Consider the following 103945-nt stretch of genomic DNA (forward strand, 5'->3'; position numbering starts at 1 on the left):
TTGTCACCTTCCCAAGTGACAGGAGAGCTTCCAATTTTTCAGTGAAACCTCTATTGTAAATGTTAATCCATGAGCACGAAGCAAGGCTGTGAGGGTGTTAGTACCTCACCAGCAAGCACTGGACACAAGCCAGTATCCTGGGCAGGAACATGCATGTCCCTTCTCCCCATCAGCTTCATCCTGTCAGACAGGGATGTCCCATGCTAGGCTTACCACATGGGCAGGAGCATCAGCAAGATGTGCCAGAGTGGGAGCTGTCTCCCAAATCGCCTTTCTTCAAGCCAGCTGCACTCCTTGTGTTCCCTTGACTTGCGGGTGGGCAGACTTTGGACAGGGGCAGCCCGAAATTCCCACTCCCATTTCAAAAGCAGAGTCAAAACTCCTCCCTGTCTTTCTTTGGTAAAATGAGGCACAATGGGCTTTTGATCATCAAAGTTTTCCTGTTTGGAAGGAGGAGGAGCCATCTAGTCATGGGTTCATTGATACCCTGCCCAGCAAGAATGTCTGCTTGGGCACAGCCAAGCCGCACCTCTGATGACTAACAGGCAGTGCTCTCTCTCTTTGATACACTATCAGCTGGGTTTATCAGAGTATCAACACAACCTCCCCACTCCAGGCCTCGCCCCTTCTGGCTAGCTCTCTCTGCAGAGCAGGCAGGGGCTGAATGAGAGCTGAGCTCACCTCTTATTCCAAGAAATCTTAACAGCAGGTTTTAAGCTACTTATTTGCTTTTTTTGGTCTGTACAGGAAGTCTGAGCTAAAAAAAAGAGAGAGAGAGAGACAGAAGTATAATTGCTTTGGCACGCCTGCATTCCTACTTCAGTCAGACGGGCAGGCACCCTTTCTTGTCGGAGCCAGGAAGAGGATCTGATCCCTGGAGATCATTGCACGAACGTGCGTAAGTGAAACCTGCAGCCATGCTGAAACAGATATTATCAGACATGTACATCGATCCGGAGCTGCTGGCAGAACTCAGCGAGGAGCAGAAGCAGATCCTCTTCTTCAAGATGAGGCAGGAGCAGATCAGACGGTGGGAGGAAAGAGAAGCTGTGGCAGAAAAGATTTCAGCAAAGAAGCCACTGCCAAGAAAAGGTAAGTCTTTGCCTCCTGGCTGCTTCACCTTCTGGCATATATCTGCCTAGTCAACCACTACCTAGAAATAGGAAGCAAAGTATCCTTACATAGGTTTATTTCTAAACGTAACTAAATCCACCTGCAATGGGGTGGTTTTGGCCAGGCACACAATGTTTTTTACTGCCTGGCCCAGACATTCTGTCCTTGACCAAATTGCTTAACTCTCCTAGCTGGGAAGACAGGGCTTATTTGCCCCCAGGAGATGCATCTCATTAAGTTTCCCACTAAATGGTGCCTCTGATTCTGTCCTTAACATAACCATGGATTTGAATATCTGTCCTGAGGCACCAGATCTGATGGGCAGTTTACACTGAGATTTTAGATCTGAAGTTCCCTTGCCAGGATTACACAGCATGCAGGCTGCTAGGAAGATAGCTCTCTTCTCCTAGGTCTCCTCCATGCGCTCTATTTGCAGGTAGCTCACCCTCACACAGTTTGGGGAGGAGAGTGGTCATGAATTAAAGCAAGAAAATAAACAGTGGTGATTCTTTTCCTTTGCTCCCAGACACAGAAATGCCTTCTTCACTGATCTGGCTCAAGGAATATGAAAAAAATCAGCAAGTGTGGGCTGCATCCCAGTCGAGCTTTCTTCATGTATAGTTGCTTTTGGGGGGCTCTGTCACCAACAGCAGTTGGTAGGGCACAGCAGGTGCAACATAGGTATTGCAAAGCACTACCCAGCAAACAGTATTTGCTAAAGAGTTGCTTTTTTTTCAGGCAACAGGAAGTCAGTGACATGGAAACTAGGTGCTGACAATGAAGTGTGGGTCTGGGTGATGGGCGAACATCCTTCAGATAAATCCTATGCAGCCATCTGTGAAGAGATCCAGGCACAAAGAGCAAAGAGCTTAGTGAGAGAACAAGTTCAGGAGGGCAGGTAAGCACCCTTCAGCTGAAGGACTTGGTGGGCAAATATTGAAGAGAAGGCTTTTGTCTAGGGACACATGGGCTGGAGTCTTCTCTGTAGGGGCTGTGGTTAGCACTGTCACACTAGGCTTGCTAGCAAAAGGCAAAAGGCAAAAGCTGGCTTTCTGAGAGGATGCACAGTTCTGGTAGAGACCAGCTGCAGTCTGAGATTTGCCCCGGCTCACTGAGCCTCATGTGACATAGTTACTGCATGGGACCCTCTGCAGACCACAGGAAATGCTGATGCAGTTACTGCAGCAGGTGATGGGCTTGGATTGCTCTGATTCACTGGCAGGAGCTCGGGTACAGCTGGACAACAGCTACTCACCATGAGTCATTAATTTAATTGTCCATCTACCTGATCAGGAGATATAACTGCCTACGCACATGTGGCTTCATTGCAGCTGTGCTGTGCTCACGTGCAGCCTCCTCACAAGATGCTCAGACATCAGAAAGTGACTCCCTCCTAACTCGTCTGTCTCTTGTATTTCAGAGAGACCGACCCTACTGCAACACAGTCCCTACACCCACATCCAGGACTTCTGTCTGAGACAGATCTTCCTGGGAATAAAAAGAACTCTGTGGAGAAAAGGGAGGAACATGGGAGAAGAATTACTGATACTGATACAACAGGAAAAAGTCAGGAGCTCACAAAGGTAGTTTTCCATTTTCCCATAACTATACATGATTTTGGAAGTGCAGAAAATCCTGGTTGCTGTAAATAAAAATCTGAAGGAAAAAAGCCATCTATCTTTTAAAGCTTTTCTTCTACAGAAGAGAAGCCATGCAGTTACATCCTTCCTTAAGACTCAGGAGGTCCATGTGCTCTCAGCTGGGATAGATCTGCTCTGCACCAATGGATAAATTAGTCTCAATTTCTTTGCTTTCATTCTCTGTGGGTAAAACAAGGGGTGCAGTACTTTCTCTTCTGCACTGTGGATGGTTTAGATGGCTTTTGGGGCAAGACCAGGGAGGCTGTCCTAGGATCTCTAAATGGAAGGTCACAGCTCTCAGACAAATAATTTACTTTTATAAAGACCAAATGAAGATAATTTTACCAGCATCATCTGACATGCATATTTTAGGTAGTTCTTGGGGTGTTTTGTCTTCTAATACAGAAAACAGCTTATGACCTTGATAGCACAGGGCAGCTCCAAATGCAGTAATAGAGTGTCTGCTTTCCTGTGGTGTTTCATTACAGAAATATTTTTTCCACCAATTGTGCTTTTTTCCCCTACCATTTGTGCTTTTTAACTGCCTACAAAAAGCCATTTGCAGAGAAAGGAAAAAATGAGGAGTTAAATTAACTACCCATGCAGCCACAGTTCAATAAAAGAAACAGGACACCTGCCAATTTAATGGGAGAGGTCCAATCTCATTCTGCAGTTTTCATTCAGCCTTGAATGAACTTGTATAATTATATATTCTTTTATCAAACAGCCACTCCATACTTTGGTATAAAAAGTATGATAACAGAAGGTTGGGTTTTGGCAAAATGCTCTCCTACTGCTACAAAATTGTGAATGGAATTCAGAGTGACTGTCTCCTTTATCAAAAGCCTCTGAGTCACACGAGGTTTTTCTCTGCACTGTTTGCTGAAGTTGAGCAACTATATGGGAGATTCTTGTTTTTCAAAGGAACTTATTAGTCAAAGTTGACAAAAACCCCCAACAAACCAAACAAAAAATACCCCAAAAAACAAACAAGGTACAACCAAAAATCTATCCCTCTTTCGAAGTGTTGCACATGGGAATAGATGGAGGTTGTATATTTTCCTTTCTTTTCTGTCATTATATCATTAGTAGATTTTCCCAGGTTTCTGAGCCTTTCTGGAGAAAGGTTTTTGCCCACCTCCTGCATTAAAATGTTTTCTCTGAAATCTAGTTCCCATTTAACCTGAGAGATCCAGGTACCATGCTGCAGGGAACAGGGCTGATCTATGAAAAAATGCTGCTTCACACACATTTGAAGTTCCTAGTTTCCTGTTGAGGAGAGGGAAATTGTAAAGCCATGTTCATATTAAATATTAGACAAGTAGGTGATGGAGCTAAAAGGAGGTGTGACCTTGGTAATCAGAATAGTACAGTTAACTCATCACTTGTTGTGCTGTGAGGAGGCAGTCAGGGATGAGAAGGTGGATGGGTGTTTACTGAAAGCCAAACCTAACAGTTTGCCTGCAGAGACAGCTCTCAGCTAGGGACTTCAGGCAGTGCAGCTGGTTTTCAGGGAAGAGAGAACATGAAATATCCAGCCAGTTGGGTCAGTTTGTCAAGTAGGAGTTTGCAGCAACCCAGCCACAGCTGCAAACATGCACAGGCAGGTAAAGTTGTAGACATCAGGTTCTACAAGAGATTGCTTTAGAGGAAGGGAAGAAAGGGACTGCTCCCTGGGAGCACTTGTGAGCATTGCTTGGCAGATCTAGGCATGCTTACGGCAATCCTGACACCCCTGAGTTCTCCTCCTGTGGCGTATTTGGCCAAAATGATGGGAAAACCCTCCCAGTGTTTGTCAGAGCAGGCTGGCAAAATTTGTTAACAAATGTCACATAATTTTGCATTAAACATCTATTGCACCAAAAAAAGAGCAGTTGTCCTAATGTCAAATTTATTTCTCACCACTCTTTTGCTCTGCTCAGAGGGGAACCAGAAATGTTCACCAGATGCTGGCAGATTGCCATTTGAGGAAGCATAATTTCCAACAGGTAAGTGGCAACCTATAATGCTCCTAACACATGGAGTTAGTGTTTTATCCTAGAGTCCCAGTCAGCTTCAGAGCCTCACATGAGTCAAGAATGTTCTCACCTTTTGGACCAGTTTTATCCAGTATTGCCATGCTCCTCATGTATGGTATGACCATTTGGAGATGATACTAAGCAGGCTAGACTGGCAGACTGGGAAGTAGCACAGGGAGATGTTCCTGATGATTTTTGGTGGGCTGTTTTCCCTACTTGCCTCAGTTGTCACCTGCAGTAAAGACAGAGGGTCTCTATATTGAAATCGGAGGGCTTCACTGTAAATAATGGATTTCCCAGTATTTCAAGGCTAGCTAAAAAGCAGGGCTAAGCCTTGCCTGAGACAAAGCTGAATATACTGTTTCTTTCATAGATGAAGGAAGCACAAAGGAAAAATTCAGAAGAGATCACAGCCCCCCAGGATGCAATACCACAGAGCCACACCAGCACAGAGAGCCAGAGAATGCTGCAGAAATCGGATGAGAATGAGCCTGAATGGCAGGAATTCTGTAAGATCTTAAAATTACTTTTACCTATAAGGCTTGAGAAATTCTAGGACTCTGTTGGGTCATCTCAGCCCTTCTCCTGCCGTACTAGAGCTAAATAATAGGTCAGAGCGTGGACAGTGTTGCCAAGGAATACAACGCTGTAATATCAGAAATATTTCCGAGTCCACACAGCATTGAGACTAGAGCAGGGCAGGGGAATGGAAAACTTTTCCAACTGACACTATGTTAAAACAAGAAACAAATAGGAACCATGTGAGTATAGCCAGTACAATTAATTTTAAACTAGAAACTGGCCTTTTGTAAGACTTTGCAGTAACTCTTGGACAAGGATAATGGGTAACACAGACTAATCAAAAAGGGCTTCCTCGTCATTCAAGCATGATCCCACCTAAGTAAATCCCTGCTGCACTGTCTTATGTAATGAATCTCAGTGATACAAAGGAAAATGGCAGTGTGAGACTTGCAATAGCATTTACCAGTGCTGCCAAATACTTCCTGAAGGAGAATCTGATGCACTTTTCTTCCCAGTTCCTCCTCTGCTGCTCAGTAGATGGCAATGCTGTACTACCAGTTGTTTCCACTTCAGTCTAGAGGTTTTATTTTTCTGACTGATAAAAAAGTACCGCTGACTAGAGAGCTGGTTACTTTGTACAGACTCCACAGTGAGATGGACCTAGACAATCAAGGCAGTTTTACAGGAAAAAAAAACCCAAATAAAACCACAGTCAAGTTCTCCACTTTCCATAATAGTTTCAGCAAGGCTTCATCCCACCCTCCAAAATTGGTTAGCACTTCCAAATTCTTCAAATGATTGTTCTGAGGTCATTTCAGCAGCTTCAATTCCATAAGCCCTTCCCTCCCCCCACCAGTTTTCATGAAGGCACTACAGAAATCCATGTCTGAGCCAGGGGTCAGCATCTGAAACAAAACCAAGAAGTCTCTAAGTACAAAGAGACCTGGTACCAAGAAAAAATATGCAGATTTTTAATCTTGTCGCAGAAAACAACCGTGGGTTTTAATATTTTAAAGTAATACAAACTGTGCTACTTAACACGTGGGAGACGTGGCAAATGGTCTCACAACTGAATGAATCTTTCAGCTTGTGAAATGGGTTATTCTTCCATTTCATCAAGCAGGAAGATGGCCAAAGTGTAGTAAGCTTTAAACTTGCTGCTTGGTGCTCCTGTAGGACTCCTTTTCTGTTCCAGTGAGGAAATCCAAGGCAGCAGATGAGAAGAGACGCTCCCTTGCACGGCAAGCCAGAGATGACTACAGGAGGCTTTCACTGCAGGGCACCTGCAGAGGGAAGCATGCAGATATTTCCAAGGGTGCCACAGTAGGAGATCGGCGACCACTTCAGTATCCACCTCTTCCCCCCAAGCCTAAACTTTCACCTCCTGCAACAGCAAATGGGAGAGCAATTAGGTAAGGAAGCCCCTGTGCCCTGTGGAAAGGAGAAGGGATGAGCTTATTTTGCTCTAGAATGGCATAGCTGAGAAGGGAATGGTTAGCTCTCCCCCTTGTGTGGAAGAGACAACCAGCAGGGAAAAATACAGAGCATAGGCTATATTCCAGCCTAGGTGTGATGAGGCCTTCAGTTGTTCATTCCTGTAGGGTAACAGGTTTAGTTATTAAAGTGTCCTAAGCTTGGACATATAGAGCCCCTATGATGCCAGATGTCCACTGAAAATCATATTCCATACAGCTGAACTGGTTGGTGTAAGCTGTCTATTTAGGGCTGGTCTTAAAATTCTAAGGAAAAATAAGTCCTGCACAGGGATTCAAAACCTGTCATTTGAACGTGATACACAAACCAGAAGTCTTTTCTAACAGGAAAGAGGGAGTCCAGAGGACAATCTCTAATTCCACAGAAGAAAGCATCATCAAATGGTTCAAAGAGGAGCAATTCCCTTTCCGAGCTGGCTATCTGAAAACCACAGACACAATAGCACCTTGGTTCCATGGTGAGTCCTGGGAATTTCCACCCCAACCCCAGTGTTTAAGGAGTTTTTTCTGCTAACGCAGCTGCTAACACAGGTTGGGCTTGGGACTAAAGCTCCTATACTGGAATCAACATACAACAACTGCAATACCATTCTCTCTCATAACACAGCAACAGTTCTTATGAACTCTCCACGTTTGCCATTCATCATTGGCCAAGTGTGGAACAGTTAACAAAGAGCAGTTGGCCATGGGCTGGTACTAGCAATGGCAGCAGTCTTCTTGTTGGGCTACTGAGCAAGAAAACAGTGAAAGGGATGGAAGTGCCATGGACTGGTTTCAGAACAGATTTCTTGTGAGAATTGTTCTGTCCAGTTCTGTACAAATGCTTTTCTCCCTTGTTTTGTGTTTTGGTTTTGAACAGGTATCCTAACCTCTAAGAAAGCAGAAGAGCTTCTGAATAAAACAGTACCAGGGAGTTTTCTGATCCGGGTCAGTGAGAAAATCAAAGGCTACGTGCTCTCCTATCGATCTGTGGAAGGATGTAAACATTTCCTCATTGATGCCTCCAGTGACTCCTACAGCTTTCTTGGAGTGGACCAACTGCAACATGCAACGCTGGCTGACCTTGTAGACTACCACAAGGTGAACATCTAGCAATGCATTCATTAACTGTTTAATTACTTAATTATCTAATTAATTATCTAATTAATTAGGGTACTTCAAAATAAGATAGAATAGATTCAGTTGTTTTGAAGTTGGTAACTAGACCCATTTTAACTGCTGCTGGATATCCAGTGTGCTGTTCCAGAAGGGTATGTCAGCCTGACTGGTACAGCCCAGGCAACCTAATACATCTCAGATATCTTAGATTTGACTCACTCGGCCTCAAGCACACAGAACACCTTGCATGTAGGGCCCAAGTTACTTACAAGCTACTTAGAACTGTTGATGAGAGGTAACAGCAGACTCATGCACACTCCTTTCTTTTGTATTCTCTCTGTGGTTAAGGGACACAGGAAAGTTGGGTAAACACAAAATCCTGCTTACCTTCAGCTTCAGCATGAAAGAGAGCAAGGTATCTTTATAATCTCAAAGCAGGCAAGGGGTGGTACTGAGTAAAGGTCAAAATCAGAAGGGAAGGAGGAAGGTTGGTACGCTCTTGCAACAATAACAGTAGTGTTTATCAGCACTGACTGTAGTTACATGGGTTTCAAGGAGAGCCAGATAGATTGTTCATTCATTTACTGTAAGATCTGCCCAGGACAGAACAATAATTTTACTCATAGGTTCATTTAAAATCCCTGTTTCTTTTAAATAAATGCCTAGTTTAATACAGACATGGCTAAACAAAACTGGACATGAGAGAAATAGTGATGCTCACTTGCTCTGTGGAACTCTACCTGAACTGCCTGAACTTGCTGCTTGCATGATTTTCACAGTTCAGGCTGAAAATATAAAAAGCAGGAGTTACACATCTATTTGTACCAGAGCTAAAGGATTTAAAGCCTGGCTGTGCATAGCTACATCAAATAGAGCCTAGCCCACAGTCTGCTAAGAATCCTGCTACCCCCTGCACTATAGCACATGTGGGCAGATGAACCACTCTGCCAAACTGCCCCACTGGGTTCTGCTTATCACCCACCAGGAGATCATGAAAGAAGGCAAGTCCCCACCATGCCTCTGTTGCTAGGATGGAGAATGAGATTGGAAGCAGGAACTGCAGTGTTAGGGAATTCCCTTCTTAGAACAGGACTTGCCTATGCAGAGGGTGTGTGCTCTCTCCAGAATCCACCCTTGTCCCTCCCACAGACACAGCCAGAAGCACAGTCCACAATACCTGGTCCTGCTTTACCTGTATGCTGCACAGTCCTGGCTCCAGCACTTTCCAGGCAGGGCACCACTCTGTGTCAGAGAAGCTGTAGTTTCCTCAGGGATGAGCACAGCTCTTTCCTAGAACTGCCAGAGTTGTGTCACTGAGTTATGGCACAGAGTACAGAGCACATACATTGTATTATGAAGACAGAGGGCAGAAGGTCCTTCCCTGAGTTCTCAGGGGAGCTGAGCTGTATCACACAGTGGTGGGAACACATCCATACCATAACAGAGGCAGAAAGACTGCTGTCGACCTCATGAAGTTATGACAGGCAGGGTCTGTTTGAAAGCTGGTGTTTGATCATATCCTATATTAACAGGACGAGCCCATCACTTCCTTGGGAAAGGAGCTGTTGCTTTACCCATGTGGCCAGGAGGACCAAGAGCCAGATTACATCTCTCTCTTCGAGTAAACCTCGCCATCTCACTCGACAGCCCCAGACTTGTATTCACAAAGAACTTGGAACTGAACTTGGAACTAGAGCTGCTGATACTTACCTGAAACCTAAGTGCCTCAATTTTTTATCATTCACAACAAAGCAGTAGGAGGATAAATATTGTTGCAAGCTACAGGATGCATCAGCCCAGCAAGCAGCAAGGCAGCTGGATACATCCCACAAAATGGAGAGAATGAGTTGATGAAGTAATCAGTTGAACAGGGAGATACTGCCCTGGATTTTCAGTGGGTTTTTGTAGGTTTCTTGGGGAACTTCTCTATTCAAGCTGCCTTTTGTTCTTGAATGCAAGGGTCCCATCTGGGAAATAGATTAGTACCTACAGTTTAAGGTATATGAGATTATACCTTCCTGAAGGCACAAAACAACTTGGAGAGGTGAATCAGTCTTGATATGTAATTTGCATAATGTGAAGCATAATTCTATAAAATGCTGTGTCCTTGGAAGGAAGGATGTTCAGCCAAACATCCAAGCAAATGCTGAGTGCCTTTCAGTGACAAGAGATTTGCACACACGAAGAGTGCATTTTTAAAACACCTCTAGCCTCTGAATATATATCCTCACTATTTTAACCTGTATTTAACTCCCACACAGGCCTTTTTTGCATTGAGAGGAATTATCCTTTTTGAAAAGGAAAGGAGACAGGACAGAGGCATTTGTATGAATGACAACCACATGTACAGAGCCTAAAAATGTAAGAAGGAATGCCTATATCAGTATTAATACAGTTTACAGAAGAGTTTTTGCCAGTAAAGAATGCTGTTTTCCAAAATGAAGCTATTTATTGCAATTTGTGTCCCGATTACTGAGATGCATCTGGTGTAAACTTCATCATAGAACTTCTTCATTCAACATAATATTCTCTCTTCTTATCTGTTACAATGCTCTTTAAATATATCATTCAGAAGACTGGGGGACAGCCTGGACAGAATCACATAGCAAATCAGTCTTCATCCAGGTTCCCTCATGTTGTTGCACATGACAAACTCTGCAGCTGAGGGTTGTGGTGTGAATCTGCAAACATCATTTTTAGAGGCACAATCCTCAAATAGTGAACAAACAGTTGATCTTGTTTCAGTTGTTTACCTGATTTTACGTGTTCTTTTTTTGTCTGTTAGATCAGGTCTATTCCACTTAACTTGAAGAAGCAGTCAAAAAACTTTCAGTCTTATATTAATCTGGGTTTTGCAGAATTTAAAGAAATTGTGATCATCTGGTCTTGACATTTACAATGCTGTGAAGACTATGCTGACAGACTGTTTCCATTCCAGGAAAGATGGGATAATTGCATTCCAGTTACAGCAGGTGTCACTTGCTAGAAATAAAGCCTTAATGTAAACTGAGATTCTGAACATAAAGACACTCTGCCACTGCAAATGACTTAATGAGCTTCTTGAGAAATATATCACATGTATCAGAGACAATTTCAATACAATCTGCATCAATCATGAGAAAGGCTATTAGATTATTTGTAGGAGGGAAAACATCCCTCCGTCCCTCTTATGAACTCTTTCTTTTAAAAATATGGTCAAAATGAAAGGTCTTTCAGAAAACATCTGTTTTCTTGTGAAGAATGTGACATAGCTGATATCTTGCTGTAGACAAATTGTGAAGTGTTGGTAAAGCCAACACTGTGGGTTGGTAAAGACAGAGCAAAAGTATGCTCTGAAAAACGTACTTTGAGATGAAGGGTGTTAACTTGCAAAATAAGATGCAGGCTGATCTGGCATAGCCGGACATAATAAATTTTAAGTCTAAGATTTTTAGTAAAACTCCTCAGGGTTTGACATGCTGACAAGTGGACCAGTAGATTCACTGCCTTTATATTAAACTATTTATTTGCAAATATTGTCTCAGTGCAGCCTAAGGAAAACCACTATCCATGTCCACATCATCCCACATGTTTGAGTCATACCTCAGTTTTCCAAAAACCCACTTTTCTGCTGTGAGGCAAGAAATATGAACATTTACAATAATATTACTGCACTGACTGCAAAAGCAACTACCTTGCTAGAACAGATTCCCTCAAGACTGAATTTCCTATTGCACCAAAATCCAGTTACCCTGAAAATCTGTGGAGCAAGGATGCCTTGCAGCAGTTGAGAATCAAGGGTGATGACATGCCTTTGGGAGTTTCTCTGTAGAATCTTTCCTTCTTTGAGGGATGCTGTGCAAGGATTACAAGAGGAGTCAATTTGAAAATTGCTTGCTGGAGAGATCATGAATCCTGGAGGAGCATGGCAATTTATTTTGCTCACTGTCTTTAGCCACAGCATGCTGCAGTCATCAAAAAATAAAGTAAAGAGTCCCCAGATGGCCTCCCCACCTGCACAGGGCCATCTCTAGTCCCTCCTCAACCAAGATCCAATCAGTTGAAATTCTAAGAAAGATCACAAGCTGGTTTGGGGACAAGGAAGGCAGAGACCTTCATAACAAAATCTATCGTTCTGTTGGCTGCTGTCTTTGGATTTCACCTTTTTCTAACTGGGCTGGAAGACCTGTTAGAGCTCTGCTTGGCTGACAGAAACATAAGTAACAGCACTTTCCCTTTCTCATGCTGTTCTTCACTTTTCCTGTCAGTGGTCTCCACCTCTAAGAGAGGCCTGCCAGATCTCTGCTGTGATTAGATTGCCCTGAAATTATTATGGCAATGACTGTGGGCTGGATCTCTCCATCTCTGATACCATCTCAGTTCTTGCTAAGCTGGCTTCTGCAACCAGGGAATGGAAACTGTATAGACAAAATTACTCCTGGCAAGAGGAACAGCATCTCTGTGGAAAAGGACATACATGAAAATCACAAAGGTGCTATTTTAAAACATATATTGCAAAACTCTGACAGGATCCAGATGACATGCTTGCAAAGGTGCCCCAAGTAATAAAGTGCTGAATTTACAACTGTCCAGTGCAGAGACTAGTAGAGTTTTGAAGGGACCTCTGGAGATCATCTGGTCTAGTCCTGCTCTACAGGTGTGGCTCAGGAAGACTGAATAAAGCCATCATGGAAATAGTTAAAGTTGAGGTAGGCTATGATTATGAAACTGTCATAGTGTACAGCATCCAGTTTCAAATTCAGGTTTAAGTGGGACTGTAGGAACGACTTTTGCCATGGAGCAGCTGCATTACCAAACTTTCATAGGCACTCAACAAGCCATACCTGTCTCCTCCTATTGCTTAATGTTTATAAAGTTACTTCATCAATACAAAGTCCTTTATAAATAGTTTATCCTGTGTTCTGGGAAAAAAACAGTTCTTTGGAGGATCTACTTGAGTGATTACTTAAGTTTCCACGGTAAGTGATGTATTTTGGGATTGAGGTTTTAAAGTATACAAAGTTTCTATTCTTTTTGTACTTGTGCAGTGTTTTGGACACTCGGTGATTTGCAAAGCAAGTCCAATGCAGATCCTTTGCACCAACAGAAGGCAAACAGATATAAACCTGTCCAAGGAAAAGGTACTTGCAGCAGCATGGTCTCTCTCTGCCTGCATGCAGTGCTTTCAAAAGGGGTTCATAGCACTCTTCCTACTGCACAGCTGCATAACAAAGAGTGGTTCATTCATTGTTCTGTGCTACCTTCCTTCCCCCCAGCTTTTACAAGCCAAAAACCAAATTAGAATCTGGTACAGACTGCCTTGAATTAATCTGAACCTAAAATAAAGAGACTGCTCAGAGAAACAGCATTTAAGTAAGCAAATGGGATTTACAAGCCCATGCAGTTTTTGTTGGCTAGTATATATTAAAATGCTAAATAGCAGCCAGTACTAAAAGAAAATGCTTTATAAGAGCAGTAACTCAAGAGTTTCAACAGTTTCAGGCAACTGCAACAAAAACTATTAAGAAGCTGACTAATTTTTACAATTAGTACCTATAATTATTATAAGAGAATTTGCAGGGTCCAGTAGTCCATCACAAAAATTTATTTTGTTAATTACAAATAGCTTTCTATACCCTGGACAAGACTCTGTATTTGGTTTAGAAGAAATACTTTGGTATAAAGTCAGAAAATGTTCATCACTGATGGTATTTGGCATTTGGAGTTTAAAGCCTCCTGTTAAATCAGTACTGCAAGTTTATATGTATTTCCTTTTCTTCAGCATGATAAAACTTCTGCCTTCCAGTGCCCAGGTTGTGTAGAAAAATCACTTCTGAACTAGTTCCCATCCACAGGAGCACAGATCTGCAGAGCATTTTCCAAGCATTGGAAGACTGTACTATTTCCTACTAAGGCTAGAAGTAGAAAACTTGAAGTATGGCAAAATAATTCCCAAGCCAAACAAATTTAATTTAAAAATAAATCCTGAAATACATACAGCATTCAAAGCAGAAATACATGATCTGATTCACACAATACAGATGTGGCTCATTGCTTTTGGTTCACTGTCCACAGGGTCACACTTGATCAGTAAGGTTTTCTCTCTCTCTTAAGTTTAGAAAGCACTTTCTGAGAAACCTCTTTCTCTGGATGAACAGAAAATGGCCTCTTAATGCACTGCTGCTGTTCCCCCATCCCAGCCCCTTAACATAAAAGTGTTTTTGGTAACTCCAGTTTTACCATGGTTAGCAATCAGATGTCCTTCTCACAGCAGGAGTCTCTGTACTTACTCAAAAATAGCCCTTTTTAGATATGTCAAGTTAGATGTAAAAAATAACTCCTAATTATTGGACCACCAAAAAGTCAATCCTTTAAATAACTGTACACATCTTACAAATATTTCAAAGGAAAAGCACATCCATTTGTTAGTGTGAATACCACACTGGTCACATAATACCACATAATGTTCATTGTCTCTCTGATGTGACCTTGAATCTCATCAAGTGTTCAAGTCTTCCCCAGAAGCAAGTGCTGAACAGTCAGAATAATGGAGGACTTAAAAGCCCCACTAGAATTAAAACAACAGTAGGGAGGACAGACCTTTCCCTCTTCTTTTCCTACCATCCTGCTGGAATCTCCATCCTCCTTCAGTCTCATCCCAACTTTTCTGGTTAAAACCTCTTTTCCGAAACACCCTAAAGTCCAATTCAGAGGCTTTTAACCTCCCTTTCTGGATTCATGTCTTCTTATTGCTCAATTTCTGTCTATGCAGGTGTGTCTCAATCTCTTGCTTGAAAACAAGCATCCCAAGCTGGCCATGAGAAGCCTCATTCATGGCTTTGGACTGCATGCACATTTTGTACTGCTCTGGAGTCAGCTCATCCAGACACTGCTTTTCATGCCACAGATGGAAGAGCCCCCTGACAGGCGTCCGGATCACCATGAGGTTGCTGTGAAGGTACTTGCGGTACAGGTGCACATCTTCACCGCCCCAGCCTTTAATGTCCAGGTCAAAGCCACCTGACACAAAGAAAATTAAAAAAAACCTAGAAATCTGCTAGCAAACTTGATGCTATTAATTGCACTGCAGCCATTTTCTGGCTCCAGTCAGCCCTTTAAAGCACACACACTTCCTGTGAACATCAAACTGCTCATCTTCAAATCTTTCACTATCAGACAAGGGTTTTTTTTGGTTTTTTGTTTGTTTGTTTTTGGTCTTTTTTTTTTTTTTTTTTTTTATTTGTTTGGTTTTTTTGTAATTTTATTTGCAAGCAGTGCTTAGATTCTGGTAATTCTATGGCACCTAGGAAAAGCCTGAACCACAGGCTACCTAACCACAGCAATACTGCAAATTAGTGACACAGACATACTGGCAAAGGAAAGGGAGGCTGATCATAATTTCCTGTGTTTTAGCAAAAAGGCAGGTATATTGGAGTGTATTTTTCTTACCTATGTTGATAAAATCAGATCTGTACTGGCAAGTCATCCCAAAACCAAAGTCTCTCCAAAATCCAGTTTCTTTTTTAATAGTCTGCATGGAGGGAAAAGAATGTTTACATAGAAGCAGAAATGCTTTCAGAGTGAGCATTCTGACTTGAATGTGGTCAGAAATAGGAGCAACTGCCCTTTTATTCTTCCCCATAAGAATCCACAGCTGGTCCTGGACCCATTTTAATAGACAATCGTTGGATATATCTGCCCCCTCCTCCCAAACAGTTGTGTTCTTAACTATCATGGATAACCCTCCCTGATCCAGAACAATTAGGTTTTGATCCACTTCTGCTGTTGTAGACCAAGTAGAACATATCACACCTCTGGCATTTACTTCTTTGCAGGCAAAGCATCCTCCAAAATTGTTGGTTTCTGTGGGATTCACACCTGATGTAAGAAACACATTGGCAAACCAGAGAAGCCAGACTCTGCTGTCAGAGTAGATGGTGGCATCTGCACTGTGGACCACAAGAGCTCTAGAAGAAAACAGTGGCTTCAATCTGATCACACTACTGACAGCTTTTTGATTATGTTGATTTTAAGTAACAAGAAAAATTTTCCATTATAGAGCTGCTATATCCACCTAAAATTGAACTCCAGAATTGCTGGGTGATAGATATATGTCCCATAAAAGCCTTTGTAAAAATGAATGGTCTGCCTTCCTGAGATGGACAATAAAAACATTATGTATTACAGGTAAAAAATCAGATCATTGAGAAGCCACGGCTATAATTTTGAAAAGCAGATATCCAAGTATACAGGTCTCTAAGATCATAATTCATGTGTGTGAGTGACCTAACCCAATCTCATGAGACGTCCAAGAGCTTCAAGGGACTGGGGCAGGCATTTAAATCCTCTGAGCAATTCAGCAGTACTTCATACTCATGAATTTCTGTTTAGAAACCCTAAGCACCTGCTTTGGAAAATCTTGACAGAAGGAAAACCTTGTGACAGAATTTCAGAAGATGAGGAAAGACAATTTCCATTTCCAGGCTTCCAAATCCCAGTATTTCCTTTATGAAGAAATGCTCTTCCAAAATTTTCTCTCCTGATTTCTCGTTCATGCCTCCCCTTTTTGTTCATAACTCTTGTCACTTCAAATACTCTTTTTAAAATTTATTTTACTGCTCACATTCCTATACACTTCACTTGTCATTTATCCTTTCCTTGAAAAAGCCAGGTCACTGCAGAAGCCAATTAAAAGGAAACAAGACTGTATCTGTCAGGCTTGCACTGTAACAAGAAGTCTCCCTCACAGACACACACACATACACAATCACACATAGAATGGCTGGGCTGGAGGAGACCTCCAAGATCATCATGATGCCCTTACAGCAAGCTACTCATGCGCATTAGCATTATTCCCATTAGGGCAAGTGGCTGCTGCACAAATCAAATTCTATCAGAGATTTCTGAAGGCTTGTTTTTTTCTTCTCAGCAGCCCAAGTTCCAGGACAGAGAGCTAACACTGTCTGGTTTGATTGGCATAGATCTGGCCTTATGCCTGGTAACTAATGTGGGCTAAAAATATAAAAATACACATTAAAATGTGATTGGCTGAACTTCTTTAAATCAAGAAGCTTTTCTGACATAAGCATCACATTCTGTGATTCAAATATTAGCTACAAATATTTTCACAATCTTGACAATGTACTTTGTGGAATTTAAGCCAGTGTGAAATCTAAACTCTTTCATTCCCTAAGCTCAATTCTTACAAGCTTGAGGACCCCTGACAGGCTCTGAGCAGAGAGAGAAAAGCTTATGTGAATCCCATGGTATGATCAGAACAAGTTTCTTCTGAGAAAAAAAGAACAGTACAAGGGGTTTTCCTGACTCTTCAGTAAAAGGCTTTCTGTCTATATATTTCATAACATAGAGAGTAATAGACAAAAAAAATACTTTAAAATAGTTTGGATGGACTTTTCAAATTCCCATTCTTCATTTTTATAGAGGAACTGTAGAAGGTGGGTGTAGTGATCACAGAAGACTGGACTCAAACCCCAAGTGATCTTTTTCAACTGTGACTCTCCCTGGGCTCACACCACCCCTAATTCTTACCTACCCAGAACAACAATAGAAGCTGGGATGCTCTGGGGACAGTGTCCAGCCTGGGACAGGATGAGCTCTAATAAGCGCAGTGCCTGGCAGTAAGAGAGGCAGATGTGGCAGGTTAGGACCTGGCCCAGAGGAAATGAATGAAGCTGCATACCTGGCTTATGTTTCAATTTGAAAACTGAGCCACTTAGCAGCACTAGTGGGCAGAAGACTGTGACTCAATGACTCTGGAGAGAAGCAAGGCTCCTATCAGGCCTTTAAGTTCAACAACAGTGCAACACCAGAGCACAAGAGAATGGAAACAGTGTCTACAGCAATGCCAAGCAATGTCTTGGTCACTAACATTCATGTGAACCTCTAATCTGTGTGCTCTTTCTTCCTCACAACAGCTCCCTCCTCATCCAGGAAAGTCATACATGTATTAATCATATGCTTTATCAAGAATAAGCAGGTGAGATGAAAATCAGTGGAGTTGTGCTGTGTTGTATCAGTGACAGGATAAAATGACAGCTCCAAGCATGTGATTTGACTTAGACACTTCAGAAACACACTGCAGGCAGTTCAGTCATGAACTGTGGCAAGGGAAAGGCTACTGTAAGGTGTTCAGTTTAGTGGGGGAATAACTGTGATAGCCCCTGGAATTCTCTTTTTACTGACTGGTCTAAGAACAGCTCTCCTTTTTACAAATATCAGGTTTTCAAATGCAGATGGTATTCAGTGATAGAAAGAAATTAGAACAAGTCAAGGACTGTCACCCAAGATAGCGCACCATGGAGGAATTGCTCACTAGTTAGGGAATTCCTTCTAGCAGAGAATCAGACATTTTTAAAACTCTTAGTTTCCATGTAAAAACCTTCAAAAAACTTTAAATAAATGGCACCAATATACTTCCCAGTGAAATATACCTGCAAAACTCACAATAAGGTATTGTTAATTTTGTCTGTGTGGTGGTCACTGTACACAAGGAATAGGGAAATACTATCCAAGAGCACATGTACCTTTAAAAATGCTTGTTCAAATAAAAGCAGGCATTCAGAGAAGCATGTACTTACCAGCTGCTTTTCTAAAGATGGTATGGAATCTTGGTGACCATAAATTATACTGGGGTTATACTGGCTGAACAGAACAGGATAAAATACCTTCTTCCCTGGAAATGACAATGGGGTTATTTAAAAAAAAAAAAACCAGTATAGAATACACTTGTCTTTTACAAGGTACAGTCCAGGCCTGACCAAATCCAGACAAAGTCACACAAGTTTTACACTGAGCTTATGTTCTTTCCACGAGAATGTGAATGTGAGGGTATAATTAATAAAAAGATCCTGTTGCAGAAAGCACAGGCGCTGACATCAAGAGATTCTATCATGTGCAGAAACTGTTACAACTGATTTACAGTAGCTTCATTACCAATTTAAAGGCAAGAATACTCTGGTGAGGAATTTTACATAATAGGTAGAACCTATAGACAATGCACTTCATGAAAAGCAGTACCTGGTTGTGTGTTCAATCTACAGGAGTTCAAGAATTCGGCTGTGAAGTATATGTCCACATCACAAAAAAAGAGAACAACATTGTTTCCTTTCCAAAATCGAGCACCAACATCTAATCCTTTGCCCCTGGAAAACTCTTCATTCAACTGGATGAAGGTAAAGTTCTTGAAGTTGGCTGACCTAGAAGGAAAATATTCAGCAACTTACCCTGTCCATACAGCTCTTAATATAAGTCAGGGCTGGGAACCTCATATGAAAGAATTAAAGTAGAAATCTATAGTTTCACAGTTCTGAAAACAGCTGGAGGGAGGAGATGTCCTGTTTGACTCCTGAGATTTCCACCGTGTCTATCTATGTTCATAGTTTGACCTGTGTATTCACACATTACCATTCCTGTCACAGACTTTCTTCAGGCAGATCTCACAAAAATCCCAACAAAAATACCTTCAGTATGCAAATTTCAATTACCCATGGTTACATTACTGTGTTTATACAAGGGTCTTCCTATACAGAGAAGATGAGCAAAAGGCTGCAGTGCCACATGATCTTGACAAACACAGCTATGTAACCAAACTCAAAGAGCAGAAATGGCCAGAAGTATCCAATTCCTTTCTGCTCTACTGAAATTTTCTTCCACCTGCTTTTGGAAGTTAGTTTTCTGCCCTAACAGTTAAAGCCACTTTCAAAGAACTAAAGAGTTACCAGTGTGTGGGGGGAGGAAAAAAAAAAAATCTGCTCTGCAGTTCTAAAGACCACTCTATGGGACTCTGGGTAACACCATTTTTATTTGATACAAAAAGAAAGCTATTTTCTACAATGTACTTTAGAACCCTTTGGCACAACTATTAGTTTTGAATTGTCAAGTCTCCATGTAGGATTGCTGTATATGAACAGCACACACCAGATGTGCAGGTACTTACTTAGATGTATTTTCAAGTATTGATTTGACTTCATTCATTTGTTCCTTTCCAAAGTAAACTACAGTGAGGTGAATTCTCCCATCCTGCTGAATGCCCATTTCCCTGGAGAAAAGAGATAGATTTGTGACTTGTCCCAAAAGATAGCTTCCTTCAATAACCTACAGCAGCTGGGGAAGGCAGAGTAGGGTGAACCTCAGAGGCATTCCTGGGGACATGATTCACTGACAGACATTCTTGTCCTGACAAAGTGGCTCATTTTCTCCCTAAGAAGGAACAGAAGTCTATCAGGCAGATATCAGATATCAGTCTATCAGGTACAAGCTCTACAAGCAGAATTTGTTATATTAATAGGACACTGTTAAAAGAGGCCATCCAGCCCCAGGAAGAATGATCTGGCAGGCAACAACTTCAGCATTCAGGAGAATATGAGAAGTGGAATTTTTATAATATCTTACATCATAACCTTGAGTTTTTGTAAGAGCTATTCCAGAGTTCAGATCTTTAGCATTTACTAAACCTAACTATTAAGCAGAGCTCAAAAGCATAGCTCAAGGGTAAGACCAATATGAACAAGTGGTAGAAACATGCCTCACTTGCACCAAGTTTAGTTAGCAAGTGTTCATCTATAATCAGTAGACAGACAAGTATGACCAGAGGGCGATTTCTCCCAGTCTAAAACAAGATAATCAGAATGCTAATCAGAAGGCTAATTTAGATAAGGAGCCTATTTTTAGATGGCTGTAATTAGACAAAACATCCCACTGTAAGAGTCAGTATCTTTTGATAACACTGTCTTTTCTGGGCAGCTATTTAAAGTTACATCTCAATTAAGTTCTCCCTCTGAACATAGTGTCTGTGCTGAAAAAAAAAAACAGTTGAAGAGTAACTATGCTGAGAGTTCAAATGCATTTCCTTCTTGCCTTTCATTTTATCTTTCCTTAATATTTCATCTAATGGAACATAGCAAAGTGTCTGGGAGTACTGATTCCCCTTTTCCTCAGAAATGCTCCTTTGCAACTACTGCATGAAATTCTCATGTTGCCACAACTGTATGTGCCCAACAAGCAGATAGAGACTCTTAGGTCAGGTACATGCAAATCAGAACTCCTGATGACTGGAATATAATTGCCTTAACTGCTAATTACAATGCATTAAGCAACAAAATGCCTTTCAGTCTGTTATCTCAAAAATCACTTAGTGGCACAATAAACTGTTATGTAAAAGTAGCAGTGAGTGAGGTCTTAATAACTCCTTTAATTGTATCCTACCTTCCAAGTAAGAAAAAGCAAAGGTAGCATTGAAGGAAACCCACCTGAAATTCTGCATGAATTGCCGAAATTTGCTGGCTCGCTTGGCCAGTGGCACAATGACATTAATAAGTGTGTCAGCCATATTGACATTTTCATTTTTCACTTTCATTACAGGACCAAATGGCCGGAATAAAACAATCTTCTTGAACTGATGTTTTGCATCACCTTTGAAAGTCAGCTCATACAATGTGCCTTTGTTTTTTTCTGTGCGGTAGATCCCTGCACAAAAATAAAAATGAAGGGATTTTTGGACTTAAGCTGGGCTCCTGGGGAAAAGAAAGGAGAAAGTCTTAAGTTGCTACAGCTAAGCTGAAAATGTAGAAAAAGCAATGTGATATTTACATTTAAACCAATGACCAATGACACAGTCCACCATCGTTCAAGGGGGCCATCACTGTAGCAGGGACACAACCTTGGGTTCCAGGAGTTGTTTGGCATTCTTGCAGGCACATTCCAAGGCTTGGCTGAGTAACAAACCCCTGAAGGCTACCAACTACTCACTCTCAGTATAACCCAGCAGACATACTGTCCTTATTTTTCATACTGCTCCAATTGTACACTACAGACATGCATGGTAGTGGGATGCAGAGAGACTGCAAAGGCAGTCTGCCTCTCTGCAACAGGAGGGATTAGGCCATCTCCCAGAAAGGCAATTTCCCAATGAGCACTGGGAGATTCTCTGGAAAGTTCCCTGATAAAACTATGCAACCAGGTCCCAGCCAACAACTTCACCCACTGCCATTCAGGACAAAACTTTCCTGTTACTCAACTCTCAAGAGACTGCTATTTTCTTTATGGTAGCCCACTCCTGGTAAAGTAATGGTCTGCATGGATGATACTACAGTTTGTCAGAGGCTAGACCAGGATACTTAATTCATACAATCATGCATTTATTTCCTATATAGAAAGAACTTTTAACATAGTTGATGAGTGAAACTGGATTGGTTCATGCTGAGGGCCAGCATGAACTATAAAAGTCCTGATCATGCCACACTGAAATATTATAATATCCTAAATGAAATCAAGTTGACAAAAAGGCTATAGATTTTACCCACTCTAAATGATACTTCAGTCCCTATAGTAAATACTGAAATAAAGCTTTTTCACTGACAAATCCATTATGTTTAAGAAAGCAAAATTAATGCTAATTCTAACTACTCATTATGCCACTGTAAACATTTTAACAGCTTAATCAGTACAAGAGTATAATTGCAATGCCTTCCATCTGTTGCAGAAGTTAAAGAAATAAGCACAAACATCTTGAAAAAATTCCTTCTCTTAACTTGTTTTTCTTTTCTTTTCTTTTTTTCCCCCTCTCTATCTGGCTGGGAAGTACAGCTTCTTCTGGTTATGAAAAACAAGACTAAAATAAGGCTTGCTTTTATTTTTTAATCTTGGTTATTCCCTGATGTGTAACATTGCTGGGCATCTGAACCACACTCTGTCAGTTCTGTCTATTTCTTGTGAATGTCTGGGCCAAAGTTTTTCTTCAAAGAGCAAAGTGACACAATCTCTTTGTCTTGTATTGCAGCTTTTACATTGGTATAATCAAAAGATTTATGAGGTGTGATTTTATCTGGAGAGAGTTCTGTGGACTGTCTTATCTTCACTATCCTTCTCCAAGTGTTCTATTCTTAATGAACACTTCAGCTGGGTAATATATGTAGATTTACAGATCTATTATTCACTTCATATTTTATCTTTAATATAAGCTGATTCAACAAATGCTCCAATCCTCCTTCTATCATAGGCAATTAATCTAGGGAGATAGCAGCTCCATAATTCTTTTACTGCTAATCTTTCAAAGTTGTGCCCTTGACTCCTCCTAGCTTTTTTCATAGAGTCTGCCCAAGCTTCAGACAATGAACTACAGACAATGAACTGGAGCTCATCTGAATAGTGACCTAATCGCTTCCTGATTTCCTCCTCCTGGTGGCCAGAGAATAGAAATCTGGGCCTTTGAATTCTGCTTACCCATTTATTCTTACAGAAAGCCTGATGATGATCCGAGTGCACTGTATGGTGCACTCATTTGCTCAAGCAGTTTCTGAACAGAGGTTTTACCAAGGAAGCTTGTGTTTGAAAGGTTAAGGCAACATTTTGACATTCAGCTAAACAAAATTCTAAACTAAATCTGATTTGCATTCTCTTTAGAGATAAATTGATAGGGCTGTTTCACATATTTGACATAGTGAACTGATATTTTTCATAATGAAAAAGATCTAAATGAAATTAACAAATCTAATAGTGTCTACCACACAACTCTCAGCTTTTGGTTTTGCATTCTCTTCTACCTATCCCAGACAAGAAACAATGACCTCATAAATACCACTTCCCTGGAGGGATGTACTACACAATAACAAAAGCCTTGCCAAGTAAGTATCTTAAAGAAAAATGCAAGTTGTGACTTGACTGGGGTCTCTCCTAGGGCTATACACTCAGAGGCTGCTTCTAATTCTGTAGTTTTGTTCTTGTTTAGTACTTCTACTATGGCTGAAAACAAGTATCTTAGATGAAGGCAAGGTTTCCTTGTGCAAAATGGTAAACCAAGAATTCATAATCCTAATGTTTTATACTGAAGAGAGCTGTATGCAAGTTCAATGCCTCTAATTAAAGATGGTGATTCTTGATGAATATTTAAACTATTTCTTTTCCATTTTTAAGTATGTTCTTTCCTTTCAAAGTATCTTTTTTTAGAATCAGAGAACAAAGTGATTTGCCCAAGAACTGGCAGTGAGTCTTGGAAATGAATCTGAATGTCTTGAGTCACTCTGGCAACTCACCCAGTAGAACATCCTGCCTTTTACACATTTTTTCCATTTCCAAAGGCACTACTTTATTTGTGCCACCAGGACTTTTTACGTGATTCAGAAAGATGTGTCAAACAGCTTCAATTCCAAAATATGAACTATGAGGAGAGGGAAAAAATCGTCTCAAAGAAGTAAACAAAAAACCTTTTCCTTAAAAGACTGCTTCTGAAATGAAAGCCTTGGAAAGGCTAGATACCCAATATGGATAAAAGAAGGTTAATTGATCATCTCTTGCTTCTATTACAGCAGATATGTTTCAGAATATACACCATTCCTTTCAGAGGCAGGGAGAAAAGTCAAAGTCTCTGGAAACTCAATGTAAAAATTGACCAGGAGCTCTGTGTCATCAGATAGAATGGCCCTAAGATGAAGGAAAAGAAGTGAGAAGCAAAAATGGCCTGGGCTGAAGAGCTGATGAAAGAGCAGTAAGTCTCCATTCTTCAGAGCAACAATTACCAGGGCTCTCTAGAGAAATGGGAAATACCTGATGTCTTTTCAGCAGAGCAGGCAAACAAATGTCACCTACGTGGATCTACGTGAAACGTGCAACTAGCAAACAGCCATGCTTTCTTAACAAAATACTGTTGAGTGGATGACTATTCTAGCCTCAGCTCCACAGACTACAAGCTTCAAGTCTCCTAGTGTCACTAGAAACACTCCCTGGACTCAGGTTCATTAGTTCCCTTCTGTTAGGTGACATTAGGTCCTCATTTAAACTCAGTACTAAAATGATCTTGTCACTTCACATGCATTAAAATACAGCATCTCAACCTTTGATGGAAAGCATCATTCCTTTCTCCCACTAAACTTCCATGGCAAAATTCCGATAGACCAGTACCAGTAGCTGTCCATTTGCGAAAGCAAAGCTACTCCTTTTTCATTTGCCTCCGAGACCTTGAATAAAATTCCAGTCACTAGACAGCCACACACTTCAAGCAAGAAAATTTATGATCCAGCATATTTGAAGGTGTTATGGCAGGCCATTTCTTAAGCAATACAGGGATTTTCTGGAACTGTTCATATCACAAAAGAGTATCATCAGGCAGTGATTCCATTCACTTATGGAACACACTACAGAGGCTTGTCAGTCTCTGAATTATTATCTCCATCTCTGAGAAAATAAATTACTCCCAGATCTATTTACTCCCCTGCTATTTACATAAATTACAGAAATGTCCTGCTTTCTGAGCAACTGGCTTTCTACTGGAAACAGAGCAGTCCTTTGCCTGCTTATAATACACAGAAATTTCGGGTTTTTTCTCATGCTGTTTCTTACTGATTCCCCTTGGCAGAAAGCTAGTGAACTTGGTACGTAAGTGGGAGGAATAAGGGGGAGAGGGGAGTATTACAGCAGCTGAATAACCCAAGTGACTTGTCAAGAGAGAAGCTAAGCAGAGCAACCACCAGATGGATACATCTCAAGCTCCAGGGAGAAGGTGTGGCTCTTTTGGTTTTGATTAAGAATTGGGGGGGGGGGGGGGGGGGTGGGAATGGAAAATTCCACTACGTGTCAGCTATTACTCTGGAAGGAGACCTGAGAATCCTATCCAAATTTCGCATAACAGCAAATCGGCTGGGAAGGAGTTTAACTCAGATGTACGGTACTAGGGTCATAGTCTAATTTCCACGCACAAGTAATTCTGTCTAGAAACTGCAGAGGATGCAACACTAATTTTAAGATACCCCAGCCACAGAGACAAAATATTTCTCCTTAAATGAAAGAAATGTTTGAAGAAACATTTCCCTCCACAAAGACAAGAATAAATGCACAAAATTTATAAAAGGAAGAGATACAGACCCCAACTGAGTTTATTGCCACACACCACCACCCTACCTGTTGGCATATGCTAGCAATGAACTGGTACTCAAAAAGTGATATCAGGTGCCAGATGTGATCCACAAGAAAACCAAGATCCACAAAGGAGGCCCAAGAAAACAAGATTACTGTGCACAGCTCTATGATTGAGCAAGGCTGAGGATCAGCAACACACTTGAGTAAAGCTAGTCAAAGGCATTCCTGAATACAGCAGAAACAAGGACACAAATCCCACATACTGACAGCAGCAGTTCAGATTTTAAATCCTGTCTCTGACCCTGATTACCTGATTTTCATTTCAGCACATCTCTCTACCTAATCAACTTTAAGATGAGAGTGGTAGCACCCCACATTTAGCATAAGAGAGGCACACAGCTTTTATGTGCTGTTATTGCTAAAGCAGCTGGAAAATATTTAAAGACTAAGTGCTATTACTTTCAGTGCAAATCTGGGAACTCCCAAAAATCTCCAGCTGCCCATGGTAGTTCCAGAAAATGAAAACAGCTGGCTTGGTTGCTGTGTTGCTGGACTTAGACTACGTTGCCAGAAGCTGACATAGGATCCAGCTTACTATTCACTTACTGTGTAGGCAGTAGAACCTGCAGAGCACTGTTTCCAAAGCAAGTTCAGAGTCCAAACTATACTTGAAATGCAGAACTGGAACAGATAACTCAGTCCTCCCTACAAACACTGAAGTTACACAGAGCAATGGATTTGTCCTTTGATTGGCAGTTTTTGCCATTCTTGGGAGAATGAAGTTGGGGGGAAAGAAAGTGACAAGAGGCAACAGAGATCTCCAAAGGGATTTGGCAGGGAAATTTTCTGCCAAGTCTCTTTGTTACCAGCCCAAATACATAGATCACTTGCAAACAAATCAGTCTGCACTGATGAGTGAGACTCATCAGTGTTCCCTTGCACCTACAGAAGCAAGGACCTGCCCCACAGGGGAGGACATGAGGAAGGTTCCTTGAGGTCACTTGTGCACTGAGGTGCACAGGCCTCCAGTTTTCTGAGCTCTGAGTCACATGAAAGGCTTCCTCCCCCTGGAGTATTTCACTATGGTATAAGAAAGCCAACAAGACCATTAGTGCATAAAGAACATCCACAGAGCCAGCACTAGTGTGCATCTCTTCCCCACATCTTTCTGTACTGGTTCCCCAAGCACAGCACTGGTACCCAGTCAAAGATCCTTGACTGTGCATAAAGGCAGACTCACAGTTTAATTGATTAAGCAATGTGTGGCAGAAAACATCTCCTATCTCCTCACCCTCTCGCATGGACGAGCTGGTGCCAAACAGTCATATATGCTTGTTCAGCACCTATAAAAACTGTAGAAACATATTGTGAAAAGATTAACTAAACAACAAACAGAAAGAGGAGAATGGCAGCATGGATTTGAGCTGCAGTTACCAATGTTAACACTGGAAATAGATCTGGGATTGCAGCCTGTGTCACTCCTTGCTTTGTCAATTTTGAGGCAAGTGCATGACTAGAGAGCTGTGAGTGCACATTGGTATCACTACAGGAGACTGGCAGGCTTTGTTGTCACAAAGTCCCACTCCCTAGAAAGCTGCCATTTTGCAATTGTGCCTGAGACAGCGTCGCTAGGTCACAGCACTAACACAAGCCCAGACATCTGTGCTCTGACACAGTTGCCATTTTGCTCAGTAACTCAGTCACACCAGAACTCCTCCTCAGCGCCCTGTGGACCTTCTAATCTGCTCTCTGCATACGAACCTTCAACGAAGTCGGAGGCTGTGTATACACGGGGCTTTGCTTTGCTGACCCCAGCTGGCTTGTTCAAGCTCCCCACTGCTAACTCGATCACCTCTATCAACTCATCTCGCTTGTCCTTCCTTACGGGTTTCTCCTCTGGGTGCCGTGTCAGCCCTGTCTCCAGCTGGTACACCTTCTGGAGGGTGAAGCTCTCAAAGGGCACTGCTGCATACTCTGTGGATAGCTTAACACCGCTGTGCACCTCTGCTTTGTCTACTTGGGAACGGAGGAAAGCTAGCAAGTTGTCCTGGGCCTTTTCCGGCTTACTGTGGTCAAACTGAATGTCCAAGGAGTCTGGGTACTGGTTCTGCATGCTTTTAAGCTGCTCAGTCCTGCCCTGGAGCTCAGCCTTTAACTGAGCAACTTGTTTCTTCAGGCTGATGATGTAATTGCGGTGTTGCTCTTCTTGCTCTTGCAGAATGGCTTCATATCCCTCCTTCACAGTTGGACTGTGCACCCTGGGCAAGGCACGCTGCTGGTTGTCACCCTTGGGTGTGCAAGCCAACATATAAACAATAGACATTGAGCAACAGGTCACCACCAGCAAGCCTACAAGTCGGGGAAGAAATAGAATAAATCCTCGTCGGAGCATCATATCTCAAAAAGCAGAGTCTAATCCCACACGTGCAACGGTTCTTACATCCATGCAGTGCCACAGAGGCCTCTGGTCTTGGAGTACTCTTACACAGATGCATGTACGTGCAGGAACTAGTTTGTCAGTTCTCTTGAAATGTGTGCTCTGCCTCTGTATGGAGCTCTCTCTGGTGTATACCCAGCAGGACCAAAAGACAAGTTGTGAACCAGACAGGACACCTACTGATCCTCATGGCAACACCTGTGTTGCTGCAATGTGATCAGAAGGTGGCTGATGGAGCCTGAGGACCTAAAAGATAAGGGACAAAGACAGACAAGTTTGAATTTTGTGAGTCAGCCTAGACCATTTAGAGTATTCTAATTTACTTTGTTTCTTAGCTGCTCTAGTAGATCTCAAAGCTGTGAAGTGCTTGGACTAAGACCCTAAAGGTGCCAAGATCCTTATGTGGAAAATCTTGTATGCATTGCTTTCATTGTTAATAACATGGCTTGGCCCATTGCCAATGGAAAACTAGTCCAGCCCTCGAAGACTCCCATGCTTCAGAATTACTAGGAAGTGTCTAGTGGTCAGATGCTAAAGTGCTCAATTAATCCAGACATTGATGACCCTTCAGGTGTTCTCAAACCTTGGAGTGTTCACTCAAGTTTTGAAAGGAAGGCGCTCAGTCCCACAGCTACCACATATATTTTAGCTTCCAGGCATGCTTTTTCCAAAGCACTAGGTGACAGATATGGGCCATTTGAACATAAGAAGCCTGACCTGGAACAGAAATGTGATAACCAGAAAAGTAAAAACTATTATCAAGGCAAATTACTGCAACTATCATTTGACCTATCCTACCAGATGTTCCCATAAAAAGCAAATAATGAGGAAGAGGACATTTTCCAGGAACACTCAGACTGATTTTACTCAAAAGCAGCAGAAGCTTTGTTGCAATTTTGAAACTGTCATAATTGCACATTGTTTAACGTTTCGTGACCTTCTTCTGTTTCTCATAACATTATGAGAAGCTGTGCAAAAATCTACTGTACAACTGTGTTTTTCAGTCTGCACAGGACTGATGTTCCCAGTTCCACCACAGAGGTGGAACTGGGAACATCATATTTTTTAATAAAACTTCCTCAAGAATATATAGAAAAAGGAAAAAAAAATAGATAGTTGAAGTTGAATATTGATCTAGCTACATTAAAACAACTGTGCTGAGAACATTACCAGAGGAATTTTCAAAATCACTTGGGTTTGGCCCAAATCCATGCTGGTGCAAGGAACTTCATCATTTACTTAGCTGACTGTACACTTAAGGCTGAGTAACATCCTAGATTACACATTGTTAGACATGAACACAATCAAATTAACCCCTTGGATGCGTGCATGACATCATGACACTCTTTTGACAGAGAGAGTCACAGTCCTTTTAGGCATACATCCTTGCTGGCACACCCTTAAGTAAAAACAGTTTAACTAAGAATAAGACTTTCAGAGTTATTTTCAGTTATTTCCAGTGTTGAATTGAAGTCTTCTGTAGGACCTTTTATATACTGCTCTGTGGCTTCCCCTTCCCCCCCCTTCCCCTGAAGTGACTCTTACTCCATATGCAGCAGTTACACAGAGATATTTCTGATGTTTGGACTGTTTTGATGTTATTATTTTATCAGTTTGCAAAGCTTCTGGGAAAAAACCCAACTTCGAGCAGGAATTGAGTGGGCTAGAACGAGCCATAAAAATAGCACCATATTTTTTTCAAAATAATGCTACATTATTTTTAGCATTTGTAGGATTCCCCAGCATTTTCAAAGGAATAATTGCTGATTTTCAAGAAAATATTCAAGCAGCAGGAGAAAAGGACAGGATAAAGTTGGCACCCTTACCTTTCTGATGTGATCTTCTCTTTGGAACATCTTGGTCTGCTACAGCTTCTTCTCAGCTTGCCAAAATCATTGCCTGTTTATCTCCCTTCTTATGCCTTTCCCAGAAAATGCACGTACTATGAAAAGTGCTGTCAGCCTCAGAACACCTCTTCATTGCTTTCATATTTGTCAGCTGCCTACATCTTCAGTCTGTCTCTCGTGTGGTGAAAAGCTGTAGTGGAGACGCTTCCTATGGATGCACTGAAAATGTTGGCTTCCTGCAATGTAAAGGAGCCTGTCAAAGCAGGGAAAATTAATCTGGGCATTTCTAACTGCACAACAGATCTGGCTAGAAGACTGTAAGAAGGTAGTGTGCAGGGAGACAGGGTCAGGAAGTGGTGAGACGTAGTACATAAAACGCTGCTGTGCTTGTATGCTTCCCTTCACACAATTAGTCCATTGACTGAATTGGCAGAAGTTGAACATCAGTGAAAGGATTAGTTGTACTAACATGGTATAAACTGAAATTACATCTCAATGACTTAGATAAACACACTATTCATTTCTATAAGCAGCAATAGATTTGAGTTTCGGGCAAAGAGCTCTTCAAATGTTGACCTTTGAATATATGTGTACATAGATAGCTATCTTCACTAAAATATGGTATCTCTCTCTTCATGGTACTATCTCTTTTCTATATAATTTTCTGGTTTGAGATCTCTCCCATCAAAGATGCATTTTTATAAACATTTCAGGACAGTAAATTAACAGAGCTACTTTGTCCTTTGAAACACCATTTTCATAGTAAGGAATTGAGACCGTAGGGACTTTAACCTTCTTCACAGGGATTTTACCATCATGACTGGAGGCATTCTGACAAGAAGCTTTCATTGCTTGCCCTCTGGATCTGTCTTATTAAATTGTACTGGTAGCTTCATTAGCATTGCCTTACAGTGAATGACATTTAAATATTCAGCTGTTACTGCACTACTATCTCATGGGCATGCTTGTCAAGGCAGTCCCAATCCAGGTCAGTGCCAAAAAAAGCAGATTACTTTAAATCAACACCAAAGGTGGTCACAGCTAAGGTATCTCAGCTGCACAGGCAAGTACCAGAAAGCCAGGGATGGTAACTCCTCCTAACAACGGTTCTGTTGATTTCAGCATGGTTTCACACCAACTGAGATGAAGTGAAGACAAACTGAAATGTCAGGTTTTTTCCAGGAACTGACAAAAACGTCTCTGTTTCACAGCAGTCAGCTGCATCAAATAGTATTAGTCTCTTTGCAAAGAGAAGCTGTAACAAATATGCAGTGATTAGTGTGGTGGCTGAGGAAAAGGACATTAATCCTAAAAAAGCCTTCACTTGCAAAAACATCTTCAACCTCAGTTCAACCTGTTAGCCCAGCTAGAGGTCAGCCCAGCTCACAGAGGTGCTTTTCACTTCTTTCAAGGAGCCTGGGCCCAAAAAATGCTTTAAACACAGAAACAGATTCTGTCAGCACTCCAAGCACTCTGTAAACATTTATGTACAGTGGAGGGTGCTTCACCCAATCATATGGAGAGGCAAAAATCAGAAAGTTAGTTGGTTTGAAATTTCAGGTGGTATGCATCCTCCAATGTTTCTCAACAACATCTGAATTTTTATTGGACAGAAGAGATACAGAAAATTCTCTCTGCACAGAAATGGCAATGTATGTCAAGTCTGAATTTTTGACTCTGGAAAACCACACTGAGAATCTGTGCAGGAGAAACAGACTCAAACCAAAGTATCTCTATGTATATATCTCCCCTCTGAACTCCACAATTTCTGCCCTCCTTATGTTGAGGACAGAAATGAATGGCAAATGCTCAGTCATATTTGCAGAGGCAGTGATCTCTCAGCACTCGTGACATGAGCAATGCCAGATAATTCCATGTTTTTAAGTGCATTATGCCACAGCTTCTTATTTTAGGTGTAATACAGACTGGCAACTCCCATTTTAGCTCAAAAAACTTTGAAATTCCTTTTATTTTCTTTTTTTTTCAGTAGATGCAGTAAGTGGCAGAAGCTGCAATTAGTATTTGTGTAGGTGTTTGAAACATCTTCATTGAATAGCAGTACATGTCACTGTGAGATTTCACTAGAATTATAATAATCTTCGAAATGAGCTGTGGGGAGGAGGAAACACATGTTTCACCTTGACTGTAAGTGCCTTACAAAAATAGAGAAAGACATTCTGCAGCCACTTGTAATTTGCCTTGAACTTCTGAATTACAAGAACTGTGCTTTAAATGTTAGGACCAAGATTTTTCCCCTTAGCTTCTCAACAGAAATCCAAGACACTCAGCAGAATAGGACATGTCACAGTGATTAAAATTGTCTCACATAACAATTTATACACTTTATGCAAAACTTAATTATATTTTTCCTTATGGCCAGATCATAATTTCTCAACTACTTTTCAGCCCAGTTCATCTGTCCAGGGCTAAATTAAATGAAAGGCTGGATAAAGAAAAAAGCCTGTCTGATAAACTGACTGGGTGCACCTTCTTAACCTTCTTGTATTGTCCCCGGTTAAAAATCCCACTGTTCTCTCTTGAGTTGACGCTCACAGATCCCAAACCAACCCTCAAAGTCTTAAAGTCTGGTTTCCAATCTTCAATCCAAATAAGGATTAGTAAGAAATAGTATCCAGAATGAAAATGCTAAATGCTAATATCTGAATACAGTAGACAGCTTACTGTAAAACTCTTCATTTCCTAATCTTTGATTCCAGAGTAATTTCAACAGAAAATCTTACTTACATTGTCACATGTCTCTTGGAAATTATCAACACCTAACCCTGCCCACAGAAGGACAATTCCACTGTTCCCCTCTGTAAATGACAATTACAGTCTGATCATCTTGCAAATAGGTTACAACAACTGTTAGAAGCTGACTTCAAAAGAAGAAACTCAAAACTTTAACAGTCCTGGAAATACTATATCTTCCTCTTGTAAAGGAACTGAGAAGTAGCTACTTCATTCAAGAAGCAGCTTACAGTCAAGATACTGCTATAGACTCCTCACTCTGGAAGCTACAAAACCAGTGCAGAAGTCCTAACTTTTGCCTTTGTTAGTATCTGGACACCATTTCTGCTATTTAATTGGGATCCTCTTCTCAAGTAAAGCAGCAATTTTATCTTCTGTGTCACTATAGCTGAATTCTGAGGTCCATGTGTACTTGTGTTAGACCACCCACTTACGTGTGGTCTCACTGCTCATGAAGGCAACTTTCCCAAAGACAGTCCAGAACAGAAATCAAGGTTACTTTGAAAGCCTTCTGCTATTATATGCAGTAAACATGCCAGAGTTGTTTCAACTTTTACAGTAGCCATTATTACTGCTACAATAGAAGTCAAATAATTATTTTTTCTTCTACAGTATCATTATTTCTGTTTTAAATAAAGCAGTCAAAAGGAGTACTGAGGTCCCTTTTTCCTCCCAGTGCATACCTCTTCTGTGTGTGGGTTTATCAATGTATATACACATTAATAAACACAAGAGTGAAAGCACCATTTCTTTCCTTTCTCCACTGTTAATCAAACTACTTTTAAAGTAAAAAAAAAAGACACAGAGGTTTAACAGTAATTAAGTTCTAACTACATCTGAAAAGAACCAGTGTAACACCTAAAATTACCTCCACTCAGTAGTAACATTGTTTTTTCTGATAAATATCCCATTACTTCAAGTTACTGCAACAATACTCCTAAAACTGTTTTCTCTGCCTCAGAACAATGTTATCTGTGTAAGACTTGGCAGTTTTTCAGAGATCAATAACCAACCATTGCAATAGCATTAGGAATGCTATTTTTTGTATGAGATGCTCAGATTTCCACTTCACAACCAAAACACGTCCCCCTTCTTTGCTAAACACACTGATCTGTAGATATGTAACCTGCAGATCCTCACTGCAACTGTTAGTTGGGGGTACTATGGGGCACTTGCAAAAGCCTTTCCTGTGAGTTTCCACCACTATATCCCTCCTCCAGTAAGAACATGACAGATCCATGCCTTGTCAGGCTGCAAAGATAAAATGCAAAGATAGGACAAACAGGCACTGCTGCTGCAGAGATGCTGTGATCACAAAGACCAACTCCATGCTACTGCAAGAAAGAAATGACAAGGTTTTTCTCTAAAGGTCCATTTCTCATTACCAGGCTCTGGCCTGGAGATTTAGGAGTTCAGTTTCTCCAAAAATATTTTGAACTTTGATAAATGGAGATGAAAAATACAGCTTTGAATTGAGTGGAGTTCAGCCTGGTCTTTTAAGAACAAATTAGCAAACCATCATAGTTTCCAGAACTAAAACTTGATGGTAGGGCTGGGCAGCTGAGATGTCCAACTTAGCTGTTAGATCAGCATCTTCTGAATATGATTGTCACTTTAATTTCATTTAGGTGAGTACCACCTCTGTTTTGTAGATGTGTAAAAGAGGAGCATTCTTCTGTAATCACATGATGCTGCAAGAGGCCTATACAACATCTAATATAGCAGAATGCTGAGAACAGTTTCTTTTTGTAGGAAATTAGCTAACAAAACATGGACAAGCTACAGCCAGAGGACAGCTGAATAATGCTACTCTAATTTACTTCATTTTAAGATCTAATTCAACAAAATTAGATTGACTAACTCAGCTTTAAGATAACACAAATCCATACTAGCTTCTAAAATACCTCAGAGACAGAGTAATAAGAATAAAACACAAAATCCTATAGTATTTCCTGATTAAAACAAGGAATGGGATAAATTTTGCTTATCCATTTAATTCTGACCTTGGGAAAAAATACTGTTATTTCACTTTGAAATGTTTACACATGCACCCTCAGTGATTTGCACAAGCAAAAGAAAACTGGCTGCCACCACAGGAATGAACAATCATTCCTTTTAAGAATGAAGATGACCACACCTTCATGAAAGTAACCAGTAGCAAGCCCTGTAAAATTGACAAGATCTACACCTATATGAGGACACTCTGTGAATGTTTGTTGGTTTAGATCTATGTTTGCATGATTTTTACTTAAAACATTTTCTTGTACAAAGTTCATATTAATCACTTCATGTGAGGAACCCCAAGGATTCTGCCAGATGTACACCCCACAGTACTACAGCCAGACTTTCAATGAAATCTGAAGCTCTGTGTATGCAAACCTTTGATGTAGGTCATGAATCAGAGAAGGGTTAGCACCTATCTAATTAAGCAAGAGCATAATTTATCTGTTGATAAAAATGTACAAATATGGCTTGGTTGTGTTCAGAAACAGGAAAGCCTAGCTAGGCTGAGCTGCAGGGCAGAAATCATTTGTGTCTCTTTCAGTATTGAACTAGGACTTCTTTAGTCAAGGCTATAAAACCTTTCATATATTTAACTGCCAGTCCAGCCCTTCAGCCATAAGTGCAAAGTGCAGTGAAAGCCCCCTGATATGAGAAAAACTGTGAGGTCATAAAGTACAGTAACAGTGACTGGAGCTATCTATCCTATCAAGGTCCCTGTAAGGTAGCAGTAGAGTTTTAAGGTGTTTGAACAATCCAGCCTGACCTGATGTCTTCCTCTCCTTGCCAGAAATCCCTCATACAGCTAGAATGCTCTATACCAAGCTAGATGTAGACTTGAACTTTATTAACTCCAGCAGAGTTGGCAGGGGCAGAGGTTTCCTCCCTCCTGAGTCCAGCATGTGGGACCTGAGAAGACATCTGGTTTCCACAAGTCTAATGTTATATCCTTATGGCATAGCAGAGCCCTAAATTTTGAGCTCCTTGTACTTGAAATAAAATTTTCTGGGTAGTGCAGTATCAATACACAACTTTAAATAACATAATTAAGAGTAAAGGAGACAACAAGGTGTTAAGGATTAGGTAGGTTATCTAGGCTGAGCAAGAATTAGCAGGATAGGGACTAATTTTTCTGATCAAGATTACTTTTCATCTGTGCTTTACATTACCGGAGAAAATCAAGTTTCAGACTACAAACTAATAATCAGGAAGCCAGAAAAAAAATCTGTAGCCTGGTGCAGAAGCTAGAGAAGCTACCCAGGCTCTGCACAGAACACTAATACACGCAGCATTAACAGTTCTCACAGCTCATGTACCAACCCCCAAACTCCACTGATCTGCGTTTCCCTGCCAGTCTGGTCTGTACCGATTGACAGGAAGAAGCCAGGCCCCTGATTCAGCCCCCATTTCCTTCCTCCTGCAGGTTAGTGCTTACTTGGAAACAACAGGCCACAGGGTCTCCTTTAGTTCATCACCACTCTTTTGATACATGGTATTGGTAAAAGACACAGCTTTTCCTTGATATACCAGAAAACAATCTCCTAGCAATTCTTTGAAAAGCCCAAGCTCTTTCAGTTATTTCAGTAAAACAGTTTTTATCTTTCTAGAAAAGCCAAATATCTTTTTCATGTTTTTATCTGGAGCTCACATAATACTTGAATCTCATTGTCTTTATCTTCATCATTAAACTAGTTCATTCTTTACTATGGGAGCTTGAAAAGATAAATCACAGCAAAATCTCTGCAGAAAAGGTCTAGGCAGAGATGAAAAGAAAAGAATGTTTTTTTCTATTTAACATTATACAGTCTTCTATCCACTTGAACATAAAATTCTTCTTCAAAAAAGGAATAAAAAAAACCCTGGAAAAAAACCTGAGGACAACCAAAGATTAAGGAACTATCTTGTAAAACACATCTATAAACTTTCATTCAGGTCAATGGATTTCAATATAATGAAGATGTTTATCATTGTATGATATTTTACACTTATATAGATCTATTTTAAAATAAAATATTTCAATAGGGTGAGAATGCCTACTTTGTTTTAGCTTAAATCACAGTGCTTCAAATTTCTACTTCCTGTCAGATTTTGTATCTTTGAAGGTGTCAGAATGCATACAGGTCCACAGAAAACTGCTTTTGGTCAAATGGCTATAAGAAAAAATATTCTTTTAATTTTATGAGAAATGTCATCACATTTCTATATCCTTGACTTAAGTAAACCAAGACACATTTTCAAGTGTTATTGAGACACCTGCTCACAGTTACTTTTGTTTTCATCTCTGATCCTCAAATCATATTGAAAATTGAATCTATCTCTCAATTTCTTTATAAGATATCTCAATTCAAACAAGCAGTTTGATAATCTATTTTACAGCTCTCTGATATACCAAATTACAGCCATGAACATAATTTCTCACTGGACCTTAAGACATTTCAGTTTCCTCATTGACTCTATTGGTATCTGGGATTAAAACTGTAGTATATTAATGAGATTTAAACTGCAGTTATTGCACATTGTCAATAGCTCTTAAACCTAGTCATTCAGCTAGAAACACCTTAAATGTTAACAGTTCACATGAGAGGCATCCTGGTTCTCTACACAGAGTTCATTGATGACTAAGTAAAGCCAGTTTCCCTTACCAGCAAAAGCTATCCTTTTTTCCCCTTTTGTTAATCAGAAGTACATCCTGCAGTAGCTCAGCATTTCCTGAAAAGCTCTGAAGAGCCTATCCCTTGAAAAAACTTCAGGCTTCAATCAGAAGCAAAACCATTTCATGTGAACTTATGAAAAAAGCACACAATATGATCTTTCTCTGGAACATTTTCTCTCATTGTACCACAAAAGTATCTGACTTGGTTTGGTGTAACTTTGTGTCAAAGTTGATGCAAACAAAATTTAATTTTGTTTTAAGGATAGTTAAAAAAAAAAAAAAAAAAAAAAAAAAAAAAAGAAAACGGTTTTCTGCTTATCCTTGTTCCTTAGGTGCAATGTTTTAAACAGGAATAGGAAAAAAGCATAATCACATGGCCTACCAGAATAATTGAAGAAATTTCCTTATGAGATGAAGCTTCATGCTATTGAGTCTTTGTTTCTCTGTAGGTGGGAACCTGTCTGCAAATGACAGTATTATTTTTATTTTAACGAAGATTGGCTAAGATGTGTGCTGGCACAACTATGTAAGCTAATGAAATAAAAAGAATAAATAGCTGCTGTGCCTTTACAGTTTTCTCCCTTTCCCTCCTTTTAATCCATTTCTCTGTGGAATATTAAAATCATACCATTTTCAGCACCAACTCGTGGCAGCTTAACTCAGTTTATCTCCTTACATCTCCACTACTTTCTTTCCTTGTGTTGTTCTATTATAATGGAATAAAGGTTCAATAAAGGCTATTAGAAACAGCAGTGAAATGTTTCACTACAAACAGTAGTCCCTAAATTAGTCCCTTAAACAAAAATCGTTCTCTTCTGGATATAAAAGCATCTCATTTTTCCAACTGCAGTCAAAATATCAGACAGAGTTTTCCAGGACTGGCATTTTAAGGACAAACATCAAGAGAATTTAACAGCCTTTTGTCTGAAAGAGGAAGGGAAGTAACTGTTGGTGGAACATGTTAGGTGGAAAACACCCACTGAAGGTTCCTACAGGAAAGAGTGAAATATGAGCAAATGGTGTCAGTATGTGGAAGTGGACCATGTGATAAAAAGCAAGTTATACCTGTTTTAAACAAAACTCACATAGAGGGAGAATTTTTAAGCTCTAGGTTATTGTAGGCATAGGGAATTTTGGTGGTTTAATTCTTTCCCGTGGCACATACCCTTGACAACAAATTTTGCATTGAAAGCATGACAAAGACTCAGTGAAATTGAAGAAGCTATGGGAAATCCCTATGTTCTTAAAGGAAAATACAGGTGAGAAAAACTGCCTGATAGAGAAGATGACATCAGCCATCTTTGTAATGGTTTACATTGCGTCTCTTAGAGGATACCAAGTGCTTTGAAAGATGAAAAAAAAAACCTTGTATGGGAAAGAAATACTTTTAATGCTTGTGATTTTGATGATCAATCTATTTCCTAAGCATAAAATTGTGGTTTTGATAATCAATTTATTCCCTAAGCTTAAGTTTGTATTTTATACCAGATATGCACAAGAAACAATTCTTCTGTTTGGGAAATGTTACTTTCCTTCATTACTCCTCTGGATTTTTACCATGTTTTTGACTTCCATTGCTTCAAAACTGGTATTTTTCCATCTCCTTGTCAGAGAAGCCACATGCTACTACATGTTTAGGTATTGCTTTTAGCTACTTCTGAAAGAGGACAACTAATTTCAATAGCTACTCTTCTTGATCAGTACTTCACCTGATTCTATCAAGCTGCAGTCAAAAAGGACAAGGAAAAGTGTATTATATGTAAATAACTGGAAAGTTCAAAGAATGTGGTTATCTTACAGACAATCATAGGCAGAACTCTCCCTTGTTTACTCTAAGAGACATGCATGCTGAGAGATCTTATTCATTACATTACCAAAGGCTAGACTCCTGCACTTATCTCCTGAATTGTTTCCTGGACTCCATCTACCCACATTCCTGATGGGAGCCCGGGTTACCTGGCTAACTTAACCATCTAGTCTGTCAGTTGTCTATGGGTGGCTGGGGCACCCCAGATCACTTGATCCACGATTATTTCACAGAAGAGCCATCATCACACAATGCTAATTAACTTATTTTACGTAATTACAGTGTGATCATTACTGCAGAAAACTACAACTCAACTAAGGTAACATGCCAGGGAGTGATAACTTTTACACACTGACTTGCCCCCCTGTAAGACTAACCCAGTGTCCTACTGTTTCTTTACCTCTTACTTCAATTACTTTTACAGGATTGCAAGACATCAGCCAACCTGTTTGGTGTATCTCCAGCAAGTCCAACACATCAAAGATCCACTCAGCACAAAAGGGAAAGAATACAACAAAAATCAGATTTTCTTGGCCTCCACTTTGGTTTTATACGCTTACTTCTGCTTTATTTCAGATATTCTACTTCAAAAGGTACAGTTGACTTGAAATATAAAAAATGCAAGAACCAGGGACCAGCCTGAGTTAACAAGCTGCTTGCCAGCTGAGGAGTCATGCACACATCCATTACTACAAGTTTAAAATAGCAAGCCTTTGAGAAGCCCTTTGAGAATAGCAAAATGGGCCATGTCAATATAAAAGTAATTTGTGGATGAAAGAAAAAAGATGGTAAGAAGCTATTTCAAACAGATGATTAAAGAAATAAAACAATTTAATCCCAACTTCCAGAGGCAAATATTGCCATCATTATCAGTGATGTTAAAGCCAACTGCTCTATATGGACTCTTGCTGCATTCCTTTCAAAATATCCAGGCTGCTAGGCAGGGGGGTCTGTTCCAGATGAAAGGCACGCAATTTCCCATCACTCCTTGAACACACTCAAGGTGTTTTTATACCTATTTTCTATCTCCCCACAGCAAAACTTTCCAAAACAATTGTGTTCCTTGCTGTTCAACACTTTGCACAGTGGAAGTTAGGTCCAGTTGGGCCCTCAATTAATCTGTTGTGACAGCAAGGCATCAAATACCAGATGGTGGCCCATAGCTTCTTCTTTCTCCCTAACAGATGTGCAGGCCACTTCAGAGGTCCTGGCAGAATCAACTTGGCTAGTCTGCTGAAATGACACATTAGTGAGGGTAATCAGCCTGGAAACCTTAAATATGGTACAAACTATAACTCCAGCCCAGAGGAAAAAGGGTAAGAAAATGGTAAATACCTTGAAATTAGAATGCTGTAATCTCATCTAGCCTTTAAAATTAGGAGTCTAAAACTGAAATCTGTGCACATATTGCAGCTACATAATGAGGTTCCTCATTTGTTGGCAGATCTGGAATTTCACATGAGTCGCTCGCACAGGAGCACTAGGAAGGATTTGAAGAGCAAATGTGAGGTAAATACCCCCGCCGTGATCTCACAGCATCACTTTGCACTTCCTTCTTTTAAGAAGGGAACACCTTCAGGATGACTATTTTGATGTGTGTAACATTTGCTGAGGGAAGGCTCTACACACTTCTTGACTTCCAGAAGAGATATCCCATGAAATTCACTCCCTCCAAGCACATTCTTCTTTATGAGCAGAAAACTGCAGTTTAAGGAGTGCAGCTACACACAAAACCCCCAGGCTGCAGTTATAGGATGGGCCTTCTATATCCATTAGCACAGGCAGCAAAGGATTCCCAGCCTGAAGAGAGACAAGAAGAGCAGATGAAAAGTGGCTTCCTCAGATGTTGAACTGCATGTGGAAGTCCCTCTAGATATGAGTCCCTGGTGTCCAGCCAAAGGGGGAAAAACTAAAAACAACTAGCTGTAATGGGTAGGAAGACTTTCTTTCAGACAGTCTCCTTTCCAGAGTAGCTCAATAGAAGAGTCTTTTTCTGTGAGTACACATCACATCAGTGGGTTGTGCAATAGAGCATTTGTTAGCAGCATATTTTATGGCCTGCAAAGAAATAAAGTTCAACTGCTCATACTCCAAAGCACTGGCAAAACTCATCCATCCCTCAGTTCAAACCCACACTTCAGCACAACACTGCAAGATGCAGACTATACTCATTAATGACAGGTCAGTTCCCAGGTGTGATCCACTTCAGTCTGCAAAGCTGACCAGAAAAAAATCACAAAATGATAACAAAATGCTTCCACCACACCTGCAAAGACAGCCCAGTTGTACAGTTTAAATACTTTCTACAGCAGAAGTGTGTGACTTTGAAGATCCTGGCATGGCCATTTCCTGATGTAATAAACACCTGATCAATCTCAGCTGGAAACACTGCATCCATCCCTGGGAACACTAAGAAGGCTTTCTAAAGGACACACTGTTTTTTTCACAGGAGAGCAATGAGGTATCTAGATAAGATTTCTCATACAACTAAAACAGCACACAGACTACTTGAAAGGGGATGCTCAAAGGAGATAATTCACTGTGAAAGTAGAGCTCAACTTAGCTATTCATTAGAGAGATACAGAAACATGTAACCAAAAAAAAAATAATCTCACAAAAAGGATATTACAAAATGGTTACTAAATTTCTTTTTCCTTTGAAAAAAAGGAAGTTCCACAAGGAGTTAAGGTAATGATGGCATGATACTAGAAGAGGAACATTAGTAATGTGCAGTACTAGTTCTACTGTAACTGAAAATCGTCAGGACACACCTGTGCCATAGACAAAATACTCTGTATTCAAAGGAGCACTGACACTACAGTGTCAGTATTATATATACAGTTTATATATATACAGTTTATTAATATTTGTTAGATAACATGTGGAAGTCACAGTTGACTTCAGTAACTACCAAGAAATCAAATGAGAAAGAATTTACAAATTGTAATTTCCTAAAAAATCCTAAAAGCAAATAAGCCATAGTGATGGAAGGCAAACCTTTCCAAACATCTGATTTTTTGCATACTTGGTAGATTTCAAAGGTGCAGACACAACATGAAAATTATTTTTAGAGCCTTATAGCTGGATACATCTAGATCACTTTTGCTACTTTCCCACCTGTAAGTGGGCATGCTATCAACAATTTTCCCTTTTATTCTGGAATTTCATTGTGATTGAGAATCAGGCCACTTTGGGTTTGTCTTATTTCCGAAAAACTAAATTACCAAGGTCATAATTCTTTATTGTGGAAGTCTTAGTTTCATTTAAAAACAAAAAAGTTCTTTTCAAGGTATTATCTGCTGAATGTCAATCGGTACTGATTCTTTGTAAAGCATTTTGTCAGTCCAAAACATCAGTTACTACAGTAATAGTAACTGCTATTAATGAACATTGCAAGTAGATCATCTGACCAGAGCCTTACCAGTCCACATCCTGATTTCATTGAAAATTACTGTAATAATTTTTTTAGTCTTTAGTTCATCTATTCAATAACAAAATGTCAAATCCCTCTGATTAGCTCAGCACGTACACTGACTGAACATCTGAAAGGAGCTTCAGAGATGCTTTGCACCTTCATGTCATGGGCACAGCGTCACTAAAGAACAGAAATACAAACTTCAAAATTTGTTACCCAGCCTATACCATTTAAGCTCAGCAACTTTGTGTATGAAAGACAGGATATAACTTGCCAAGATGACATTTATACTCAAAGTAAACAAGCAGCACAGTCTAGATTTCCTAATGTATCAGGCTGTTTGAAGGCTCTGGTTGCTGATGCTTAATGCTCAGACCAATGCATGCAAAGAAGCCATACAGTTGTGAAAACACAAACCACTCTGCTTAAACCCAAAACCTTTATCCTAGGAATCAGAAAGGACTGGGTTAAATTGTGGGTTGTGCTATCCTCAAGGATTCATCCAGTCTCCTGGAGGACACAGGACTCACTTTGCTTTGCTAAAGGGATGGAAAACCATGTTTGGAAGAAAGAAGTGAGGAGTAAATAAATGGAGACAACAAATGAGAGCAGTTGTGAAACCACTTAGAATTACTGTATTGCTAAAATAACCTTGTAGTGTGGGGAAATTGGCTGTGAGTAGGTTTGCAGCTACAAAGGGCCACAAAACCTCAACATGGTTTGAAGTGGTTTTGCTGAAGGGAACCAGCTGTAGCAGCTGGCCTGGGTTCTGAAATGTGTTGGGGGGAGAAAAAAAACCTACAAAACAACGAAACTCCCCACATGTTCAAGATGTACATATCTGCAGAGAACATCAGGAAAGCCTTAGAGAGCTCAAGAGGGCCTGGACGAGAACCACACCTTTTCTCAGGAAGGAGTGATGAGTGCACTCAATTTGCTCTCTTATCTCCCCTGTGCAGCCTCTACCAGATTTTGTTCTTCCCAAAGGTAGGCTGGGTTAGAAAGCTCATAACACTCCTCTTTCCACTAAGTGTATTTATCTGAGCAAGTCCAGTGGGCCTGAATCCAGCTACAACACTTTCTGGGCACCTCTGTCTGTTACGAAATGTAGTGACTCAGCCAAGCTACCTCAAAAAGAGAACATTTTAATTTGTTTACTGGAACTTAATAAGACAGGGCAGGGGAAAAAAAAGTCAGAAGAGACACATCCCCACATATCTTCATCTTAGAATGCCTAGTCCTTTCCCTCTGACCCTAGGCAGGTGTTGCTATCTGGCTTTCTGCCCCCCCATACGTTTTTGACTGTCTGCCTCCCTCCCCAGGCCCGTAGCTCTGCACTTCAGACACTCCTAGTCACCTGTCCCGTGATGCTTTTGAATCAAAGGTATTAGTGCTTATTTATGACCAGTATTTCCTCTCTTGTGTTCCCATTGCCATGGTGAGCAGCAACAGAGCTTGAAATATGAGGTCAAAATATAGCCTAGATATCTCCCACAAACCATTTGGAACAATCATTTTCTGAGGAAATTTCTGGCATAAATTTGTTCTTGCTCACTGACCAAAAGCACACCTCAGCTCAGCACTCCAGACTCCTAACTGAGCTCCTGGGACAGGGAACAATAAACATCCCTAAAAAGCTTGAACCCAAATTCCTCTGCAGAAACTGAATAGGAAACTTGACAGTTCCTCATAGGTTATCAGTGTTACTTCTTTGATCTCTGTCAGCCTCACTGTGTTTCCTTCTACCATGGGGAAGTTCAGGTCCATGGCAGATACCTGCACTGCTTGCCAAGCACCCCAACATTACTTCATAGGAGTTGATTATTATTTTCCATCTTTCAAAAGCTTTTCAGCCTATCCTTGCACAAATAATGTATGACAATATATGTTGCATCTAAATATATTTTTGAAGACAAACCAGACCTCTTTGGTTACTATTCCACTGAAAACCAAATGTTGGTCAGCCTGCCTTGGATTACTCAGAGATAATACAGTTAGCATCACAATGCAGTGATGTAAATTGTATCAAACTAATCATATAACAAGACAGAAGAAAAAATAGGAGAAATCAAATGAACCCTGGAAAGAGGCATAAAGTACAGGCTGCCAGGACTGCACATACTGAAATTCTTGAGGAAAGATGAAAATTATTGTGGTAAGTACATCACGATTTAGGCCAGCCTAAGAGGAAGGCTGTCTACTTGTTGAAAACCTCAACCAAAGCAGATATTCAGCATAAAAGACTGTGTTCTAGAGACAGATATGAGGACACAAAACATGAAGCACCAAAAAGGAAGAAACATAATAACAACATACAAACGCTGTCTTGTCTCAGCAGGAGTCAAAATTCAGCTACTGGGACCTACCAGATTTCAGTATAAATTGACATTTCTGGGTATTAAATAGCGTGATTCAATATATAAGAACACAAAAGTGCAGTATTGACAATACTGTCAATATATCAGAGTGGTGATACTGCATCCCAGTTTGGTATCCTAAGCTTGAATAATGCACTGGGCAAGACAGAAGCTTTTCATTTCTGTGTTACCTCCTGCATCACCTCAGCCTTCTCTGGATTAATTTTAAAACTGCTATTTTGGAAACATGTAAAAACAAAGGCAGCTCCACATCAGTTTTAGCCTGGGAGACTGTCAAAAATCCAATTCTAGCTGCAGCTTGTATGGAATTAAATGAAGGCCTTAATTTTGACATAGATAACATAACACATAGACATCAGCTGTTTTTTCCTCTGTGGATTGCAACAAATCTTCTCTACTGATAGGTTTTCATGTCATAGTTGCTTTCTGATCTGAAAAACAATAATGCAATTTAGAAATTCTTTTCCTCTACCTTGATACAATCTTGAGGAATGCAAGTGAATTCTTCATTTTAATCTAGATCACCAGCAAGATAAAAGAGGATAAAAAATTAAAAATATATCAAAATTAATAAAAATATGTAATATCCAAGGAAAACAAATAAATATTTATCCAGAGAATAGGAAATTGCCCTGTGGAATATAAAAAGTGTCGGTACAGGCTTGTGTATAGTTCTTGTCTACTTTACTCACTCCATATCAAAAACACACTTCAGTGCTTTGTTGTTTCAGTCCTAAGAGATCTGAAATGTTTGCCTTGGACTGCTACTGGCCATATATATCAGTTTGATGAGAAAAATCAAAAGTTTAGTAGGAAGGGTGTACCATAAGCTGAGGAGCAACAGCTCAGAAGTTGCATCATTCAGCAGGCAAAAGTACCCTACAGCCTTCACAAATGGAAACAAGTCCTCTCTTGAAGAAAGCCATGGAAGAAAAAACAAAAGGACACTGTAAGGAAAAGCAAAAGCTCTCAGTGCATTGAGGTGACTAGAGTGCAGCACATCAGAACTTCCCAAAACACTACTGTACTTTCTAGGTCAACATGTGTAGGTTTCAATATCTTTCCAAAGGCAAAAGAGTATGGAAACTGGTCTGGAAGATAGTCCTGATGAATTCCTAGATGACAGGTATATGTGTCACTATGTTATAGGACTGAACAGCAGCATATGCAAGCCAAGTCTCCTTCCTGAAGACAATATGATGTGGATATGAAGTGGATATGTACTTAAGACGAAATCACTTGCTGTGGTTTCTTCTCTTCACTGACTATCATGCAAACTCAGTCAGGGAAGCTTAACAAGATAGTGAATGAAATGTATCTGGAACTGGATTATCCAGATTCAATCATAGCAGTGTAAAAGTTAGCATCATTAATATGCTGAATATCACTTCTCCAAAAATGTCAAGGTGAAATATCAGAATTCACCTCTAGATCAGAATATCACCTCTAGAAGATGGGGTTTTTTCCCTCTCCACAGGTACGTTATCATAAATATTAATTGGGAAAAGCCTATTTACTTCAAATAGGAGGGGAAGAAGACTGGAGATGCCCATGGCAGCTGCAGTGAGGAAATAATAAACAAAAGTAGTCTAGACCAACACAAAAGCTTTTAAAATGCCACTGTAAAGGTTCAAGTATCAGTGAGACAGACTTCTTTGAGAGTCAAATGATTTTATCACCAATCACCTTAATGATGGTGCATACTCAGGTGAGAGGAGCTGTGGACACAATTTGACCGTAATTATTTGAATCAATAGATGTTTTTCAATTCCTGGGTTTTTTTGAAAGACAATATAGAAGTGAAAACACACTCCCAAAAGAAGCAGCAGAAAAGTCTTACTGAGCAATCATGTAATCACAGAATATTGGGTTGGAAGGGGACCTCAGGACAGTGTTGTAGTGGCATCCCCAAGGTGAGGCTCAACCTGTGCCATTCTTCCAGCATGAAATCATGCCCACAAACTTGTAATCGAGCCAAGGGACTCCAAAGAAAAATGTAGTTGTTACTTGGACCTGAAGTTCATTTAAATAATAGTCCCCAGCAGCAAGAAATTGACACAGCGCAGCTATTTATGACTCCAGCATTCTGTGATCTGTCTCACCCACCCTTCTCTCCTTCCTTGGTAACTCTGGAAAAGAGCTTACCCTTCCCTTGGACTTCCTTTGATAGCAAGGGACATGCATTGAGTTCTTCCCAGTGGAATCAAATTCTGATAGATCTAAGGTACCTGTGACAGCCGAGGCTTACCTACTCCCTCTGGTTGTCTGAGCACATTAAGCAGCCCAGATGAAGATTATAATGGGTGCAAGGACTCCCTGATGACATTTCCCTCACAGCCAAATCTCTTCTTTGCTGCTTTATGAAAGTTGAAGTATTTATGTGAGAATGTACCAATACCAAAATCTCATGTAAGATTTTTTAACTCTAGGATGAAACTTGAGATGGAAACTAAAGAAAACACATAATCTGCTCTGTGAGTACCCGCACTTCTGTAAAGCAAACACGGCAGAGATGAAGAATTTCACAGGACCCAACACCTTTGAAACTCAATCTCATGCAGCATAAATACAGTTCTCTGATTCATCCATCCTCTTTTCTACCTCCTCTAACTGGCTACATTTGAATTATGCATATGAGAAAAAATATCAGGACAGTACTGTCAGCTGCATTACAAGTCACAGAAACACAAACAGCATGGAACATCCAAGCCTTTTCATAACGATTCTGCTTTCCACTGCAGATCACCTGGCACGCACAGTTCAGCTCTCTGAAAAAATAATGCACACTCCCTGATTAAATTACTCCTGGAGTGGAAAAAACATTGAGCAGCTTGCCTGTTTCAACTGGCTGTGTAGTGACTGAGCTCCATGAATATGGAAATAACTGGAAATCCTAGACCAATATAGAGGGGGATGAGGAATATAGGCATGCTGGAGGGACATGAATGTGAAATCATAGTGTAATGTTAAACAAGTGAAAAATTCTTGATATCAGTAATAGAGGTTAGAAAACAATTGAAGATTACTTCAGTAAAATGCCAGAGGGTTCCAACAGATGCAAAGCCTTCTTAAATGCATTTTACAAGCTCCTTTCTCCTAGGAAAGATGTAAAACTGAGATTTTATTTTAAATTCTAATTCATAACTCTAATCTACACCTTTGTGTCTCTTTTGCCCTTGATGTTTGATAGGTTTACAAGATTACTAAGTAGTTGCCAGACAAGTTTTTTCCCTTGGGCTCTGAAGCTTTGACCTTAGTAGCAGTAAACGGCCCAGAATATTCTAATCAGAGTATGAGAAGTGGAGAAGTACCCTATGAAAACCAAAAGGCTTTACTACCAGACATGCCCATTTTCACCAACTCAAGCAGATAAACTGCAAAGAAAGTAAGAAAATTACGGCACTGAATTTACTGGAAAAATTCTGTCAAGTGTGTCTGTAAAATCTCTAAAGAAGCTTACATTTTCCTTGGACATGCTCACTTGCCCGCCTGTGCTAACCAGGAAGTACCAGCACTCCAGTGTAAGAGTGAAAATTGGTGAAATTGAAGTGCTCTGTTTCCTACATACTCCTGTAGCTGGAGTACTCAGTGCATCCAGGTGCCCCATACAGCTCCTGCCATTCCCTGAAATTGCTGGTATGTTACAGCAATCTTCTTCAGCTTCTTCTACCTGGCTGTCATAGCAAAAGGCAGATCCAATAGCAAGGAAGAAAAATGAAGTCTAAACCACTGGACAAATGGAAACATTCACGCACATAGAATTCTAAACCTTTTTGGCCCCATCTGAAAACTAGGGCTACCAACTCATGACAACTCTTTTAAGAGGTTCTGAGATGTGCTCTCAAAACAGTTTTGCATGCACCTTACATTTGTAAAGATCTGGTTTCTTAATGTAGTTAGTTTCTAAGGATTTTAGAGTGAAGCTTTATTTTCCTTTCTCTAATGCTAAGAAATTTTCCTTTCATTCCTTTAACATTACATAAGTGCTTTTCATTTCCTGAACAATTTTCAGAGAAAGCCACTATATTTTGGGAATAGCTTATTAATTCATGAATTTATATATGTGGCTCAATTAAGTGTCAGAAAACATAACCACTGGCTTTTATCTCATAAAATCACCTCATACTATCCTGTAAGGCCAGTGGCATGTTTTCTACCTCTGTACCTCAAACAAATCTCTATATCAGTTTCTAAGCTAGCAACCACGACTTTCACAGTAAATTCATTAATCTAAAATTGCTAGGATTAGAGGAAACATTATGATGTTTTTGATATTCCCTTCAAATAGGTTTTTTTACTTAGTAGCAGTATGATGAGAAAAAAAAATAGTGCAGGTAACATGATTCATGATACACCACTGTATATTTTGCTAATAGCTTTTTTACAAGTTTTCCCAAAGTTTATTAAAAATCTCTTCTCTGAGACCAGGAGGCTACACCTTCTCACAAATAAAATAATACAAAGTTTTCTGCAAAAAGAGTGTTTCAAAACTGTTATCTCTATTTTCAGATTATTCTAACTGAAAAGGAATGTTTTCCTAAAATACTGGCTCTACATTAAAAGTACACATGGGAAAGACTATTTGATGTAAAGCTCCTCCTTTCAAAACCAATACAACTCAAAGTTTCTCCTCTGTGAAGGAAGTTGGTACGTACATGGTCATTCTAAATGTTAATGAAAATATCAGTTGTAGGATAGATGAATACAAATAACCCAAATACAGACATACACTGGTCTGGGCAAGTTGAAAGCTAACTGTCCTATCAGGGGTTGGGTGACTGGCTACAAAAGCTGAAAAATAAAAATGAACCCAATGCTCCCTTCAAAACTGAAAGCCACTTGGTTCACAAAGTGATTATCATTGATCCCTGGCACATGTAGGTCTGTCTAACTCTGTTATGATCATGGCCAGCACTTCCATAACTACCTTCTATGAAATCAATTCATAGGGGAAAAAGTTGAAAAACCTTAGAATTATACAAATACTAAAATCCCACTTTTAAGACTAAAATGTTCTGCCCTCCTAGATGTAGTTGAAGTACCACCTTGGTAGCAGAAATGGCAGCACCAGTGACATAACATCTCCTTACCCTTCACTATTCACTTCCCAGCAAAAGATGTGAGTGCAACACAAACCAGTGACCATCAGTACTGGTCTGAGTAACATGAAACTCTCTGAAGATCTCTGCCTTGGTGCATGTGCCTGGGATGCCTTTGCATATTCAATCACTCCTGTGGTTTGAACATCTTAGCCTGTAATTCTTTATTAAGCCAACTTTCAAAAGAAATGATCTCTTAGTAAACCGGGTAGAGTTACAGATAACTCAACTGGTTTGAAAATTAAGTTATTTCTATTTCTAAACATGGCTATACAATGAAAGATAATCTAGTAGCCAAAACTCTGACCTTAAATGCAGGACATTTATGTCCAGCTTTTGGTTCTGCCGCTGGCAAGATTCTGTGTGAGTCTTTTCACCATACGCAAAACAGGAACAATAAGAGAATTGCCTCAAAATCGGAGCAACATTATAAGCAGATGATTAATAGATATATTGGGCTGCAGAGTTTTGGCTTTGAAAATCTTGATCCAGTTTCTTATCCTGGAGAGGAAGCTGGGATTATTCAATTTAAGAACTGTCAACTATTTATAAACTCAGCTATAAAGAAAAATACTTTTAGAAAAGAGAAAGCCAGAAACATCTTGCTGCCTCAATCATCTCCAGTAGAAACAATCCCCAGGGGTGTCTGCACACTGTTCCAGGGTTGCTGGAGTGCATATGTTCCATGTCTTCTTGCCAGTAAATTGCCAAACCACTGTAAGAGACACAATGGAGAGGAAAAAGGAAAAAATGTTCTGAAGATTTAACTTCAATAAAGTTTATATCACTGTTACTTTAGGAAGATGATACCCATGTCCAATTGACTGAGTAACATTTCTATTATCAAGGCAATGCAACCCGATCTAGTGGAAGCTGTCCCTGCCTATGGCAGGGAGGTTGGAACTAAATGATCCTTAAACAATGTTCAATGCTAATGGACTATTAAGAACATTCCCATTGGCATTAAATAGGGGTACCATAGTACAGTTTAACCTAAAACACATAAACTGTTGATGAACCTGAAAACAGAATCCAGAACTGTAACTACTCTAAAACTGAGGTACCTTTAAAAAAACAAAAAAACCCACATACCTCTCTGCTGTCTTCTGATTATTAACTTTCTGACTCTGCATCAGAAGAAAGACAGAGGTCTGCACAACACTGAATATGTTAATTTTTTCACTGGTAGAGAATACAGCTCACCATTAGGACAATTTTTCTGAAAACTAAGTCCCAAAGGGAGGTGTAGACATTTACTCCTGTTTTGACTAACCAGTCAAGTATAAGAAGGTAACATATACACTAATAAAGATATCCATGAGTCTCTAACAAGGAAATCATTAAGAACAATGATGACACCTTATCTGGATAGACACAAATTAAAGGGTTTAGGGATGAAAGATTAACACTGCACTCCCTGAAAACTTTTGTAGTGCAGCTGAATAAAAAACGAGAGTTTCTTCAAGAATCAGAAAATGACCTGAGGTATGCTGGTGTGGCCAAAGACACGGTGTGACAGAGCTTTCTCTCACCAGAGGGTAGTTAACTGATGGAGACTTGTGAGCAGGCTTTCTCCAGTAGATGTGACCTGAAATGTAAGCTACATGCATACAAGAAAATTTTGTCAGAAGAGGATCAAGTCAGTAGGACATGGTGAAAGAAAATAGAAGCATTTTGCCTTATGTTTTTTGTCTATATCTTTCATAAGTGTTTCATAAGTACTTTGCTGATTTTAACTGTTACAGACAAAAGTTCATAGTGCATTTCCTCTTAAGTGTCTTGACTTGTGCATGGTTCAGACTAACTAGCCTTTCCTTACTAAGACATGGCAAGACATAGACCAGGTCACCAGGGTAAGAAAACAAGCACCCAGTTAATCAGGTAACAGGAACCCAGTTTGGAGAATGCAAGGAGGAATGTAGCAAGCCATGAGCTCTGCTACATTGACTAGGCAGAAAGTTGACACCACAAATATCAGAAAAAACAAATACCTTCCAGTAATTGTTGGGAAGCAAGAAGGGTGGAATCCAGTAAGATATTGCATCAACTCCAAAGATCCCAAAGAACACACCAAGCCACCCACATCAGTTATCCTCTTTCCCCACTCAAGTTTTCTGGCAAATTAATGTCCATAGAAATGTCAACACATCATGGTGGCATTCTAATATGATTATCTTTGAAAAGCAGGATTGGCTACATCACAAACTAGAGATCAGAAGGGAAGGGGGGCAGCCCAATACACCCTCTGCTAGTGATGGTGGACCAGAGACCCTATCTAATTTTCTCAGAAAAAGGTTCAGAAAACATGTTATATGAAGACTGAATTAGTTTATTATACTGCTTATTTTTAATTTTTTTAAAACACCTGAGAAATAATTTATTCATTAGTGTATTGTAAATGCTTAATAGTAGTAAATATTTTTGTTCTATAAAATTAAAAAGTTTACTATAACTTTGTAACTCTACCCTCTATCATTCCTTATCCTATCCCAAGTAAAAAACCTCTCAACAAACTGTTAAAAGACACTTCTGAATGGAGCTAACACTAGGTGGAATTCAAACAGCAAACAGCTTCAGAGATGTGAGGGGCCAAACAAGATAGATTTGCAAAATCAAAAGTGTTTCTGGACATGCAGTGTAGCATGTCTGCCTTAAAAGATGCAGACTTCCCTTGTAAGAGATGCCCCAAATATTCAGATGGATTGATTTAAGTGATGAGAAAACTATAGAAAGCATGAGGAAAAAAAATTGTGAATAATAAGAACTATAATCTTGATACATAAAATAAAAATTAACATTCCTTGAATGGCAAGCTCTTAAATTGCTTGAAAAGAAATATGAACAAGAAGTAGTATTTTCTAATGCCCCATGCACTAATTACAACTCACCAACAGTGGTTTCCCACACAAATCCATTTTCAATGCAGTTGCATTGGGCAATGTTGCAATGACACCTTTCAGCTATTCTGATGCTCATAAATAATGATTCAACCTTTTAAAGCTATATACTTCCTGTAAGAAGCAACATTAAGTAGACAAGGAAGTAAACAGCTTAATATGAATAATTATTTAATTTGGACTGCTCTTTAAAAAGAATACACAAAAACCACATTGTAAATGTTTGAAAACAATTCTACTCAAGTTAAACATTACCATAAAAGTCATCCTCTTACAAGGAAAGTGATTCACAGTGGAAACAATTTGAAACTCATTTTACAAAGTTTGCACAAGAATTTCCCACCCAGGGCAAGAAATCCACTCATTCCCACACAACATATAAACATAGAGGACAAAATAAAAGCAAAAATGTTTTTTCATTGATCCAGAGAACACAAGCTGATAGGAACATGCAGATAGGTAGCAGATATTGTTGAAATAAAAATACAGGATATTAAGTGTCACATAGACAATGGACAGTTTTGTCACAAGTATAAACACATTTTATCAATAAGAAAAACAAATTGCAAAGGAATAATCTTAGTAACTATGAAGAAAATAAATACTGCATCTATTTTGCATTCTAATTTCAGACATGAGGAAAAAAATTGCCTTACCTCAAATACAGCTTGAAAAGAGACATTAAAAATATGGCTACATCCTTTCTTAGCTCCCTCAATAGCAATCTAAGAAGAAATACAAAATAGCAAATAACTATCTTCTCTGCAGAAAGCATGTGCCCAGGGAAAATATGCTTCCCAGTGAAGTGTGCAGAAAATAAGTAAAAAAGAAATAAAAGTAAAGTAAGAAGTAAAGAAATAAAAAGAAATAAAAATATAAAACTCAAAGAAGACAATCCTTGCAAAATAAAAAGACAAGAACTTTACATGTGAAATTCACAGTATGATTTATTGGATTTTAAGGGAGCATAGACATTCAGGAATTAGACAATATAGATTTAACTGATTTAAATATATATCTTACCTCAATTCTCACAAAAATATTAATTTGGTAAGTTTGTCTACAAAAGCAAGATTGTAAATTCATCCACACAGAACTCAGACATTGCAGATGTAAAAAGATTCCTATTCCAGTAGTAGGCACACATGGGCTCACACAATACGATCTTATTAACTTGCTTTTTCCTCCCAAACTTCAGTGCTTACTAAAGCAACACTCAAATGTTAAATGCTTTGGTCAAGATTCAGTCACTGACCTGCAATGAAAGCCTTATGTTCAGCTCCAACATTTTCTAACAGCAAACAAGGGAAAAAAATGGTTTCACGGAATGAACTGTTAAAAAAGAAAATCCTCACACACGCCTTCCCCGAGGGGGAAGAAATATCCACAAGGTTTAAATTGGCCAGGCGGATTTAAGAGGAAGCAAAAAAAAAAAAAAAAAAAAAAAAAAAGGCAGCTCTTTCTGTTGCGTCAAAGAGCCCACTGTGCAATAGGAACAGTGAACAGAGTTGTTAAACTGGCAAGCTTTTGCTGAAGACAGCTTTTCAATATGCTCTCAGCATCGGCTCCCAGGGCTGGCTGGAGACAGCTCCACTCCTCTTATACGGGCTCTGCTCCTTCAAGAGGCAATCGCTCTTAAGGACAGCTTCTATAAACATACTGTTCTCCTGGCTTGTCTGCAGATGATGAGGGCAATTGCATGCATATACATACCTGCATTCAGGGAGCACGTGGGGAAAATGCAGGCACATTCAAACTAGCCATCATTCCCTTGGCTTAAGAGCAGGATGCTATTGATGACTGACTGCTTGCTGAAACTCCCTTCCCCACTTAGACCATTCAGTGTGCATTTGGAAAGCAATTCTGAAATGCACAGTACTTAAAGAGGAAACCTCTAATGCAGTTCCATTGGGACGTTGTAGCCCCAGCAGTGCTCTCTGATTAAAGGAAATCAGTAGTCACATGCTGCTGCCTAGCTTTGTGTGTAGTGCAGAGATCTTGGCAAGTCACCAGAGACTGCAGCTCTGTGGGATGAGTGAACCATCCCTCCTGGGAATGATGGCTTCATCCCTGAGTACATCTTTAGAGGCTGAACCTGTGTGCATACAGTGAACAGAGTAAGGAGACCAAGCAACATGGTTAAACATTACTAAAGTCACATTCATCACCACATACAGGAGACTGCCACACAGATCTCTGCAGGTAAGGACATTGCTTTTTTACAAGCCATGGAGACCTAAGCAAAGGGTTTCAGAGCACAGTTCAACCTACCCCAACCTGCATCTAGTCCACTGAACTGCCTTCTGGGCTTCACTGACTACAAAAGGAACCCACAATGGCTTTCCCAAAAAGAGGTTTCAGACAGCATTTTTAGAAATGACTGTCACTCCAAATGACAAGGTGATGAATGCCTGCAACATTTGCAGAGAGAACTTGCAAGGGAGAATGGCATTGGTATGGGACAGGAATAGAAAAGGGAAAATACAAACTGTGAAATGCATTTTTCAACATGACTGTAGAATTAAAAGTGGGGACAAACATATGCAGCTGGTCAATTTAGAATTTCTCTCCTATTTATATATCTTTCAGAGTTGCTACAGGGACATTACAAGCCTGAATATGTGGGAAGGCAGCAGAAGGAAATGAAGTATATTCAGTAGTTAAATTGTGTCTATTTGTGTTCTTTCTCTACTTAGTGAATTTCTATATGGAAAAATTAACTGGTTTAGCTACTTCTCTTGAAATCCTTCCAGGTGAAAATTAATTTCTCTCCTAAAATTTGTTTCCATAAATGACAGACTAAGTTTCTGCAAAAACACCTTCAACTTAGAAGTGAAATACAGCATTTTCTAAGCTTTTAGCCTTGCAAATTTAATGCAAGGTCCTATTTGTGCACCAAGCAGTGTGCTGCTTTATTGTGTTCTCACAAGACCAGAAAACTCACTGAGTCCAAAGCCCCAGCTTTAGTGCCACTGGAGTCATATGGGCAATTTGGCAATACAAGAGTAGAGTTATTAATAATTCTGTCTATGCTGTGTGGAAGATAATTACAATCTGGTTCTGTTTCCCAGATCTAAAAGTTAGGTAGGTATTTTAACACATCTCATAATAATAATCATAATACCTGCCCATAAGATTACCTAAATGCTTCCCCCCATAAATCCAGACTCCCTGCCACTCATCACTGTCAAACTGCAGGCTGAAGAAAACTGGTAATATTTGTTCTTTCCTTGAAATGGATTTTTTCTTAGTACAAGAAAAGTAGATTGATTTGCATGCTGAGCAGGTGGTTGGACCACCACCATGATGTCCTGGTGTCCCTTTCAATCTAAACTACTTTGATTCTGTGAAAATGAGGTCAATTATTAAAAGCTGCCTTAGGCTATCACAGAAATTAAGTGGACGGTGGCCAACTTCAGTGTTTTGAAGCTGTAATTTACATTCAACTGTCAACTGCAGTTTCAGAGTCAAAGATCTCAATTCTGTGGATTCTCTTCCCACTCTTCATTTCCACAGCTGACCAGCCACTTCACCACCTGCAGCGTGACAGTCATCCAATCTCAATTTAGTGACTTTCAGCTGCTAGGGACAAAGAAGACACTGAGAATTCTGAGGTACTGAAAGCCCAGACAACCCATGTCAGCTGTAGAAATTCCTCTGCAAAAATCAAATGACACAGAATTGACTAAAAAAATCTACAAAATAACAAAACCTTTTGCATGATCCCTAGTTTTTTGTATAGACTCCACCAAACTGCTAGCTCAACACAGACTGTCTTCTCCAAGGCATCACTCAGAAGATGCTAAGATGATCCCTTTCAAATCCTTTCAGTATTATGCAAAGCTTTAGCTTCATTGTTACCCATGCCAGACACCAACTCCTGCTCCCCAGGCCTACGGAGTGACTATCAATTCAAGCCCACACCATTTAGCCCAGCAGTTATCCCAAACTTTGCACTGCCACATCACAGACTGCTCTATCCCATACCTGAAACCCAACCTACGCCCTTAGGGCTTGTTGTTAATACACCAACCTTGTGTTAGTGACAGCAGCCTATGGCTCCACGCCAGGAAATCCAACACAGAATGGATGCTATCTGCTGAGATTATACTGATCCAGAAAGGTGGAGAATGACCTTCAAAGCCCTTTTCTGGTGCCAAGTGCCTAACATGTTCCAAACACTCTCCTGGAGACTTGCTTTTGTGGCGCAGAAGGAATTTGAAGCACTACCATCAAGGTCTACACGGCCTTTGCACATATCATGCATCTGTCCCTGTGCTGCATCAGCAACACTGCCTGACCCCACGGCAAGTTATCTCTGTTACTCACAGGCCTTCCTGAAAAAGTGGGACGATCTTCCCAGGCAAAAATCATCCTTCACCACTGGTGAAGTGCTGCCTCTCCTGCTATAGAAGGTCACAAAGCCTCTTCCTGAAAAACAAGGTTCATGTAAGCATTTCAGCTGAGTCCTGTATTCCTGCAGGAAGGAGGCTGTGTGCAATTCCAATTGTCTGGGTAAAACGTTGAGATTCAGCATGTCCTGCACAGTGGAAATCAAAACAGTACAACCTGGGCAAGAACTCAGGAATGCCACTTTAAGTGGAGAGGAAGCTTCAGGCCCTGACAGGCGCAGCCCAACCCCAACACCACCTACATGCCTGGCTCCTGGAATGGGAGATGAGCATGCAGTGCCATTGGCACATCAGTAGCTCAAGTTTAGTACAGCAGTGGCTCTAAACTGCTGGCCTGGCTAAAAACTGTAGTTTGCACTCCAAGTACCTTCAAATACTAGTACTATGTCACCTGTTGCAGACACAATGCATACATTCTGAAGAACCAGACTGCTTCTCTTCCTCCCATCCACAAATGAAACATCAGTGGTGTTTCTCACTTGCTCAGTGGAATCACTTGCCCCAACCCCCTGCAAGTCTGATCCTGAGCCTGTCTTGTATCTATGTGAGGATCACAGAGCAAACAAGTCCTCCTAAATCCAGGGGTTGAGCAGTCTTAGCCCTTTCTTAGGTTTAAACTCTTCCAAGCCTCAACCACCTTTGTCTACATCCCCTCCAGATTTCTTCTCTTCTGTCAAGTTATGCTGTTTGTATCATACAGAAGTGGACTCTCAACTTCTCCTTGCCTGGAAGGGCTGAGTGGACTGGCAAACACAATGGAGCATTAGGAATGCAGAGGCAAGGATTCAACAAATCTCCTCAAGAGGCAGCAGTACTTAATTTGAAAAAAAACCCCAAGATTATTTACAGCTTTAAAGGAAAAAAAAATTAAAAATCCAGTGTCCAGAGGACACACAAGGAAATGCACAAGGATGTGCAAACATCCTGAGGAAGCACACAAAAGATGCACAAGGAAAACAAAAAAGATAAAAGGGTGTTTATAATTTATTGGAAGTATTCCTCCTTGCCTAGTGGATTAAATACAAGAATATCTTGCTTTCAGGATACCTTGTGAAATGAGTTCAAAAACTGCCATCTCCCTGCCTAGCTAGTGTCTTAAGGGTGATTCTGCACTTGCAATTTTTCAGGGCACCCCTCACACATCCATTAATTTTCAGAAGTAACTTTTGGTAATCCCCTGCCATCTATTTCATTCCTGCAGTATCCTGATTCTGGCATATGGGGAACTCCAACCAGCCCATCAGCACTTGCTGGGCAGTTTCTGAAGAGATGGAATACACAGCTTTGTTACCATAATTAGTCCCACAATGCAAAACTATAAGTTATTATTATTATTATTCAATCAAATTTGGCTGTATACATTTGCACAGGCACATGGGGAAGAGCTCTGGGTAGACCTACATGCCAGCCAGTGATTAACATTGCTGCACTTGCAGGGGATTGCAGGGCCGTGAGGCCATTTTTAGGGACCTGTGCCATCCTACAGCAGTTTGTCATTTGATAGCAAGAGGAGGAGAAAAAGAGGAGGCACCTGTCTCATGAGACACTTTCTGCTGTGACTTTGTCACCTTTCTGAATGGGTGCAGCCACCTCAGCAGGAAAGAAGGACATTGCCTTTTACTTGTAAGAGAGGTTTCAAGTCTGTTAAAACTGCTGAAGGAATTATTGCACTAACTCTTAAGTGTGTAAATTTAAGTATTTGACCAGTGGAAGTCCCCAAGTGCAAAGTCTGTAAGGTCTTTTGCAACATCAGAAAGGAAGAGCCTACTGGAAAGGAGGAAACAAGAAAGTGACAGGGAAAGAAACACGGAATTCCTACTAAGTAACATAAAGCATTAGGTTTGTAATCAAGGGACCTAACACTAAAACCTAATGATAAGAAGCAAAACGCAGTTCCAAGCACCTGAAAAGTGGATGCACATCGGTGGTGAGAGGTCCTGCTTTTCCTTCGCATTTGCCTGTGGTAACTTTAGTAGTGGACTGCAAGAACTCTAGAGAAGCACTAGCCCTAGCACTAGCAGCAGTGCCTTGGACTTTCAGAGTGGGCTTTGACTTGCAGCAACACCAGCTTTGGGAGGGCAGCACTCACTGTCGCTCCCATCAGCGATCCAATCCGGCCGGGCCCAGCAGACGGGCAAGCGCTTCCTCGCCTGCGCGCCGGCGCGCGAGGGCGCTGCGGGGCCGCGCGCCGTGCCAGGGTGGGGCGGAAGTACGGGCGAGCCCGGCTCCGGAGCGCCGTGGCGCATGCGCGCCGGCCGGCGGCCGGGGCGGAGCCAGGCCGCGCCGGGTGCAAGATGTCGGCGCAGGGGGACTGTGAGTTCCTGGTGAAGCGGGCCCGGGAGCTGGTGCCGGGGGACTTGTGGGCGGCCAAGGCCTGGCTCATCACGGCGCGGAGCCTCTACCCCGCCGACTTCAACATACAAGTGAGCGCCGCCGCTGTCGCACACGCTCGGTACCGGGGCCCCGCGCGGCCTCGCTGCGGCCTTGCTTGATTGACAGGCAGCTCGGCCAATGGGGGCGGAGAGGGGCGGAGCCTCTGGGTGCCGCGGTGGCTTCGCGGTTAAATAGCGAAAGAAAAGCATTTACTATTACTATTGGTTTTGTTGCCTCTCCTGATTATGGCTTTTGTGGCAGCTTGGGGTCTTTGCGTTGTATTTGACTGGGTACAAACTCTGGTCAAAGAACTGTTAGAATTCCAAGTTTTCAGTTCGTGTAAAAGTTAAGCCAGTGTGTTCACAGAGCCGTGGAATGTTACGGGTTAGAAGAGATTTTAAAGATCATGTAGTCCCACTTCCATGGGCAGGGCCACCTCCCACTGGACTGGTTGCTTCAAGCTCCATCCAACCTGGGCTTTAACACTTGCAGAGATGGGGCAAACACAGCTTCTCCGGGCAGTCTATTCCTGTGTCTCACTGCTCTCACACTAGAGAATTTCTTCATGATATTTAATCTAAAGTTCCTCTCTTTTAGTTTGTATCCATTACTACGTGTCCTGGCACTTCTGGGTGAAGAGTCCTTCTCTGACTTCTCTGTTGGCCTCCTTTAGATACTAGAAGGTTGTTAGTATTTATGATATTAAGTATATTGTCATGCAGAATTTTATACCTAAATTGATGTGTGATTAAGTAGTCTAAATACACATTGTAATTTCTCTAGCAAATGTTGCAGTCCTTTAATTTTCTGTTATGCAGACTGCTGTGGCAAATTGAGGGCAGTTATTTGGAGTGGAAGCACTAATGGGATTTCATGTGAAGGACAGTGTGAATTGATAAGTGTGTTTGGGAAAGCTGATGTTCTGTTCTTGTGTCCTGCAGTATGAGATGTACACTATTGAGAGGAATGCTGAAAGGACAGCGTCTGCAGGCAGGCTGCTCTACGACATGTAAGTAATCAGAGCTGGAACTCTATCTTTATTCCAGCTGCTCCATTCATGGAATCAGTTTGGGAAAGCCCTCTGAGATGGTTGAGTGCAGACTGTGACTAAAAACCACCTTTTCAACCAGAACATAACACCAGGTGCCACATCCAGTCTTTCCTTAAACATCTTGCAGAGGGTGAGTCCACCACCTCCCTGGGCAGCCCATTCGAATTCTTATCACCCTTTCTGTGAAGAAATTCTTCCTAGTGTCCAACCTAAACCTCCCCTGGTGCATCTTAAGACCGGGTCCTCTTGTCCTCTCACTGGTTCCTGGGAAAAGAGACTGACACTCTCACTTGGCTACACCCTCCTTTCAGGGACTTGCAGAGAATGATAAGGTGACTCTTGAGCCTCCTTTTCTCCAAGCTAAACAACCCTAACTCCCTCAGCCACTCCTCACAGGACTTGTGCTCCGGACCCTTCACATGCTGCACTGCCCTTCTATGGACAAATAAATGTTGGGATTTCCAAAATTATAAACTTATTGTTTTTGAAAATCTGTGTGGATAAATTAAGCAAAAAAGGTCAGTTAAGAATAAACTGTAAAAAAGAAGGTTTTATTTTCTATTTTGCCCAAAAACATGCTTTTGTGGGAAGGTTTTGTCTTTGAGGCAGATTTTGAGATCACTATATATTCCTTGCCTTAAACTTTGTTACAGGTTTGTGAATTTTCCAGACCAACCTGCTGTATGGAGGGAGATCAGTGTTATTACATCAGCATTAAGGAATGACTCCCAGGACAAGCAGACACAGTTTTTAAGAGGTAAGGATTCTGTCTTGAAGTAATCTAAAGATAAACCCTCTGATTATTTATCTAGTTTGGCAAGTAAATGTCAGTTTTTCTAGCTTTGCCTGTGGACTGCAGAGTTTGTTTTGTTTTCCTCACTTCAGCCTTAGAGACTTCATTTGGCGTGTTAGGCTTATGAAAAACAAAGGGACATGACAAGCTGATTCCCATTGCTTTGTCTCTGATATGGGTAGGCTTACTCTGCCAGAACAAGAAGCACATAGAAGAGCAATTGAATAGGAAATAAGTAGAATGGAACTTAAAAATCATCGTCCCACAGATTGCAGAGAACAGTGTATGATTGTAAAAATGGGGTAAATTCTTATTTATGTAGTGAGGGATATAAAAATGAATGATGTCCAGAAAGGCTTGGAATTCACCAATGGCAACCACAGACAGTTTTGAAAGCAGGATTTACACCTTACAAACTATAATCTGCTGTTTGAAGACAGAAGCTTCAGAAGCTCCAAGAATTCCAGTTACGAAAACATTTGATTTTTCATGGGGTGTGTTTATTTTTCAGAATAAATACGTAAAGCATACAGGGAGAATATGTGAATTTATTTTAAGTATTTCACTGAATGTTTAAATTGAAAAACCCTTATATTTTAGTAATGAAAGCATTAATTATGCAAGTGGGATGTAAATAAAAAAAATAATTAATTGTTTTGAGAAAACATCTTGGAATGTCAAATACTTAAGTATTAGGATTTTGAGCATTCCACTTACTAGCAGTCTTACTTGTTGATTCAAGTTCTTGCACCCAAATAACCACTGTTACAGATAAATATTTATTTGATCTTCTCTGAAAGAAACAGACTTTTTTTCAGGTATGTGTATTAAAAACAGAGAAAGCATAAGGAAATCCCGTTTTGTCAGCATAGCAAGGTGATGTTTATGGTCTTTTATGCTCTGTCACTCGTTTTTACAATTCAGACACAACAAGTTAAATGTTTTCTTTCTTTTTTAAGGATTATTTGAGACCCTTCCTGGTCGGGTCCAGTGTGAAATGCTCCTGAAGGCAACAGAGCAGTGCTTTAACACATTAGAAAGGGCAGAAATGCTCCTTCTTCTTCTGCGGCGTTTTCCAGAGACTGTCGTGCAACATGGGGTAAGAGAAGAGAAAGTCGTAGTAATTATTCAGGATATTGACACTCAGTTTTTTGAGATTTTGCTGAAATGTGTTTTTCTTTGCCTTAATGAGAGGGTGTATCTTTCTATTCATGTTTAATTGTGCCTAATAGTTCAGGCTGCTGTATCTTGAGCTTACCACCAGGAAGGGATTTGGCAGAATACAAATGGAAGTAAATAAAACAATCCTTTGTTTTGTAAAGGAAAGAATATGAGTCATATATCGCTTTGCACCTGTCTGTGCGTGTCTTTACTGACACAGTTTCATTCACTTTTTCTGTTAGTCTTGTTTTGCTATCTTCTGAGATTGCTTTTCACCTGCTATTAAGTGTGAATAGTTAAACTATATATTTGGAGACTTGCACGTGCTGTTGCCATAGAATTGTTACTGAATTACTGTTCAAGCCCACTGAACTGCAGTTCAAAAGGTCTCTAAAACCACTGGTCCAGTGTTTCATTTTCAACTCTACTCACACAGGTAGGCCTTGGAGAAACATTATTAGATGCTGAAAGTATTGAAGACCAGGAATCTCCAGTGAATTGTTTTAGAAAATTATTTGGTAAGAAAATACTAATGTTCTTGTTTTACTGTGCAACTTTTTTGTTTTTAGTAGGCAAGGTTCTGAGGTCAATAAATTTCTTTAATGATACTATGATTAGAAAACTGCTTTAGTGAGAAGAGGCTCAAGACCATGTTAACCCAGACTGACCATATGGAACAAATTGGTCCTAGAGCCATTCATGTGAGGAGCTTCCTGGTGCATGGTCAGCCAGAGATGGAGGCTCCCATTGCTAATTGAGAAACCTTACCTAGGAGAGGTAGAACAAAAAGCCCTGCAAACCTAAAGTACTTCTTGTTTGTTTTCTGTTTTAGTTTGTGATGTTCTTCCTCTGATAATTAACAACCCTGATGTACGACTTCCTGCCAGCTTGTTATATAAATATCTGAATAAAGCAGCAGAATTTTATATTAATTACGTAACTAGATCTACACAGACAGAAAGTCAATATCAAGGTAAGAATATCTTTACAAAATCAAGCTTTCTTAGAATGACATAGTATCACTGATGTCCATAAATAAGTGCATTGTTTTTATGTAATATATTGCATAGACAAGGATTAATAGTAGTATTTAGTGTTTCTTAGTTGTTTGATTCCAAAATACCAAAATGGTGCTTCACCTACTTAGTAATGATGCTCATGATACTTCAGCATATGAGAAGTGGGACAAAATGTCCAAGATGTCCTTATCCAGCCTATCAGCTCTCTTGTACAAAGAGGCAGAAATGGCTGCTCCTTGTTTAGCCCTCTGTGTAAAGAATGGTTACCCTAAAAGCTCCAACATAAAATTTTACATGTATCCTTCTTGAAAAGGAATCAGTTTGATTTCTTTATAAGAAGAAAAATGTGCTGATTTTCCTAGGTTCACAAGATTCCTCTGATATTATGTCTCCAAGCAAACGCAGCTCTCAGAAATATGTAATAGATGGTCTCACAGAGAAATCATCCCAGATTACAGATCCTTGGGAGAGGCTGTTTAAGATATTGTCTGTGGTGGGAATGAGGTGTGAGTGGCAAATGGATAAAGGAAGAAGGTAAGAAGCTTTACTTTGCTGGGTATTTCCCCTCATGGAGAATTTGGCTTTTTGGTTCTTAACACAAGAACATTCTTTGTAAGTTCACAGCTGCTTTTCTTTCAAAGACTGTACAATGTAAAGCCAAAACATGGCTCTAGAGAACACTTTCAAATTAGTTTCTAATATCAATTTTTGATGATGAAAATCATGCATGAGCACTTATATGCTTATAGTGGTGCTGTGGGGTAGCCCTCCCTATGTACCTCAGTAGAGAGACATGGTAAATGTTTTGTGAAATGTCACTAGCATGTGTTCCTAGCCTCCGCTGATTTGATGTTGAGGGATATCCTCAGCAGAAGCATTGAGATTTTCATATTCACTATGCATTCTTTTCTTTACCTGTGGAGTCAATGTAACGTCCTGAATTCCTGTTCTCTCTCTTCCCCTCAGAAATTACGGTGACATTTTGCATCGGATGAAAGATCTCTGCAGATACATCAGTAACTTTGATAGTGAAGCCCACATTAAATATAAGAACCAAGTAGTGTATTCCACGATGTTGGTCTTCTTTAAAAATGCTTTTCAGTACGTCAGCAACATCCAGCCATCACTCTTTCAAGGTTAGTTTCTGATGTTTCAACTTCTGTAAAGAGCCTTTGTGACTTCATTGCTAATATCTTAAAGATCTTTTCTCATTATTCCTTTGACGCTGTCAGCTCACAAAGCAACATTTATATCTTGTTATAACTTGCTATAATTCTTTCCAGCCATTAATCTTACCAACAGTAGTTTGTAACAAATGTGTAGTGGATCAGACCTAAGATCAATGTAGCGTATCATTGTGGTTTCAACCTTGGTCCGCAGCAGTTGATAGTCTAGCAAGGAGAAAAGTAACAGACCAGATGTTAGACCCTTGGGCTTATTCCTACTCTTCCATGAACATCATGTTTGTTTAATTTTCTCCTCTGATTTTGTTTCTTTGAAGTTGACATTTTCCTGCTTTCTTTCAGTCAAAATAAGTGAAGGTATTTTTGCGTTGGGAACACACAACAAATTTGTAATTAAGCAAGTGAAAGCTGAATAGGAAAAGATTTCCTGGCATTCACAAGCTTCCAACTTGTCTTTCTTTATATAGTTTAAGCATAATCTTTGAGGTGTGTTTTGCACATTACTCCTAATTTGTAATTAATTTGTAAACTGGATGTTTAACATATGTATGTTACCTGTGCCTTTTCCTACTCTGCATTTGTGACGTACCAGATTGCTTGGAACACCTTGGATTGCTTCTTTGGGATTGCTTGGACTTTTCAGGGGTGGCCCAGAAGCTGAGGAGTTTTTTAAACTCCATTTTGTTTAGAACTTACTGAAATGAACAGCATCACAAAGAGGAATTTTCAGCTATTAATAATGTGATGGGAAATTCCTCGCAACGATAGCAGTTATCACTATAGGTAATTAGTAATTATTAATACTACAATTATTGATTCATGTTAATACAATTTAATTACAAGTTAATTATAATTTTAGTTCTGTGTATTGTGATCATAAGTTTTATCACTTATCATTTATTTTTCTGCATGGAACAAATCATGATTTGAGTAAGGAAGTAGTCAATATAAATGATGGATTTAAACAACTGTAGAGTATTGTGTGATCAGTTGAACAATAGTAGACAGCTAAGCTTAGAGGACACATGACATGGCAACTGGTATGCAAAGAACATAGAGTCACTTTAACAAATACAGGAACTAATTAACTAATTAATTTTCTTTCTGTCCAGAGGAAAGAAGAGTTATGGTGGGCAGGAGGATACTTCAGGTGTACATATAGTTTTAGCTGCTTGATTCCAAGTTAAAGAAGAAAGGAAGTAAAGAACTAGTGAAAATGTTCCTTTCTAAGTTGTACAATTGAGTATTTCAAAACTCACATTTTCTATCTGAACCACCATAAAAAGAATGTATACTGAGGTCACAGAGTGGCAGTTCCTTTGGTGCAACTTTTCTGGGATCTCTGTCATTTTCTGGAGTCAGGAAGTATTTCCAAGACATTTTTTTACTCATTTCTGCTTTAGCGTAGAAGTCCAATGGTATTGTTCAAAGCCTTTCATGTATTTTGTATCATTAGAATTTTTTCTCCTTCTCTCTGAAGGGCTTACTGTAGAAATGTAGAATCCTGCATATTTTGGAAACATATCATAGAGAAAAACGCTGTCTCCTCACCTGTGAGGATTAGATGATCATCTCATGTGTGTGGATTTTCAAGAAGCCTCTTGAGGGAAAACACTTCAATGCATTTCTCTTACATAATTTTATCTGCTTTGCCAGAGAATTGAGAAATGAATGAGGCAATTCACACCTCTCATAACTTTGAGGCTGCTTCCAGGCTTGGCAGACAGGGGTTGCTATTTGGGCTGATGGTTTAGGAGGTTCATTTATAACACTTCCTGTTAGAAAACAATTAAAAACTTTGCAACCTTAGATTCTAGAGCTCAGACAGAAAAACACAACACTACTCATTGTATGCCTATGTAACTTTCAGTACTGTAAGAGAAGGTCTGCAGAGCAGTCAAGGGTGACAATGGATTTTCTTTTGTTTTAGGACTGGAGGTTTTGGAATAAAAACTACAGTGCACTTCTGATGCTGGGAAGAGAACACTTGTTTGGAATGCAAAACACTTAGCTGGCATTAATTTAAGTCAGTATGAGTTAAAAAAAAAACAACTATTTTTTTCTTCTCAGGTATTAGAACTGGGCAGCTCTTGAGGTTCTAGTGGTGAAACTCTTCCAGCATCCCAGTTGTGGTAGTTTGCATCTGGGAGAAACAGATATGAGCCTTCTGCGTTATGTCGTGCCTCTATTTTCAGTGTGCACAGGTTAGATTCTGACATGGTGGAATACATCATGGTACAGGAGAGCTGATTGCAATGTGCTGTAGCTGCAGTTCCAATGGTGGTACTTAGTGGCCTGCTTATTGTGGTGGTATTTATTGACCTGTATTTGCTTGTTGGAGCAGATTGGCTGTTTCTTCTAACAGGGACTTCTGTTGTAGTGAACTCCTTACCCAACAGTTTTGAATAGATGGGAAAAGTTTAATAGAAGTTTTTTTTTTATGTCAAGAGATGAAATGAATCATCCTTCTATTAAACTCTCAAATTAGTTCTTTGCAGTTATGAATGAGGCCTTAGCCTCATTTCTTTCTGCAAATAGAAGAAATGCACAAACTGAAAATACGTTTGCACTACTGTCTTACCTGGCAGAGATTTCAGAAAGAGAAAACAGATGAAAGAATTCCTCATTCCTTGGTATTTCTCTTCGACTGAGATTTGCACATCTACGTGCAACTTGATTGTGCAGAAGGAGAAATTGGTTTTGGAAGGAAAGCTATCTCAGTAGTGATCACATATCGATGTTGTTTGAGATTAAGAAGTTTTGTTCCTATTTTATGTCTAATGAAACTTAAGCGCTGGGGTATGAAATAATAGGTACCCGATCCTGCTGGATGTTCTGTGACACCAGTGAAAGCTGAAGTTGTTTTCAAAATGAGGCTTTTCTATCTTGTGGGAGTGAAGATGAGCTCTGGTAGTCAACTAAAGGTTTAATTCTCTTTGCTAGAATCAGTGGGGGCAAATCTGACACTGAGTGCTCCTGCTAGGGAAATCTCATCATAAAATACACAAACTTTTTTGTGGGGTCAGTGCGTGTCAGCATATTGCTTTGGTTTCTCATGAGAAATGTTTAGAGAATGTTGTTGTGATTTGCCATATTTGTGGCTGTTAACTTTAGAGCCATTTGTGCCATTCATCTCTTGAATAATTGCATTTATATAAAAGCAAATAATGCTGGATCAGAGGACACTGTTGCATGAGTATATCTCGTGACTGCAGAAGAAAGGGATTAAAAAATATTCTGAAGCTCTCAATCATACTTTGGTGATGTCTGGTAAATGCACTCTGACCTTCACTGTATGGCTGCTTTGAGGAAACCACAGCTTTACCATCATAGTTTAAACAATTTAAGTGACTTAATTTAAGATTGTTTTCTCTAGCATTATAGTCATTACTTGTGAAGGAAAAAAAAACCATCTTGCTGTAGGTACAAGACCTTTCAGATCAGTTTAAGGCAATTGTGAATTAATTTATCTTTAAATCCAGGCCCAAATGCTCCAAACCAAACTCCACTGGTTCTTCTCGAGGATGTACCCAACATCTATGGTGATACAGATATTGATCGTAACAAGCACATACACAAAAAAAGAAAACTTGCTGAAGGAAGAGAAAAAACAATGGTAACTTTTGTATACTTTTTAATTCATTACAAGAATGGCAATGCTACTGGAATTTAGGCAGTGGTGGTTTTGACATAGATGTAAAAGACATATTTTTAGAGCTACCCTGAATTAGCTGTTTATGACCACAATTTTCAAACTTTTTTTTTTCCTAAAGCCAGCAAGAATAAAACCATTTTTGCAGCAATTGCTGTAGACATATGTACTGCTGTGAATGCTTTAACTTGAAGGAGTTCAGCAAAGGCACTTAAAAAGGTAGCTATAGCAGTCAGATGTTCTACAGGTAAACTTCCAAAGCAATTGACTTTTCATGATTGGAACTGTCAATATATCTATTTCTTTAATGGTAGAAAATCACTATTTTATATAATTTCTCTGCTATAAAGAGAATACAAGGATTTGCTTTGCATTATGCCACTCCAGGCTTAAACTGAGTCATAAAGTGTAAAGTGTGTATGTACTTCAACAGATAATCTGGCTGAATCTCAGTGGTGGGACATCACGTTTAACACAATAAATTTGAGATACTGTTCATTACACTGTGCCACTGAGTTCTTGGCAGCAAACCAGATTGGTCCAACCTTTAAACAAGCTAAGTGAAAAATCACTTAAAGTCACTTAAACTAGGACCATGGCACCTCTATATATAATTGTTTTCTTGGTTCAGTGGAACTTCTGTGACTTTAGAGTGCTCTGAAATAAATATAAATTAAGATTAATCTTTTGTGTTTTATACTGACTTCTAAGCAGAGCTCAGATGATGAGGATCCTTCTGGGAAGGCAAGAAGTCGCCATATTACAGTAAATAAGGCTGATCTTGCAAACTCCATTGAAGTATTAGAGAGTTTCAAACTGGCAAGAGAGAGCTGGGAGCTGCTCTATTCTCTAGAATCACTTGACAAAGGTAAGGTAATTGCATTTAAGCTTCATTGACCTGCGTAGAAATCACTTTTTTATTGTTGAAATGGAATTCCTGCCATTATGAATCCTTAAAGTTAAAATTTATTTGGGTCCTGAGTACTTCTGATAGAAGTTCTAGTAAGAAGCTTCATCAGTTGTTACATTTCAGAATATTTTGTTCCTGTATTGCATTTCATTCTTGCTGCATCTTTGCTATTCATCCCCACTTCTTTTGGACAGTTGATCAGTAATAGGGCTGATAGTTCTCAGTGAGGATGTGCTGATAGTGGCTGCTTTAGTTCATGATTAAGAACTTGTCTTTACTGTGTCTATTTTTCAGATAATATCTGGTGTGATAATTCTTCAAAAAATTTTCTAAAAAGCAGGTGAACAATACTACCTAGCTACTTTTAGGTTTGTTGGACACATAGTCAAAAAATGAGTGTATAGGAAGAGAGTATCCTATATGTGAAGGATTTCATCCTCTTGCCCATTATTTTAATTTTTAAATTCAGGTTTTTCTATATATATGATTGATGTTTAACACAAAGCTGTGAAATGTTTCATATTCTTTCACTTTTTTTCTTCTCTAACCACTTAACACAGAGTTCACTAGAATTTGTTTGTCATGGAAGACAGAAACCTGGCTTTGGTTAAGAATCTTTCTTACAGACATGATCATTTACCAGGTAAAAAAATGTGGTATAAACTAAGAAAAGTACCACCATTGTATTGCTCTCCCTTCTAGTAAATAGCAATTTACTTCCTTCTTGTGGATAGTAATTCTGATTAGCCAGTTTGACTGCCTATAGTGTCTACTGATTTTATGCCTTAAAGTATGACTCTTCTGGGGATAGAACTACACTGTTTGCACCACAAGCTTGGTGCCCGGCTTTGGATATTCCTGTCCTGATAGCTGTTGTTTGAGTCCAGCTAATTTTGGCATGTAGAAAAGACATAATATTGGTGTTTTGACCTGTGATATATAGATAGTGTTACAGAAGATAAGTGCATTTTATTAGTCTGTCAGTGCATTATATTGGAACACAATCAGAGAGAAGAATTTCAAACAGTAAAAGGTTTTAACATGTCTCTATTAACATCTTTACTTCTCCACAAAAACTAGGCTGACCGTGCTCATTCCAATACCACCTACAGAAAAAAGTTTGTTCTTTATTTTTCCTTTGGGAATCTTCTATTTTTGCCTTTACTTGTGCCTGAAAAAGAACTATTCCAAACTTTATTAGTTTAAATAAAGTAACTATTAACTCAGGAATATAGTTAGTGGATTCAGTTACAAGTATGATTTTGTAAACTGGCTTTTTAAAGCAGAATTTTGTTCATCTTCTGACTACCTTGCAAATGACTGACCTACAGTCTTGTACACAGCTCATCACTGTAGATTATTAGTTTAGATTAAAATTTTGAAGGCTTGTTACTTGGACACTCTCCTTTTTGAAAGCTTTCTGTATGAGAATTTTTTCTCTATCTCTCTACCTTACTGTATAGAAAAGACCTTAACAGTTGTTTTTTTTTAATATTCTTTTTCAAAGGGGCAGTACAAAAAAGCAATTAGCAGCCTACATCACTTGGCAGCTCTTCAGGGCTCTCATTCTCCTCAGCAAATTACAGGACAAGGATGTTTAGAAAGTCAGAGAGCACTAATCCAGTTAGCATCGTGCCACTTTGCCCTTGGAGAATATCGGGTAGGTACCGCATTCCACAGGCTTGGGCCTTCATCAGCTGGCCCTGTGGTTCTCATTTCTCTTTTTCCTTAGAGTTTTCCTGTTAGCCTGCTTTCAGCAGGACATCAAACATAAGCCAGGGTCTACTGAAAAATCCATGCTTCACTGGGAAAATTGTACTTTCTGCCACATTGAAGAGCATTACAGAGCTCTTTATATATATGTGAATAATCTATTTGATAGTGAAGATTTGGGAGGTTGGTTATAATTTTTTGTGGCTACGTGTGTTTGAGTTGTCTGTAAATGTAACCTTAATTTGAATTCCTTAACTTTACTGAATTAGTTCCTTAAATTGAGGGGAAATTCTTTTAGGTACAGGCTTCATGTGGCAGGGGAAAAAGTAAAGGAACTTCTGTGATCATCTTAAAAGAGAGCTAATTATTAATTGGTGATATAAGAGACACCAGAACAATATTGTCTGGCCTGACCTCTGAACTTGCTCTACTTTTGCAATACATGTTTTTTGTTTTTAATATTGCAGGAGTGCATGGTGGTATGAGGTCAGTCAGTGTCAACACTGACAATAAAGGCTTTATCTCTAAGGATCTAACGTCATCCTAGTACTGCTGGACAAGTGCTTTTGTCCCTTCCACTTCAGTGCTTTTTCACTGGAAATATGATCATATATTCCCACAGACATTTGCAAGGAAATAGCATTAAAAATTAATTGAATTTCCATTATGCTGACAGATTGCCATTTTCATTTCTATTTTTATCATGAACAGAAAAAATTTTGCAAAACTATTCTAAGAATTCACTGGAAAACTTAATTCTTCAAAATGAATTAATTTTTGATTGCAGATAGATTGATCTGAACCTCTTGAAATTAAGAATGTCAGTACAATGTTTTCACAATGAAAATTATATATATAGGCTCTTAGTGGTTGTTTACTGACAGCTAAGTCTTTTTGCTTAGGTAGTCTGTACTGTGTATGAAGTCAGGTGATGTTCTAGCAAAGAATTCTGTGGGTTTTTTTTTCCTTTTGTGCTGATATTTTTAATTGTTAATTTTTAAGAATTTTAATTTAAATTTAGCATCATCATGTTCTTTGTTCTACAGCAAGCATGCGAAAAAGTGCTTGACCTCATGTGCTGTATTTTACTTCCAATACAAGAAGGAGGTAAAGTACAAGAGGAGCAACCTAAAGTCAAGTCAAAATTCAGGAAAGGTATGGAGTTGCTATTACCCTAACCTCAGTGTCAGCTGAATTTTAGTTCCTGTGTTCTGGTTGAGTATATAATTATTCTCATTTTGTATTATGAAAAGGGAGGAAGTTTTTTATTCCTCTTGGTTTTGTATTGAGGTTTCCTGCTTGTACCTTTTAAAGTATATTGGTGGCAACATCCTACCAGAGGAAAAGAGAAGTGAAGAAGAAAAATTTAAATGTTTAACTTCACATTTTGAATCAGTCATAATTACATTCAAAGCTTTCCTCCCTACCTGAGATGTGGTAATTTTGGATTTGTTTTGCTCCATTTCAATGTGTTTCAACCTACCTGTTGTGAGACACCTAAAGAGCTGTTCTGTTGCAGGGTCTGATTTGAAGCTTTGGCCATGTACCAGTAGAGCTATCATGCCTTACTGCCTTCATCTGTTGTTAGCTTGTTTCAAGGTAAGATAGGGTCAATTGGAGTTTTCTTGCTGTTAAGTCCTAGTTTATGTGTCCTGAAACTGCATGGCTGTATCCCAGTGCTGTGACTGAAAGGCTGTGCCTCAATCCTTCTTACCTAAATGGGTTGAGGAGGGTTTTCTTTTGGACAGGGTAGTGGAGTGTTGATGGAGGAAGGTTTGTTTTCTCTTTTTTTTCTCTATTTGTGTAGTTTTAAGCAGAAAAGATAGAACAAACCTCCAAATTTTTGTCTCTGAACAGACTTCTCTTATAGGTCAGTGGAAAAAATTTGGTATTTTAGCTGGAAATTTCCAGCCTACTTTAGAAGTGTATTTCATTCTGCCTTAATATTCAGAAGTTCAAAGAACTTCTGTATTCGTGTAGATCTAGGTGAGAAATCCTATGTGTTTTTGAAAGCAACATGTATTTCCTGATTGTCTGAATGTAATTTTTTTCCCTGAAGCTCAGAGCTTTCACAGACAGCAGAGATGATATGGCACTGGGCCATGTAGTTGTTCTGCTTCAGCATGAGTGGCCGAGGGGTGAGAACTTGTTCCTGAAAGCCATCAACAAAATCTGCCAGCAAGGAAACTTCCAGTATGAGAATTTTTTCAACTATGTCACAAGTATCCTTTCTCTAACTCAAGAATGTCTTTCACATCCTGTGCTGTAGTGTTGAAAAAGCTGTTAGTTTCAACAGCAGCTCTTTCCCTGAATCATATTCTGTATTTATTTTCATACCATGAAAAACTCTTGTAGTAGGCTCAGCCACACAATGGATGTCTTACAAAATGTAAATACGACTCCTGTCACCTGCCCTGATGCTTGAGAGTACCCTTAAGTACATTGCCATTGCATTTCCATTCAGAAAAACAGCAGCAGCTCTGGCTGCTCATGCAAGTGACAGCAATCTTCTCATTAAGAAATACAGGTCATTATGTACAAGGCTGTTAACAAAAAAGATTGCAGAGTCTCTATGCTGCAGAGCTGAATGATTTTGGCTCTTGTTTGTGAAATGCATAATGTGGGTAACATGTTTGGGTTGAGTAAGATAATGAGCCATGTCAAAGTTCATGAAAAGCATATCTGATTTACCTATTCAGATATCTGACATAAATTTTGATCATCATACACACAAATGAACAGTTTAATGTTTAACCTAAATAGACATCCAGCCATGGGTCTCAGGAAACAGGGGGTCTAGCTCCTATCTGAGACAACTAAATAAGCTGTGGTATTTAAGGAAAGGGAGAAAAAGCCACAAAATAAGCAGTTAAATAAGGGATCAAAATAGAAAACTAAAAAAGGTGATAATGTTCCACCATGGTGGCACTTGCTTCAGATGCAGCCTCAGTTTGCACTGCTTTCATAACCTGCAGTGCAGAAAAAGGAAGTTAAACCCAGGGAATTTTGAGATCAGCCTTCTTTACCTCAGAAAAGAAACTAGCAGATTTCTTCACTTTGAAAAGCCATTTCTCATCAGTTTGTGAAGGATTAGGAATACATGCTGTGATCTTATCTATCACTTCTAATAATGAAGTACTTCAATAGCTTTTCAGTTTGACTCTCAGCAATTTGGCTTCAAATGTGAGGCGTAAGAAAGAATGTTCTCAATCATTGTTTCCCTGCACAAATCTTTAACGTTTTCTTCAGATATTGATATGTTGGAGGAATTTGCTTATTTAAGAACACAGGAAGGAGGGAAAATTCATCTGGAACTGCTGCCAAATCAAGCAATGTTGATCAAGTAAGGATAAAAAAGCATTTACTATTTTCTTTGGCAAGAAAAAAAAAGGGAGTATGTTCTGGTTGTCTTTGCTTTCATGTTATCTTCTGGATAGTTTGTCATGTCTTTGAGCTTAAATTTAAGGAGTTCAAACAAGGCCATGAGTTTCTTTTTCTGACTCCTGCTGATCTGTGTATTCTTTTGGGGGGTTCTTCAGCTTAATTCCTGCTTTTACAGGACTTTATTTCTGAGTGTGACATTTGCTTTGGAGTGATTGATACTCGAGTGATTACAGTTGTGCTCTTCCAAGACACTTGCACTTTGCAGGAATTCTTCAGATAATTAGGCATGAGTGCAAGGCATTGTTAATAATTTTGCTGAAGAGTAATGCTGAGATAAAGCACTATATTGCTTATTTTTGTGAACAAAATTTATGAAAGACCACTGAATAATGAAAAACTTTGGCATAAAATATAAATTAAATTACACTCCAGTAACCTTTCTGTTAGAATTACTGGGTCATCTTCTTCTGCTTACCTTATTGCAAGATGCTGAAGTAAATTAATACTTTGGATTAACTTCCTAGGTGTTCTTGCTTGTTCAGTCTTGTCTCAAAACTTTCTACTGCAGGGTTTTAGTGGCAGAATGTGTTGGAATATCCCGGTTATTAATGAGAACTTGTAGTACTCTGCTTCCTAAAAGGGAGACTGCTTAAAGTTTGTTGAAATTCCACTTTGGGTCAGTGTTTTCTGGCTGTTAACTAACCAGAAATGGACTGAAGTTTTTAAAATGGGAGCCTAACATCAAACAGCAGGATCCAAATTTAACTATTGAATAGATTTTCCAGAGAACTAGGTAACCAACAAAAAATGAAAGGAAATGTAAAAAAAGAAAAGTAGAAATTCAAATGCTTAATTATGTGATGGGGAGTTTTCTCTTTTAAGCTCTAGATTTTCAAACTCTTAGCCTTGCTGTATCTCACTGCTTGTAACCAGCTGTATGAAAACAAGCTTCAGGGCATGCTGCACCACGAATGGTGTTAAGTACTAAGCTTTGCCAGCAAGAGGGCTTAGCACTGAAGACTCCATCTGGTAACTTCCTACCTGCTGTCTCTGTTTCATGGCAGTAGTTCAGCGCTGTTTCTCTTGGCTCCGTTTTACTGGCGTGGCTGTAGTTACTTTCTGTTCTGACTCCCCCCAGTCAGGAAGGAGGTAGAGAGAAGTGTTTCTAGCAGGACAGAATCTCTTTGACCTTTTGATCAGTGATGTTTCCTCCATGACGGAAAAGCTTGTAGAAGAGAAGTCTGTTTCTTTGTGCTTACTGGGCCAAAACAGTTAAATATCCTGTCCAGCTGGAAAAGCTGTGTACAGCGTCTTTTATGTGGCTGTGTAGGGCTGGGAGCACTTCATCAGAGAGCTGATGGAAGGGATAGTTCAGTGCGTAGGCCACCGGTCGGAGATGATGTCTGCTCCCCTGGTACCACAGATATTTTTTTAGCTGGACTGGCTGTGAGGCCCAGGGATGGTGTCACCCACCAGTGTTGACCTGGTTATCTCACAGCCTCCCCCAGCTGGGGTTTTTGATAAGGTGTGCCAGTGTAGCCGTGTTTCCTGGGATGATGGCTGACTGCTTACATCTTTCAAAACTATCACCAGTTCTGGTTGGATGAGCTGCTGCACCATCCTCCCATGAGTTAGAAGGGGCAGCTCAGACACTGTTCATTCATTCTCAGAAAGACTCATTTTGACACAACAGGCTGAAGATAAAGCTGTTCCTTTGTCTGATCTTTTCTCAGCATAAATGTAGCAATCCTGCATCTTAATGGATGGAAAATACATTGCAGATATTATATGTCTTTTATAAGGACTGCTATTACTTTAATAACTTACAGGGCATTTTCTCCCCAGGTGAATTCCTCATTCTTCTTCCAGTACTTTTTTCTAAGTGCTTTATACTCATAGGAAGTTATATTAATTTTTCTGAACTTAGTAAGGGAAATTGCAGCGTGTTTTTACAAAAGATGAAGATCTTGGTAGTCTGCAGACACATAATTGGGTACTGCAAAATATATATGCAGTTTGTAGCCTTTTACTTTGCTTGCATCCACTGTAGGAATGAGAAGGTCCATGGTTATGGTTTTTTGGTGATACAGCCAGCTCATTCTGTTTGTGATGTTGTGTTAACAAGATTTGTTCTATGAGCTTTGAATCCAGCACCATTAAGTGCTTTCGAACTCCCTTCTGAAAAAGCCAGGTTTCATGGTTTATCTGATATTCATGTCAATAGGAGCAGTGTTAGCTGATGAGCCTAAAGAGGAAAAGAGCAATATGCAGGAGATTGGTGCTTAATATCTTGCTCCTCTTTTTGATAAATCTTACTCTAATTAATCTAATCGTAGCCTACCTATTTGCATAAACTTGATCTGAAAGCTGTGGCCTTCCTTTTACTGATATTCCCATCACATCTCTCCTTGGGGACAGAGAGGATTGTGTTGAAGTGAAACAAAGTATCTTGAAAGTGTAATTTTTACTCTGTGCGCATGGGTATGCTTAGTTCTGACTGCAGATCTTGCAAACTGTAGTGAAGACACAATTGCACAGAATCCCTTTTGCAAACATCTGCCACTCTGGGACCAATAACATCTTGCTGGTCTGTTCTATTTTCTGTTTCCCATGTCCATTTTTGCAAGTACTGGACTTAGTCATGCCAAGAACTCTTGAAAAAGTATCTCATTTGATTGAATAATTTTTGTGGCTATTTTATTTCAGGTTATTGTAGTTGTATTAGAGTGTTAAATGTCTCATCTTTATTTGACTTTTATAAGCTCCATATCTGTTAATAAACTGTAGATGCTAACCCAAATTCCCAGCTGTGAGATCTGAAGGTAGGCACCTAACTCAGAATTACAGGAATCCAAGTGTGAGTTTTGCTTCTCTGCTCCCTTCGTAGCATCTCTGGGATGAATGGTGCACTCACATTCGGGTGCCTAATAAGATTTAGGTGACGTTTGTAACAGACTTAGATTAGGAAGCTAAACCTCTATCCTGTATACCAAATTTTAGGTTAGTATCTTGTTCTGGATAGCACACAGAGTTTAATTAAAAGTTTAATTTCCTGGGGAAGACAAACTGTCTTTCAGCTGAGACAGCCTTTGGTGGTTAGTTCCTGTGGCCTTGGTCATGAAGAGACGGTTGCTCTGAGCAGGCATTTGTGCATTTTGCCATGCTCTAACAGCTGTTTTTATATGCAGTTAGAATTTGTAAATGTGGAAAAGTCCAGCTGTGGGCTAATGAAAAGATACTTGGGCAACCTTTAACAAATACCGCCATGTATTCAACCTGGCCGATACCCGCTGTGCATGCACTCGGCTTGGGCTTGGCAGCCAATCCCTTAACTCCAAGCTGTGGGCTCTCCCAGTTTGCTGGCATGCTCTTGCCAGTACTGGAGGGAAGCTGTGGTATCTGCACTGCTCCTCTGATTAAATCTTTTCTGACTGACATGCTTTGTTGGAAGAGCGGTGACAGTTCACCGTAGTACAACTGTGTATTGGTTTTGTACCTGCTGCTGTCCTTTCTTCTGCTGTAACTGTTCAAAAATATGTGCATATATATTTAGACCACAACTGAAGAACAGCGTTGCAATGGAATCTGGGGATATTTGCATGAGAGTCCTGCACCCCTTTGGCTGCTCCATGGTCATACTGCTGTGTGAGCTCACCGTAGTTCTCTGTTACTCCTTTTTTGGAGACTTGTTTTGCACCAGAGGGGGAGTTGGTGTGTGGGTGTTTGAATGCTGCTATTTGTTTTTTAAAGGACCTCTAGCCCTCCCATGGGGTTACTGCAGCAGGAATTCATACCTGTGCTACAGCCCAGCATACAGACTGCTGACAGGTACCAAGTGGAAAAACCCTGCTCATAGTGTGCTGTGTTTTGTCAACATATTTTATTGCCCATGATTTTCAGCAATTTGTTACTCAATATTTATCTTTTTTTTTTTTCTTATTTCTTCATTTGTGCCTACATTGCCTGGCAAACCATGTTGTTCTATTATAACATTTATTTTTCTTTTTCCCATAAGTTGCCAGTATCCATGTCCTTTCAATTTAGTAGTCTCTACAAAATTTAAACAATAATGTAGAAATCTCAGAAGTTTTACTGATGTTCAGTCATATATTAGCAAGACCACAATCCTTTATTATCAAGATACTGGTTCCTGGATCCAAATGTAGCAACTTTTCTTCATTCAGATTGTTCTGAATTCTGTTTTCCAACTGTAATATAACACACATCTTCCCAAGTATTGCTGGATTGCTCAGTAGCTGTAGGTCTCGTGTTCTCCTTTAGACTGTAACTAACCATAGCACTCTGCTACAAGCAATGTTTAAGACAATAAAGACTGAAAGCAGGACTTATCCCATAGCCTCTGAATATACTGGATTGTTTTCAGTGCAGGTTTGCTTCACTTAGCATAGATCACCAAGGAATTGCCTAGTAGGCTTTGCCTGTTCCATGTGTTGCAAAAGTCTCTACTGTTTGGCAGAGAAGTCTCTTCCCAAATGCCAGACTTCTTTATTTACATGAAAGTTGGGTGGTATTGTTCATGAGGGTAATTCTGGTATGTTTCCCTTCCTTGTTCCCAGCAGCTCTGGATGGGCACAGATGTCCTCACCCTTTATTTTTTATTTTCTTTCTTTCTTTTGGTAGGATTGCTGGGAAGCTCTTCCCTTCTTACCCATGACTCAGGACTCATCTCAGCATTAGCATTATGCTTTTCTCTTGAAATTAATTTATGCTGGTTCCTTCAGTAGTGCTAAGATTCTCATTTCAGGGCATGTCTTTTTCCCCCCTTCCCAAGTAGGGCTTGCAGGTAGATGTTACAGAGTCTTGATCTCACTTACTCAGTTCTGGACCAGTGCAAGTAAAGTGGTTTGGTGCTGCAGAACATTGTTTTAAGGACAGGATTTTGGAGTTGAGACCAGCATGAGAACAAAGAAGTGTTCATAAAAATGGCTTTTAAAAAGGAAATTTTCCCTTAAGTTTCCCCAGCCAGCACTGCTTTAGCTAGCTCAGTAGCTGGACCTTTGTTCTGTTTGAAAGTTAATTCCTGAACTTGTGCTCAGAATAAATGTAACCCCTTGCCTGGTGTCTAGTATCCTCATAAGAGCTGGCTTCTATTGATGCAGACTACACAGCCTGGCTTGATTTGGGCTTTGTGAGGTGTTCACTTTTGCTAGTCACAGCATTATCAGTGCCCACAGGATTATAAAGCTCCTTCCTGAACTTTGATGCTAGAAGATGCCCTCTGCTCTTTACGGTGGCACCTGTGCTCCAAAGAAAGCAAGTTCATCTTTTCACTCTTCTCTCAACCCCAGCCATTTATAGAAGTGATTACAGGGAAGAAGTGGCCTGGGCAGGAAAGGTAGAGAGGAAAAAAATTCCTTTCTGCAACCTATTGCAGGGTTAAGAGAATAGATTTTCCTGTTATCCAGAAGATTGACATTATTTCCCCCTTCAGCAGTCATAGTCAAAGCAGTGAGAATATAGACTTTTCTGCAGTTTCTAACTGTTGAAAGACTTGTAAGCTACTAAACATGATTTTTTGAAATAGCATAGCACAGGTTCTGACTCTGATTAAATAAACTCAGATGTGGACTAGAAATATATAGTAAGTGACATGCAGTATCTTTTAAATGACTGTAGTTCACTAAATAACCGTGCTTTGATTTTGTCTGTCTCTCTTTCCTCCATGGCTTAAGGCACCACACAGTTACCCGGGGTATAACTAAAGGAGTGAAGGAAGACTTCCGCCTGGCCATGGAGCGCCAGGTCTCGCGCTGTGGGGAAAATCTCATGGTGGTCTTGCATAGGTTCTGCATTAATGAGAAAATACTGCTGCTGCAGACTCTTGCTTGAATGGACTGGATCCTCATGCAGTGTCTTTTATGGAGAGAGGGGAAGGATCTTCTTTGTATGAACAAGCAGCATAGCAATGGAAAATCTCTTGTTCAGAGGGTCAAGAAGTTCCCTGTAAGTTACAGGTTCTGTAATACACAAACACTACTCAGTGTTTGTTCGCTGCTTGGTTTTCTTATGTGAATATATCAATCTTTATAAATAAAACTTTGTTTCAGAAGTCTTTGTAACATCCTATTGTTTTGGGGTTTTTTTCCATAGCATTATACTAAGTTGTGTGTCATAATTCTTTATATCTTTACACATACACAGAGAACATAGCAAGATATTTCAGGTTTTTTATTAGCACTAGTTTGGAAATCACAGCGTGAGTGAATTTCTTGAATTTCCAAAAACTGTTCTGTTCCATTGAATTGGTTTGTTAGGTCTTCCTTCTCAGCAGAATTCTACCTGTATTGCTGGTTTTCAGATTCAGGATCCTTAAGTAGATTCATGTAGAAAGTGGATTGTTTTGATTGAAATTTGGTAATATCCAAGTGATTATACAAAGTCAGTAGGAGAGGCAAGGAGAGTGCAAGAAACTCCTAGAGCACATGGAAACTTGGACCTCATCCATGCAAGAGGTGTGTTACACAAAGGCCCACAACATGCACAGATGGGCTGCTAAACCTGTAGGAGCAACCTGCTGATTAATAAGCCAATAGAAGAGATTTTAGGCTTCAACAGGATCCTAAACCTAAGGATTTAGTCGAAAAAATGGGAAGAGTGAAGGAGAAAGAATGAATCATCATCAGCTGAAAGCACCACCAGGCTGTGACACAGAGGTGCTCCAGAGCTTTACCACATAGTCACTGGCCAAGTTAAATGTGTGCCAGTAGCCAGAGGAGACAGGCATGCAAGAGGTGCCAAGGATATATACACACCCCAGACCACCTGAGTTAGGGGGTTCTGTATCACACGCAGGGACTGTTACCACTGATAACCCCTTGCAGTCACCGCCCCATCCCTTGTAGTTCCTTCCATGAACACCACCAGGGTGTCTTAGACTGCCTAACTATTAGGTATGTTCAGCTTCTCTATATGAAGGAGGGAAATCAGTAAAATATTTACAAAAGACAGAAAACAGAGAGCAACTGTAATAGACTAGTAAGTTTTTTGCTAAATAGGAAAATACTGTCCCTTAAGTCACATAAAAGTCTTTATGGCTTCCATGGCACTGTAAACTTGTATCCCTTTTTAGTAATACAGCCTGAGTGGCAATATTTCAGGCTAATCCACCAAATTTCAAGCTAATCCACTTGCCTCATCACAATCTAGGCCTGCTAGACCTTGACCACCTCTATCAGATTTTCCAGAATATCTTTCTCCTGTAAAGTATATATGATATTATAACCCAAAGAGTTGTTGCAGTGAGGTTTTGAGTCAGATGCTCTGCGTGGGATTGACTGTCTTGCATCTTCCACTTAAAAGGGAAGTAGTTTGCAAACACTTGGTGTCCAATGTAGACCAGGATTGAGTTCATTCCTGAAAGGAAGCACAGGTTATTCCATATGAAAGAGTGGGTATGGGCTTGCTTCAGAGCAAACTGACAGAGGTGTGCCGGACTTATTAATGAGAGTGACACCAAGATAACAGCTAATATCATTTGCCCCAAAAATGCTACACACTCTTTTCAAATGCAGTCTGAGGAGTTCTCTCCCCCAAAACATGTATTAAAAGAAATACAAATAATCTCTGTGCTAAATTGAAAATACAACCAAACCAGTATGCTACAATTATATTAATAAGGAGAATAGTAACAGTTACTGTTTTCAGGGTGGATGAGTGCCAATCAATCTGGTCAAATCTGCTGCCTTTACATACAAAAGCTGACTGCCCTTCAAAATGCTGGGGTTTCTGATAGGATGTATGATATCCTGCTGTCACTCTGCTTATTTTCCTGTCCAGACACCAGGGATCAAAGCTGCTGAAAGGTCCCCTCTGCTGTGGCTTTGCATTCTCTACTCACGTTTATTGTGTGCCCAGTGTGGTTTAAAACCACAGTGGGATACTTAGCAAAACACACTTATGTAAAAGCACAGAGATACAACCTACACAGCTGCCCAGGGAATTTAGTCTTTACATCTTCAGAAGTGGTATTACTCTACTGACAGGCCTTTGAGTTTCTCATTAGATTACACAAGTCTCAGCAGTCCCTTCCAGAACCAACTTTGAACAGCTGTGGTAGTTTGCTTGGAACTAGGCAGCTGTTCACTGGGACCTTGACTTGTTAACAAACTCAGTCATGAGGCAATAGCAGCTTTCAGCTTCACTTAAAGAATTGATTCTCCCTCTCCTATATATCTAGTCTCCAGTGTCCCAGTTCTATGCAGAGGTTTGGCTCAACTTAATCATTCCAGAATCCTTCAGGTTCAGTCTAAATCCCTGCTATTTACAGACAAAGGAAATGCAGAAAACAAAAGGATAGTATCAGCACAGAAAGCATCATAAGGAATATATCTTCTGATGTGATTTTACTGACCTGGGTATAAAAATGGAGCACCTGACCACCATTTCTTGACATCCACCAGGTAATATATCAGTAATAAGAGGATGAAGGCAAAGCAACTCATGGTTGTCACATATGATATTGACCTACAAACATTTTCAGTAGAAAAAGTAATATTTAGAGAAGTATGTGATACAGATCTCAATGTACAAAAGGTAAAACAATCTCTGAGCTGAAATAGTACTTTAACAAAATCATATAAAATGTTCCATCTCTTCACTTACCATAAGTTCTTGTTTATGGGAATAAACCCTTCTTCTTTAGAACATTTTGTCAAGATAGCAGAAATAATTCCCTGAAATAGAAAGCCAGTAACATTTATGTAACCACTGCACCATGTTTCAGAAATATTTGCATTGCATTAAAATACATGACTTATAAAGAGCCACATAACTATCAGACTTACCATTACTATACCCCAGATGATGAACCGACTCATAATTTGTTTGGGCTGGTCTTTGTAGAACAAAGTAATTTTTCCTGCCTTATAAAAAAATACAAAAAAATAATTAATGCCCATTAATGTAACTACACTTTAACAGCCAGATCTATTTTCCACCAGCTACCTATGCTAAGACAGAGACCATGAATGGGACTTCTATCAGCTAAGTGGCTGAAAGGCTCAAAATGAGGACTCTTTGTAAAGAATGGACACGCAAGGGAAAAATACGTAAATGCAACCCAATCAGCAGTACAGGTGCACCTTTTCTCCCTTTCTTACCATGTTAACTGAGGAAGAGAACAAGCATCTTTATTAGGTCAACACAACATAAGTTGAGCTCCCTCTCCCTCGGTAATGATTGCATGAAGGAACAAGACCAGAGCCAGCCCCAAGAGTTTCTCCACAACTCCCTGACCTGCCCAGAGTACATGCTTCTTTTCATACACCACTAAGCAATGTGTCCTGATAGTTCACTCCTTAGTGTCACACTTCTGTTCCAACCTCTGCCTCACAGATATTCCCAATCAATTTTTACCCAGTGCTACATGTGGTAACAATCCTTTCCTAGCACAAGAGTTCTAGTTTGATTCACAACTGGTGCACCATCAGAAAAGCCAGCAGTGCATCAAAACCACATCAGTAAGTGCCATATTTTAAATAGCTGTGAGCATTTGGTGTAGGTAACACCAATGTGAACCCATGCATCTCTCTTGTCAGGAAGGTGAGCACACAGCACATGTGCAAGATGGCTATCACTGCACGCCAAGCAGAAAATCAGCAAGGGATAGCACACCTGCAACTTTTGAAACCCTTACAATGAAGCTGTGAAGTTTGCGTGTCTCAACCTTATTTTCCAACATAGAGAGCCAGCCTACTCCCAGCATAGCCCAACCTTAAAACACCAGGTGGCTATTTTGCAAGCTTCTTGTGTCCATCCCTTACAAAAACTGAGAAAAAGTCTGTATCTAAATGCAAGGTACTGCCATGTTAGGTTCCACTTCTCTGGAACTCACCTCAGGCTAAGTCATCACGAAAGCATTGCTCTGAAAAAGGATTTGTTAGAACCAGTCTCAACCTTAAGTAAAGAAACCCAGTTGCTTCCCCACTCCCAATTTTCCTTCAAATTTCCCCATTATAGCATGCAGAAAGAAAAAGTGGTACCTGCAGTCCCAAAAATGCCATAACAATGCTATTTATGGTCCCCAGGATCCCTTCAGGATCATATGGCATTGTTGATAGGTAAGTCACCTTAGAGAGAAAACAGCTGTTACAGAGCACCCAAGCAAATCTTTCAAATCCCCTTGCACGTATCATTCCTAAGCCACTCCTGACATACTGCAAGCCAAAAACTACTTACACCTGAAGAAGGATGTTGATACATATGCTTTTCTCCAAGAAGCAAACGGTCAATGTAACCAGCTGCTCCTCCCGTGCAGTTGGGATACTTTCCAAAGTCCCCAATGCCCCCAGGACCAAGATAGCCCCTAGGACAGAGGCAGAGTTGTAGCACCAAGTGTTGTTACAGTCCAGCTGCACAGTCACTGGCCCACTGACCAAACACACTAAATGCTCAATGCTCTCCCAGGCTAGAGGCAAACATTGATGGCATTACAGTGATAAAACACTGCTGTACACAGACCTCAGGAGATTTTAATCCTCTTCTTTAAATGGAAAGGAAGAATGAAATCACCTGTATAACACCTGGTACTTTAGTGCCAAAGTAAAGAAAGCTTTTTCACATGATGAATGCTTTTTTAAAAGCTCTTCTCTTCATTCCTTCCCTATGGCTAATATGGCTACCTTCTACTCAGTAGATGAGAACCAACCTGATACATTAAGTTGTCCCAGTGCAGTCTTACCTGGGACAATCTGGCACTGGTAACAAGAAGGTCAGGCAGAGCCAAATTGTTTCTAACACCAGAATGAAAATCCACTGTGGCCAGTAGGGGAGAATATCCTGCAGAGCAGGGAACTGTCCCTCCTGCATGAGATGGAAGGAAGGGGTGTTAGCTGGCAAGTAAAAACCATGCCCTTGGGGACAACCTGTACTTCCTGGTGGGCAGTCTTGTACCCCAGATACAAGAGGGAGATCCATTACAAAACTGGGTTCTACCAGCAGACCTTTCATTTTCACAAGCAATTTCCAGACACTTAGTTACTTGGGGCAGGGAGGAGAAACAAACCAATACAAAAGCCCTTAATGTTTTTTAACCTAGAAAATGTCAAAAGGAATTTTGATTCATTTTTGAGTACAACAAAAGCCTTTTGGGAAAACAAACTCTAGAAAGGCCAAAACCTTGTATTACTTTCCCCTGCTGTGAAAAAACTTGCCAAAATGAACTGGACAAAACGCAGATTACAGGATTCAGCATAGAGATGCTGTCCCTGGGCTTCATTGGCAGTGGAAAAGTCATCAAAAGTGTCTTGGAATGCCTGTTTTTAAGGCTATCGGAATGGACTAGTGAAATCTTCAAACACAGTAAAACTAGATGTGACAAAATGCAGACAGGGACACTGAAGGGTGCAATACCCAACACTGACCCCTGCCAGGTCACACTGCACTACATATCATGTAAGATGTTACAAGTTTTCTTATAATTTCTCGTGTTCTTTTTGCCCAAACAAGAGCAAAGGCTCCCAAAGCCCTGCTCCAGTATCAGTTCAGTTGTCATCTTGCAACATAACTCACCCATGTCCCGCTATCAGGTCTGGTAAACAGGAGTTCAAGAGAAGCAACCACCAGATATGTGAATCCCAGCCTCTGGAGCACCCCTGGAATACGCAGATTATCCCAGGACACTGGAAAACATGCAAGCAATGTGACAGAGGAGCAGACACAGGCTCTTTTGTAAATACAAACAATGCTTCTTCAGGGAGAGCTGAGATCCACTCCACCTGCAGGGTACAAGGGACACCTCCACTCTGCCATCCCAATTTTCTGTACGTCATATTCCCAGGAAAGTCAAGAGACTAAGACAATCAACTAAGACAATCAACAGTGGTTGGCAATAGTCTAACAGAGAGAATTGCATCAGTGCAGAACTGAACAGCACTCCACAAGATATCATCAAACTGACACAGTTGACTCAGTTTTTGCAACAGCCCAGCCAAGGAGGCAGGAACAAGTTACAGAAATGCAAGGAAGAGAGCAAGTTCCACTCACAAGGTCCAAGGCAGTAATTGGGATTCACAACTACGATTCCCAGCAGGATTAGCACAAAACTCCTCCAGAGGATTTTTCTAAGCACTTTCCACTTGGAACTTCCCCACCTCAGCATGGAGCCCAGTGCCAATGCTATTGATGTCCCCATGATGAACACAAACCTGGAGAAGAGAGCAGATGGGAAATGGAGCTGACAGATGTCTCATAACATGTATGAGTAACAGCAAACACTAAAGCTGACAGAGCAGCCTGACAGAGATGCATGCATAGAGTGAAACTTGGCAATTTTAATTCCTCTGATTCCTAGGAATTCCCAGGCTCCTGAGCTTGCACTATAGGACACTTCTACCTTTTTCAGTGGTCAGTTGAGGCAGGGTTGTAATTGCAGTCTACTCTTTTCCAGCAACTTATATGCTACCAAAAAATTCCATTACCCAAATTAAATTAGCATCTTCAGAGCAGTCAAACACCAGCTTCAAATTTATGATTCGAATTCAGAACTGACCCACTCCTCCCCTCTAGATTAGGTTCATAGTCCAAGTCCAGCTCCCTATTCCAACAGAAACCACAGCTAGTGTATAGGCATGCTAGGGGCAGATGGGATAATTGCTTCCCCATAAGACCATTCTTATGAATGGTAGAAATACTAGCTTTATCCAAAATTTACTTGGCTCTTTTATCTATGGATACACACCAGTCCAGCTTCGATTCTTGCCAGACTGGCAGCTTTTAACACAGTGGCATGGCATTAAGCTTTTCAGAGATACTGCACTTCCCCTGGCAGGGTAGCCCTGGGCCTTGTGTGTGGGAAGGAGAAGGATGTTGGGCGCCAAAACCACTTAGCTCTTCTACTTCATAAGAGTTATGTTGTTATTTGTAGGGGTAGATTCCTATTTATTTAACACAAATTCATCCCTCCAAGTACATTTCCACTTGCAACGTTAAATATAAAGAATCACTTGATACAAAAACTATTCTTCTGGAAAACTTACCATGGAAACACCAGATCTGCCACTGTTAATCCTACAGAGAAATATGAAGGAGCACATTATTTACTTTGAACATTCCTCATATTTAACAATATTACTGTTGATTTTCTAGAGGAATTACAGGCTGCTAACGATTATTCATGTCCCAAAATCTAAAACATGTTATAAAGAAAACCTACAAAAAGCTAATCATCTTGCTTCACTGCATTTGCTACTCTTCAAGAACAGGGTCAGAACTGACTGCTTTGCCTTGGGAAAGATTTCAAGGATGGGATCCTTGCTATTCTCCACTAGGGCATTACAATGCTTGACTTCATCTCCATCAGCTTACTAATCAAGGCATTATGTTTTTACAGCACTGAGCAACATCAGCTTGACTATGGTCATTAAGCAACACAGGAAAGTTAAAGATATGGCCCTGTGTCACAAATGAAAAGGTTACACACAGACTGTGATGTGAAACCATCCTGTCACTGCATGACAAGGAGGACCATACACTGCTTTGCCCATTAACCAACAGGCAGATGCCTTGCTGAAGCAAACCAGCACAGCATCCCAGCCTTCAGCTGAGCAACAGCTCATTGCAGCAGCTGCATTTCTAGACACTGCTGCAATTAAAACCCAGATCTCAATTGTACTTTACCATTCCAACTCTCGTGTTTGAAGAACCAGTATTTTCCTCCTCCATAGTTAACAAACACCATAATTACAAGAGAGAGCCTAAAAAGACAACAAAATCACAAAGCACCTCATGTTGATGAAATCCATACTTATGCATATGAAGTTAATGATTATTACTCCCACTAATGCATTTCTAACTCTGCGATTTGAATTTATTTTATTTTTAAAGCAAGATTTCCAAGGTTTCCAGCTTTACCAACCAGTTAGCCGTATTTCAAAAATCATGGCTGGTGGTGAACCAAGGCCAGCTCCTTTGCATAGCATTTTCTCTCTGAACATGTCGCTCTTTTACACTCTCTGCCACAACTAACATTTCCTTCAATTAGAACAATTACAAAGTATTTTGGAAAATCTGAGAATTAAAATCTTGATTAACTTCCAAATAAAACAGACCACCTTGAACTGTCCATCTGCTATACACTGCCAGGCACTGTCAAACCACCACTGGAAAAATCTCATTCCGCTTGGCAAAGCTGCTTTTGAGCAAGCTCTGAGCTCACCCTCGGAAGGTGTCAAGGGAACGCAGCCGCCGCCGAGGCCCCGTGCTCCACGACTGCGGGGGCGGATCACAGTTAACGGAGTCTGTGGTGTTCGGGGATCCGAGCTCCTGCGGGAACAAACCACACACATCAACAGCAAGTCAGCAGCTGCACCAGCTGACTAGGGAACAAAGGACAGCAAACGGAGAAGCTTCTCACACACTGTCTTTATTCTCCCTGTCTTCCTTTTGTCTACTTCTAACCTCTTCCTGGCTTCACCCCATTGCAATAATGTTTGCAGATGCTCCAGACTCTACCTTTGACCGAGCAGAAACAACAATGCAGTGAAATGAGCCTGTGCTTGAGACTCATCAGAGTTGGGTCTCCTCCATATAAGCCAGAGAATTGCTAACACTTTGAATACTGCTTTACAACATCTCTCAAATAGGACCCATCCTAACCCATCAGCACTTGTCTGACACCATGGAGAGACTGTTTTGAGAGCTAAACCAATGGAAAATTAATCCTTTTAAACACAGGAGTGGCTTCTTTGCAACTGAGTTCCCTAAACCACTCTGATCAGACCCAGTAACAGCATAAAGGAGGAGACATCACTATATCCCAGTGATAGAGATGAGCTACAAGAACTGCTGTAGAGCTCTACTTCCAGTCCTTTGATTCTAGACAGGTTTATTCTTAGATATGAGGCCCAGACTAGTGATGAACTATCTGCATTCTAGTATGAAAAAAGGATCACACAGCAATGCCAGTTCTAGGGGTGCCACAGAAATTCTGACTGCATTTTTTTTGCTAAAATTCCTGCTGTGCTGGAGGCAGCCATGAAGACTGAGATTTCTCGTACACTGACTATGTCAGAAAGGGACAGTATTTTCACCAACACATTTGTTTCAAGGGAACTAAAGAAAACATAAAGCTCTATGTTCAAAACTTGCAAGAGCGTTACAAGGAATCCACTATACTTGCATGGATTTTAGTATGGATTCCAGTCTAGCACTCTCCATTGACATAAAATTGCCTATCTGACATCAATACAAGAGGGAACACACACAAGGAGAAGATGATAAGTAATACACAAGATGTACAGATAGTGTATGTTTCTCAGACATGAAAACACTACAGAATATAAACTAAACATAACTGTAGTCACTCACAGAGTTAATCATACGATCAGTTGCTCTGGGATTCAGTTTCTTGTAAACCCAGTTTCTGACTGGATCAATTCTGAAAATGAGTAACAGTTTAAAACACAAAACAAAGCCAAAAGTACTTTATAGTTAATTTCATCTTAATAGAAGCTATTTAGCAGCATAAAACAGAAGTTTGGACAGTTCCTACTCGTTTTTACAGCTCACATAGGTAATGCTGAGATCCAGCTAGGATCTCAGTTAAGTCCAGCTGTGGAAATACACTGGCATAAGCTCATGTTTGGGGGTTTTATTCTCAGGTTGCTTACAGGCAAGGATGAGGTACACCATTCAGTAAAGGGTAGAAGGTTGCATTTGTTACCCGCACTTTGGTCCCACTGCCTTGGATTACTGATCCAGAACTAGACAAGGAACAAGGGACATGAGGGTGCAGCAGGGCGTGTATGAGCTTACAGTGAACATCAGCTGTTCTGCACACAAACTACCAAGGCTGCAAGATATCCCTCGACTGAAATTGCCACAGTCTGCATTTCTTGCCACATGTGCCACAACGATGGCACCTGATAACAGGATCTGATCTCCAAATAGGGCCACAAGTGGGACTCCAAAGCATTACCACTCTGAGATATGTGATCTTAAACTGGCATGTGCAAGGAGGAAGTTCACTTACTTCATTAGAAGGCGCCCAGCAATTAGGATAGCAAGGATCCCCATGTAAACCAGGAAAGCAAAGAGAATAGCTGCAAGAGAAGAACACAACTCTGTGAATGATCTAACAAAACCATTCAGCCACGTGGGCTTGGCCAAGCGAGACAAAAACATGACACAAAGCCCAACTCACTGATCATACTACCTTCCCCATGCAATATGCATCCCAGAGAAAATAAAAACCCTCAGCAAACACCCCAAACTACCCAACACAAATGCAGGCTGGTTTTAAAGTGCAGCTCAGCGACTCCAGATCTTGGCATACAAAGAGCAAAATAAAACCTCATTGCATCATAAGACACTAGTGAGAGAAGAGCTGACGTGATGCAATACATTCTGAAGAAGAAAACAGAGATTTAAAAACAGCCTCAACATAACAAGATGGGGAAAGGGCAATACACCTAATTAGCAAGGATAAAGAATTTTTCTTTAGTTAGGAAACTGGAAGGACTGAAGAATAATGTAATTCGAAGGAAAAGAATGGAACAGATATAGACAAGAGTTTGAAACAGTCCTGGATAAGAGATGAACAAAAAAGAAAAACTATCAGGTTTTAAATTAAAAGTGCAACAACAAACAAAAATCCAAACACTTTGTGAATTATTTTCCATTTTGTGAGAGAAGATAGAGCAAAGAAGAGGTAGGATTCTCTGTATATACATAAACATGCAGGGAACTAAAATCTCCCTCCAGACACATACCCACTGATTCTTCTGTACTAATGTCTGCTGCAAAAATGTTGTAGGCAGACAGTACATCATGTGCAGAGGCCTGATCCTGGTCAGGACCTCAAGATGGGTGTATAAAACATAAGGAGGCAAGGATGTTGAGAAAGAAGAGGAGCAAGCCCATGACAGCTCTTCAGCACAACATGAGTGGCTGCACAGGCTTCTCAGGAAGCTGGTTCTGCTGGGAGACATGCGCATTGCAGAATGAAAGGGAAAAACAGAGCTCTACATACGGAGGTAGCTGTTGATAGGGCCTTCGTTGATGATTAGGTCACAAGAAACAGTTTGGGTACTTGTACTTAGGGTCTTTACCACAAGGGAATAATTGCCAAACTCTCCAAAGTGATACTGAATCCTGCAAATGATAAAGGAAACAAAACTCGGTGAGCCACTGCCAGTACATGCAGGTACCACCGCAGCACTCAGCGGGGCTGTAAGCCTGAATGCTTTAGGAAAGGCAAGCCAAAAACGGGCCAACACTGCAACCGTGCGTGGAACATTCCTCTTCCAAGCATTACCCTCCCTGGCCCAACACCAATTGTTTACCACATATGGATCATTTGTCTTCTTGAACTAGAGAATGCCTGCAAGAGAAACCAGGTGCTTGTACATGCTGCCTCAGTGAACACTGGTTTGGCTCCTGCTTGCATCTAGATCCTTTCAGAATAATTCCAAAGTACACTGTTGTTACAGCAGTGGGGTGAAGACCGAGGTCTAGGTGTGAACAGGTGGGAAAAAGGAGGCGATGAGCAGGCAACGAAGACGCGCGTGGCTCAAAGGGAAAAAACAAAAACTAACAACAAACCAAACCAACACAAATATAGGATAGAGTCATTCATGTATTCCCTGGGGACTGGGCCACCTACTTGCAGAGATCTCTGTCACCCACAGAGCTGTTGAGCAGCAGGGTGAGTGGATGCTGGGTATCAACCATTACAGACGCCGTGCCTGGTTTTCTCAGGCTCTCGTTGCTTGGTGGGACAAACGCCAGGAACTGATACAAGCACTGTGGAAGAAGAGGGTGAAGGGAGTTCATTAGTGCCAAAGGAGAGTGAAAGGAGGTTCGGCCTTTCACGGTGGCAAAGACAAGGAAAGATGCCACGGGGTTGGAGCATCTCCTGCTGCGGGAGTTCCCTGCGTGCTGCTCCAAGGTAAAACCGAAGCGAAGCGACCTGACGAAGCCGCGGGGAGAGCCGGAGAAGCCGAGCAGCCCCGCCGCGGGCCGGGCTGTCAGGAGCGGGGGCCGGCGGTGACCCCCGCCCGGCACAGCCCCTCACCTGGTGGCAGGAGCCGGAGCGGGCGGCGAGGTTCAGGCCCGGGGCGGGCAGCTCATTGCGGATGAGCAGCAGAGCCTGGTCCATGCGCCCCGACCGCCGCCGCTCCGCTGCCGCCCCGCCGCGGGGCCCGGGCGTGCCCCATCCGTCGGGCGGCGAGAGCCCGGGCGCCATCAGCAGCGCGCCCAGCGCCGCCGCCACGGCCGCCGCCAGCGCCACGGCCGCCGCCAGCCCCGCCGCCGCCATCGCGCCGCGCTCCGCCCCGGGGCGGGGCCGCCGCCGCCGCCGCCTCGCGCGGCCGCGCTTCCCGGTGTTTTCCGGGGTCAGGCGTCCCTGCCCCGCCGCCCGCAGCTCGGGCCCGCGTGCGCGGAAACGCGGAGGAATGAGCGGCGCGGCGAGCGTCGAGCTCGCAGCCGCCCTTAATACGTCCCGCTGCCAGCGTGGCCTCTCGTAGGCTGCACGTCCGGACCGCGGTGTCCGCGGGACGGCTGGGTAGCCGGTTCTGAAAAAGCCGTGCAGGCGTTCATCCCCGGGCTGGAAAGAGGGTCCTGCTTAGCCTCCGTCTTTCACGGAGGATGCGGAAGGCACGGCCATGGAAAAGAAACCGCATTTCGTTAGGAGGGAGTTTCTTCCCAGAGAGGTGCCATCCATCTCACTGGCGTTACTGCTTGCGGCCGTCCTGCTCCTTAATGCCCTCCTCTACCTCTACCTGAACAAGTTTTACATCTCTCTGGGACGTGCCGAAACGGACCATGGCCTCTGCCCTTTTGGGCATTTCAAATTCGGAGCGGTGAAGAATTGTTCCCCGTGGCTTTCCTGCGAGGCCATAAATAGGGAAGTCAGGAAACTCAAGTGTGTTGGCGAAGGTGCTGTGAAAAAGGTGAGTTTGGATTTCCTTTCTTCTCTCCTCTAGATAAAGAGCTTTCACAGTTTGCTGGCTAATTCATGCCAGCACTGCTGTTATGATTATCCTCTCAGCAGCTAATTACTGTAGGCATCCAGAACCATATGGCTACTGATAAGGTGAACACAGCAGGTACGAGAGCATGACTTGGGCCACCTCTCTGACACCAAACGACATCCAGCAACACAACCAAAATCACAGATTAGTACAATCATGGCAGAGTAAGACTGGCTTTGGGTGATATAAAATAACTTAATTCATATGCGTTGTCCATTCCAAAGAAAACTTAGGAAATTGTGATGTAACTATGGCATCAGAAAGGGCTTGCTGTGACAGGTACATGGCTCTACCTAAAGCTGACTGTGCCTGGTGACTGTAATCTGCCATTGTGACTAACCAGTCACAGGAAGAGGTCAGCAGCATCTGGTAGCAGTTCACAGAAGGCTCCCCATGTGCCTTATGTGTTTCTTGTGTGTTCTCAGGTCTTCCTTTCTGAGTGGAAGGAAAAAAAAGTGGTCCTTTCACAGCTTGCCAACTCAGAGCTGAAGGAGGACTTTCTCCATGGATTGAAGATGCTGAAGGCCCTTCAGAGCAAGCATGTTGTCCGGCTGCTTGGCTACTGTGAGCAGCAGTTCACAATCCTCACCGAGTACCATCCTCTTGGTTCACTGAGAGGCCTGAATGAAACTCTCCACATTCCTAAATACAAGAGCATGAACACCTGGCATCGCAGGCTGCTGCTTGCTATAGACTATGTGAGTGTCATTCGGTACCTGCACAGCAGCCCCCTGGGCACCTTAGTGATGTGTGACTCGAATGACCTGGACAAGGTTCTCTCCCAGTATCTCCTAACAAGTGACTTTCATGTTCTGGTTAATGATTTGGACGCTTTGCCTCTTGTGAACAGGAGTGCTGGCAGGCTGGTGAAGTGTGGTCACAGGGAGCTCCAGGGTGAGTTTGTAGCTCCTGAGCAGCGTTGGCCCTATGGAGATGATGTGCCATTTGAAGATGACCTCATGCCTCCCTATGATGAGAAAACAGACATCTGGAAAATCCCAGATGTCTCCAATTTTTTCTTGGGCCATGTTGAAGGAAGTGACATTGTACGACTACATCTGTTTGACATCCATGCAGCGTGCAAGAAGAAGGACCCAGCAGAACGGCCCTCTGCCCAAGAGGTCTTAGACACCTACAGGAAAGTTTTAACTCTGCTTATTCAGGAGGCAGCTATGCCAGGTACTAGAGAAATGTTATAGTGAATCACAAGGCAAACAACATACTGATGTTTTAATTTGATGTCCTTCCTATTTATGTAGCTTGCCTGATGGACAAAACCTCTGTCCCCAAAACTGAAGAAGAGAACAACTGAACTTGTACCTCTTGATTAAAAAAAAAAAAAAAAACCAACAAACAAACCCAATCCAAGAGCTTTCAAGCTTTCCATTGGCATGTTTAATCTACCACTGGAAGAGGAGGAGGGAGAGAAATTAAGTTGTGTGAGTGCAGGGGAAATTTGTTCCTTAATAAATGGTAAATTTTCATTTGCAACATTTACACAAAAAAATCTAAAAAATTACAGAAAACTGGCTAAAAAATATTAGTCTACCTTAACTTGTTAGCAGAGAACTGGAGAGCAGAGACCACAGCATGCGCCCCCCCAAGCTTTATGCCGATTGCTGTGGCTTTGGCCTATGTTGTATCCACAAAATGCTCCTCTACTTTCCCATGTAGTAAAAGCAGTGGTCACTTAGAAAGGAATACCCTGTTTAACTTCAGATTTTGGTGAGCCCCAGTGCCAGAGCTGCAGTGGCAGCCTCTACCTGCTGTCTGGGGCATAGGTTATTTTTGGAGCCATAATGGCAATTGCTCTATGAGCCCTTAGCAAGTGTGTGGCCACTTTTGGAAGCAAGAAGATGATGCAGATTCTGAAGTCTGCTTACATCACAGGTTCTTGGTTTTCAGGCCTTTGTCTGGTGGTGTTTTCAGATGAGCTCTTTAGAGATGAAGCTGTCGAATGCAAGTCTCTGGCTCCTCTGTAATCCACAGAAAGGCTAAACACTTTGGAAGAGAGCTGAGGTGTGTCTTTTTTTTTTTCATTTGCTTATCCTTGCTTAGTGTCATCATAATTTGATGGAAAGAAGGATAACCACTGAAAGAGAATGTGACTTCCACAGCAATGAGCATTAAACACAAGCATTGGAAAAGAAAATTCCTGTATTCAGAGCATACAACTGTATTTGGTCTGAATTCAAAGTTCACTAAGCATAGAGGAAAGCTGTGAAAAAGTAGCCTTCTTTGGTGTGCTAGGAGAAAGCTTGAGGTAACCTGTAACAGCCTGGTACCAACAGCTGGAGATGAAGAACAATGAGCCTTAATCCAGCAATAGGCTCTGTTTGGTGGGACTGGGATCCAGGATGTAGTTGTCTTGGGGAAAAAAACAGGAATAATATGAATGGGAAACTTGGACTCCACCATTGTCCGCCTGAGGACTTTCTGTGCTGGGACTCAATCTTTGAAAGACCTAAGAGACAACTTCCATGTTTTGACCCGAGAGGTGATTTGCAAGCAGAGATGTGCACTGTCCTTTTTGCTCTTTTTTGAACAGTTTGGTTCTGTTCTTTTCTGTGCTGCTGTTCATTTTCACATAAACCAGCCATGTTCTGACTGCAGAGATCATGCAGTCATTTCATATGTAAAATGTTCAAATCCTGGTATCAGAATTTTATTATAAATGGGAAAAAAATTCTGCAAATTAGTAAATTCAATCCTGATATCATACAATGCTACCAGGAACCCTTTAAAAGCTGCTGATTATGCCTTTCCCTCTGGCCAGTCTGTTTTCTTAAGTTAGACTTTTCCCATTTTTCACTTATCCATTCCTTCCTTGCAGTTTTCCTGCTCAGGTTGTCAGGAGACAAACCTCAGAAATCCAGGTTTCCAAAAGATGGCAGTGATTGTGGATATGCTTCAGGTTTGTTTTGGACTTTGATTCAAAACACCTAAAAGAAGCAGGTTGTAAATGCACCATCCAGTCCATGAACTCTTGACTTGTTATTATTAGGGTTAGATTTCTATAGTTCCAGCATGAATACAGGAAGTGCAACAGTTGGAAAAGTCTCCTGTTACAGCTCCTTGAAGCCAGGGGCAAGGCTTTAAAGGGCCAAGAGTCAAACCTCTTACATGTTTCTCCCACAATAACTTTTGTTAGCCATCATGTACACTTGAAAGGGAAATCTTCATCTCATGGCTGTAAATAACCATCCCATGAGGGGTTTAGGTAGCAAGGACAGACATCTTGTGCTGGTCTTTCTTGGTTAAGGCAAGCTTCTGCTGGGATTCTTGCCCTGTTGTGTACTGCACCTTGCAAACAGCCATATTAATTTCAGAGAGCAAAAAGGGAAAAATTCTGGTTCAGAATAATTATCTTGCCATGGAGATGATTCTCTGTTCCTGCATGAAATAGTTATAAATTTTTTAAGAAAAGGTGTCTCCCTAAACATTCACCCTGAGCAGTGGCTTCTCCATGAATCTTTTCTATTCCCTCTTCTGCAGCTTGTTTGTTGTCCAGCATTGTATTTCAATAGGAATAAATCAGATTTGTTCTGAATACAGCATTATGCAGCTGCAGTTTCTCTTTTGGGGTGTTGTTTCTGTCTGTGAGGAAACGCTAGATGGCAGCATGAAGGCCAGTTTAGTGTTAGTTATTAGCAGCTGCCTCTGAAGCCCAGACATAGCCAGAATCTGGCCTTGCAGACAGTATTTTCCTAGCAAGCTTCCGTAAACCCCTTAAAGATCTCATTGTGTTTGCTTTAGTGAGTCTGAAGGAACAAGACAGAGATATAGGGGCTGACCTATTAACCTCAAATGCCACTGTCCATTGCTTATGGTCATTGTGTACTTCACTGTCCATTTCTATCTTAACCTGGTGAGACCAAAACCAAGTTTGTGTGTCACCTCCTTCCAGTCTTTCAGTAAAATCAGATGTTAGTACCCCATGCATCTTTCTATTCTTTTCTGCTAGCTCCTTCTGCAATCTCAAGATTGCATGAATCCAGTTCTTCCCACATTTCCAGCTTCTTTTCCCTTAAAGGGAAGAGGCAAGACATCACAGAGAGGGGAAAGAGAGGCAGGACAGCCCTACATGCAGTAGTTTTCCCTCTTTCCACTCTCTTTTCTGGGCATTTCAGTCTTTGCCACCAATCACAGCCTTTGATAAACATCCAGGGACCTTGCTGCCTCAGTACAAGCAGCTCTTGTCTGTCTAGTGGAAAACATCAACAGATGCAGGGCAGGAAGAGGTCTGTTCACAGCTGGGAGCCTGCAAGTCCCTCTCTGCTCACCCACTCCCCAGCCAGCTCTAGACCAGTGGACATGACTCTTGTTCTAAGACCTCTGCCACAGTTCTGCCTAACCTCAACAACAGCTGCTGGTTCTTATCTCAAGCTCAGGTCGAGTGTCCCACATTCCCTATCCTTTCTCACAAAAGATGCTTCTCTGGGGATGGGCATTGCCATATTTCTTACTGTATTATTGTTCTTCCATCCCAAAAGTCCAGTCAAAGAGATTGCACAAATATGCAGTAGGACAGCTGCTGATGCTTATTTCCTTCAGAAAACTTCAGAGCTGGTTCCCCAAACCACACATTGCTGAGGCAGATATGAGCCCAATTATTCTATGGCATTTGTTTACTGTTGTTGGGGGTTGGTTTTTCCTTTCCTTTTTCCCTGTGGAGTTTTTTCCCATTGACATGCTAAGAAGAACTGATGGCTAGGTCCTTGAGACTGGGCGGGGGGGGGGGGGGGGGGAGAGGGGCGTGGGAAGGGGTAAGGTTGGGGGGGGGTGAAGGGAGGGGGAACATCCCTGGATTTTTGGGAGTTCTTCTCAGAGTGGGGGGAGGCCCGGACACCGTGAAATTAGAAACAGGTAGAAGCAGAGTGGGGAGCAGTTGCTCTCTCTTGCTCGCTCTTGGCTTTGGAGGAGGAAGATCGCTGTTATGACCAGCATCCTAATGCGGGGGGCTGCCTCTTCCTCTGCTGCTGGACCCCCACACCCCGGGCCTGCTAGGATGCACTCCCGCTTTCAGCTTGCTGTTTCCAAGCGTCCTGTCTCGCTCCTCCATCCCTTCCCATCTGGGACACAGCCGCCGTCACCACAGCGCCCCCTGCAGGCGCGGGGGGATCATCGCACCCGCCCTGCCCGCCGGGAGCCACCGGCGCTCCCTGCCGGCTGTGACGGGAACTGCACCAAAGGGGAAAGGGCCCGCGGCCAAGAGGACGGAACTGGTCACTGGCTCAATTTGTTATTAATTCCATCGTTGTTGTTTTGTTTGCCTTGTTATACATACTAGTAAAGAACTGTTATTCCTATCCCCCTATCTTTGCCTGATATCCCCTTAATTTCAAAATTAGACTAATTCGGGAGGGGGGGGTTTTACTTTCTCCATTTTCAAGGGAGGGCCCTGCTTTTCCCTAGCAAACACCTGTCTTTCAAACCAGGACATCATCAAGATGAAGGCCTGGGTCTGGACCCTTTCCCTTTTGCTGAGGTTACCCTTCCTTTTGGGCAATGCCTTCCCTGCCATCCCCCAGCAGTCCCCCAGCATATTTCACCCACCCCCATCCACCCAGCTGCTAGGCAAAGAACTAAAGCAGAAGCTGTTTCCCAGACTCAAGAAATAGCACCCGGTTCCCAGAGTGAAGTCTGCTGCGACATTGCTGTGCTAGCAGTGGAGGAGACACTTAGGGTTGAGTCTGGCTGCAGGTGTCAACTGTGTCCGGGCCCACAACTGGTATGGTGCACTCTATCCTTGGGCCAGTGCTGTAGCCAAAGCAAATTCCCAGTGGATTTCCGACTAAAGTTTAGTCCTTACCAGTTAGGTTTGTACCGCAGGTTACAGAGTGGAAACTCCCTGTCTCAAAGCAGAGTCCCGGATTCAGTTCAAACCCACTGCTCCTTTCATTTTCTCCTTGGAGCCATCAAGTAATAGCACTGTCAAGGTTATGCTGTTTTCCTTTCCAGATTGCCTGCTGGCTGCATGCTTCTGGGAGGGTCAACTCTGATGGACCATTTCCCATTTTGTGCTATGGATTTCAGACTACATCCAAAGCACTCCTATAACACTAAATCCTGTAGGGGTGAGCAGCCTATATGGCAGCTCATCTCTATGTTTGACACCATCAGACATAAAAAGTAGCACATGAATATCTGCACCAGCTGTTGTGTAGGTCTGAGTAAATGTGGAGGAAATTAAATGTATTTAATTCTATTTAATGTATTTAATTAAACATTTGTTTGATTTTTTTTAAGGATCGGTTGAAAATTTGTGTGTTACTCTGTATTTAATAGAGTGGTAACTTTGAAATGTATCTGAAGTTTAAAATACCACACAAAGTTTTTGAAATCCCATCACAAGCTCTAAAATAATATTTTCCTTTGGTGCCACATAAACAAAACATCAGATCATTATCTTTGTGAAACAGAGGCAGTGTTGTTTGCCAAATATAATTTGTGAGCTATTTGGCAGAATATGCAACTGTAAACTGATTCTATCATTATGACTGTAACGTCTTACCAACAGTCAGGAGACCCTGGGAACAAGAAAAAAGTGGTTCTCAAGTTCTTCTAGAGTGATATAATGTGTATATTTGTAGAGTCCAACCAAATAAATTATATGCTAGATGGTATTTTTTAAAAAGGAAAAGGATTTTGTGGTTTTATTTTAATTGAGGCACTGTATACTTGAGACAACCACACGATTTCAAATAATTGTCAGTCTCTATTCAGAAGTCTATAATCCAGTATTTATCAGGATTAAATGGTGTATATATTTACATTGCAGTGATATTTATGCATCAGCAATTTTTGATTCTGTTTGGCTCTGGGTAACTCAAAGTGCATTAAATATTATATATTTTTATATAGACACACACACACAAACACACACACACACACACACATACACACACACAGATTGTTTGGCCATAATTTTTGAAAGACCAAGATTACTGTTCCAACATTCACATTTTGGATATGAAGTAACTGGATTTTCAAAACTGACAACATTCAGTAGCTCTCAGCCAAATTTCTAGTAGTTGGATGCTAATTACTTTTGGAAAGTGAATTCTTTCCCTGTAGAGCTGGAAGACCCTTTTCAGCCATTCTCTTGATAAATCTATGAGACTGAAGTGTGTACTTTTATCAAATACCCTCTGGATTTCTTTGTGGAATGAACAAAGTCCCATAAAAGTTGGGATTTTAAAGTGTTTTTCTCCCTGAGAGCTCATTCCTGGGATGGAGGGAGAGTGGGGTGTGGTGTCTAACTCAAACTGAAACCCCCTGTTCTTATTTGCCTGTAATGCTGAAAATCTAACCATTAAGCTTGGGTCTCCATTAACTATGTTTAGCTTATGCCACTGCCATATATTATTATTACATATTATTATTTTGGTGCCTACAGGCTTTGGTCATAGGCCAGAATCCTGCAGGTCATATACTATAAAGGCACAACACAAGATGACAGTCCTTTCCCTACACTCTGCTTTTGTATAAGAAAATATAAAACAAGTGTGTTCTCATGTGTGAACAGCATTGGTTATCCTATCCCACCCCATCCAAGTCGCAAATAAATATGCTACATAATCTACATGGACAGGTAACACAATTTCTCACACAAAATTGCAACTGCAAGGCCTGACTATGCTCTGACCAAATTCGAGAGCAGCTTGCATTCCCACTTCTGAATGTGCTTTAGGAGCCTAAGACTTAAAAAAAGGCCCAAGCTCTAATGGGAAATAACAGTGTAGCAGACAATCTAACCTGTAGGTGAAAGCCAATCAACTTTGCTGTTTGAACCAGATTCCTCAAGGAAGTCATGCAGAAAGCCTGCACTCCCAGAACTCCTATTTCTACAGTCAAGTAAGGGGAAGATTACCCCTTTTCCTCAGGTCATGCTCAGGGGAGCACCAGCTGTTGGGCTCCTCAGTCTAACCCTGTCCTATTCACTGATTCACATTTACTAAATTCAGAGGGGTATATGGAAGGGGAAAATATGTCTCCGCCTGTCTTGTAGGTTGGGGGTAGGTGGATAATCAAAGTCTTAAATCAAGCATTTCATTAAATCAAATAAATTGGGCAATGCTGAGTGAGACAGTCTGTTTCTGTGTGCTGGAGGCTGCAGAGAAAATCCCAGGACCTGAGGTCATGCTTTGTGGATCCAGGCCTTGGTCTCCTCTGCATGGGAGGCTGTGTGCAGATTCCTGGGGTGCCCCAGTCCATTCCTAGCTTGTCCAGAGCAAGCTGTGGGGTTAATACAAATAGTGCCCTTAGTTACAGCTTAAATACACCTTCTCCTCATATAAGGGAGCCTGATCTCAGCTGAGGTCTAGAGACAGTAAAGCAATATAAAGAGCACTGAAGCTACTTACATTTGTTCTTTCCACTTTTCTTCAAAGATGTGTAATGCTTTCTTGTCAGGCTTGTTAGCAGAAAAGTTCAACATACTAAAAAAGCAAACAAAAAGCCTCAACTTCACAAGAAACTGCTCAAAATCCCTCTGAAACCATGCTTAATTAGCTGTCTTTTGTCGTGTTGCATAAGTGATTTTTTTTCATCTCTCTTAGTGGTTTCCACAGTTCTGTGCATGGGTGCCATCCCAATTTAATGACCTAGAATTATGTCTAATTGCTGTTCTATCCTCCTTTCCCACACCATGTGGGGCAAGGAACTTTTCTCATCAGTGCCTTAGGTTTTTATTTTTATATTGTCATTTTCACTCATATTCTTTTATGTCTCGATCTAAGGCCTCTTAAAATGAATTTGTTCCATACCATGGAAAGAGAAAGGCTTGGAACATCTTACAGTGAGAACACAGGTCCCCAAAGGATAGAATTTCCTCAGGCTGATTAGGCATCTGAAAAGCAAGTGCCGTCCAAATGAGGTGTCTAGATTCCTTGCACTCAGTAAGGGTTCAGAGCATTTCCTGGGCACAGGAGCTGTGATTCTGAATGTTTGACATAGGTTAGATAAATCACACCCTAAAAATACTTGGGTTTTCCCTCTTTATGATCTTATAAAGGGTGAAGATGCATAACCATAACACAAACACATACACCAAATACACGCTAATCAGAGGGACACGGATCATATCACCATATCTTTGATGTCTAAATTGTAACAGTTCTAGTATCTGAAGCATGCTATGGTAAAAGGAAGTATCAGGGGCAGAGGTGAATATAAAGAAGCAGAAGGCCCTAGTGAAAAGCACACCTAACCTCTCATGTAGCTCAAACATTCCACATCAGGCATTAGGGAAAAAATCTGTGTGTGAGTGTTCGAGCAGCCTAGTTTATCCACATGTCAATAAGCAGTTCAGAAAACTTTACATGGTTCTGAGCTGAAACACTTGCTCTGCCAAAGCATAATCCTAGAACTGTGGTTTTTTTGCATCAGGAGCATATGGACCATTGATTAAACTATGCTATTCCAGCACCTGAATATCCAGCAACCCCCATTTTGGCACAACCCCAACCCCCCAAAACAAAACAAAACAAAAGCAAAGCGCAAATCTTTCAGAAAGTGCTCTTTCTATTCTGTCTATTGAAACTGTCACATTTAGTTCCTGTGTGAAAAGTGAAAGCTCATGACAATCCGAACCTCTTTTTTTTGACATCATGCACTGTAGAACTACATTCCACACAATTCCACTGCCGCTGCATAAGCACCAGCCTAGCCAGATGACTCCACGCCTGCCAGGCTCCTGGAGCTGCTGAACTCACACTTCTCCTGGCCCCACACCCATCTGTGCCTTTCCCTTGGAGGCTGGCATTGCAAAACCAAAAGACTTGTTATATCTCCGGTGCCCATGTCCCTGGGAGAGAAGGGTCTGCCCTGCACATCCTCTCGCCAAGGTTCTGGTAACTGGATGGGAAATGAAAGTGTGGGAATGCACCCCCGGGCCACACGGGCAGTCCAAAAAAATTGGACTAGTTACCCATTGTGCAACAAGGCAGTAATTACACACCTGAAAGAGACAGTGCTTATTCTCTCCACAGCTCCCTGAAAGGAGCTTGTAGCCAGGTGAGGGTCAGCCTCTTCTCCATGGTAAGAGTGACAGGGTTTTAAGTTGTGCCAGCATAGGTTTAGGTTGGACATTAAGAGGAATTTCTTCACAGAAGGGATATTTGACACTGGAATAGGCTTTCAGGGAGGTGGTGTAGTCACCATCCCTGGACATGTTTAAGGAAAGGCTGGATGTGGCATTTGCTGCCATGATCTGGTTGACAAGGTAGTGTTCGGTCACAGATTGAACCCGATGGTCTCAGAGCTCTTTTCCAACCTCACTGAGTCT

At 40.8% G+C, this 103945-nt stretch overlaps 5 protein-coding genes across 16 annotated transcripts; 3 read left to right on the plus strand and 2 right to left on the minus strand.

Annotated features, from left to right (window-relative positions):
• Positions 1-756: 756 nt before the first annotated feature.
• On the plus strand, positions 757-14764 carry SH2D4A (SH2 domain containing 4A). The gene is made up of 10 exons (XM_079307230.1): positions 757-1092; positions 1852-2011; positions 2534-2696; positions 4676-4741; positions 5145-5280; positions 6489-6705; positions 7114-7244; positions 7646-7866; positions 9417-12842; positions 14636-14764. The coding sequence occupies exons 1-9, from the start codon at positions 918-920 to the stop codon at positions 9507-9509; spliced, it is 1362 nt and encodes a 453-aa protein (XP_079163356.1). The 5' UTR covers positions 757-917; the 3' UTR covers positions 9510-12842; positions 14636-14764.
• Positions 2711-54387, minus strand: CSGALNACT1 (chondroitin sulfate N-acetylgalactosaminyltransferase 1). 9 transcript variants are annotated; one of them, XR_013774435.1, is made up of 11 exons: positions 52111-52247; positions 29995-30251; positions 27493-28414; positions 21132-21348; positions 19820-19921; positions 18901-19079; positions 18462-18556; positions 15313-15394; positions 14464-14883; positions 4842-5003; positions 2711-4022 (listed from the first exon to the last, which is right to left on the minus strand). XR_013774435.1 is itself a non-coding variant. In XM_079307225.1 (10 exons), exons 4-10 carry the CDS (start codon positions 28124-28126, stop codon positions 14600-14602), a joined length of 1593 nt encoding a protein of 530 aa, XP_079163351.1. In that variant the 5' UTR covers positions 28127-28414; positions 29995-30251; positions 53673-53741; positions 54272-54387; the 3' UTR covers positions 13454-14599. The 9 variants fall into 9 exon arrangements, 7 of the variants coding, with proteins under 7 accessions (XP_079163351.1, XP_079163355.1, XP_079163353.1 ...); XR_013774436.1 differs by lacking the exons at positions 2711-4022; positions 4842-5003 and adding an exon at positions 7942-9180; XM_079307225.1 differs by lacking the exons at positions 2711-4022; positions 4842-5003; positions 52111-52247 and adding exons at positions 53673-53741; positions 54272-54387 and having other exon boundaries at positions 13454-14883.
• Positions 54388-59676: 5289 nt separating this feature from the next.
• Positions 59677-80748, plus strand: INTS10 (integrator complex subunit 10). 4 transcript variants are annotated; one of them, XM_079306180.1, is made up of 18 exons: positions 59677-59851; positions 60743-60810; positions 61506-61609; positions 62605-62744; positions 63243-63324; positions 63639-63779; positions 64188-64359; positions 64792-64961; positions 68492-68625; positions 69373-69529; positions 70132-70214; positions 71079-71231; positions 72331-72439; positions 72804-72883; positions 73344-73506; positions 74534-74627; positions 78419-78496; positions 80362-80748. In XM_079306180.1, the coding sequence occupies exons 1-18, from the start codon at positions 59723-59725 to the stop codon at positions 80516-80518; spliced, it is 2214 nt and encodes a 737-aa protein (XP_079162306.1). In that variant the 5' UTR covers positions 59677-59722; the 3' UTR covers positions 80519-80748. The 4 variants fall into 4 exon arrangements, with proteins under 4 accessions (XP_079162306.1, XP_079162307.1, XP_079162308.1 ...); XM_079306181.1 differs by having other exon boundaries at positions 69376-69529; XM_079306182.1 differs by lacking the exon at positions 78419-78496.
• A 90-nt stretch (positions 80749-80838) lies between these two features.
• HGSNAT (heparan-alpha-glucosaminide N-acetyltransferase) lies at positions 80839-92983 on the minus strand. Its single transcript, XM_079306186.1, has 17 exons — positions 92700-92983; positions 92289-92428; positions 91656-91777; positions 90657-90726; positions 89993-90062; positions 88842-88948; positions 88304-88380; positions 87664-87694; positions 86672-86832; positions 86198-86307; positions 85368-85489; positions 84866-84992; positions 84670-84756; positions 83473-83550; positions 83291-83361; positions 83040-83152; positions 80839-82042 (listed from the first exon to the last, which is right to left on the minus strand). The coding sequence occupies exons 1-17, from the start codon at positions 92940-92942 to the stop codon at positions 81861-81863; spliced, it is 1911 nt and encodes a 636-aa protein (XP_079162312.1). The 5' UTR covers positions 92943-92983; the 3' UTR covers positions 80839-81860.
• Positions 92984-93245: 262 nt separating this feature from the next.
• POMK (protein O-mannose kinase) lies at positions 93246-95792 on the plus strand. Its single transcript, XM_079306187.1, has 2 exons — positions 93246-93576; positions 94083-95792. Exons 1-2 carry the CDS (start codon positions 93289-93291, stop codon positions 94854-94856), a joined length of 1062 nt encoding a protein of 353 aa, XP_079162313.1. The 5' UTR covers positions 93246-93288; the 3' UTR covers positions 94857-95792.
• Positions 95793-103945: the final 8153 nt, after the last annotated feature.

Source organism: Erithacus rubecula, assembly GCF_903797595.1.
Source record: "Erithacus rubecula genome assembly, chromosome: 5".
NCBI lineage: Eukaryota > Metazoa > Chordata > Aves > Passeriformes > Muscicapidae > Erithacus > Erithacus rubecula.

Bases quoted from the DNA above. Each gene is read 5' to 3' on its own strand.
- CSGALNACT1 (XM_079307225.1), bottom strand. From the start codon at position 28,126: ATGATGCTCCGACGAGGATTTATTCTATTTCTTCCCCGACTTGTAGGC. The intron at 19,922-21,131 runs GTGGGTTTCCTT...TCTTTTCTCCAG, and splicing joins CAATTCATGCAGAATTTCAG to GGAAATGGGCATTCAGCAGG. The intron at 14,884-15,312 runs GTAAGAAAAATA...TCTTTGTGTCAG, and splicing joins ATCTGATTTTATCAACATAG to GTGGCTTTGACCTGGACATT.
- POMK (XM_079306187.1), top strand. From the start codon at position 93,289: ATGGAAAAGAAACCGCATTTCGTTAGGAGGGAGTTTCTTCCCAGAGAG. The intron at 93,577-94,082 runs GTGAGTTTGGAT...GTGTGTTCTCAG, and splicing joins GCGAAGGTGCTGTGAAAAAG to GTCTTCCTTTCTGAGTGGAA.
- SH2D4A (XM_079307230.1), top strand. From the start codon at position 918: ATGCTGAAACAGATATTATCAGACATGTACATCGATCCGGAGCTGCTG. The intron at 2,012-2,533 runs GTAAGCACCCTT...CTTGTATTTCAG, and splicing joins GAACAAGTTCAGGAGGGCAG to AGAGACCGACCCTACTGCAA. The intron at 7,245-7,645 runs GTGAGTCCTGGG...GGTTTTGAACAG, and splicing joins AATAGCACCTTGGTTCCATG to GTATCCTAACCTCTAAGAAA.
- INTS10 (XM_079306180.1), top strand. From the start codon at position 59,723: ATGTCGGCGCAGGGGGACTGTGAGTTCCTGGTGAAGCGGGCCCGGGAG. The intron at 62,745-63,242 runs GTAAGAGAAGAG...CTACTCACACAG, and splicing joins AGACTGTCGTGCAACATGGG to GTAGGCCTTGGAGAAACATT. The intron at 74,628-78,418 runs GTAAGGATAAAA...TGTTTTTTAAAG, and splicing joins AATCAAGCAATGTTGATCAA to GACCTCTAGCCCTCCCATGG.
- HGSNAT (XM_079306186.1), bottom strand. From the start codon at position 92,942: ATGGCGGCGGCGGGGCTGGCGGCGGCCGTGGCGCTGGCGGCGGCCGTG. The intron at 90,727-91,655 runs GTATGTAGAGCT...CTTCTCTTGCAG, and splicing joins CCCTATCAACAGCTACCTCC to CTATTCTCTTTGCTTTCCTG. The intron at 83,153-83,290 runs GTAAGTGAAGAG...AAATGTTTGTAG, and splicing joins CCCATAAACAAGAACTTATG to GTCAATATCATATGTGACAA.